Genomic DNA, 124,023 nt, shown 5'->3' with positions numbered 1-124,023 from the left:
GCCCTAGGTATTCTTTAGGATTGGCAGGAATGGTTTTGGTTGGATGCTGGCAAGTTATGAAAGGTAGCAATTTCTAACTGAAGCACATGTAAGAGTGACTTCCAGTGTAGCCTCTTGACTCTATTTGAACTCTCTCAGTCACTGATACTCTGTTACACTTCTTTTCCTCCTTTTTGTCAGGATGCCATTGTTGATCCCATGATGCCAGGGCCAGGCTCATCTTGGGGGTCATCTCCCACGCTGCCAGGGAGAACTTTCATCCCTGGATGTCATGACCCATGTAGGGGGGAGAGCTATGGTTTCACTTGCAGAGTTGGGCTTAGAGAGAGAGAAAGGCCACATCCTCTGGAGGTGATTCTTAGGCACATCTATAGGTAGGCTAAGCTTCTCCACTATGTACGTAAGGTTCACAAGAGTAAGCCTCAAGATCAAGGGCTTGGCCTATTGATTTGGGTGTTCTTAATGTTTGAAACCTCTCAGCTACTGAAACTTGATTTTGTCTCATTTTTCCCCTCTCCCTTTCGGTCAAGAAGGCTTTCTCAATCCCATGATGTTGGGTCCTGGCTCATCCCTGGGAGTCAAATCCCATGCTGCCAGGGAGATTTACACCCCTGGGAGTCGTGTTCCACATAGTGGGGAGGGCAGTGAGTTCACCTGCCGTGGCTCCAATTTTAAAGTGGACCTTTATCCATGCTTACTTATCTTCCAGATGATAATATGGTCAACAAATAGATTTCCCCTCTCTAAAATTACATTCTCTCCCACAAATAAGTAAATATAATGTAAGCAGCAAATGACCCTACTCCTTCTATGAGAGGCAGTATTGAGTTGAACACTCAGTCAGAAATGAAAGTACAGGGTTCTATCTCTGTGACATTAGTCAAGTCACAAACTTCAACTTTTTCCTTTAAATTAGGAGAGTATCCTTATTACCATGATAATCAAATAGGTCATGAGAGTACTTTATAAACTATGAAATGCTCTTTGGTTTTATTTATTAGTACAGATTTAAAGCTGGTTTGCTTCATAATGGAAATGAGCTTTGCTGCAGCATAAAACCAAGGCATCCTTTGGCTCTCCCCTCTTCAGAGCTCCCCCCTCTGGACCTCAGTTTGCAGCTTCTAAATCCAGTCTGGCTATTATACCATAGGTGTCTGTCTCTTGGTCCTAAACTTATACCAATCAGGGAATTAAATGATTGCTTTGTAAACCAGGCACCAAGCCACTAGTTTACATTAGGGGATTCTGTCCCATATCCAAAGCTACTGTCTTCCCAGGATCAGACATCAGGAAGACAAAAGTCATCAGAAAGGTATGGATATGGATTCAGAGCAGAGGCAAACTCCCTTGAGATATTTTTGACCTGGGGCTAAACCTCATTCAGTATTCTCCTTCATAATTGGGAGTACCCGCATAGGGGATTGTTCATTTTCTCCAGATTTAAGGACTTACTTGATGGAAGATTCTGGATACATACCACCAGTTCTGTCTCTTCAGCTTGCCATGGTTTGGATTTTGTGAACCAATCTCCCATAAACTCCACCACCCCACTTTGTTTTAGCTTAACACCAATATGTTTACAGTCAAGTCTTATTTTGTTCATGGAGCTATTTGGCCTAAAATGTGTTTGTATATATGGTGACCTCATTCAGCATATGTTGACTTTATTAAAAAATTTATTGTTCTGCCAAGATTCATCACTCCTTAGTTCCAAGGGAACTCTATGATGGATAAGGTCCACCCTGGCTATCTACCAAGCCCTCAGCACAATAGGTTGGTAATATATTTTATATCTCTCCCATCCCCTATGATTTCTTAGTTTCATTCTTGGTTTTTATCAGTCTTTTAGAACACTCAGATAAGTCACCAGGTCCCAGTAATTATCGGTTTCTCCCCTATTGACTAGATCCCCAACACCCCATGCGCTTTCTAATACTTCATTTACCAACTGTACAGTAAAGAGTGTTTGTATGTGGATTCTTCTCAGATTCCTTCTAATAAAGGCCAAAGCAAATACTGACTGGAGATTTTCATATATGAAAAAAATCTTAGTGCAAAGCAGCTATGATGTAATGCAGAAAATGTATTGGCCCTGGGACCAGGATGGGGAGGTAAGTGTTTGTGTGATGGAAAGTAGAAATGAAGGAAAAGGGAGAACAAGCATCACTTTATGTACCTGCCTTCCCTTCCATCAAGCATTCTCTTCAGGTGACCAAGAGTCTAAAGTTCTGGGTTTGTGTCTCAGCTCTGCCACTTTTTAAATGTATGACCTTGGGTAAACCATAGACTCTCATTGATAAAAGTCAGGGTAATATGTACTTCATAGTCTTTGTGAGGAGTGAATGGGAAAAAGCAATAAAGTATTTTATATGTAAGAAAGCATTGTACAAAAGTATTATTGTAGTAGAGCATGCCTTGTATGTTTTAAATTCAAATACGCCAAGAATTGAGAAATGGGAAAGTTCATGTGGCCTAGAAGAGTTCAGAGAAGCTTAACCAAAAGAAGAATTGGGATTGGGTCTTCAGGGTATACTCTTGAACTGATCGGGAATGGGAAGAGTAACATTCAAGGAAAGGAGTACAGCGTGAGCAAAGGTATGTGGGGCTGGGTGAGCACAGGGCTTTGACATCAGTAACTCTGCCAAGGCTAGATGGCAGGACAGGATGTGAAGGGTCTAGATTTAAAGTGGTAGCAGCATCTCTCTCCAGCCAACACAACAAGCAAACTCACCGCCCTCCCCCTCTCTACTTGGGACATGACTCCCAAGGGTGTGGCCCTTCCTGGCAACGTGGGACAGAAATCCTAGAATGAGCTGGGGCTCAGTATCAAGGGATCCAGAAAACTTTCTTGACCAAAAGGGGGAAGGGCGAAAATAGGCAAAATAAAGTGTCAATGGCTGAGAGATTCCAAACAGAGCTGAGAGGTTATCCTGGAGGTTATTCTTACACATTAAGTAGATATCACCTTGTTAGTCAAGATGTAATAGAGAGGCTGGAGGGAAGTGCCTGAAAGTGTAGAGCTGTGTTCCAGTAGCCATGTTTCTTGAAGATGATTGTATAATAATATAGCTTTCACAGTGTGACTGTGTGATTGTAAAAATCTTGTGTCTGATGCTCCTTTTATCTACCTTATCAACAGACAAGTAAAACACATGGAATAAAAATAAATAATAAGGGGAACAAATGTTAAAATAAATTTAGTAGATTGAAATGCTAGTGATCAATAAAGAGAGGGATAAGGGGTATGGTATGTATGAAATTTTTTTCTATTGTCTTTTTAGTTCTTTTTCTGAATTGATGCAAATGTTCTAAGAAATGATCATGATGATGAATATACAACTATGTGATGATATTGTGAATTACTGATTATATATGTAGAATGGAATGACCATATGTTAAGAATGTTTGAATTTGTTATATTTTTTTAAAATTTAAAAATTAATTAAAAAAATAAAGTGGTGGCAGTAGAGAGGAAAAGGACAACTGAGTGATGAGTTCCGCTTATGAAAAATGAACAGAATGTGGTGACTGGTTTAACAGTGATAACTAAAGAACAGGAAGAAAAGATACCTAAAAGAATTTGAGCCTAGAGTGTCACAGTAGGAACTGAGGGATGGGAATGACTGACAAATGGGTGAGTTAGTAGGAGGCACCAATGAAGAAGATATTAAATTTGATTGTAGAAAAGGTGAGTTCTGGATTTTAGCTGATAGGCAGGATAGCATTTCCCCCTCACACTGCAATATTTTAGTCATTCTGTGACAGTACAGTTATAGTAGGAACATGAAAAGGATTTAAAACCAGTTATGAGATGCTTAGAACACTACACAGAGGACCCATTCTTGCATTCACCTGAGGAGACTAATTGGACTCTGGTCTCTAGAACCATTTATCACTAGTGAACTTGGGAGATTTCCTAACTTTTACCTTGGCAAGCAAATTCTTCCTTTTGCTTTATTTTAGTGACTAAGGGGAGGGTAGCTTCTCTTTAAGAATAGGACTATGTGATCATGGGGTAATATGCAAAACTATGTGATGATACTGTGAGCCAGTGATTGTATAGTCTGTATGGTTTGTATGGTATGTGAATATATATTTTTAAAAAGGCTATTGCAACATTCTTCCATAGGAAAAAAAAACTTTTTATAATATGCAAAAACAAACAAGCAAAAAACAAAAAAACAAAGGCTAGAAAGAATTTTCAAAGGAATATTGGAAGAAACCTTCAGAAATTTGAAGAAAGACATGAATATATACATTCAAGAAGGCAAAAAACACCAAACAGGATAAACTTCATGAGAAAGACATCAAGACATACTGTAGTCAAACTGTCCATTGCCAAGGACAAAGAAGGTTCTAAAAGCTCACGAGAAAAGCAATGAGTTATATATAAGGGAATCCTAATAAGATTAAATCCTAATTTCCCATTTGAAGCCTTGGAGGCAAGAAGGCAGTGAAATAAAATATGTAAAGTACTGAAAGAAAAAATTGCAAACCAGTAATTTTTTATCTGAAGAGACTATCTTTCAAAAATAATGGACAGAATAAGACATTCCAACATTTTAAAAGGCCAAGGGAGTTCATCACCACAAAACATGCCCTTCAAGTAGTGCTAAATGGACTTCTTCACACAGAAAGGAAAGGATGCTAAGCAGGGGATCAAAACAGCACAATGAAATAAAAACCTCTTGTAAAAGTAGCCATATGGCATTAAAAATGCCAATGCTATTATACTGTATGTTTTGGGAAATTACTCCACATCTTACGTCTTATAGGTCTTATAATTCAAATGTATGAAAAACAAAGGTAAATTTTTGTTTCGGACATATCATATATAAAGATGTAATTTGTAACAAGTAAAACAAAAAGGTGGGTGGAGAGAGGAGTATAAGAACATTGTATGTGTGTGCTATTAAGATTAAGTTCATATATATATATAAAAAAGAATAGGACTATGCCACATGAGAAGGGCTGGGTCTTCCATGAACTTTTAACAGATAAGTCATTCACTGATAAAGTGGGCATAAGGCAATCCAGTTGAGGCTGGTGCAGGTTCAATTTCTTCTCAGATTTCCCCATTCTATTTGAAGAACTTTCTAGCAGCGTCAAGTATATAAATAATATTTGGAAGTTTCACTGTTTGACACAGGAGAACTTTAAAATACCTTATGCTCATCCGTTCAGCTTTGTTCTGGCCTGGTAGATATGATTTGATGGGTTGTAGATTTATATGGTGATAGGGCCTTTTTTTAAATCCGTGGAATTCTTTAGGTGGCATTTCCTCATCCGTGAGACAAGAGGCATGGCCTAGATAACCATGGTCTGGCCACTTCAAAATTCTCTGAGGTGCAGATTCAAATTCCATCCATCACCACCAGATGTCACAGTTGCTAATGAACTAGCTGTAGGTAGGTACCTTTGTTTTCTCTAGGGACAGCAGGATCCTGAGTGTAAAAAATAAACAAAACCTCCTTATTTTAATGAGTACAACAAATACTTATTGAACATATATATAAGCCAAGCACTAATGCCAGGTGCTGTGGATGAAAAGCAGCATCATACCCTCATACAGTCTAGTTGGAGGAGAGATGCATGGAAGCAACCATACACCAATGGTCCAGTAACAACCAACATTAAGCCAAGGATCTAACTCTAAATAATATATCAACATCTCATTGAACCACTCTTCTTAAAGTAGAACACTGCTTCCTGGGGATGACCTCCTTTGACTGAATTCCTGGGTTAGCTCCCCCAACAGACATTCCTGTTGCATCCTGTATCTAATGCTTTGCTGTAACACTCACTTTATGGCAGCCTTTCCTGTTACACCATAAGCTCTGAGGGCGGGGCCCACGTATTTCCTTGTACTACTGCATTCCCAGTGTTAGTAATAATGGCAACAGCAACTCCTCCCTCTCCAGGATGGTCCTGGTTTATACCAGGCACTTTATTAAAAGTGGATTTTATTTAAAAATTTCCAAAATTTATGCTCTATATCCATCAAGCAATGATTCCGTTTTCCACTTCCCCCATTTCCTGGTAATCTCTAACCTATCTGTCTATGAATTTCCTATTTCTTGATATTTCATATCAGTGAAATCATGGTGAATTTGTCCTTACATGTCTTGCTTATTTCTCAGCATGTGTCAGGTGCTATGCTAAACCCTTTACATTCACCCAACAACCCTAGGTCACTAACATGGCCCCCATTTTACAGATGAGGAAAGTGGGGCTCCACAGTAATATGTGGCAGAGCCAAGAACCCAGGTCTTATCCACTTGAGCCATTTTTCAAGAACTCCCATAATTTGATGCTAGCCCACCCATCCAACCTAATTTACCATTCTTTTTTTCAGGCAAGCAATCCCACTCATTTTGTTTTGAGCATATAATATGCTTATTACCATCCCCAAACTTCACTCATCTTTTCTTCTCATCCTCTCCTATTTGTCTAGATCACTGGTTGTCAAATTACTATCCAGTTGGTTTAACAAAATCAATAGTGTACTCCTCTATTAGAATGACAATTGTAAACATTTGTTCCCAAATTTGTTTTTCTAAAGGCTTATCCTTCATGAAACAACTGTTAGGACTGCCTGTAGGCATCTCTTACAACATCTATTCAAAGTTGAGAAAAATTCCTAATAATATATAATTTGTTTTCTACTTTCAAACTCCTCACACACCACGTTTTATTCAATTAAATACAGTATGGCTTTCAAATGGTTTTGGAGTGTTGGCTGGTCCTCTCTCAGTGACAGCACTAGCAATTTTTTTCACTCAGTTCTTGGTTACCATATATCAGGAACTTCAAAGAACTTGGCAGAGCTGCCGGAAATACCTCCTGCTGGAGAAAACTTGTCTTCATTCTTTTTCATTTTTTACTTTTTTCCCTCCCTTCTGAGGGGGATTCAGCACAGGTATCTGTCTGCTCAAGTTCGGTGTCAGAAATCTTCCCTGACTCTCTGTCCTCCAATCCAGCTTCTGCTTGACTAGGACTCAGATTTCTCTTTCCTTGTGTGCCGGTGCCTGTAAACTATTGGCGTGATAGTAGTGATTCTGCAGTGCATAGGATAGGCACTAAATATTTAACCGCCTTCTCTCAACCTCCTTCCACCTATTTTCTGTCATCTTTCTCTTGATCTGCTTCTCCTCAAGCTTTTTTCCCCACATATTCAGCTTAGGTCTGGATCTGATAGCTTTCTGCATATCTGCTGGTATTGACAGCAATCTATATTTGCTCAGGCTGGCTCAGAGAAACAAATGCTGATGTGTCATCAATCTATGATATCTGAGTGTTACCAAAGGCACGGAAAAACTGGTAAAGGTCACTCATTTTCCATTCTTTGGGGGAATGTCACATGGAGTACGTGATCCCGTTTAGGTTGCAAGTCTGTTCCTTCCAAGTTTAGATATGGGATATCCATGACCCTCGTAAGAAGTAACTTGTTAAAAAAAAGGTTCAGTGAGTTTTTATCTGGCAGATACGTGAATTTTTGGAAGACTTAGAAAAGAACCTCCTGTGATAAAAGTATCATATCTTGCCTCGTGGAGCTGTTCAGAAGCTATGTCATAACTTGGAAAACCTTCTACACTTTCAACTTTAGGAGAATTGAAAGGAATTTGTTTTAACTGCTTTTCCAATTCTGCAAGAGATGTATTATTAATTATATCCTTTAAAGGTTTGTACTGGCCATCAATTTAGTATCCAAGAGTCTGGGGAAGGCACGTCATCTCCTTAAACTCATTTAAGTCTGCAGGCAGTGAGCAGTAGAACTGGTGAACTGTGTGCATAACATCCAAGAGCATATTGAATCCAATAACAAGTTTTCCCGAATTAGCAATGTCATGAATGACTCTAGAAAATCCCACAGCATCTTCAGTTCCTCCTGTTCTTTAGTATGTTTTTGCTCCTCTCTTCTTCTGTGCTCTTCTTCATTTACTTTACTTATAACTATATACCGCTCTTTCTTTTCAGTTTCTAAAGTCTCAACATGAATGTCTTTGGGATACTTCTAGCTCAACATCTGATGTTAGCTTTCTTTGGAACCCAGCTCAAAATCCAAGTTTTTGCCTTCTTTACTTTGTAATAAATCTTCTATTTTCTCTACCACTCAGTCAGTAAATTTCTTTTGATCCTCAGGAATCGTCACAGGACATTCTGAAGGTTAGGAGATACATATGATAGAGATCCTGCACCATTGGATTGTAAATGTTTTTCATCATACTTCTCTCTTAACTGCCTTTCTTCTTACTGATTTAAATATGGAATTCAATTGTGAAAAACTTTATTAAAATCAAATCCTTGGCTTGCTAGAAAGTTAGTGCTTGACCTCTGACAAACAAATTTGACATCTGGTAAGGATCCATTGAAGGGTTTGGGGAAAAAGTAGAAGTTAAAAATGACTTTGTTATGTACTTTGAATCTGTATAGTCATACTTGAAAGTGCAATGTCCCCTTTTGAGAAAAAAGGAGAGAGATGCAGAATCATGACACAAGAATGAGAGAACCACAGAGTCCACCAGCCAGTGACTTTTGGAGATAAAGAAGGAAAACACCTCCCGGGGAGCTTCATGAAGCAAGAGGCCTGGAGAGAAAGCTAGCAGACACCGCCATGTTTGCAATGTGTCCTTCGAGCTGAGAAAGGAACGCTGAACGTCATCGGCCTTTTTGAACCAAGGAAAAGTCCTGAAAATGTGAGTCATTATGAACAGCTCAGGGAGAAGGAAAAGCAAGGTTTTTTTTCAGGTCCATGAAAAAGAAAAAGAAGAAATCTCAAACAGTACCCAATTCTAATGGCCCAGATCTTCTAATATTACAGAAAGCCATTCACTCTGCTGGCCCCCAAGCAGTGGATCAGAGGAGTGGCATCTGGAAAAGATCTCAGATCTACAGACACAAAGCTAGCCATTACAATCACTATGCAAGCTATTACACCGCTCTTCAGCCACAAGTCATCCAGCTTCCTCAGATCCCGGCTTTCAGCCCTTAACAACTCAACAAGCCAAAAATTCCTTCCCAGAAATTTGTATTCACCCCATGAACCAGGCCACTAGTGGGAGCAGTAACATCCGGCAGGAGCCCATACCAAAGGGCCAGCCAGCTCTTTAGCTGCCAGGTCAGATGGACACTGGTTGGCACGTGTCCTCTGTGACCAGGAGTGCCACAGAGGGGCCTTCCTACTCTGAACAGCCAGGTGCCAAGAGAACAAATCTATCACGAATGCCAAACCTGAACGATTTAAAAGAAACAGCCTTGTAATTTGTGCTTGGGGTAGGGAAGGGGCAGGAGACAGCCAGTTGGGAGGAGAGAGGGATGGGGGAGGGAGGGAAAGGGGCTGCGTCAGAGTGGTAAGCCAGTCTTTTCAGCTTTATGAGGGTGTGTGCAGTATTGTATGAATGGGGCCGTCTGGCATGTCACGGCCACCAGTGCTAGTCAGGGATCTTAGAGCTGCAGGAGTTACTTAGTCTTGTGTGAGAGTGGATAGGTGTGTCAACAAGGAAGAAATTCTTGCCAGTTTCTCCCCTTCACATTCCAGCTTTAGTGCCATTTCTGTTGAACTTGGGAAAGCCAGGACGTGCCTTCTATCCCTTTTCCCAAGGGATAGAAAACTATGTCTCATTCAAGTCTCTTACCACACATTTTTTTCTGCCTAGGCTAAATCAGGGTGTGTTGTAATCCAACAGTATCCCTTCAAAGCGTTAGGAGATGAACTGTGTCTTATTCTTTTCTAAACTCCATATTTGACAGGATTTGTAACATTTATAATTAATATTGTAATGCTATAATCTTACATTTTATATTATAATGTAATTTTGAGCTATTTGGAACATTGTGACGCAGTGGGACAGCTACAGTAGTTTCTATAAAAACTAAACAGTAATGTTTATATATTGCATCGGGAGTATTTTATTCTACATATAAATGTGTATATACGGTAAATGTTTTATAAATATATTCATTTAAAGAAACTATCGCTATGACACTATCTGCCATATTTTTATACATTTGTGATATGAAGTATTATACTTCTACTAAAGGGAGTTGAATTGTGGCTACATGGGACTATAACAGTATGAACTCTGTTCAACTTTCAGGCCCCAGCAGTAGCCCTCTAGACATGATCCTTGGTAGCAGATGAAATGTAGCATCTACTTCCAAATCTTCAGGAGAAAAAAAAAGTAGGATAGACTAGGGAGAACTGCAGCATGCCTCATCTCAGTCCTTGCATAGTTTAGGTCCTGATCGTGTCCAGGGATGTTAGTTGCACATGAGGGGGAAATAAATCAAGGTGTTACTCATGGGTCTTTGTAAAGAGAATGTTCTTTTCTACTTAGCATTAGTCTAAAGTATAGACCAAAAATTTGCCAGTTAGCGTTTCAGTTGTAAGGTTTTAGGAGGCCTAAAACTTTTAAGGCCTTCATTACCCACAAGGTTAAAGCCCTTTGAACCACATTTGACCCTTGGGTAGTACTTTGATCCTCCTTTGGAATCTTCAATCAATCTCCATGTTATATGCAGATTAGAAGTTGCCTTGTTTGCTACTCTTCCAATACAGAGTATCAGGGGGAAAGAGACCTTATCTGTTCCTCTGTTCCCTCTATTTTGACAGACTGCTAAGAATTCCTCAGGACTTCCTTTAGTTCAGTTTTTTACTTTTCCATGAAGCTGATGTGATTCATATCAGGAGTAGACACGTTTGTCCTAGTGCTAATCAGGTCTAATCAGAAGAAACACAGGAATAGAAAAGGTCGATGTCTTGACTTTTGTCCCTGTTGTGGGATTAATGTAATAGTTGCCAAAGTTGTCAAAAGCTCCAGTTATAAAGCATTCAGAGTTTCTGGGGAATATTGAAGTTTCCACAACAGCTTAGATTTTTTTCCAAAATGGAAAGAAAGCTTACATAAAATCAGTTTTTGTTGAAGATAGACAATTGACTGTAGTCATCTCAGTCTGTTTCCCTCCCTTTGTATACTCTTTGTTTACTGACTGAGTCAGGCCGCAGGGATAATGCTGTGATGGAATGAACTAACTTCTCACTGTAAATTTGAATTAACAAATATAGTTACCAAATAAAATAGCTGCCCCCAATTCCTATCTCCAAGAATTACTTTGTGCCATTTTGAATTCAGGTAGTTATTCTGTATATACTTAGAAGACTATTCAGATCCTCTTCAGTCTCTACTAAATCTCAAGGGGTTGTCAGGGAAACACAAGGTACAGTGAAACTGGGACACCCTGTTCATGCTTAACAACAAAAATAAGGATAAACCAGAATGATGCAACATCCAAATTTGTGGTAGATGAAGAATCACTGGAAATTCTCAATTGTACAGACTTTATAATCCATAATATAAATTATAATTCCATACTTTTTACTGTGGCAAGGTGTGATATGGTATTAATCTTTTTAATTTTTGAATCTAAACTGAATTTAAAGTGTTGAATATTTAAATTCCTGACAACCTAATTATGAACCATTTGTAAAGTGTTTATGTAACTCTTTGTATCATGTGCTGGTACCAAGTTTTTTTTTCTTACCAGGTTTTTTCTGGCATGTATTTCATTGTGAACTTCTGTAAAATTTCTATTGTTGCTGTAAATATTATACACATATATATTCTGTGGTAAATTTAATTATCAGCATGAAATGGTTAATTTTTACTGAGCACAATGTATTTTTGAATGGATCTTCCGAAATGTCTTTAATAAAACACAGATTTTGCACTGACTGGTGTGACTATAAGGCTGCCCCTCCCGCCCCCAAAAAACAGTGCAAAGGCCAAAATGAAATAGCAAAAAGTTCATGGAATGCTTTTTAAGTTTCTGATACCTTTCTTCTGGGGTGTCAAAACAATTTGTTAATGCAGTGACTGAAGGTCCATCACCGATTCCTGAAAGTTTCCCATCGATGATGAAGCCTGCCTCTTCTATGGCCTGGTACACTTTGTGAAGATTACTCTTAAAATTGTCCCTGATTACCTCCATTTTGCAGAGCAGCTGACCTCTGGCCCCGCCCCAGCCCACCTCAACCATTCTACTCGCAGAACTTAGCTGCTGCAATTGCGGCAGCAGTGGAGACCCAGAGACTGCTATGCTGGTAGCGGCGACTTCCGTAAATAGCCGAATACTTTTTTTTAAAGCACTTTCACACAGAGCTATATAATGATCCATCAGCTATAGATGACCATAAAAATTTTCTAGTTCAGTCTTTCATTTCATAGATAGGAAAAGATTGAGAAAATCCTCACGTAGTCCAGGTTATACAGTCAGTGGTGAGCAAAATCTTGGCTAATTTTATTTATGACTCCACCATTCATTTCACAAAGGCCAACATTTTAAGTATCTAACATCTATTGGCATCTACCACTCTACTTATCAATATCACTGTATTTTCTAGACAAAATGCTTCCAAATGGGCAGGCCACGGTGGCTCAGCAGGCAAGAATGCTTGCCTGCCATGCCAGAGGACCAGGGTTCGATTCCTGGTGCCTGCCCATGTAAAAAAAAAAAATGCTTCCAAAGATTAGATTGTTTCTTAAAAGACAATTAGAATCAATCAAACTAGAAAAAAATGCACAACCATGCAATCAGTTCTAGAGGCAGTATAGCACAGTGGATAAGAATACAGGTTCTTAGGCTAAACTGCCCAGGTTCTAGTTCAGACTTATGACCTTTCTAGCATCATGGCCTTGAGCAAGTAACTTAACCTGTCCATGCCTCTATCTCATCTATGAAATGAGACATCTCTGCCTGGAACTTAATTTTTGCACTATTTTGGGGACTGACATATTTTCCCTTTTGGTAATACTGAAATAAATACAAGGCATCTGATGTATTCACTCACTTTAATAACAATATGTTTACCATGTTATCACCATGGAATGTAAAGTCAGACCAAAAATTTTCACAAGTGCAACAAAGCATTCTGCAGTATATCAAATCTGTATATAATCCCTTGCCAAACCAACTTGTTCATAAATCACTTATCACCTTCAATACAGGTAAGGTGTTTTGTTCAACATTTGTGAATCTTACAGAGAAAATAAACAAATACTATACACATTTCAAGTCCTCATTTTCTTTTGATTAGCACTTTACATACTTCTATTTCAAGATGACATTTAAAAGTTATAACAGCAGTAAAAATATAATTCTGCAATTATGAAAGAGTTAAATGGAATCCATAATTAAGTTATTCTCATGTTTATTAATAAGCATGATTCTAAAATAAATACTACTTCTAAGCAGCTCTGTTACCAGGTTTTCAGGTTTAGTTTAAACACACATATGTTCAGTTGTGGGAGACATTACAATGTTGTATTCCATGCACTTTTCTGAAAGAGTTCTTTAAGAGTCAACCAGCCCTAGAAACCAAAATGCGAAACAAGTGCAGAAGGTGGCAGAAAAAAATTAAATTAATTTGGGTAAATGGTATTCTTACATAAGAGCCAAACAATGTGATATTCTGCCTGCTGTCTTTTTTAGAGCTAATTTCACCTATAAGAGTTCAAGAATGTGGACATTTTACCATTATCAAGATAATCTGAATGACATGTTTCTTTTGTGCTAACTTGATTTCCCTGAATGACCTAGTTAGTGAACTTGTCACCAATAATTTGGTCACCAGACAAATCAAGCCTGAAAGAAAGGAAGCCAATATTCAAAAAATTGTGTTACTGTCTGAACGTACTCAATTTATTTTCAGCATATATGTGTAACCTCAATTTGAAGTGTCTTAACGAAAGCAAATACCACCAGCAAGACCATGACATCATCTCTTCTTCTAAAGTTAAGGTTTTGCCCAGTATTCTTTGTACATGGAATAGCCCATACCTAAAGAAAAAGAATGCTAGTTAAGCATTTAAATATTTTATTCAATATTAAGAAAATAAAAACAGTTCATAAAATGGGTAAAAGTAGCACCCTTGGCTGCATGAAATACTGACAAGGAGAACAAGACTCAAGGTTGCTCACACTCTTGCCTTTTAAAAACAATATAAATTTCAAAAACTCTTTTTACATAGTTTGCCAAGTACTTAAGGCTAGTATGACTAGTTCACACAATTAAACAATACTTATTTTTAAAAAATAAATAAGTATTTATGTGGCAACTTTAAAAGGAATGGATTCTTCCTACACAATACCAGATACCAGATAAAGTCAATGATTTATAAAGACAATAACAGCATGCAGTATCTATACTTTAAAAATCATTTCCACCTTCAAAAACTCAATAAAATGGCAATCATATATTTTCCCAGATACTAGATTACTACCAATCCTATTTTAAGTCTGGATTCTTCAATAAAATCATGAACTCAGTACTGAATAAGACTTTTTTTTCTTTAAAACCCTAGTGAAATATTTCATAGACAGTAACATTACATCACCAGTTGAGTTATCTTTAATTCAATTTTTACATGAAAATGAATATTAGTGATATTTACAAACTACTTCAGGATCAGCTGAAACTGACTACCTTGTTTTGTTTGTAAAGAAACACACTGAAAGGAGACCACAAATTTGAAAATTGCTCATAGGAACCTACCAAGAGTCATTGCTCCCACAACAAAGCCTTGGGCTGCAACACGCATGTGAATCAGGTGAACAGACATTTTAGTATTTCCCCTGCTCTTCAGTTTGTATAATCCATATGCAACAATTGCTGCAAAACCTGCCATCCCTGTAAAACAAATTGTCACAAGTATGTCAGATGCATTGGATTTGGGGGGTGGGGAAAGTCTGGGGGAACAAAATGGTTTCACCACCAATCAGTATACTTTCTACTATTTTTATAAGGATGGCTTATCAGACCATTATTTAGACAACATACAAATTGAGTTAATTTCCCTCCCCAGAACAAATATCCGTAACTGGTAGTAAAGAGTAACAGACCCTGAAAATCAAGATTCTTTTTAAATTGTGGGCTTGCCGAGTATGCTGGTTTGAAAGGAAGTATGCCCCCTAGAAAAGCCATGCTTTAATCAAAATCCCATTTCCTAAAGGTAGAATAATCCCTATTCAATACTGTATGTTTGAAACTGTAATCAGATCATCTCCCTGGATGATGTGATTTAGTCAAGAGTGGTTGTTAAACTGGATTAGGTGACGACATGTCTCCACCCATTTGGGTGGATCTTGATTGGTTTATTCGAGTCCTATAAAAGAGGAAACGTTTTAGAGAATGAACAATTCAGAGAGAGCAGAGCAGAATGACATAGCCACGAGAAGCAGAGTCCACCAGCCAGCAACCTTTGTAAATGAAGAAGGAAAATGCCTCTCTGGGAGCTTCGTGAAGGGAAGCCAGGAGAGAAAGCTAGCAGATGATGCCATGTTCGCCACATGCCTTTCCAGATGGGAGAGAAACCCTGAACTTCATCGGCCTTCTTGAACCAAGGTATCTTTCCCTGGATGCCCTGGATTGGACATTTCTATAGACTTGTTTTAATTGGAACATTTTCTCAGCCTTAGAACTGTAAACTAGCAATTTATTAAATTCCCCTTTTTAAAAGCCATTCTGTTTCTGGTATATTGCATTCTGGCAGCTAGCAAACTAGAACACTGGGCTAGTTGATAAATTCCTTTAAAGGATGCCAGGGTAATCCTTTCTCTCTGTCTTACTTCCCGGAAGAGATTCAGCTAATATAGCAGAAACAATTCTATATATTACTATCATTGAGACACAGCAACAGAACTTGCCTGTATACTTCCAACTTTGAAATACTGTACTGGGAAGACAACGTGAATCAGTGCTCAGAAGAAAGAAATAGAACAATGTTAAGAGTTCTAAGGTAAAAAAATTATGATTCTAAAATTTTATATATAGCCAAGTCATCCATTTTGAGGGCACAAAACATTTAGGACATGACACTTCATGTTTTCAAAGTTATTACCCATGTACTAGAGGAAGAATTAAATACAATCCATACATAAATTCTACTGAAACTTGTTTTTAGAGCTTGATGAGCCAATTTTAAAGTAAAGAGACAAGCTTTTTTTGAAAAGGTAGTATACTGAAAGTGTACAGGCTTATGAGGTCTAAATATACCAGTAAGTTTCTAGTATATAAAGAGAAAAAAGACCAAAGCAACAAAATATGGAATTAAGAAACAGACCCGTGCGGGTGTATGTTTAGCATATGACATAGCTGGCATTTCAAATCCATGGGGAATGATGGACAATATATATCAAAGTACTGTGTTGGAAAATTAACTACATGGAAAAAAAAGAATAAAGTTAGAATCCATCTGTTTTGGAATCTATTATGTACCCTAGAAAAGCCATGTTTTAATCCTGATCCAATCTTCTGGGGGTAGCCCTTTCTTTTAATCCTGATTCAATATTGTGGGTTGGAAAAGTGTGATTAGATTATCTCCACCAAGATGCGATGTACCCAATTGTGGGTGTGGCCTTTTGATTAGATGGAGATGTGACTCCACCCATTCCAGGTGGGTCTTGATTAGTTTACTGGAATCCTTTAAAAGAGTAAACATTTTGGAGAGAGAGAGAGACAGAGAGAGCAGAGACACGAATGTTTAGAGATGCTTGGAGGGCAGCAAACAGTGCCAAAGGCTCTTCCATGAAATGTTAAGTAAGTCAGAACCTGGAGAGAGGGGAGCCAAGAAATGAAAGCCAGCTCCAGAGAACCAATTGAAGAACCCCCACAGGAACAGAGGTTACAAGCAATGGAGCCCAGGAGCAAGGGACCAGCAGGTGCCAGCCACATGCCTTCCCAGCTGACAGAGGTGGTCCAGACCCATCAGCCTTTCTTGAATTATGGCATTTTTCCCTGGATGCTTTAGTTTGGGTATTTTCTTGGTGCTAGAACTGTAAACTTGTAACTTATTAAATTCCCTTTCTGAAAGCTGTTCCTATTTCTGGTATATTGCATTCTGGCAGCTTAAGAAACTACCTCATGCCATACCCACAAATAAATTCCAGATAGATTAGTCTCTCAATGGTAAAACGTTAGGAAACACAGGGACCAATATAATTCTAGGGTCATGAAAGCCTTGCAAAATATATAACAAAACATTAGTATTCAAATATATAAAGAACACATAATTCAATTAGAAAAAGACAAACAACCCATTAAAAAAAATAAAACTAATTCATAGAATGATAGAGGGAGGAGGCCTGGGGGCACAAATGAAATCAGAAGGAAAAATAGACAGAAAAGGCTGAGATGGTACAATCTAGGAATGCCTAGAGTGTATAATGATAGTGACTAAATATGCAAATTAAAAAATGTTTCTGCATGAGGAAGAACAAAGGAATGTCAATAATGCAGGGTACTGAAAATAGATGGTAATTAATACTTTAAAATGTCACCTTATATGTGAGACTAAAGCAAAAAATGTTTGTTACAAACTTTATATTTTGACTAGTGCATTTCCTAATATAACTTATGTAGATAGTTTGATTGAATGCCATAAGTACTTGGAATCTCAGGTTGGACATGAGATTTTGCTGGTTTGTCCAGAGTGATGCCTCGATGAATCCTAGAGTGACTCGATCAGTGAGTGGAAAAGTATTTGCAAAGCCCCCTTCGGGGAGTGGTGAGAACGGGGAGAAATTCAACTTCCCCAAGTTGAATTCTTGATATTCTCACAAGCAGTGTGGACAACCAAAGCTATAGGCTGAGCCCCCAGTCTTGGGGTTTGTTCATATGAAACTTAACACCGCAAAGGATAAGTCAAGTCTACTTAAAATCTAGGCCTAAGAGTCACCCCCAAGAGAGCCTCTTTTGTTGCTCAGATGTGGCCTCTCTCTCCAGCCAACACAACGAGGTCTCACCACCCTACCCCTCTCTACGTGGGACATGACTCCCAGGGGTGTGGACCTTCCTGGCAACGTGGGACAGAGATCTTGGAATGAGCTGAAACTCAGCATCAAGGGATAGAGAAAACCTTCTCGACCAAAAGGGGGAAGAGGGAAATGAGACAAAGTGTCAATGGCTGAGAGATTCCAAACAGAGTTGAGAGGTTATTCTTACGCATCAAGTAGGTATCATCTTGTTATTCAAGATGTAAAGGAGAGCCTGGTGGGAACTGCCTGAAAATGTGGAGCTGTGCTTCGGTAGCCATGTTTCTTGAAGATAACCGTATGATGATATAGCTGTCGCAGTGTGACTATATGGTTGAGAGAGCCTTGTGTCTGATGCTTCTTTTGTCTACCTTATCGATGGACAAGTGAATCATATGGATTAAAAATAAGTAAATAATAGGGAGAACAAATGTTAAAATAAATTTAGTAGATTGAAATGCTGGTGATTGGTGAAGGGGAGGGGTAAGGGGTATGGTATGTATGAATTTTTTTCTGTTTTCTTTTTATTGCTTTTTCTGAATTGATGCAGATGTTCTAAGAAATGATCATGATGATGAATATACAACTATGTGATGACAGTGTGAGTTACTGATTATGTAACAAGAATGGAATGATCATAGGATAAGAATGTTTGTGTTTGTATGAGGTTATGCATCACAAATAAAAAATAAATTAAAAAAAAAGCTAATTCACAGAAGAGACAATCTGAATGCCAAAAAACTACATTAAAAGGTGTTCAACCTCAAAAGCAATCAAATAAATACAAAATTAATCAAGATACTTTCTATCTATGAGATTTTCAAAAATTAAAAAGAATGATAATATCTAGCACCATGAAGAGTATGGGAAAACTAGCCCTGTCAGATCCTATTGGAGCATATGTATACTATGATACAATTTTTTTTAAAAGAAACTGGTAAAAACCATCCCCTCAAAACCATACATTTAGAGCAAGTATTTCTATTTCTAGATATTTATTCTACAGACTCACTTAAATGTAAACTTAAATATATAATGATATACATGTATGTTTGTCCACACACACACATTATTATAGAAGTTTGTAGAAGCAACATAATGAGAACTCCATTGTCAATGAATAGGACAATGGTTAAATAAATGTGGAAAGCATATACTCTAAAGGAGTGATGTGTTTGCAAATGATAACAAGCTAAGGTACAGAAAGAACATTGTATTTATTTTTGTTTCATCTTTTAACAATATCTTTGTGCATATTTCATAAGAACAAAAGCAATTGTAAATATGACTTATAAACAGAAAATCATGTTGATACACTTTCAAATTAATTTTTTTACTCATGGACTATATAATCAAAAAGCTTTATAGATGACCACTATAAAATATTATATATCTAAAAATTAATTATGCAATTATTAAAATATAAAGGTATTTCTATATGTATTTATATAAAAAGATAAAAATGTGGCTAAATGAAAAGTGATCTCATTTTAAAAAATATTATAAGTAATATTTTGTATAGTGTATAGAGAAGAAAACACTCATAGATGCACCAAATTGTTGATACTGTCTTTCAGAGGCAAGATTATAGGGAATGGTCTCTTTCTGTTTTATATGTTTTGCAACTAACTCATTACGTATATGGTTGTTCTAGTTTGCTAGCTGCCGAAATGCGATATACCAGAAATGAGAACAGCTTTTAAAAGGGGGAATTTATTAAGTTGCAAGTTTACAGTTCTAGGCCATGAAAACATCCCAATTAAAGCAAGTCTATAAAAATGTCCAAATTAAGGCACCAACAAGAGGTTACCTTCATTTAAGAGAGGCCAATGAAGTTCAGGGTTTCTCTCTCAACTGGAGAGGCACATGGTGAACATGACAATGTCTGCTAGCTTTCTCTCCAGGCTTCTTATTTTATGAAGCTCTCCCAGGGATGTTTTCCTTCTTCAGCTCCAAAGGATTCTCTTGGTTTTCATAGCTCTCTTGCTTTCTCCAAAATGTTTTCTCTTTTAAAGGATTCCAGGAAACTAATCAAGACCCACCCGGAATGGGTGAAGTCACATCCCCCTCTAATCAAAGCTTAATACCCACAACTGGGCAAGTCACATCTCCATGGAGATAGTCTAATAAAAAAATTCCAATTTACACTTACTGAATAGGGATTAAAAGAAACAGTTGCTCCCATCAGATTGGATCACGATTAAAACACAGCTTTTCTGGGGTACATAATCCTTTCAAACCAGCACAATAGTCAAAAGAAAAATTCCTTTAAAAGCTATCAAAGTTCTTTATATTCGTGGTGGTCAGGCTTTAAAGGTGCTCATTACTGCTTAATTTGCAATAGTAAAAGATCAGAAATCACATAAATGTCTAATAATAGAGGAAATAGTTAAATGAATATTTTTATATCTATAGAATGGAATAAGATCACCATTAAAAGTCGGGTCTTTGAATAATACCATAGAGTAAAAACAGATAAAAACTACATACAGGCACATTAATACGATCCGCAATTTGCAAAGTAAAAATTGACTGGAGGAAATATGTATATCAAAATGCTAACTACGATAATTCTAAATTGGGGGAGAAAAGGCAATTTTTATATTCTTTATACAATTAAAACTTTTTTTTTTTCATGGACAGGAACTGGGAACTGAACTCGGGTCTCCAGCATGGCAGGCAAGAACTCTGCCTGCTAAGCCACTGTGGCCCGCCCAATTAAGACATTTTAAAATGTCTTTTTAATACAACTTTTATATCACAAAAATTCACCTTTTGTCCATCTTTAGTGTACAATCAATGAATTTTAGTATATTTACAGAGGTGTATAATTGATAGCATAATTTGTTTTTAGAACATTTTTAACCCCCATTCCTGTTAATAGTCACTCTCCATTCCCAGCCCCCTGCCCTAGGCAACCACTAATCTACGTTCTAGCTCTATAAATTTGCTTTTTCTAGACACTTCATATAAATGGAATGATACAATGTGTGGTCTTTGGTGTCTGGCTTAAGTTCATTTCACTGAGTATAATGTTTTCGAGGTTCATCCTCTTGTAGGCAATGTATCAATACTTAGTTCCCATTTTTTCACTACTTTACATTTTCACCAGCAACACATGAAGGATCCTACTTCTCCACATTTTTATAAACAGTCATCATCATTTTGATTATAGCCACCTTAGTTGGTGTGATGTAGTATCCCAATGTAAATTCTGATTTGCATTTCCCTTATGGCTATAACCTTTTCATGTGCTTACTGGCCATTTATATATCTTCTTTGAAGAAACCTTTCCAATGACCAGAGGCCAAACTGATACAGGGCTGGAGAACAAGAAGCTAAGGTCAGTGCTGCAAGAGCTATATTGCCCACATGACTGACCCTCAATAAACACCCTGGACACCAAGCTACGTTGGTTGGCTGTACTTTACAAGTATTGGCATACATCAATACTAGGGGAAATAAGTGTCTTCATGTGACTTCTGTGGGAGGGGATACCTGGAAGCTTGCCCCTGGTTTCTCTTGGCCTTTGTTCCATGTGCCTTTTCCCTTTGCTGATCTTATCACTGTTCTGAATCCTTTGAATCCTTCTAGCTATGGTGGTCTGTATAGGGGACTCCCAACACAATTAAACATTCACTGAAATACAAATCAGTAAAACAAAGTCTGGATACACATAAGAATTTCTGTATTGAGATTTATATCATACTGTCTCAGCATATTTCAGCAACAAAAGAAATAAAGAATTTGAGAACAAATGCTTTCAGGATGTGCTTGATAAATGAATTTACTATGCTTCTACTGTACTCAAGCTTACAACAGATTGATTACTAGAATGTCAAAGTAAAACTTACCAATAGGGACAAATGGTGCCTCTCTAGCTTTTCGGATAAGTTTAGATCCCTGATCTTCATCATATGAAGATAGAGAAACATCTGTGTTGGTTGACATAATGATTGGTTGAAGAATCTTCCTAAAAAGGGAATTTCCATAAGGTTTTGCAATTAAAATAATTTAGAACATTATTAAATATCTGGGTGTACTTAAAATATTTGTAGTTTCCATAAAAACTCCAGTATACATCCATGAACTTTTAAAGATTAACTGTATTTTAAGTTTATAGAGCCACCTCTAGGGAGTTACATACGTTTATATTTTGAGGTTTCTTCCACACAACCAATTCTTTTTTTATATTACATTGTTAAAACTAATGAAATTTTTTAATTGAAATTACTTTTGTCAATTAAAATAGTAGCTACAATTATTTCTGGCTGTCCTTTATCAGTTTCAACTTGACAATTTTAAATTACTCAAACCAAAGTGATATTCTTTACTGCTTTCTCAACATCATGCTGGAAATCCTACTAAGCACTTTTAAATATAGTTAAGTATGGTCTTTATTGCTTTCAACTGCTATTGACTCATTTATTCCAGCATACTACCTGGCTCTAATTCTTATCTCTGATTAGTTTCCAACCTATCACATTAACAATCTTTATTACTGGTGATGGTTACCTTTGGAGAAAAGATTACTTTATTCTTAGTAGTAAATTAAACTACCCTCAGGGCCTTCTTAATGAAGAAATATCCTCTAGCTTCAAATCTGTCTTCCTTTCTCTATCTTACATTCCCCAGATTCCCTCTTAAAATGATAGGAGATGCACTGTTCTCTTTCTACTGTCTTTTATAATATTATTTCTTTTTTTTTTTTTTTTAGTTTTACTTTTTTTTATTAATCAAAAAAAAGAAAAGAAATTAACACAACATTTAGAAATCATTTCACTCTACAAATGCACTCAGTAATTCTTAGTTTCATCACATAGATGCATGATCATCATTTCCCAGTACATTTGCATCGATTTAGGAAAAGTACTAGCAAAACAGCAGAAAAAGATATAGAATGCCAATATAGAGAAGAGAATTAAAATAATAATACTAATAATAGATATATATATATAAAAAGGAAAAAGAAAAAAACAAAAACAAAAGATACAAACACACAAACAAACAAACAAAAAACCATATTTCAGGTGCAGCTTCATTCAGTGTTCCAACCTAGTTACATTACATTTAGGTATTATTGTGCTGTCCATTTTTGAGTTTTTGTATCTAGTCCTGTTGCACAGTCTGTATCCCTTCAGCTCCAATTACCCATTATCTTACCCTGTTTCTAACTCCTGCTGGTCTCTGTTACCAATGATATATTCCAAGCTGATTCTCGAATGTCGGTTCACATCAGTGGGACCTTACAGTATTTGTCCTTTAGTTTTGGGCTAAACTCACTCAGCATAATGTTCTCTAGGTCCATCCATGTTATTACATGCTTCATAAGTTTAGTCTGTCTTAAAGCTGCATAATATTCCATCGTAGGTATACGCCACAGTTTGTTTAGCCACTCGTCTGTTGATGAACATTTTGGCTGTTTCCATCTCTTTGCAATTGTAGATAATGCTGCTATAAACACTGGTGTGCAAATGTCCGTCTGTGTCTTTGCCCTTAAGTCCTTTGAGTAGATACCTAGCAGTGGTATTGCTGGGTCATAATCCATTCTGCCATTCTATGTCTTTTGATTGGGAAATTCAGTCCATTAACTTTTAGTATTATTACTGTTTGGATAATATTTTCCTCTACCATTTTGGCTTTTGTATTATATATATCATATCTGATTTTCCTTCTTTCTACACTTTACTCCATACCTCTCTCTTCTGTCTTTTCGTATCTGACTCTAGTGCTCCCTTTAGTATTTCTTGCAGAGCTGGTCTCTTGGTCACAAATTCTCTCAGTGACTTTTTGTCTATAAATGTTTTAATTTCTCCTTCATTTTTGAAGGACAATTTTGCTGGATATAGGAGTCTTGGTTGGCAGTTTTTCTCTTTTAGTAATTTAAATATATCATCCCACTGTCTTCTAGCTTCCATGGTTTCTGCTGAGAAATCTACACATAGTCTTATTGGGTTTCCCTTATATGTGACAGATTGTTTTTCTCTTGCTGCTTTCAAGATCCTCTCTTTCTCTTTGACCTCTGACATTCTAACTAGTAAGTGTCTTGGAGAACGCCTATTTGGGTCTATTCTCTTTGGGGTGCGCTGCACTTCTTGGATCTGCAAATTTAGGTCTTTCATAAGAGTTGGGAAATTTTCAGTGATAATTTCTTCCATTAGTTTTTCTCCTCCTTTTCCCTTCTCTTCTCCTTCTGGGACACCCACAACACGTATATTTGTGCGCTTCATATTGTCATTCAGTTCCCTGATCCCCTGCTCAAGTTTTTCCATTCTTTTCCCTATAGTTTCTGTTTCTTTTTGGAATTCAGATGTTCCATCCTCCAGTTCACTAATTGTAGCTTCTGTCTCTTTAGATCTACCATTGTAGGTATCCATTGTTTTTTCCATTTTTTCTTCTTTGTCCTTCACTCCCATAAGTTCTGTGATTTGTTTTTTCAGATTTTCTATTTCTTCTTTTTGTTCAGCCCATGTCTTCTTCATGTCCTCCCTCAATTTATTGATTTGGTTTTTGAAGAGTTTTTCCATTTCTGTTCGTATATTCAGCATTAGTTGTCTCAGCTCCTGTATCTCATTTGAACTATTGGTTTGTTCCTTTGACTGGGCCATATCTTCAATTTTCCGAGCGTGATCCATTATTTTCTGCTGGTGTCTGGGCATTTGATCAGATTTCCCTGGGTGTGGGACCTGGCTGGTTGAAAGGTTTTTCTGTGAAATCTCTGGGTTCTGTTTTTCTTTTCCTGCCCAGTAGGTGGCGCTCGTGGCACTCGTCTGTCTGCGGGTCCCACCAGTAAAAGATGCTGTTGCTCCTTTAACTCGCCAATCCGAATCTCGCAGTCGGCCCGGGAAACTGCGCGTGGAGGGGGGGTCGCCGGCTGCCGCGGCTTGGGGGAGTGCCGGTCCAAATTGCCCAGTTGGCCCGAGACGCCAAGCGTGGTGGGAGGGCCCCGCTATCCAACGTTCCCAGTCAGACCAGGGAGCCACGTGCGTGGGGGGGACCCCAGTCGCCAGCCGCCCCGGCCGGGAAAACGCGTGCCCCTCGGGTATCTCACCGCAGCAGATTCTCCCTGCCCGTTCAGCTGTTCCAGAATCGGGTACGCTGTCTTTTTGGTCTCTGTCGTGACTCCGGGAGCTGTTTCGTATTGTTTCTATTTCTTTAGTTGCTTTTCTGGAGGAGGAACTAAGACCCGCACGTCTTACTAAACCGCCATCTTCTCCCGAAGTCTAATATTATTTCTCTTAGTAAGACCAAAGAAAGATAAAACAGTAGCCTGATGGTTATGTGAATAAGAAGGTTAGGAAAAAAAAAGTTCATTTCCATTATCACAGGAAACAAAGGTTCCTTTTCCTTTTTCATTCATCTTCCTTCACACAGGAAACTAACAGGCATTCTATCACAATGAGGCAATAATAAATACAATTTTACCTTAGTCACAGTACATGTATATACTTCCTTCTTTACTGAACTAATTTGAACTGCCTATATATTTTACCCATAGATAAAATAAGGGCGTCAAACACATAATGTATGAGTGCACAAGTCTCTGATTAGTCAACTACAATAAACTCAAAAATCAACTGCCTAGCCCATTACTCAAAGTCCTACCTTCATTTTTCATATGCATCACACTCTGGTCAATAATAAATCTCATTCAACACCTTGGTAAGGGAGGGGACAGGATTAGTAAGCTAAGGTCCTCAAAGATATTGCAGCTCTAAGAATGGGTGTGGTGTGCTTAGTTTGAAAAGTGAATTGAGGAAGAATGTGGAATAGGATAGGTTGAGTTCACCCCTGCCCCATGAACAGGTACAGAAGTGACAGAAAAATGACTGGACGGTGATTCCATAGTGTAAGTGACCGGGGAGGGTCTTCTACTGAGAGGCCCCGGTTGCAAAAGCTGAAGAACTGAGATGGACAGAACTGGAGACCATCCAGCTAGTGCAAATAGCCTAATGCGCCCCTTTCCAAAAGGAGATCCAGAGCCCTCAGAAATGCACAGACAGGGAGACAGGGACAAAGAAGTAAGCCAAGTTGCGTTCCTTGAATGTGCTATGCTCATGTATGCCACCCCCGCCCCGCAACCTATGACTCCCCCTACACCCCTGAACCTCATCATGCATCCCCCCACCGCACTCCAAGCACTTTGGCCCCAACTCCCCACCCTGTCCCATACCCTGCCCTGTGCACATGCATATACCTGCCCCAGCCCCTCAACCCCCACCTTCCTCTCCCTCTGGACTACAGGTGCTCACCTTCATACTTGGGCCACCCCCCCCAGCCCATACAATTGCACAATCCGACCCTGTCCCCTCTGAGCTCTGCACATGCACACACCAGGGCCCAGCCCCCAGACCCACACACGCACACAGCAACATCCTCCCCACCCGGCACCCACACATCTGTGGACCAATCTCTTGACCCCTGCATCCAACCCCTCTGCCCTCCCACCCTTGCCCCACCCCCCAGTGATACAAGTGCCCTGCTCCCACACCTAGCAGGTGCTCATGTGTGCATCTGTGCCATAAAGCCTCCACCTTGCACAGGCATGTACCCCTGCCCCCCACCCAACCCGGCACCTGTGCACCAGAACCAGGGTCCCACACACTCAACATCACCCACACCGTGCCACATCCTGCAACCCCAGCAAGTTGTGCACCGCCCCTGGACATCTGCACATCCGATCCTGGCCCTCATGGACCCCTCCCCCTGTGCAAGGACACACCTGCGCTCTGCCCTCCCTGTGTCCTGACCTCTGTGCCTGATACACATGACCCCCACACTCTACGCACCCATCCAATTCTGCCTGTGCAGCCCCTGTGCATCTGCATAGCAGCCCCACCTCCACCTCCTGCCACACCCTATGTCTGTGTTCCCCACATGGCACCTTGCTCCTGCACTCGAAGACCTGCCTGAGTTGCACCCTGCCCCTACAGCCCCTGCACTGCACCTCTACAACCCTGCATCTTACACCTTGTGCTAACAGGCACCAGCATAGCGTCCCCAACCAGTGCCTATACTTGCACTACAACCCATCACTGCATTGTTGTGCCCTATTTCACACCCATCTTGTTAACACAAAAGTGTTACACTACTGAAGGAAATCAATCTCCAAAGTGATTCTATCAAGCTACTTACATACCTCAAAGGCAACAGAAGATCACTGAGCATATGAAGATGCAGACAGATGTAGCCCAGCCTAATGACCAAATTAAAATCCTGGAGGAGACACAGACTTTGGAACAACTAATCAAAGATGTTCATATAACTCTACTAAATAAAATCAATGGGATGGCTAACGACATAAAGGAGATCAAGAAGACACTATTAGAACATAAAGAGGAAGTTGAAAGAATAAATAGTAAAATAGCAGATATCACAGAGATTAAAGATGCTGCAAACCAAATAAAAATTCTAGAGGCGGTGGTGGAGCACATCCAAGCCAAGTTGGGTGGGAAGCTGAAGATGGCAGGCGAGGAGGAGCTGAAGCCCCAAAACCTGAAGGTGGAGATACCACGAGCGTTGAGCCCTTCAAGTTATGGAGGACAAGAATCCTCTAATTTTACAGCTGAGTAAACTGAAGCCCAAACGAAACAACTGGTTAAGGAACTGAAACCAGAACATTTGGGTGCAGGTTCACTGATATTTTATTCTATTATATTTGCCTTTATACAACCACCCAAGTGAAAATATTCTTTTTGGAATGGCAAATCCTCTTCTGGACATCTCTGCTGTAGTGGACAAGGATTTCCTTGATAAGTATTCTCTGAAACCAAATGACCAAATCTTGGCTGAAGACAGAGGAACTGCTTGATGAACTTGTAAAAAAAATTCAAAGTTGAATATAATGCTGTTGGCTCTACCTAGAGCTCAATTAAAGTGGCCCAGTGGATGATTCAGCAACCACACAAAGTAGCAACATTTTTTGGATTCATTGGAATTGATAAATTTGGGGAGATCTTGAAGCAAAAAGCTGCTGAAGCCCATGTGGATGCTCATTACTATAAGCAGAGTGAGCAGCCAACAGGAACTTGTGCTGCGTGCATCACTGGTGACAACAGATCCCTTGTAGCTAATATTGCTGCTGCCAATGGTGACAAAAAGGAAAAACATCTAGATCTAGAGAAAAACTGGTTGTTGGTAGAGAAAGCAAGAGTTTGTTATATAGCAGGCTTTTTTCTTACAGTCTCCCCAGAATCAATATTAAAAGTGGCCCGCCATGCTTCTGAAAACAACAGAACTTTCACTTTGAATCTGCCTGTACCATTTATTAGCCAGTTCTACAAGGAACCATTAATGAAAGTTATGCCTTATGTTGACATACATTTTGGAAATGAGATGGAAGCTGCCACTTTTGCTAGAGAGCAAGGCTTTGAGACTGAAGACATTAAAGAGATAGCCAAAAAGACACAAGCCCTGCCAAAGGTGAACCTGAAGAGGCAGTGAATTGTTATCTTTGCCCGAGGGAAAGATGACACTATAATGGCTACATGAAGTGAAGTCAACACTTTCGCTGTCTTGGATCAAGACCAGAAAGAAACTGTTGATACCAATGGAGCTGGAGATGCATCTGTTGGAGGTTTTTTGTCTCAGCTGGTCTCTGAAAAGTCCCTGAATGAATGCATCTGTGCTGGCCACTATGCAGCAAGCATCATAATTAGGTGATGTGGCTGCACCTTCCCTGAGAAGCCAGACTTCCACTTTTGGAAAAGCATGAAATCCAAGCCCAAGAGTACGGTCACTGCCCTGACTGCTTCCTGAGATTCCCGTATTAATAAAGAAGAATATCATCTGCCATCTTTTCCTATTATAATAATATTCACTCTTAATTTAGAGGGTACGGTAATGCTTCAGTAGAATTTTATTCTCTCAACATCCTTAAAAAATGCCATAGTTCGATATTGTCACTTATATGTCAGTTTAAACGGTAACATAATATTTCAATAGAAATTTTCATTTCATTTTTAATTACTTTGTAAATTCATGTGTATTTAGCAAATTGGTCAGTTTTTTTACACTTCTGTTTTAAATAGAGGCAATTTAACAATATGTCTTTTAAAAAGTAATCCTAATATCAAACTTTGGCTTTTTATACAAATATTTTAATTTGGGAGTATATTATGTGTGTATGCGTATATATATATGTACATATATATGTATACACACACACACACAAATGTACATATGTATACCACATATAAACATGAAAGATGGTCAGATAAGGTACAGAAATATTTATCATGCCAAGTTATGCCAAATAATCTCTTCAATGTGCTTTCAAACATATAATAAACTTTGGATAATTAATTTGCCAAATTTTAAGCTGTATTATATTATTGAACTCACAATCTTATAACTTATGGTACTCTGTAATTTGATACAAATAAAAATAAAAACATGTTACATAGGCATTCTTTCTGTCTTTGCTCTGTTCCTAATACTCAGCAAACTAAAAGAAAGATTACATTTAATACTGGGCCCTGCAATGAGATTCTAATTTACTGATGGAGATAGGATAGAAGAACATAATATTCTGAAAATAACTTCATAGTATTGGAGACCAATAAGTCACCTAATCTGTGTTTTAAAGAAGATAAAATGAAATAATAGATTCTCTGAAATCAGTCATAACCAGCTTTATATGACTTTGGGTGAATTTGCCTCTTTGGCCTTAATTTCCTCATCTTTAAAATGAGACTATGTACACTGTCATTGCCATAATCTGAGAGAAAATCCAGGTTTGAAATGCTTGGCACAGTTCTTTATGAAGCAGATAGGTGCTTCATAAAAAATAGCTATTTTTATCACTATATTGTTGTAGAAGAAGAAAAAAGTTAATATTCATAGAACTGAATATGAACCATCGAAAGGATTTGGTGGGTTTTTTTGTTTGTTTTATATTTACATAAATTTAAGGTCTCCTATGCTTGCTTGTCTTTTTTTATTGAAATATAATTCATATATCATTAAACTTAACCCTTTTATTTATTTTTATTAATTTTTAATTTAAAAAAAAATGTAACAAACACAAGCATTCTTAACTTATGATCATTCCGTTCTAGATATATAATCAGTAATTCACAATATCATCACATAGTTACATATTCATCATCATGATCATTTCTTAGAACATTTGCATCAGTTCAGAAAAAGAAATAAAAAGACAACAGTAAAAAAATTCACGCATACCATACCTCTTACCCTTTCCTTTCATTGATCACTAGCATTTCAATCTAAATTTATTTTAACATTTGTTCCCCCTATTATTTATTTTTATTCCATATGTTTTACTCGTCTGTTGATGAGGTAGATAAAAGGAGCATCACATACAAGATTTTCACAATCACACAGTCACATTGTGAAAGCTATATCATTATACAATCATCTTCAAGAAACATGGCTACTGGAACATAGCTCTACATTTTCAGGCAGTTCCCTCCAGCCTCTCCATTACATCGTGACTAACAAGGTGATATCTATTTAATGTGTAAGAATAACCTCCAGGATAACCTCTCGACTCTGTTTGGAATCTCTCAGCCATTGACACTTTATTTTGTCTCATTTCACTCTTCCCCCTTTTAGTCAAGACGGTTTTATCAATCCCTTGATGCTGAATCTCAGCTCATTCTAGGATTTCTGTCCCACGTTGCCAGGGAGGTTTACACCCCTGAGAGTCACGTCCCACATAGAGAGGGGGAGGGTGGTGAGTTTGCTTGCTGTGTTGGCTGGAAGAGAGGCTACACTTGAGCAACAAAAGAGGTTCTCTTGGGGGTGATTCTTAGGTGATTCTAATTTTAAGTAGGCTTGACCTATTCTTTGCAGGGGTAAGTTTCATATGAGCAAACCCCAAGATTGGGGGCTCAGCCTATTGCCTTGTAAACGTAACCTTTTTAAAGTGTACAGTTCTTTGGTTTTTATTTGCAAAATTGTGTAACCATCTAATCTATTTTCTGTCTCTAATAAACTTTCTATTCTATGGATTTGCTTATTCTGGAAATCTCATATAAATAGAATCATATAATGTTTGTACCAAACTTCTTTTATTTAGCATGTTTTCAAAATTTATCCATGCTGCAGCATGTACCAGCACTTCATTATTTTTATGGCCAAATAATATTCCATTGTATAGATATAATCACATTTTGTTTATCTAGTTATGGCGATTGATGCACAATTGGGTTGTATCCATTTTTTGGCTATTATGAATAAACATTTGTGTACAAAAAATATATATATATATACTAGAGACACACAACAGCAGATCTGAAGAGGTAGAAGAAAGTATAAATAAGCTAGAGGACAAGACAACTGATTTCAAGAACACAAAACAGCAAATGGCAAAAAAGATGGAAAAATTTGAACTGGATCTCAGAGAAATGATGGATAGAACAAAGTACACAAATACAAGAATTATCAGTGTCCCAGAAGGAGAAGAGTAAAGGGCTAGGAAGATTAGTTGAGGATATAATGGGGGAAAACTTCCAAACCCATATGAAAGACAGAAATATGCAAACCAAAGAAGCCCAATGAACCTCAAATAGAATAAATCCAAATAGGTCCATCCCAGCACACATACTAAACAGTCTGTCAAATGTTGAAGAGTAGCAGAAAATCCTGAAAGCAGCAAGAGAAAACCTACTACATCCAGGGGAAACCACATAAGACTAAGTTCAGACTATTCAACTGGCACTATGGAGATGAGGAGGCAGTGGTATGGTATATTTAAGATCATGAAAGAGATGGACCTCCAGTCAAACTGTCCTTCAAAACTGAAGGAGAGATTAAATTTTCACAGACAACTGCTGAGAGAATCTGTCCATAAAAGACCAGTCCTACAAGAAACACTAAAGGGAGTTCTGCTGGCTGAAAAAAAGAAGAGGGAGGTCTGGAGGAAGGGACAAAACTGAAGAGTACCAGTAAGGGTAACTTAAAGGATAAAAAGAGAAAGAGGGAAAAGATCTGACAAATAAAATCCAAAGGATAAGATGGTGGATTCAAGAAATACCTTTATAGCAATAACTTTGAATGTTAACTGACTAAATTTACCAATTAAAAGACACGGATTGGCAGAATGGATTAAGAAATAGAATCCAGCTATATGCTGCTTACAAGAGACTCATCTTAGACACAAGGATACAAACAGACTGAAAGTGAAAGAATGGACAAAGATGTTCCACGCAAACTGTAACCAAAAGAAAGCAGGACTAGCTATACTAATATCAGACAAAACGGACTTTAAATGTAAAGACATCATAAGAGACAAAGAAGGACACTATATATTAATAAAAGGGACAATTCACCAAGAACAAATAACAATCATAAATGTTTATGTTCCCAATCAAGGAGCTCCAAAGTATGTGAGACAAACACTGGTAAAACTGAAGGGAGGAACAGACATTCAACCATAATAGCAGGAGACTTCAATACACCACTCTCCCCTATAGACAGAACAACCAGACAGAGGATCAACAAGGAAATGGAGAACTTAAACAATATGATAAATGAATTAGACCTAACAGACATATATGTTCTTACACCCCTTAACACCAAGATATACATTCTTTTCTAGTGCTCATGAAACATTCACCTGGATAGATCATATGCTGGGGTACAAAGCAAGTCTTCAGAAAATTTAAAACATTGAAATTATTCAAAGTACTGTCTCTGACCACAATGGAATGAAGTTGGAAATTAATAACTACCAAAGAACGAGAACTTTCACAAATATATAGAGATTAAATAACACACTCTTCAACAACCAGTGGATCAAAGAAGAAACTGCTAGAGAAATCAGTAACTATTTGGAGACAAATGAAAATGAGAATACAACATATAGGAAACTTATGGGACATGGCAAAGACTGTGCTGAAAGGGAAATTAATTGCCCTAAATGCCTCACCTGGAGGAACTTAAGAAAAAACAGCAAACTAACCCCAAGGCAAATAGATGAAGAGAAATAACAAAGATTAAAGCAGAGTTAAATAAATGGGAGAACAAAAGAACAAATGAAAGAATCAATAAAACTAAAAGTTGGTTCTTTGAGATAATCAATAAAATCGATGGACTACTAGTAAGGCTGACAAAGAAAAGAGAAAGCATACAAATAAACAAGATAAAAAATGAGAGGGGTACCGTTACCACAGACACTGAAGAAATAAAAACAATCATAAGAGGATACTGTATACTACTATATACCAACAAACTAGACAATTTAAATGAAATGAACAAATTCCTAGAAACACATGAACACGTTACATTGATTCAAGAAGAAATAGAAGATCTCAACAAATGAATCACAAGTAAGGAGATACGATCAGTCATCAAAAATCTTCCTACAGGGCAGTGCAATGATGACTCACTGGCAAGAATTCTCACCTGCTGAGCTGGAGACCTGGGTTCCATTCCCAGAGCTTGCCCATGTAAAACAAACGAACAACTTCCTACAAAGAAAAACCCAGGGCTGGATGGCTTCACAGGGGAATTTTATCAAACATTCCAAAAAGAACTAACACCAATCCTGCTCAAACTCTTCCAAAAAAAAAAAAAAACAGAGGAAAAAGGAATACTACCTAACTCATTTTATGAAGCTAACATCACTTTAATACCAAAACCAGGTAAAGATGCTATAAGAAAGGAAAATTAAAGGCCAATCTCCCTAATGAACATCAATACAAAAATTTTCAACAAAATATAGCAAATCATTCAGCACACATTAAAACAATTATACACCATGACAAAGTGGGGTTTATACCAAGAATGAAAGGATGGTTCAACACAAGAAAATCAATTATTATAATAAAGCACATTAACAAATCGAAAGGGAAAAATCACATGATCATCTTGACTGATGCTGAAAAAGCATTCATCAAAATTCAACATTCTTTTCTGATAAAAACACTTCAAAAGGTAGGAATCAAAGGTAACTTCCTCAATATGATAAAGGGCATATATTAAAAATCCATAGCCAACATTTTACTCAATGGTGAGAGACTGAAAGCTTTACCCCTAAGACCAGGAATGAGACAAGGATGCATTCTGTCACCACTATTATTCAACATTATACTAGAAGTTCTAGCTAGAGCAATCAGGCAGAAAAAAGAAATAAAAGGCATCCAAATTGGAAAGGCTAAGTAAAACTTTCATTATTTGCAGATAACATGATACTATACTTGGAAAATCCTGAGACATCTACAACAAAGTTACGTGAGCTAATAAATTCAGCAGGGTTACAGGATATAAAATTAGTGTGCAAAAATCAGTAACGTTTCTATATACAAGCAATAACATAACTGAGGAGTCAATTAAGGAAAAAATTCCATTCAAAATAGCAACTAAAAGAATCAAATATCTAGGAATGAACTTAACTAGGGATGTAAAGGACTTGTACACAGAAAACTACATAGCACTGCTAAAAGAAATCAAAGATCTAAATAGGTAGAAAGACATTCCCTGCTCATGGATAGGAAGGTTAAATATAGTTAAAATGTCAATTCTACCCAAACTGATCTACAGATTCAATGCAGTACCAATCAAAATCCCCAAAACCTACTTTGAAGATTTGGAAATACTAGTTACCATATTCATCTGTAAAGAAAAGAAACACTGAATAGCTAAAAGCAACCTAAAACAGAAGAACAAGGGAGGGGGGGAATTAATACCTCTTGATTTTAAAATTTATTATAAAGACACAATGGTCAAAACAGCATGGTACTAGCACAAGGATAGGAGTATTGACCAATGGAATAGAATTGAGAGCGCAGAAAAAGACCATCAAATCTATGGCCAATCATCTTTGACAAGGTCCTCAAATCCACTGAACTGGGACAAAATAGTCTTTTCCATAAATGGGCATGGGAGAACTACATATCAAGTCAAAAGAAGTAACGAAGACCCTGACCTAACATGCTATACAAAAATTAACTCAAATTGGATCAAACACCTAAATAAAAAAACCAGTACCATACAGCTCCTAGAAGAAAATGTAGGGAAACCTTTTCAAGACCTAGTAATAGAAGGTAGCTTCCTAAACTTAACATTCAAAGCAGGAGCAACAAAAGAGAAAACAGATAAATGGGAACTCCTCAAAATCAAATCCTTCTGACTTCTTCATCAAAAAGGTGAAGAGACAGCCAACTCAATGGGAGAAAATATTTGGAAATCACACACTGGACAAAGGTTTGATTTCCTTTATACATAAATAAATCATATAACTCAGCAACAAAAGAACAAATAACCCAATTATGAAATGGGCTAAAGATATGAACAGGCATTTTGCTGAAGACCAAATACAGATGGTTCAAAAGCACACGAAGTGATGCTCACTTTCATTAGCTATAAGGGAAATGCAGACCAAGACTACAATGAGATACCACCTCACACCTATAAGAATGAATGCTATTAAACAAAGAGAATACTACAAATGTTGGAGAGGATGTGGAGAAATTGGGACAGTTGTACACCGATGGGAATGTAAATGGTACAGCTGCTATGGAAGGCAGTCTGGTGGTTCATTAGAAAACTAAATATCAAGTTGCCCTATGACCTGGCAATACCACTACTTGGTATATACCCATAAAAGATGAAATAGTAACTCAGACATTTTGACACCGATGTTCATAGCAGCATTATTCACAATCACCAAAAGATGGAAACAATCCAACTGCCCATCAATAGATGAGTGGATCAACAAAATGTGGGGGTATACATACATACACATGGAATATTAGGCAGCAGGCTAATATTAGCCTGAAGCACATGACAAGATGGATGAGCCTCAAGGATATAATGCTGAGTGAAAGAAGCCAGACATAAAAGGTTAGATACTATATGATTCCACTCTTACGACTATGGTAAAGGTATAATCAGAGGCTTATAATACATAAAATATAGGACCTGGAGACACCCAGAAGCTAGTGATGGGTGAACGTAAATGTAAGGGAATAGATAGAAGTGAAGGTGGTTCACTAGTGCATCTGTAAGTAATATTACAATAATGAAGGTGAACATGATCGCAAGGGGTTATATAGATCTATGTGTCTTACCAATTTACACTATAAATAAGTTCTTGTATGAACTACTGCAAAGGTATAAATCTTGTATAAAGAGTGTATAAGTTTGGGGTATAGGGGAAAAACTGCTATCGCATGCTATGGGTTATGTTCAACAAGAGAACATCAACAGCACCCCACAGCAACAGCAGGGGTAAATAATGGAGGGAGGGACAAGAGTTAAGGGGAGGTTGGATTTTCTATTTGTTGAGGGTGTGTTTATTGGTTATCTTTCTTTTGGAAACAATGAAATTATCTAAAATTGAGAGTACTGATGGACTGTTGACTTTGGACATTATACATGATGCCAAATGAATGGAGGTGGCTGAAGGATGTACTCACTGAGAAGTAAATTGGTGAACAATGGTGTACACTTATGATTGAATATTGTGCTTCTACTAAAAAGAACAAAGTTATGAGGCATGCAATGTTGTGACTGAAACTGTGGAACATTTGGTGAGGCAAAATAAGCCAGAAACAAAAGAGCAAATATTGCATGATCTCATTTAGAAAATTATTATAAGAAAAAACGGGCCTAAATTGTAAGCTCTTATAGCAGTCACATTTATGCTGGAGTGATAATTGATACTTCTGGATTTTGAGAGGTTGTTTTATATATGTATAACCTGGTATTTAGAGATAAGAATGTGGCTGATCAGGTCAGGATTAAGGTAATTCAGAATACAGGCACAGGAAGACATTGTGGTATTTTAGAACTTCATCTACTATTTAAGACCAAAGCAAGGAAAGTTTATTTTGTCCAGAACCTAAATTTTCTGTAGCACATAATCGAGTGCAACTTGTCTGGATAGATTATTTAAACAATCCAAACACAGGGAGGCCAGAATAAGAATGAGGGCCTTTAATCCTGTATAGCTTAATGTAATGTGTAGATAAATCTCAAAGTATATTAAGCAGAAAATAAGAAGTATTGGCAAAGTTCTTTGAAGGATGGGAGAAAAATATGGAACTATTAAACTTAAACACCGGGGAAACCCCTGATACTGTATCAAACATTAGGGAAACCCAAATCAATAGGCCAAGTCCTTGATCTTGAGGCTTGTTCTTGAGAAGCTTATATATGTAGCAGAGAAACTTAACCCACCTATAGATGTGCCTAAGAATGACCTCTGGAGGACTTCTTTTGTTGCTCAGATATGGCCTCTCTCTTTTTTTTTACATGGGCAGGCACTGGGAATCGAACCTGGGTCCTCTGGCATGGCAGGCAAGCATTCTTACCTGCTGAGTCACCGTGGCCCAGATATGGCCTCTCTTTAAGCCCACCTCTGCAAATGAAATTATTACCCTCCCCCACTACTTGAGACATGACATCCAGGGGTGAAAGTATCCTGGTGGTGTTGGAGATAACTCCCAAGGATGAGCCTGGCCCGAGCACCACGGGATTAACAACGCCATCCTGACAAAAAGGGGGAAAAGAAGTGCTAACAAATAAGGTATCAGTGGTTGAGAGTTCAAACAGAGTCAAGAGACTACTCTGGAGGTCACTCTTACACAAGCTTCAATTAGACATTGCTACCTATCATAGCTTACCAAACCCCAACCAAAACCATTCCTGCCAATTTCAAAGAACACCTAGGGAGTTATACAAGATTCCACAAAGGTTCCATGCATCAGGTTTCTTTCCAGAAACCTACAACCTCCAAATGGGTCCCTGGACCAGATAAATCCTGAAATGCAGAGGGGCTAGCCTCTCCAGAACATCAACTAGTTCTATCCCTCTATTCCATATTATCAAAAGCCCCTTCCAACATGAAAAAGTTAGAATGGGCATAGCCCCAAAACCCCTAAAGAGAGAAAGATCAAAGGTGATGGTGGAGTTATACGGAGAAGGTAAGATTTAACAAATGAGTATGATTGTTGAATCATTATATTTCTTTTAATCTCCAGTATCTTAGAGCAGCTAGAAGCAAAAACCTAAAATTGTGAAATTATAACCGATACCAAACTGTGATATCTGTTCTACAACTAATTGTTGCAATGTGCTTTGAAATTTATTGTTTTGTATATATGTTTTTTATTTCACAAACACACAAATGTCGACTGTGATGATAAATGCAGTTATAGGATGATATTGTGTACCCTGATTGTACTGTTTGGATGATTAGATGATATGTGAATATAAAATTATTGTGAATTTAAAAAAATCAATTGGTTTAATTTTAAGTGTAATTATCAAAGCTGATTATGAGTATGGTGAAAGTGGAGGATTAGAGTCACGTATGTCATCAGAAGGAAAACTAGAGGATAAAACCGGGTCTGCATAAGTTGGCAAAACGTAGAGTGGATGATGATAGTGGTTAATTGTGCAAACATAAGAAAGATTCTATATGAACTATAACAAATCTGTCAGTATTACAAAGTGTTAATAATGTGGTGGTATATGGGAAAATGCAATAAATTCAAACTAAGGTCTACAATTAACAGTAACATTGTAATATTCTTTCATTAATTGTAATTAATTCCAAGGCTAAATGTTAATAAGAGAGGATATAAAAGAGGCCTATTGAATTTTTATTCTTTCTTTTTGGAAGAAATGGGACTTTTTCATACAGGACTGTGGTAGTGAATACATAACTATGTGATTATATCATTGATTATACATTTAGGAAGGATTCTATAGTATGTGAATAAAACTATTAAAAAATTAAAACACAATAAAAAGTCAATGTTTAAACTGAAAAAAAAAAAAGGTTAGGTTCCAGCTACTGAGAAATAAAGGTCCAATCCTCTCATCTAGCAGAAAAGAAAACCTTAACCCAGAGGAGTTGTGTTGTATGGCACAGCTAGATAGCAGAGAACTCAGGTTAGCCCTAGCCTCCAGAGACAACAAAAACAATGCAAAGATAAAGAATGCTTGCTTTCATTTCTCCTAGAAGCATTCTATTCCTCACATACTATGAGAATTAGTACAGTAAACATGTTTAACTAATTGCTCTGAGACTGAGAGGGCCAAATACACACCAAACTAGGCCCCTAAATTAAGCCCCCAAGGTGCCAGGTAAACAGGAGTGTTATCTCCGTAGATATTTCTATAGATTTAAAAAAAGCATGAAGCCCAAGATAATTTAGGTCTCAAAAGCCTGAGAGATCTGGGGTTTATCCAGTGCCTGGAATTCTAAAAAGTATTTGCATTCTAAAAAGTTAGGGTGAGAACCCAGGATCCTTTTTATCCAATCTCAATGCCCAAAAGAGATTTCCCCCTCATTTTAGGAGGGGGAAGAAGGCTGTCTCTTTCCTGTATATCAAGGGAGAACAGGAGAAAATTCATCATTCTCTGTTCCTTATATGTGTACAGATTCTCAAGTTCGTATGGGTAGGACATTTGACCTGACATTCAGTGTGTAACCCCTCGGATAAGAATCACAATGCAGGAACCACACAGTCATTATCTGCTTTAAATGACCAACAATAATTTATCACTGATCCAGAACACCTTGGATGCACATTTTGGATAAAATTAAGAGATGAATATCAAAAAACCAACACTTACATCACAGTTATTTTCTTGTATAGGTCAAATCATATATTTATATCATCTTATAAATTCTAACATAGTATGCATCTATAATAAACTCTTTGAATATAAGATCTACGTGTTTTTTTAATTACCACCTAGACTTTTCCAAATATTCATGATTAACTGACACCTGAATTGAAGATAGTTAATTTTTAAGGAACTAGAAATCACATAATGTGAGTGTAACAAAAAATCCAGATGATTAACTCATGCCAATAACCTCTCTTTTACAGATGATAAATGGTTTCTGAAGGGTTACATGAATTGCTCAGCACCAGGAGTACACCTCCTACAAGGCAGGCTTAGAACCTAGCTCTTCTGCCAATAATTGGTCCCATGGTGTCTGTGCAAATTTAATCTGAAAAATATTAAAATGTATTCCTTAATAGAAACATGCGTCTCTTTTTGAATTGTCAAAAATATGTTATCAGATCTAAAGTTAAATAGAATATTTTTTTCCCAGTTACTTAAATCATCTAAAAATTTCTAATACAATTTGGAAAGGTTTTTTTTTTTTTGTTTTCACTAACACTGTTAGATTTTCTAATTTTCTCATCCATCCACTGCCATTGACCCATAAAGTGGGTCATCAAGTGAACAGGTTCAAAAAAGAGGCACCAAAACCCAGATATTCAAAGCCTGCTTGGAGAACATGAACTATTTTCTAAGCTTAGTAAGATACCACTAAAAACCTCTCCAAAAGCAAGGGAACCTGGAAGAGGAATAAGGGAAGATGAGCAGGATCTTTACAGCCTGTCATTTTGGTCACGGATAAAACAATGGTTTCGAACTCTGATTTTACATCAGTCATCTGTCAACCTTGTTTAAAATGGTTGCCGAGGCCCCACCATTGAGATTCTGAGTCAGATGATCTGGGGCAAGGTCTAAGGAACCTGTATTTTAAGAAGCCCTAGTCTACGGGACTCCAAACGTTTGTCATGCTGAAACATGGGTATCACCTCAATCTGTCAGATTTTTTCATCCAAACCGGTTTTACTCGAAAGTCCTTGCGTATTTCCGGGAACAGGTTCTTTTGGTGGGGATTACCCTTAAGAAGGAACTAGCTGCTTCCCTTCCCGGGAAAGCACAGAAAAAAAAAAAAAAAAGGAATAACACCACTAAATCACTCCGCTGCTCTCAATTCTAAATTCATGCTATGCTTTGTAATTTCCCACTGGCAGACTGACTTTTCAGGAAGAAATTTTAATTCCGTCATGTCATACACAAAACCTTTACAGGGTAGGACAGGGTCGCAAAAGATGGCAGAAAACACCGAGTGGATGAGAAAAGGAAGAGATGGTCCTCGGGGTTTTCGCCCTCCTCTCAGTCTCTCAAACTTCCTCCCCTCTCTCGCTTCTTCCTGTGACCTTGTCAGAACTCCACTGCTGGAGCCCTCACGGCCCATTCCTCACCCACCGCGCACTCTCGGTTTCTCCAGAAAGCGCCACGCTGCGTCCGGGCTACCGATTTCCCCAAGTCGGACCAAACCTCCTCCGTAGGTTTCTCACTATTCCCCGATCAGGGCGCATTCCCAGCTCAGCAACGATTCATTCCATTCATCTCCTCGCTGGCTCCGTATCCCCTCGCCCGACAGCGCCCCAGACTCTGTCTTTAGGATCCCTAACGCCCCTTGATCCTCGTGGTCGGGCCTGAGCCAATCCAACTACATCTCGCCAGCTTCATCCCACGCACCGCCCCTACTCCCAGCCCCGCAGCCCCCAACTCTCCCAAGGTTTTCTCCTTCCGTTTTCCCCAGAAATCCCTCACGCTTCACTCACCACTACCGACGACACCCGTTAAAGTCTCACCGGTATTTGCTCCCAGCCTACGGGTCTCATCTAGAAGGCCTGTCCCTGTCCCGCCCACAGCCGGCCCCAGCCAATCGGAAGCTAGTAGTCGGCACGCGTGGGCGCGTGCGCATGCTAGGTGGGTGGGGCGGGCCGGAGCGGGTCCTGGATTAGGCGGGGCTCCGCGTCTTGATTGTCAGGTACGGCCCATATCGAGGATGAGAACGTGACCTTTAGGGTTCACGCGAGGGCAATCGAGGTGGCACCCCTAGCCGGCTGGCACCTCAGATTTCTCTCGCCCTTTCCCCTTAGGGTGGCGGCGGTAACACCGTGTCCCGAGCGATGGCTGCTGGCGTAATGCTGCGCGGGCCAGGAGGGGCGGGAGTGAAGGGTTTCGGCGCGGCCGGCCCTCGGGAGGCTGCGGTTGAGGTGGGAGTCCTTGCTTTCCAGGACGCCGACGGCGACGGGAGACTGAGCGCCCCATTCGTGCCTCTGTCCTGGCTCTTTTCCGCCACGAATGTGCGCTCTTGGGCTTTCCGTATGGCCCTTGTAGGAGCTTACGCTCTAGTGTAATGGAGGTGTTGGGTTACGAGAGCCGTTGACTTCACCCATTCTGGGAGAACCATCCCTAAGGAAGTAGCTCTGGAATGGAGTGTGGTGAATTGGATCGAGGCAAAAAATTGTGACCAATGTAAAGCCAGAATAGTGGGAAGTAGCCATGAACCATACCAGGGAGAACTTGGGTGGTATTGTTAGGTAGCCCTTGATGGTTTAGAGCAGGGAACTAACGAGAGAAATTGAAGTACCTGGTAGTGGAGAGTAGAATGGACTAGAAAGGGAATGTCACCATTACTCAGAAAAATTTTTTGAAAACCTGTTTGCTTCATTATGTTCTGGTGCTGCTCTCAGGTATGTCATCTCTACTCCACCTTAGCAAGGGCCACTGCTTTGGGGCAGCAGTACCTCTCACTGCCAGGGAGCATTGGCTAGAGGTCAGGCCATCTTCAAATCCCATGTCAAAGGGCTCTCTTTAAGAACTGCTATGTCATAACTCAGTTCCTTTTACACGTATTTACTTTTTTACACATACATAATTGTTTTCAAACAAAAACAAACTTAAAGACATGTTAATTGCATGTTTCCAAATTTTCAAGGGTGGAGGCTTTTAAAAATGGAATTTATTAAGTTGCAAGTTTACAGTTCAAAGGAATGTTTGTTTGCAAGTTGCCAGAATGTGATATATCAGAACTGGAGCAGCTCTTAAAGAGGGAAATTTAATAAGTTACAAGTTTACAGTTCTAAGTCCATAAAAATGTCCAAACTAATGCATCCAGGTAAAGATGTATTTACCTTAATTCAAGGAAGGCTGATGGGTCAGGAACATCTTTGTCGGAGGAGTCATCATTTAGCTGGCATCTGCTGGTCCCTTGTCCTGGGCTCCAGTGCTTTCATCCTGTTTCTGTGGGGGGTTCCTCACTTTGCTTCTGCAGGGCTGGCTTTCATCTCTTGACTTCCCTTGGCTCTCTCCGGGTCTGGCTTGCTTAACATCTCATGGCAAGGTCTGCTGGGCTCCAAGTACATCCAAACATCCATGGCTCTGTTTTCCAGGTGTCCACATCTGTGTCAGTTCTGGGCTCTGTCAGCTCAGAGGTTTCTGTCATTTCTGGTTCTCTCCAAAATGTTTCCTCTTTTTTTTTTTTTTTAATTTTTATTGATAAAACCAACCAATGTACAAACACATACATTCTTAACATATGAACATTCCATACTTGGTGTGCAATCAGTGGGTCACAATATTGTCACTTAATTGTGTATTCATCACCGTGATAATTTCTTAGAACATTTGCATCACTCCAGAAAAAGAAATAAAAAATAAAAAGAAGAACTCATACATACCATACCCCTTACAAGGGTAGAAGCTTTTAAGCATTCTAAAGGAGTTGGACCCCCTCCTTGGACTGGTCATTCACGTCTATTACGCATTTTATAAGAAATGCATTTCTTTACAGAAAGAGCTGCTAAGCATATCATGTCTCCACATTCTGCTCAGTTTAAGACAATTTTTCTTTCTCATAATATATATGTTCTAGAACATTGTCTGAAGGTACCTAGTCCATCCCTCCTTGCCCTTGAAGAAAAAATTTTCACTGCAACCTGAATATTCTCCAGAAAGGGAAAAGCCACAAACACATTTTAGATTTTATGTGACTGGCGTTATAATAGTGTTTAAGACCACAGACTCTGGAGTTTGCTTTGCTGTTACTCGCTAGATGATTTTGAACACATTATTTAATCATTTTGTGCCTCAGTTTCCTCATCTGAACAATGATAGGACCTACTTAATAGGGCTGTTGTGAGGGTTAAATGATACATAAAACCTGAAAAATGCCTGGCACATATTAAGTGCTATATGTGTTAATTATTATGATAGTTATTGTTTTTTGTGTGTGCATTCCTGTAGGTCCTACTTAACTAACCAGAATTCATGGTTGGTGTGTTATGTATTGCGTGTGTGTGTGTGTTATGTGTATGGTTTGCATTTTTAAATGCCTTTTGATTACTGAAGATTTGCATAAAAATCCTAAGTGTAGGATGCTTATAAACCAGTATGGTTTACTTCAGCAGAGGAGAAACGGATTTAGTAGCAAGGACCTTTCATCTCTTTGATTTACATGGCTTCCTATTTTTATATCACTGGTTCCAGTCAACCACATAGAATATTTTTTTCATTAGTGACCAAAAGTGTAGTAGGATGTTTGCATTTAGGTAGTGCTCTTTTCTGTAATGAAGAAAAATATGATACTTTAAATATTTTAGTCTTAAATTATGTTTCGCTAATGCACTTAGTATCACTGGGGCAGCAACCTCTTCTTAACAAGTACCACTGAGAGAAAACTTGGTGGAGTGGATAGAGAACAGGCTTGGGGCCCCAGGATTGCTACTATGCATGAAGTTAAACAGGCTTGGATTTTAATGTTACCTTAATTTGATGCTGTCTTAGCATTATGACCTTGAACAAGTTATTTAGCTTCTTGCAGTCTTAAATGTTTCCTCAATAAAAAGGAAATATCAATAAATCCCGTAAAGGGCTGCATTATGTGACCTAAATGACCTTGTATAAGACACAAAGAACAGCACTTGGGACATACTAGATACTTGGTACATGGTAGGTCCCCTTTTCAAACCAGCCCCTTTCCCCTTGCTGCTATGTTCCTAAGCAGTAACCAGCCATGCAAACTCAAGCAAATCACTTCTCTCCTCCAGTCCTCCAAGTTTACTACCCCTGCTGTAAGTCAACCCATTCACTTATCTTCTCTCAACCTAAACTTTTCCCCTTATAACCTGACCAGCCCTTTTTACTTAGAGTCTTGAGAAATTCTCCTGATTCTTATCCTACCTGTAGACTTATCTAATGCATGTTATGGTCAGGTTCATGTGTCATCTTGGCCAAGTAGTGGTACCTGTTTGTCTGGTTGGGAAAGTGCTGGCCTATCTGTTGCGATGAGGACATTTCATAGAATTAAATCATCATCATGTCAGCTGCATCCACAGCTGATTCCATTTGTAATCAGCCAAGGGGAGTGTCTTCTGCAATGAGTGATGTTTAATCTAATCATTGGAAGCCTTTTAAGGAGGATTCAGAAGAGACAGGCTCTTCTTCCTGCTTCGGCCGGCAAGCCTCTCCTGTGGAGTTCATCCAGACCATCCATTGGAGTCATCAGCTTCGCAGTCTGCCCTATGGATTTTAGACTGTGTTCCCACAATTACATGAGGCACTTTTATAAGTTTTATATTTGTGAGTGTTCCCTGTTGATTCTGTTTCTCTATAGAACCCTAACTAATACAGCTTGGTACCAGGAGTGGTTCTTAAGAAACAGAATCTTAAAAATGGGTTTTTATGAATGGTTTTCTACTCTGACTGGACTCAAAGGCACTAAGGACTCTGATTCCCATAATCAGAATGACATTCCCAATCTATGGAGTGAGGTGGCAAAAGAGATAGTCAAAATATCACCATTCAGTTCTCCTAATGCTTTGCTTGTATGAAGCCAGGCTTTGGGGGATAATGTTTTTGACACCTTTACAGAGTTTTGTGGAAATAAGAGATATAGAGATGTTGGCTGGTTATTGTTAGATACACTGGATACATTAAAGAGTGAAAGGGATGGGCTTCAAGCTTCAAACAAGAAACTTAAGCGCTGTCTGACAGATGTAGAAGTTTCTATGAGTTTCCTGAAGGAAAATCTAATTTCCTATAGCTGTAGACTTGAGATATCTGAAAATCAGACTCAGGATCCTATTGTTAGAGTAGCAACTGTAAACTGTAAAGCATAAACTGAAATCTCAGTGTTGCATGGTGTCTGCCGTTATAGTGAGGGCATTGATTGGATAGGAGTGGGACCCTGAAAAATGAGATGGTGACATATGAAGTGATAATGATGGCGGAGGTGAGGTTGAAATCCTAGGTCATGCTGTGTCTTCTCTAGATAACCCTGTAATAGTCTGTCCTGAGGACATAGCCACCCCACCTCCAGCCTGCCTTGAGGAGTTGGCCACCCAACCTCCTCCTGAAGGGATTAGCCCTAGAGTGATTAATCCTGTTTCACTAGGTGAAACTGCAAATGAAGGCCCTGAAGCACATGGCTTGGAAGAAATTTCTAATTCTTTTCATGACCCACCCTCACCACCCCTCATTTCTTCCAGACCTATAACTAGAATAAAATCCCAACAGACCCCTAAAGGTGAGGTACAAAGTATCACACGTGAGGAGGTATGTTATACTCTGAAAGAACTGTGTGAGTTTTCAGCTTTATATAGACAGAAATCAGGGGAAAATGTGTGACAATGGATTTTAAGGGTGTGGGATAATGGTGGGAAAAATATGAGGCTGGATCAGGCTGAATTTATTGATATGGGCCCACTAAGCAGAGATTCTACATTCAATGTTATAGCTCGAGGGGTTACAAATGGTATTAACAGTTTGTTTGGATGGTTGGTTGAAACATGTCTCAAAAAGTGGCCAACATTACCTGAGGTTGAAATGCCAGAACTGCCCTGGTATAATGTAGATAAGGTGATCCAGAAGCTTAGAGAGATTGGAATGTTAGAGTGAATTTATCATGCAAAGCCTGCTCTTTCACCCCAGGAATGTCCAGAGGCTGCACCTTTTACCAGAACAGTGAGAAACAAATTTGTGAGACTAGCGCCATCATCCCTGAAGAGCTCACATTAAACACAATGGGATTGACGGGATTCCAAGTTGGCAGAAGCCAGGTGGCAGCACTTAATCGCCAAAGACAGGGTAGATGTGGCTATTATAATAGACAGCAAACTCAAAGCAGGAGTCAAAATTAAATGACTTACTTACGGAGAAGATGGCAGCTTAGTAAGATGCGCGGGTCTTAGTTCCTCCTCCAGAACAGCTACTAGGGGAGTAGAAACGATACAGAACAGCTCCCGGAGCCACGACAGACATCAAGAAGACAGCGTACCCCATTCTGGAACAGCTGACTGGCTGGGAGAACCCGCTCCGGTGAGATCGCCGAGGGGTGCGGGCTTCCCCAGGCCGGGGCGGCAAGCGGCTAGAGTCCCTCCCTTCCTCCTTCCCGGGCCAGCTGGGAGAATTGGACAAGCGGTCCCCTGAAGCCATGGCGGCTGGCGCCCCCACCCCATGCACGGCCCCCCAGACCAACTGGGAGAATTGGATCAGAGATCCCCAGGCCGCGGAGAACGGTGACCAGGGTTCCTTCCAAACATGTGGCTTCCCGGCCCGGCTGGGAACGGTGCACTCTCCCAGACTGCGGTGGCTGGCGCCCTCCCGCCACACTTGGCGCCCCGGGCCAGCTAGGAGATTCAGACGGGCGCTCTCCTGGGCTGCGGCGGCCGGCAACCCTCCCCGCGTTCGGATCCCCAGGCCGGCTGGCACACTTCCAAGCCGCTTCGGCTGGCTAAACTCCCCCACCGCGAGAGTTTTCCAAAGTTAAAGGACCCACAGCACCTTTTACTGGTGGGACCCGCAGACAAACGAGTGCCACGAGCGCCACCTACTGGGAAGGATAAGAAAAACAGAACCCAGAGATTTCACAGAAAAATCTTTCAACTTGTTGGGTCCAACACCCAGGGAAATCTGACTGAATGCCCAGACGCCAGCAGAAGATAACGGATCACACTCAGAAAATTGAAAATATGGCCCAATCAAAGGAACAAACCAATAGTTCAAATGAGATACAGGAGCTGAGACAACTAATGCTGAATATACGAACAGAAATGGAAAACCTCTTCAAAAACCAAATCAATAAATTGAGGGAGGACATGAAGAAGACATGGGCTGAACAAAAAGAAGAAATAGAAAAACTGAAAAAACAAATCACAGAGCTTATGGAAGTGAAGGATAAAGTAGAAAAGATGGAAAAAGCAATGGATACCTACAATGATAGATTTAAAGAGACAGAAGATAGAATTAGTGATTTGGAGGATGGAACATCTGAATTCCAAAAAGAAACAGAAACTATAGGGAAAAGAATGGAAAAATTTGAACAGGGGATCAGGGAACTGAAGGGCAATATGAAGGGCACAAATATACGTGTTGTGGGTGTCCCAGAAGGAGAAGAGAAGGGAAAAGGAGGAGAAAAACTAATGGAAGAAATTATCACTGAAAATTTCCCAACTCTTATGAAAGACCTAAAATTACAGATCCAAGAAGTGCAGCGCACCCCAAAGAGAATAGACCCAAATGGGCGTTCTCCAAGACACTTACTACTTAGAATGTCAGAGGTCAAAGAGAAAGAGAGGATCTTGAAAGCAGCAAGAGAAAAACAATCCATCTCATACAAGGGAAACCCAATAAGACTATGTGTAGATTTCTCAGCAGAAACCATGCAAGCTAGAAGACAGTGGGATGATATATTTAAATTACTAAAAGAGAAAAACTGCCAACCAAGACTTCTATATCCAGCAAAATTGTCCTTCAAAAATGAGGGAGAAATTAAAACATTCTCAGACAAAAAGTCACTGAGAGAATTTGTGACCAAGAGATCAGCTCTGCAAGAAATACTAAAGGGAGCACTAGAGTCAGATACGAAAAGACAGAAGAGAGAGGTATAGAGAGGAGTGTAGAAAGAAGGAAAATCAGATATGATGTACATAATAGAAAAGACAAAATGGTAGAGGAAAATATTATCCAAAGAGTAATAACACTAAATGTTAATGGACTGAATTTCCCAATCAAAAGACATAGACTGGCAGAATGGATTAAAAAACAGGATCCTTCTATATGCTGTCTACAGGAAACACATCTTAGACCCAAAGATAAACATAGGTTGAAAGTGAAAGGTTGGGAAAAGATATTTCATGCAAATAACAACCAAAAGAGCAGGAGTAGCTATACTAATATCCAACAAATTAGACTTCAAATGTAAAACAGTTAAAAGAGACAAAGAAGGACACTATCTACTAATAAAAGGAACAATTAAACAAGAAGACATAACAATCATAAATATTTATGCACCGAACCGGAATGCCCCTAAATTCGTGAGAAATACACTGCAAACACTGAAAAGGGAAATAGACACATATACCATAATAGTTGGAGACTTCAATTCACCACTCTCATCAATGGGCAGAACGTCTAGACAGAGGATCAATAAAGAAATAGAGAATCTGAATATTACTATAAATGAGCTAGACTTAACAGACATTTATAGGACATTACATCCCACAACAGCAGGATACACCTTTTTCTCAAGTACTCATGGATCATTCTCAAAGATAGACCATATGCTGGGTCACAAAGCAAGTCTCAACAAATTTAAAAAGATTGAAATCATACACAACACTTTCTCGGATCATAAAGGAATAAAGTTGGAAATCAATAATAGGCGGAGTGCCAGAAAATTCACAAATACGTGGAGGCTCAACAACACTCTCTTAAACAACGAGTGGGTCAAAGAAGAAATTGCAAGAGAAATTAGTAAATACCTAGAAGCGAATGAAAATGAAAACACAACATATCAAAACTTATGGGACGCAGCAAAGGCAGTGCTAAGAGGGAAATTTATTGCCCTAAATGCCTATGTCAGAAAAGAAGAAAAGGCAAAAATGCAGGAATTAACTGTCCACTTGGAAGAACTGGAGAAAGAACAGCAAACTAATCCCAAAGCAAGCAAAAGGAAAGAAATAACAAAGATCAGAGCAGAAATAAATGAAATTGAAAACATGAAAACAATAGAGAAAATCAATAAGACCAGAAGTTGGTTCTATGAGAAAATCAATAAGATTGATGGGCCCTTATCGAGATTGACAAAAAGAAGAAGAGAGAGGATGCAAATAAATAAGAACAGAAATGGAAGACGAGACATAACTACTGACCTCACAGAAATAAAGGAGGTAATAACAGGATACTATGAACAACTTTACGCTAATAAATACAACAATTTAGATGAAATGGACGGGTTCCTGGAAAGACATGAACAACCAACTTTGACTCAAGAAGAAATAGATGACCTCAACAAACCAATCACAAGTAAAGAAATTGAATCAGTCATTCAAAAGCTTCCTAAAAAGAAAAGTCCAGGACCAGACGGCTTCACATGTGAATTCTATCAAACATTCCAGAAAGAATTAGTACCAACTCTCCTCAAACTCTTCAAAAAAATCGAAGTGGAGGGAAAACTACCTAATTCATTCTATGAAGCCAACATCACCCTCATACCAAAACCAGGCAAAGATATTACAAAAAAAGAAAACTATAGACCAATCTCTCTAATGAATATAGATGCAAAAATCCTCAATAAAATTCTAGCAAATCGTATCCAACAACACATTAAAAGAATTATACATCATGACCAAGTAGGATTCATCCCAGGTATGCAAGGATGGTTCAACATAAGAAAATCAATTAATGTAATACACCATATCAACAAATCAAAGCAGAAAAATCACATGATCATCTCAATTGATGCAGAGAAGGCATTTGACAAGATTCAACATCCTTTCCTGTTGAAAACACTTCAAAAGATAGGAATACAAGGGAACTTCCTTAAAATGATAGAGGGAATATATGAAAAACCCACAGCTAATATCATCCTCAATGGGGAAAAATTGAAAACCTTCCCCCTGAGATCAGGAACAAGACAAGGATGTCCACTATCACCACTATTATTCAACATTATGTTGGAGGTTCTAGCCAGAGCAATTAGACAAGAAAAAGAAATACAAGGCATCAAAATTGGAAAGGAAGAAGTAAAACTATCACTGTTTGCAGACGATATGATACTATACGTCGAAAACCCGGAAAAATCCACAACAAAACTACTAGAGCTAATAAAGTAGCAGGTTACAAGATCAACATTCAAAAATCTGTAGCATTTCTATACACTAGTAATGAACAAGCTGAGGGGGAAATCAAGAAATGAATCCCATTTACAATTGCAACTAAAAGAATAAAATACCTAGGAATAAATTTAACTAAAGAGACAAAAAACCTATATAAAGAAAACTACAAAAAACTGTTAAAAGAAATCACAGAAGACCTAAATAGATGGAAGGGCATACCGTGTTCATGGATTGGAAGACTAAATATAGTTAAGATGTCAATCCTACCTAAATTGATCTACAGATTCAATGCAATACCAATCAAAATCCCAACAACTTATTTTTCAGAAATAGAAAAACCAATAAGCAAATTTATCTGGAAGGGCAGGGTGCCCCGAATTGCTAAAAACATCTTGAGGAAAAAAAACAAAGCTGGAGGTCTCGCGCTGCTGGACTTTAAGGCATATTATGAAGCCACAGTGGTCAAAACAGCATGATATTGGCATAAAGATAGATATATCGACCAATGGAATCGAATAGAGTGCTCAGATATAGACCCTCTCATCTATGGACATTTGATCTTTGATAAGGCAGTCAAGCCAACTCACCTGGGACAGAACAGTCTCTTCAATAAATGGTGCCTAGAGAACTGGATATCCATATGCAAAAGAATGAAAGAAGACCCGTATCTCACACCCTATACAAAAATTAACTCAAAATGGATCAAAGATCTAAACATTAGGTCTAAGACCATAAAGTAGTTAGAGGAAAATGTAGGGAGATATCTTATGAAACTTATAATTGGAGGCGGTTTTATGGACCTTAAACCTAAAGCAAGAGCACTGAAGAAGGAAATAAATAAATGGGAGCTCCTCAAAATTAAACACTTTTGTGCATCAAAGAACTTCATCAAGAAAGTAGAAAGACAGCCTACACAGTGGGAGACAATATTTGAAAATGACATATCAGATAAAGGTCTAGTATCCAGAATTTATAAAGAGATTGTTCAACTCAACAACAAAAAGACAGCCAACCCAATTACAAAATGGGAAAAAGACTTGAACAGACACCTATCAGAAGAGGAAATACAAATGGCCAAAAGGCACATGAAGAGATGCTCAATGTCCCTGGCCATTAGAGAAATGCAAATCAAAACCACAGTGAGATATCATCTCACACCCACCAGAATGGCCATTATCAACAAAACAGAAAACGACAAGTGCTGGAGAGGATGCGGTGAAAGAGGCACACTTATTCACTGTTGGTGGGAATGTCAAATGGTGCAACCACTGTGAAAGGCAGTTTGGCGGTTCCTTAAAAGCTGAATATAGAATTGCCATACGACCCAGCAATACCATTGCTAGGTATCTACTCAAAGGACTTAAGGGCAAAGACACAAACGGACATTTGCACACCAATGTTTATAGCAGCATTATTTACAATTGCAAAGAGATGGAAACAGCCAAAATGTCCATCAACAGAAGAGTGGCTAAACAAACTGTGGTATATACATACGATGGAATATTATGCAGCTTTAAGACAGAATAAACTTATGAAGCATGTAATAACATGGATGGACCTAGAGAACATTATGCTGAGTGAGTCTAGCCAAAAACTAAAGGACAAATACTGTATGGTCCCACTGATGTGAACCGACATTCGAGAATAAACTTGGAATATGTCATTGGTAACAGAGTCCAGCAGGAGTTAGAAACAGGGTAAGATAATGGGTGATTGGAGCTGAAGGGATACAGACTGCAACAGGACTAGATACAAAAACTCAAAAATGGACAGCACAATAATACCTAATTGTAAAGTAATCATGTTAAAACACTGAATGAAGCTGCATCTGAGCTATAGGTTTGTTTGTTTTTTTTTTCTGTTTGTTTGTTTGTCTTTTTTTTCTTTTTCCTTTCCTTTTTTTTACTATTATTATTTTTATTTTTTCTCTGTATTAACATTCTATATCTTTTTCTGTTGTTTTGCTAGTCCTTTTCCTAAATCGATGCAAATGTACTAAGAAATGATGATCATGCATCTATGTGATGATGTTAAGAATTACTGATTGCATATGTAGAATGGAATGATTTCTAAATGTTGGGTTAATTTCTTTTTTTTTCTTTAATTAATAAAAAAATTAAATGACTTGCAGAGATTTGTGGCATTGGCTAGTAAATCATGGGGTACCTAGAAATAAAATAGATGGGCATCTACTAAATTCCTATTCGAGCTGTATAAACAAAAGAATTCTAGGGCAAGTGAACAGAAGTCTAACCTGAATTACAAAAACACAGAGTCACAGCTCCTTAATCAATTTCCAGACTTGAAACAGTTTATAGACTCAGAGCCCCTTGAACGAAGGGAGGCCAGGTCCCTTTAGGGGAGAACCCTGTTACACTGCCACAGATTTATACTGTTAATCTTCCTCCAGGCCTTCCCCAAGGAGACCGATGGCCTTTTACCAGGGTAACTGTGCACTGGCGAAAAGGAAATGATCACATATTTGGGGGATTATTAGACACTGGTTCAGAAGTGACATTAATTCCAGGGGACCCAAAATGGCACTCTGGTCCACCAGTCAGAGTGGTGGCTTATGGAGGCCAGGTGATCAATGGAGTTTTAGTTCAAGTCCGTCTCAAGTCTGGGGGCCTACCAGACCCATTTTGTAATTATTTCTCCAGTTTCAGAATGTGTAATTGGTATAGACATACTGAGCAACTGGCCAAATCCCCACATTGGCTCTCTAACTCGTGCAGTGAGGGCTATTATGGTGGGAAAGGCCAAGTGGAAGCTACTAGAAATGCCCCTACCGAGCAAAATAGTAAATCAAAAGGAATACTGGATTCCTGGAAGGATTGCAGAGATTACTGCTGCTCTTAAGGACTTGAAGGATGCAGGGGTGGTGATACCCATCACATCCCCGTTCAACTCTCCTATTAGGCCTGTGCAGAAAACAGATGGGTCTTGGAGGATAATAGTGGATTACTGTAAGCTCAACCATGTGGTAACTTCAATTGCAGCTGCTGTTCCAGATGTGGTATCATTGCTTGAGCAAAACAGTACATACCCTGGTACCTGATATGCAGCTATTGATCTGGCAAATGCTTTTTTTCAATAGCTGTTAGTAAGGACTAGCAGAAACAGTTTGCTTTCAGCTGGCCAGGTAAGCAATATACTTTCACTGTCCTACCTCAGGGGTATATCAACTCTCCAGCCCTATGTCATAATCTTGTCCACAGGGACCTTGATTGTTTCTCCCTCCAACAAGATATCACAGTGGTCCATTATATTGATGATTTCCTGGTGTACATAGTGAGCAAGAAATAGCAACTACTCTAGACTTACTGGTAAGGCATTTACATGTCAGAGGATGGAAGATAAATCCAACAAAAATACAGGGGCCTTCCACCTCAGTGAAATTTCTACATGTCCAGCGGTGTGGGGCATGTCGAGATACACCTTCTAAGGTGAAGAATACGTTGCTGCATCTGGCTCCTCCTACAACCAAAAAAGAGGCACAATGCCTAATTGGCCTCTTTGGATTTTGGCGACAACATATTCCTCATTTGGGTGTGCTACTCCAGCCCATTTATCGAGTGACCAGAAAAGCTGCTAATTTTGAGTGGGGACCTGAACAAGAAGAGGCTCTGCAACAGGTACAGGCTGCTGTACAAGCTGCTCTGCCACTTGGGGCATATGATCCAGCAGATCCAATGATGCTGGAAGTGTCAGTGGCAAATAGAGATGCTGTCTGGAGCCTTTGGCAGGCCCCTGTAGGAGAATCACAATGCAGACCCTTAGGATTTTGGAGCAATGCCTTGCCATTGCAGCAGATAACTACTCTCCTTTTGAGAAACAGCTTTTGGCCTGCTACTGGGCCTTAGTAGAAACTGAATGCTTAACCGTGGGCCACCAAGTTACCATGAGACCTGAGTTACCTATCATGAGCTGGGTGTTGTCTGACCCACCAAGCCATAAAGTTGGGTGTGCGCAGCAGCACTCTATTGTAAAATGGAAATGGTATATACGAGATAGGGCCAGAGCAGTTCCTGAAGGCACAAGTAAGTTACGTGAGGAAGTGGCCCAAATGTCCTTGGTCTTCACTCCTGCCACATTACCTTCTCTTTCCCAGACCAGAGCTATGGCCTCTTGGGGAGTTCCTTACAGTGAATTGACTAAGGAAGAGAAAACTCAGGCCTGGTTTACAGATGGTTCAGCACAATATACAGGTACCACCAGAAAGTGGACAGCTGCAGCACTACAACCCCTTTCTGGAGTGTCCTTGAAGGACAGTGGTGAGGGGAAATCCTCCCATTGGGAAGAACTTCGAGCAGTGCACCTGGTTGTTCATTTTGCTCAGAAGGAGAACTGACCAGAGGTGCATTTGTATACTGACTCATGCGCTGCTGCTAATGGTTTGGCTGGATGGTCAGGGGCTTGGAAAGACCATAATTGGGAAATTGGTAACAAAGAGGTCTGGGGAAGAAGTATGTTGGTAGACCTTTCTGAGTGGGCTAAAAACATGAACATATTTGTGTCCCATGTGAAAGTGCACCAGAGAGTGACTTCAGCAGAGGAAGGTTTTAATAATCCAGTGGATAAGCTGACCTGTTCTGTGGATACCAGTCAGCCTCTTTCCCCAGCAACTCGTGTCATTGTCCAATGGGCTCATGAACAAAGTGGTCATGGTGGTAGGAATGGAGGTTATGCATGGGCTCAGTGACAAGGACTTCCACTCACCAAGGCTGAGTTGGCTACAGCCACTGCTGAGTGCCCAATCTGCCAGAAGCAGAGACCCACACTCAGCCTCTGATATAGTGCCGTTCCCCAAGGTGACCAGCCAGCTACATGGTGGCAGGTTGATTACATTGGACCACTCCCTTCATGGAAGGGGATGTGATTTGTTCTCACTGGAATAGACACATACTCTGGATATGGGTTTGCTTTCCCTGCACACAATGCTTCTGCCAAAATTACCATCCCTGGGCTTATAGAATGCCTTATCTACATCATGGTATTCCACACAGCATTGCTTCTGATCAAAGAACACACTTCACAGCAAATGAAGTGCGGGAATGGCACATGCTCATGGAATTCTCTGGTCTTACCATGTTCTCCATTATCCAGAAGCAGCTGGATTGATACAACGGTGGAATGGCCTTTTGAGAACTCAATTACGGTGCCAACTAGGTGGCAATACCTTGAAAGGCTGGGGTACTGTTCTCCAGGAAGCTGTATGGTGCTGTTTCTCCCATAGCCAGGATCCGTGGGTCCAGGAACCAAGGGGTGGAAATGGTTGTGGTACCACTCACTATTATCCCTAGTGATCCTCTAGGAAAATTTTTGCTTCCTGTCCCTGCGACCCTGGGCTCTGCTGATCTGCAGGTTTTAGGTCCAAAATGGGGAGGGCTTCCACCAGGAGAAACAGCAGTGATTCCATTGAACTGGAATCTTATACTGCCTCCGGTCACTTTGGGCTACTCATGCCCCTGGATCAACTAACCAAGAAGGGGATTACATTATTGGCTGGGGTGATTGACCCTGAGTATCAGGGGGAAATAGGACTGCAACTACACAATGGAGGTAAAGAAGAGTTTTCTTGGATTACAGGAGATCCCCTAGAGCGTCTTTTAGTACTACCATGCCCTGTGATTAAAATCAATGGAAAACTGCAATAACCCAATCCAGCCAGGAGTACCAATGGCTCTGAAATTTCAGGAATGAAGGTTTGGGTCACCCCACCAGGCAAAGAACCACAGCCAGCTGAAGTGCTTGCTGAAGGTAGAGGGGACATGGAATGGGTAGTGGAAGAAGGTAGTGATAAATATGAACTTTGACCACATGATCAGTTACAGAAACGAGTACTGTAATACTGTTAGTTCATGTTATACTATTTAAGTTGTAAGAAATCAGGTTTAAGAATGAAAATTACCCAAGGACTTGCACACTATTCTGCAGAGATTTAATGTGTTTCCAGTTATATGCAGGATAGTTGAGTATTGTTAGGTGAAAGAAAAAAATGTGTTTTATTGCTTTTTATTTAGAAATTAGGTATGGTTTAAGGTGATTTGTATAGCTGTCAAGTTGACAAGGAATGGACTGTCTTGGTCAGGTTCGTGTGTCATCTTGGCCAGTGGTGGTACCTGTTTGCCTGGTTGGGCAAGTGCTGGCCTGTCTGTTGCGATGAGGACATTTCATAGAATTAAATCATCATCATGTCAGCTGCATCCACAGCTGATTCCATTTGTAATCAGCCAAGGGGAGTGTCTTCTGCAATGAATGATGCTTAATCTAATCACTGGAAGCCTTTTAAGGAGGATTCAGAAGAGACAGGCTCTTCTTCCTGCTTTGGCCAGTGAGCCTCTCCTGTGGAGTTTGTCTAGACCCTCCATCGGGTCGTTGACTTCACAGCCTGCCCTGTGGTTTTTGGACTCTGCGTTCCCACAGTTACGTGAGACACTATTATAAATTTTATATTTGTGAGTGTTTCCTGTTGATTCTGTTTTTATAGAGAACCCTAAGTAATACAGTGCACATCAGGCAATTCTTCTGGTCTTGGGTACACTCCTGCTGAACACTAGTCAACTCCTATTTTACAGATTCCAGCATTCTTGTCACTTAATTTCATCAGTTGTTAGCTCAGTCACCTGTAGCTTCTGCCTCTGTCTCACTACAAGATTCTCAAACTCAAGACTCTTCCATCGTGAAAAATCCTTTACTTGACTTTCACTCTTTCTCTAGAAACAGAGAGCTTTGTTTCTCTCTTTGCCTTCTCAGTTCAGCTTCTTAGGGGAAAAGTCCACATGTTATCTCCACCTGTTTACTTACTCCATTGGTTTCTATTCCTATCACACCACTGAAACTACGATAGTGAAGGACATATTTCAATTTCAAGTCATCTCACTTGATGCTTGTATCATAGCTGATGCTATGAATCTTCCTTGACACCTTTTCCATGAGTTTTCCTTCCAATCTGGTCAGATTTCCCTGATCCCTGTATGCAATTATGTTGGGATGTGTATTGTGATTATGTATAAGCAGTAGGTTACAAGCTTTCTAGCAGCAGAGCTTATTCATCTTTGTATAGTTCCCAGTGCTGATACTGCCCTGCATGTAGGAGGCCTCCAGTAAAGACTGGTTAAATGACTTAAGATTGTCTCTCTTCAGAGGTGAGCACTTGAGTTCTGTGATGCTGATTGCATTCTCAGCTACTGGGGCTGCAGTAGCAGGGCAAGGGACTGTTGGCCTCTGTGGCTTCTTAATCTCCATTATCACCCCTTCCATCCTCTGTTTACACAGTCTCCCATTGAGCGACCCCCGCATCACCCCCTGTGCCTTGGATACTGATTGCCTCTCTGTTTTCCCCCCATTATCTCCCAATGATTTAAGGCTATGTTTAGAGTCTTCTTCTGTGAGGTACTGGCATATTCAGTGGCATTGCAAATAGGTTTTTATTGACAGGTCTCCAAGCTCTCCAAGTTATCCTGCTCTCACACTGATTAGGAGTCACCATCTGTTTATCTTAATAGCTTAATCAATTACAGGCTCATAAGTGTAGCTGACATCTAAATTAGATTGAAATCACAGTAAGGGCAGAATAATGGTCTCCTGTGCCAGAGATGAATGGATGATTACTTTTCTGTTTCATCTCTAGGAGAAAAGTGGATTATGCAAACAGACACTTCACCTAAATTGGTGGTCCTGAGTGGCTCTCCCTATGCAGATGCTTTTGCTCAGGGACAGGAACCTGTCTGCTCTGTTTCAGGGAAAACCAGAAAAGAAAGATGATCTGCCTACCAAGTTCACTCAGTAAATCAGCAGTCTAGTGCTAGCCATATTAAAAGTCCTTCTGTAACTCTGCTTTGTGAGGAACAGAAAGATTTTCAAGGACTATGAGTATTAAAGTAACAGTAAGGAAAAATGAGCTAGTAACTTTGGTCTGTTGACTAGAAAATATAGGTCTCAGAAGGAAATCATAAGGCTAAGTGATTTCTCCATGAATCTAGTGGGCTATTCCTTAAGAGCAGTTCATTGAGAGCTTTGAAAGACTATCACTTATTTAAAAGACCTATTATCACTTCTAGCTAATTTGCTCTTGCAGTTAACTGGGATCTGAAACCCTTGTGATCCATGGGTTTGTCTCTTGGGATTCAGTAAGTTGTCCTTGTCCTCCCCCTTCCCTGCATGTACCTTACACCAGAAGCAAGCGGAACCAATACAGCTACCTAAACAGCCTGCTGTACAAACATCCACTCATGCTCAATCCCTATCATTCCCTAGAAATAATACTTTAAAGTGTCCCTGATCTTTAAAACAACCCTACTATGTGAGTATTATCCCCATTTTACAGGTGAGGAAACAGGTTCAGCATGTTTTAAATAACTTGCTCAGGTTTCCTAGAGGCAGTGGCAGTATTTGAATCCAGTCCTGGTGTTACTGGACAAAGGCTGAGGATTCTTTTGTCTGACCTACTCAGTAACCAATTCCTGAGACACCAGGGTTTCAAAGACAGAAAGAGTTTATTACTAGGTGCATAGTAGGAGAGTAGATGGCCTAGTGGCCCAAAATCCGTCTCCCTAAACTACAGTAATTTTGATCATTTTATTAGAGAAAAAAAATGGACAGGGTTTAGGATAATAAGCACAATGGCTCCAGATAATGTAATTAGTGGTGATCTAATTACATGTGCAGCTTGATTACATGCTTAGTAAGAGAATTGTGTATAAGAAAATGGCAGGATGAGGTATAGGTGATTTAGGTTGAAGTCTAAGCTATTGCGCATGTCAGGTAGGCCCATTTTGGTTAGCTCCTGTCTCGATTATCAAGATAACTTCGGATTTTGGGTTGGTTAGTTCTGGGCTCACTGAAGACCCTTCGTTAATAAACATTAAGGGCTGTCTTTAGTGATTACAAGACTCTAAAGTTGGAAAACTGGAATATTGGGTACAAATGAAGGTTAGTCACAAGATTTTTATCATCACAGAAGCAGAAGATAAAGGCTATACAATCATTATCAGAAATCAAGGCAGCTGGATTACAATTTAGAGATTTCAGGTATTTCTCTTTCTCTACTCCAGTACGCCAGAAAGCAAAGAGGAATATCTATATAATGATTCTGTAATATTCTTTAAAAAATTTTATACCTTTTGTTTTCCTTACAATTCTTATCAATGACAACTTTTGTTTGAAAAATACATATGTATGTATTCACAAACACATGGACTTTCATATATGTGTGTGTAAGATATGTTAATTGCCTAAATGTTAATGGTGGCTTTTATCTCATTAGTAGATAATTTGTGATTTATGTTTTCTTCCTTGTGTTTTTATATATTTACTAAACTAAATTTTGTTATGTTCAGAAAACAGTTATTAAAATTTTGCATGTCTTTAAAGTCTATATGACACTACCTTTGTGAACAGAATTTTTCTTTCTATTCTTAGTTTTTTTAGTGTTTTTATCAAAAGGGGTGCTAGGTTTTGTCAAATGCTTTTTCTGCATCATTGAGATGATCATGTGGGTTTTTTATTCCTTTGTTCTGTTAATACGGTGTATTATATTAATTGGTTTTCTTATGTTGAACCACTCTAGCATACCTAGGAAAAATCCCACTTGATCATTGTGCATAATTCTTTTAAGTTCTATTAGAGTAGGTTTGCTAGTATTATATTGAGGATTTTTGTGTTTATTCTCATAAGGGATATTGGTCTGTAATTTTCTTTCCTTGTGGCATCTTTATCTGACTTTGTATTGGCCTCATAGAACGAGTTAGGAAATGTTCCCTCCTCTTCAATTTTTTTGGAAGACTTTAAGCAGGGTTGGTGTTAATTCTTGGAATGTTTGGTAAAATTCATCTGTGAAGCAATCTGGTCCTGGGTTTTTCTTTGTTGGGAGGTTTTTGATTACTGTTGAGATTTTCTATTTTTTCTTGAGCCAGTGTAGGTAATTTGTGAATTTCTAGGAATTTGTCTATTTCATCTGGTTTAACTAATTTGTTGGAATAAAGTTATTCTTAGTATCCTCTTATAATCCTTTTTACTTTGGTGGGTTTGGTAGTAATGTCCCCCCTTCCGTCTCTAATTTTTGTTTATTGCATCTTTTCTTTTTTTCCTTTGTCGGTCTAGGTACTGGTTGGTTGATTTCATTTATCTTTTAAAACAACCAACTTTTTTTGTTGTTGTTGATTCTACTTTTTGTTCTCTACTTCATTTATCTCCAATTTAGTCTTTGTTACTTCTTTCCTTCTGCTCTCTTGGAGTTTTGCTTCTCCTTTTTTGATAGTTCCTACATTTGTGAAATTAGTTAACTGATTAGTGATCTTCTTTTTTTAATGTCAGCATTTACAGCTATTAATTTCCCTCTCAACACTGACTTTACTGCACCCCTTAGTTTTGGTATGTGTGTTTTAGTTTTCATTTATCTCAAGATATTTCCTAATTTCCCCCTATGGTTTCTTCTATGACCACTGTTTTTTAAGAGTGTGTTGTTTAATTTCCATCTATTTGTGAATTTTCCAGTTTTGCTCATTATTGATTTCTAGCTTTATTCTATTTGATTGACTACAAGTCCTTAAATTAAGTTTTGTATATGTTGTGAGGTCGCTATACAACTTCACCCTTTTGCACATAGATGTCCAGTTTTCCCAGCACCGTTTGTTAAAAAGACTGTTCTTTTCCTGTTGAACTTTCATGGTGCCCTTATTGAAATCAATTGACCATAGATATATGGGTTTATTTCTGGACACTTGATTCTATTCTATTGATCTAAATATCTATCCTTATGTCAGTACCACACCATCTTGATAACCTTACCTTTGTAATAAATTTTGAAATTGGGAAATGTGAGTCCTCCAACTTTGTTCTTCTTTTTTCAAGATTGTTTTGGCTATTCTGCATCCCTTGAATTTTCATATGAATTTCAGAATCAGCTTTTAAATTTCTGCAAAAGTGCCAACTGGGATTTTTGATGGGATTGTGTTGAATCTTCAGATCAATATAGAGAATATTGCCATCTTAATGATATATTATCTCAATTCACAAACACAAGCTGTCTTTCTACTTATTTAGGTCTCCTTTAATTTATCTAGGTAATATCTTGTAGTTTTCAGTATATAAGTCTTATACTTCATTTGTTAAATTCATTACTTAGCATTTTATTATTTCTGATGATATTGAAAATGCATTTAGATTTCATTTTTGGATTCTTTATTGATGGTATACAGACACAGAACTGATTTTCTTTTTTATGGTAATATTTACTTTTTAAACATTTTTATTGTGAAATTATATACAAAAACTGATAAATTTCAAAGTATATTTTAAAAGTAGTTTTAGAACAAATTTCAAATTATGATGTGGGTTACAGTTTCCTTCCAGCTGTTCTAAGACACTGGAGACTAAAAAAAAAAAATCAATATAATGATTCAGTAGTCATACTCATTTTAAAAATCCTATCTTCTCTGATACAATTCCTACTTCTCCTTTGATCTTTCTCTCACTATTTAGGGATATTTGGGCAATGGCCATTCTAACTTCTTTGTGTTGAAAAGGGTGTTGACATTACAGGGTAGGGGGATGCAACTGGTTGATGCTTTTGGAAAGACAGGTAACTCTAGGTTTCAATATTTATTTGGCCTAGGAACCATCTGGTGGTTATAGGTTTCTGAAAAATAACTTAGTGAGTGAAACTTTATTATAGAACCCTTTGTATTTGTTAGGGTTTTCAGGAATACTGTTGATTTGGGCTTGGCATACCATGGCGATTAGCAATATTTAGCTGAAGCTTGCATAAGAGTAACCTCTAGAATAGCCTCTTGATTCTATTTGAGATCTCTGAGCCACCGATAACTTATTTTGTTAATTTCTTTCCTCCCTTTGTTGATCCCATGGTGCCAGGGCCAGGCTGATCCCTGGGAGTCATGTCCCACATTGCCATGGAGACTTACATCCCTAGATGTCATGTCCCATATATCTAGGGGGTGGTAATGATTTTACTTGCAGGGTTGGGCTTAGAGAGAGAGAGATGCCACATCTGACCAATACAGGAAGCTCTCTGGAAGTAACTCTTAGGCATTATTATAGGTAGGCTTAGCTTCTCTGTTACAGATTAAAATGTTTCATAAGAGCAAGCCTCAAGATTGAGGGCATGACCTATTAACGTGGAAGTCTTTAATCTTTGAGAGAGTATTAGGGATATTTCAAGCGGAAAGTTTAATAGTTCCATATTTTTTCTCCAGTCCCTCAAGAGACTTTGCCAATACTTTCTTTTTCTCATTAAACTTTGTTTTAATGGGTCTCAACATTCTGTGACAGATTTTTGGCCACTGTTTCCATTTAAAAACTACCAATTTTAAAAACTAATAACTTAAACTGCCGCCAAAAAACAAATGGTCTACAAGACATTCCTTTCCTCCTGAAGGTTATATAGTGCATTATCATTAACTAGTCTTTTACTATTAAACTTAAATGACCAATTGAGACAAAGTTCTGAGACCATTCTTCCACCACTGATTAAATCTGGGGTGGCAGGTGTTATGGTAATATTCATTTAGCCTTCTTAGCTTTCTGGGAAGACTTGGTCACCTTGCTAGCTCCAGCAGCCTTCTTGACCACTGCCTTGATGACACCCATAGCAACTGTCTGTCTCACATCATGAACAGCAAAACAATCAGAGGAGGATAGTCAGAGAAGCTTTCAACACATGGGCTTGCCAGGAATCATATCAGTGATGGCAGCATCACCAGATTTCAGGAATTTGGGGCCATCTTCCAGCTTCTTGCCAGAACGGTGATTAATCTTCTTCAGCTAAGCAAACTTGCAAGCAATGTGAGCTGTGTGACAGTCCAGCACAGGTATATAGCTAGCACTGATTTGGCCTGGATGGTTCAGGATAATCATCTGAGCAGTATAGCCAGCTGCCTCCATGGGTGGGTCATCAGCCACATTGCCATGATGAACATCTTTTACAGACATGTTCTTGACATTGAAGCCAAAGTTGTCTCCAGGAAGAGCTTCACTCAAAGCTTCATGGTGCATTTCAACAGACTTTAATTCAGTTGTAATGTTGACTAGAGTAAAGGTGACCACCATGCCTGGTTTGAGAACACCAGTCTCCACTCGGCCAATAGGCACATACTGATAACACCAATTTTGTAGATATCCTGAAGGAACAGACATAAGGGCTTGTCAGTTTGATTAGTAGGCAGCAGAATACAATCCAGAGTGTCAAGCAGCATGGTTCCACTGGCTTTGCCATCCTTATTGGGTGACTTTCCATACCTTGAACTAAGACATGTTAGCATCCAGCATGTTGTCCCCATGCAAACCAGAAATTGGCACAGATTCTACTGTGTCAGGGTTGTAGCCAATTTTTTTTTTACCATTTTTTGTTATAATATATATATATATATTATATTTATACAAGGAAAAGAAATAAAAAAGCAATAATTTTCAAAGCACACTTCAATAAGCAGCTACAGAACAGGTCCCAGAGATTGTCATAGGCTACCAGGCCCTCAACTCAGATTTTTCCTTCTAGCTGCTCCAGAATCACTGGAGGCTTTACCAGAGTCATAATGACGGAATCATACAGTATCTGTCCTTTTGTGTCTGACTTATTTCACTCAGCATTATGTCCTCAAGGTTCATCCTTATTGTCATATGTTTTGAGATGTAATTTTGTCTAAATTTTGCATATATTCCATTGCCTGTATATATATATATATCACATTTTGTTTATCCACTCGTCTGTTGAATGGCACCTGGATTGCTTCCATCTCTTGGCAATTGTGAATAATGCCACAGTAACATCAGTGTACAAATGTCTGTCCGTGTCAGTGCCCTCAACTCTTCTGGGTTTATACTGAGTTTTGGTATTGCTGGGTCACACGGCAACTCAATATGTAGTTTTCTGAGGAATCACCAAACTGATTTCCACAACAGCTGAACCATTATACATTTCCACCAGCAGTGAATAAGTATTACAATTTCTCCATATCCTCTCCAACATTTATAGTTTCCTATTTGTTTAATAGCAGCTACTCTTATAGGTGTGAGGTGATATCACATTGTCATCTTAATTTGCATCTTCCTTTTAGCCAATGAGAATGAGCATCTTCATGTGCTTTTTAGTTATCTATATTTGCTCTTCAGAAAAGAACCTATTCATTTCCTCTGCCCATTTTATTATTGGGTTGTTTGCTCTTTTGTTGTTAAGCTGTATAATTTGTTTATGTACATGGTATAGCAAGCCTTTATCCCATATGTGGTTTCCAAATATTTTCTCCCATTGAGTTGGCTGCCTCTTCACCTTTCTAACAAAGTCCTTTGAGGCACAGGAGCTCTTGATCTTAAGGAGTTCCCATTTGTCTATTTTTTCTTTCATAGCTTGTGCTTTAGGTGTAAAGTTTAAGAAGCCACCTCCTATTTACTAGATCTTTTTTTAAAATTTTTTAAATTTTTAAAATTTTAATTAACAAAACCAATCAACATACAATATGAACATTCTTTTGTAATCACATAGTTGTGATTCATATTCATCATCATGATAATTTCTTAGAACAAATTGCATCAATTCAGAAAAAGAAATAAAAAGACAACAGAAAAAAATTCATATATACCATACCCCTTACACATCCCTTTCATTGATCACTAGCATTTGAATCTACTAAATTTATTTTAACAGTTGTTCCCCCTATTATTTATTTATTTTTAACCCATATGTTTTACTCATCTGTCCATAAGGTAGATAAAAGAAGCATCAGACACAAGGTTTTCACAATCACCCAGTCACATTGCAAAAGCTATATCATTATACAATCATCTTCAAGAAACGTGGCTACTGGAAAACAGTTCTACATTTTCAGGCAGTTCCCTCCATCCTCTCTGTTATGCCTTAACTAAAAAAGGTGCTATGTATTTAATGTGTAAGGATAACCTCTTAACTCTGTTTGGAATCTCTCAGCCATTGATGCTTTATTTTGTCTCTTCCTTCTTTTGGTCAAGAAGGTTTTCTCAAGATGGCGGCTTAGTAAGACGCGTGGGTCTTAGTTCCTCCTCCAGAACAGCTACTAAAGAAATAGAAACGGTACAGAACAGCTCCCGGAGCCACGACAGAGACCAAAAAGACAGCGTACCCCATTCTGGAATGGCTGAACCGGCAGGGAGAATCCTCTGCGGTGAGATCACCGAGGGGTGCGCGTTTCCCCGGGCCGGGGCGGCTGGCGGCCGGAGTCCCTCCCTCCCTCCTTCCCGGGCTGGCTGGGAGAATTGGACAGGCGGTCTCCTCAAGCCGTGGCGGCTGGCACCCCCCCCCAACGCGCGGCCCCCCGGACCGGCTGGGAGAATTGGATTGGAGGTCCCCCAAGCCGTGGAGACCGGTGACCGGGGTCCCTTCCACACACGTGGCTTCCCGATCTGGCTAGGAACGTTGGATAGGCACTCCCCCAAGCTGCGGCGGCTGGCACCCCACCGCCATGCTTGGCGTCCAGGGCCGGCTGGGAGATTTGGACCGGCACTCCCCTAAGCCGCTTCGGCTGGCGACCCTCCCCCACAGCGAGAGTTTTCCAAAGTTAAAGGAGCCACAGCATCTTTTACTGGTGGGACCCGCAGACAGACGAGCGCCACGAGCACCACCTACTGGGCAGGATAAGAAAAACAGAGCCCAGAGATTTCACAGAAAAGTCTTTCAACCTGCTGGGTCCCACACCCAGGGAAATCTGATTAAATGCCCAGACGCCAGCAGAAAATAACAGATCACGCTCGGAAAATTGAAGATATGGCCCAGTCAAAGGAACAAACCAATAGTTCAAATGAGATACAGGAGCTGAGACAACTAATGCTGAATATACGAACAGAAATGGAAAACCGCTTCAAAAACCAAATCAATAAATTGAGGGAGGACATGAAGAAGACATGGCTGAACAAAAAGAAGAAATAGAAAATCTGAAAAAACAAATCACAGAACTTATGGGAGTGAAGGACAAAGTAGAAAAGATGGAAAAAACAATGGATACCTACAATGGTAGATTTAAAGAGACAGAAGCTAGAATTAGTGAACTGGAGGATGGAACATCTGAATTCCAAAAAGAAATAGAAACTATAGGGAAAAGAATGGAAAAATTTGAGCAGGGGATCAGGGAACTGAATGACAATATGAAGCACACAAATATACATGTTGTGGGTGTCCCAGAAGGAGAAGAGAAGGGAAAAGGAGGAGAAAAACTAATGGAAGAAATCATCACTGAAAATTTCCCAACTCTTATGAAAGACCTAAAATTACAGATCCAAGAAGTGCAGCATACCCCAAAGAGAATAGATCCAAATAGGCGTTCTCCAAGACACTTACTAGTTAGAATGTCAGAGGTCAAAGAGAAAGAGAGGATCTTGAAAGCAGCAAGAGAAAAACAATCCATCACATACAAGGGAAACCCAATAAGACTATGTGTAGATTTCTCAGCAGAAACCATGGAAGCTAGAAGACAGTGGGATGATATATTTAAATTACTAAAAGAGAAAAACTGCCAACCAAGACTTCTATATCCAGCAAAATTGTCCTTCAAAAATGAGGGAGAAATTAAAACATTTATAGACAAAAAGTCACTGAGAGAATTGTGACCAAGAGACCAGCTCTGCAAGAAATACTAAAGGGAGCACTAGAGTCAGATACGAAAAGACAGAAGAGAGAGGTATGGAGAAGAGTGTAGAAAGAAGGAAAATCAGATATGATATATATAATACAAAAGGCAAAATGGCAGAGGAAAATATTATCCAAAGAGTAATAACACTAAATGTTAATGGACTGAATTCCCCAATCAAAAGACATAGACTGGCAGAATGGATTAAAAAACAGGATCCTTCTGTATGCTGTCTACAGGAAACACATCTTAGACCCAAAGATAAACATAGGTTGAAAGTGAAAGGTTGGGAAAAGATATTTCATGCAAATAACAACCAGAAAAGAGCAGGAGTAGCTATACTAATATCCAACAAATTAGACTTCAAATGTAAAACAGTTAAAAGAGACAAAGAAGGGCACTATCTACTAATAAAAGGAACAATTAAACAAGAAGACATAACAATCATAAATATTTATGCACCGAACCGGAATGCCCCAAAATATGTGAGGAATACACTGCAAACACTGAAAAGGGAAATAGACACATATACCATAATAGTTGGAGACTTCAATTCACCGCTCTCATCAATGGACAGAACATCTGGACAGAAGATCAATAAAGAAATAGAGAATTTGAGTATTACAATAAATAAGCTAGACTTAACAGACATTTATAGGACATTACATCCCACAACAGCAGGATACACCTTTTTCTCAAGTACTCATGGATCATTCTCAAAGATAGACCATATGCTGGGTCACAAAGCAAGTCTCAACAAATTTAAAAAGATTGAAATCATACACAACACTTTCTCGGATCATAAAGGAATAAAGTTGGAAATCAATAATAGGCGGAGTGCCAGAAAATTCACAAATACGTGGAGGCTCAACAACACACTCTTAAACAACGAGTGGGTCAAGGAAGAAATTGCAAGAGAAATCAGTAAATATCTCGAGGCGAATGAAAACAAAAACACAACATATCAAAACCTATGGGATGCGGCAAAGGCAGTGCTAAGAGGGAAATTTATTGCCCTAAATGCCTATATCAGAAAAGAAGAAAAGGCAAAAATGCAGGAATTAACTGTCCACTTGGAAGAACTGGAGAAAGAAGAGCAAACTAACCCCAAAGCAAGCAAAAGGAAAGAAATAACAAAGATTAGAGCAGAAATAAATGAAATTGAAAACATGAAAACAATAGAGAAAATCAATAAGACCAGAAGTTGGTTCTATGAGAAAATCAATAAGATTGATGGGCCCTTATCAAGATTGACAAAAAGAAGAAGAGAGAGGATGCAAATAAATAAGATCAGAAACGGAAGAGGAGACATAACCACTGACCTCACAGAAATAAAGGAGGTAATAACAGGATACTATGAACAAGTTTACGCTAATAAATACAACAATTAAAAAAAAAATGAAGGAAAAAAACCCAGAAAACTACAAGTGCTGGAGAGGACATGGAGTAACAGGTACACTTATTCAATGTTGGAAGGAATGTAGAATGGTGCAGCCACTCTGGAAGGCAGTTTGGCAGTTCCTCAGGAAGCTAAGCATAGAATTGCCATATCATCCAGCATCCCCATTACTAGGTATAAACTCAGAAGAACAGAAAGCAAGGACATGGTGGGACATCTGCAAGCCAATGTTTGGCAAGAGATGAAACAGCCCAAATGTCCATCAAAAGACAAGTGGATAAACAAACTGTGGTATATACATATGATGGAATATTATGCAGCTATAAGATGGAGTAAGTCATGACACAACAAACTGTGGTATATCCATACAATGGAATATTATTTAAATGTAAGAAGGAATGGGTCCGCGTTGTAGTCCTCAGGGAGGTTGGCATGGCTGTCCCTGCGGCCACTATGGGCCCCTCGGCCCTGGGCCAAAGCGGCCCCAGCTCGCTGGCCCCCTGGTGCTCAGTGACCAGTGGCCCATCGCGTTACGTGCTTGGGATGCAGGAACTGTTCCAGGGCCACAGCAAGACGCGCGAGTTCCCGGCGCACAGTGCCAAGGTGCACTCAATGGCTTGGAGCTGCGACAGGCGCCGCCTGGCCTCAGGGTCCTTCGACAAGACGGCCAGCGTTTTCTGGCTGGAGAAGGACCGGTTGGTTAAAGAAAACAATTACTGAGGACATGGGGATAGTGTGGACCAGCTTTGTTGGCATCCAAGTAATCCCGACCTCTTTGTCACTGCATCTGGGAATAAAACCATCCGCATTTGGGATGTGAGGACTACAAAATGCATTGCCACTGTGAACACTAAAGGAGAGAATATTAACATCTGTTGGAGTCCTGATGGACAGACCATTGCTGTAGGCAACAAGGATGATGTGGTGACCTTCACTGATGCCAAGACACATCATTCTAAAGCAGAGGAGCGGTTCAAGTTTGAGGTCAATGAAATCTCCTGGAACAATGACAATAACATGTTCTTTCTGACAAATGGCAATGGTTGTATCAACATCCTCAGTTATCCAGAGTTGAAACCTGTGCAGTCCATCAACGCCCATCCTTCCAATTGCATCTGTATCAAGTTTGACCCCATGGGGAAGTATTTTGCCACAGGGAGTGCAGATGCTTTGGTCAGTCTTTGGGATGTGGATGAGTTAGTGTGTGTGCGGTGCTTTTCCAGGCTGGATTGGCCTGTGAGGACCCTCAGTTTTAGCCATGATGGGAAAATGCTGGCCTCAGCATCGGAAGATCATTTCATTGACATTGCTGAAGTAGAGACAGGAGACAAGCTGTGGGAGGTGCAGTGTGAGTCCCCGACCTTCACCATGGCTTGGCACCCCAAACGGCCACTGCTGGCATTTGCCTGTGATGACAAAGATGGAAAATATGACAGTAGTCGGGAAGCAGGAACTGTGAAGCTGTTTGGGCTTCCTAATGATTCCTAATAAGAGAGCCTGGTATTGGGAGAGGAGCCCCTGGCAGAGGCCTTCCTTTGTGTGGTTAGTTGTATATTAGTCTTGGAGTGCTGGGCACCTGAAATATTTGTATCTTGGTATAAATTATAAGTCTTTTCTCAGGCTGTCTATTCCAATTCCTTTCCTGTTTGTTATGTTGGGAGCCTGGTTTCATTCCTCCCTCCACCACCACCGCCTTCCTCCAAATTAAGACTATTCCCTGCAACCTTAGGGTGTATTACCCTTTGTTATCCAAGAACCTCCTGAAATTCTACTCCAGTCTCTGAGAGTGGTTCCCCTCTCATCTCATTTGGTACTTCTCACCTCTTCCTTTAGGAGTTGTTGGTCTGCAACCATACTTGCCAATAGTCCTTGCAGCCTGAGGTTCCCTGGCTCCATGAGGGCTCTGGATTATAACAGAAGCATGGTCTCTGGGAACCTCCTATCTGAGTGTATGGTGGGCTTTGTTGGGCTTGCTACTGCTTGGACAATACCAATTTTGGAGGGGATGTGGGTAAGGCAAGGTGGGGATGGTGATGGAATTATTTTATAATTAAAAAAGAACTGTGTATATAATTTTGAGAATTGGGCATTTAATAGTACCAACCTAATTCTAGAATTTTTAAAATTATGTTATTACAGGGAGATGTTGCAGTTTTGCCTTTTTAAAAGACACCAGAAATAGATTAAAGATTACTGTAATTCTGTCATTTAATGTCTTAATCAGGAACTCTGGCAAATGCAGGGACAAAACATAAAGTGCATGGATTTTAAAAATCCTTAAAAGTTGTGTTACTTTCTATCTATGTATGTATACTTCGCTTCATTCCACAGAAGATTTGAGGTGGCTTACATCAAACACTGAGAGAAGAAATAAAACATGAATAAGAAATGCAAAAATCAGAGTAATGCAAATATAAATTAGAACAGAAAATTAAGACTGGAAAAATGAAAAAAAGGAATATGGAAAGAATGAAGGCCTACTTGAATGAATGAACTAATATGTCTCAGCTCTCTGGGGACAAAGTGAAGAGGGAACTAAACTGGTTAGCTTAGTCTTAGTTATCAATAGGAAAACATGCCAGCTTCTTAGGAAAAACAAAGCTTCCCCCTTATTAGAGAAGCTGTGGGTTTACAGAACAATCATGCGTAAAATAAAGGATTCCCATATACCACTGTACTGTTAACACCTTGTATTGGTGTGGATCATTTGCTATAATTAACGATAGCACATTTTTATAGTTGTTCTGTTAACTATAGTCAGTGGTTTAGAAAGCAAAGCTTTTGATAGCTCTTATATCAAAACAAGTGGCTAGAGTGCACAGGTAGTTTAGTTGTTCGAATGCCCACCTTTCATGTGGGAGACCCAGGTTCCATTCCTGGACCATGCACCCCCCCAAAAAAATAAAAATAAAAAAATAAAAAAATTTTAAAAAAAAGAAGGAATGAAGTCCTGAGGCATGCAACAAACCTTGAGGACATTATGTTGAGTGAAATAAGCCAGACACAAAAGGAAAAATACTGTACGAGCTCACGGACATAAACTAATTATAATAAGCAAATTCACAGAGTTACAATCTAGAATACAGGTTACCAGGTGATAGAACAGGAGTAGTGAATGGGGAGCTGATGTTTAACTTGTGCAGAATTTCTATTTAGGTTGATTGTAAATGTTTAGAGAAAGATAGTGGGGATAGCACATTATTGGGAGTGCAATTAACAGCACTGAATTATGTTGGTGAATGTAGTTGAAATGGGAAGTTTTGGGTTACATATGTTATTAAGAGGAAAGTTAGATGATAAAACATGGGATTGTATAATACAGTGAATCCTGCTGTGGATGAAGAACTGGGGTTAATACATTGTGAAAGAATGTTCTTTCACAAATAATAGCAAAAATATGACACTATTACAAGGTGTTAATAACAGGGTGGTATATGAGAAAAAATATATCTAATGTAAAGTATAGTTAACAATGATATTTTAATATTCTTTCATCAATTGTAACTAAGGCACCATAGTAATACAAAGTATCAACAATGGTGGTATATGGAAATGCATTTTTTACATGAGTTTTTTGTCTAATTAAAAAAAACCTTGCTGTTTTTAAACCATTATGCTAAGTAAAAAAAAAGAAAGTACTACATATTGTATAATTCTATTTATATGAAGTGTAAATATAAATAAATTTATAGAGGTAGATTTAGATTAATATTTATGTAGGGCTGAGGAAGGATAGAGGGATTGAGAGGTGACTGTTAAGGGATATTGGGTTTTTCTCTTTGGAGTAATGAAAATGTTCTAAAATTGATTGTGGTGAATGTACAACTTAGTGAGTATACTAAAAGCCATATACTTTGGATGGATTATATGATAGGTGAATATATCTCAAGAAAACTTTTTTTTTAAAAAAAGAAGTGTCATTAGAGTAAAATTAGAGTGCTCGGCTAACGTATGCTAAGTAAGTATCACAAGTAGAAACTAGTTTAAAAACTTATGTCTCGTCTCCTCCATAGCTTATAATTTCATAGACAATTTCCTATCAAGTGTTGATAAAAAATGTAGAGGAATTGGAATCCTCATACATTGCAGTGGGAAAGTAAAACAATGTAGCAGTTGTGGAAAAACATTTGGCCATTCTTAAACAAGATAAACAGAGAATTACCGCAGGATACTGCAATTTCACTCTTAGGTATATACTCCCACATACATATATACCCCAAAATACATGCATATACCCAAGAATATATATGAAATAGGTGCAAACAAAAAGTTGTACACAATGTTCATAACAGCTAAAAAGTGGAAACAACCTAAATGTTTGATAGATCAATGCATAAACTAAATGTAGTATATATCCATAAAATGGAGTATTATTCAACCATACAAAGTAAGGACATACTATTACTTGCTATAACAGGGATTAACCTTGCAAACATTATGCTAAATGAAAGAAAAGGCCAGACACAAAAGGCCATATAGTATGATTCCAATTATATGAATGCAGAATAGGTAAATCCATAGAGAGAGAGCAGATTACAGTTGCCAGACCCAGGGAGGGAGAGAGACATGAGGAGTGACTGTTTAATGGTTGGGAGGTTTCTCTAGGGTGGTAAAAAAGTTCTTTAAGTAGATTCCCGTGATGGACATGATACATGTACAAAACAGCACTGAACAGTACACTTTAAATGTTAAAGAGTGATAAATTTTATGTTATGTATATTTTCCCAAAATAATAATAATAAAGAAGATAAGCAACAAATGAAAAAAATGGATAAATTAGATTTCATCAAAATTGAAACTTTTTGTGCAAAGGACATTATCAAGAAATTGGGAAAAAAAAATACAAAATGAGAGAAAACACTTCCAGATAATATATATAAGGGCTTAATACCCAAAATATATATCAAGAGCTACTACTACTCAACAATAAAAAGACAAAACAATCCAATTTAAAAATGGGCAAAGGACTTGAATAGACATTTCTCTACAGAAAATATACAACTAGTCAATAAGCACATGAAAAGGTGCTTAACATCATGAGTCATTAGGGAAGTGCAAATCAATAGCACAAAGAGATACTACTACACACTCACTGCAGTGACTATTATTAAAGGAATAGAAAATAAAAAGTGTTGATGAGGGTATAGAGAAAATGGACCCCACGTGTACTGCTGATAAGAATGCAAAACAGGGAAGGTGCTTTGGAAAAAAGTTTCACAATTTTTCAAAAAATTACAAACATGGAATTAACATATAAATTAACAACTTCACTCCTAGGAATGTATCCAAAAGAAATGACAATAAGGACTCAAACAGATATTTGTACACCAATGGTTCACAGAAGCATTATTCACAATAGCTAAAAGGTGTCCATTGAGAGCTGAACAGACAAACAAAATGTGGTTTACACATATCATGGAGTATTATTCCATACAAAGAATTAAGTCCTGATAGATGCAACAACAGGAAACTTGGAAACGTATGCTGAGTAAAATAAGCCTGACACAAAAGGACAAATATCGTATAATTGTACTTATATAAAGTATCTAAAATAGGCAAATCTAGAGACAGAAAGTAGAAAAATAAAAATAAAATAAAGAACCACTTAGAAGAGGTTTGTTTAATCAATTTTATTTGGGCTGAATTTTTTTTTACTTGTTTATTTTGATGAGTAACATAATTATTCTTTCTTAGCAAAAATCTGACAGAATCAAAGCAAAAATCAAATAAAAGCTTGCTGTGTTAAGTGCCTAAATTTGATGTTGAGTACACATATAATATGTTTGACAGTTTACAGACATATTTATAACTAAGGAAGAAAATTTCTATTATTGGTCAGGAAACAATTCTTCCCTTTTTAAAGGAATTAATTTTGTTAGGCTTTCCCAGCCACTAATAATAAGTTTCCCAAGTTTAGTCCTCCCTTGTCATTTTCTATCCTTATCGGATTCACATCTGATTTGGAGTCAATTTCGCTATCATCAAGAATGTTTGAAATATACTCCACTCAGTCTTCCCGGTGGCATATCATATGTTGTATCCAGTCAGTGAGGACTGAGTGGTTCTAGCCACTCACACACAAGGTTTACAAAGCACTGATTTAATTTCATGAAAACTGTATTCAAGACTACAAAAAAGGAATGGGGAAGTTTTATGTAGTTAATTCAAACTCTGCCTTCAGGTAATATGATAATAGCCTGGTTTTTGTTGTTGTTATTGCTGCTGTTTTTTTGCTACTCAATGTATGTTAAACTCTGGAGATGAAAAGATATATAATATGTACTTATTTCATTTTTTTGAATAAAGTGACTATGTCATTAGTTTTTTCTAAAAAAAAAAAAAAAAAGGAGGTTTTCTCAATGCCTTGGTGCTGAGTCCCAGCTCATTCTAGGATTTCTGTTCCACGTTGCCAGGAAGGTCCACACCCGTTAGAGTCATGAACCATGTAGAAAGGGGGAGGGCAGTGAATTTGCTGGTCATGTTGGCTGAGAGAGAGAGGCCACATCTGATCAACAAAAGAGGTTCTCTTGGGGGTGACACTTAGGCCTAATTTTAAGTAGGCTTGACCTACCCTTTGCGGTATTAAGTTCATATGAATAACCCCCAAGATTGGGGGCTCAGCCTATTGCTTTGGTTGTTTCCACTGCTTGTGAGAATATCAAGAATTCTCCACTTGGAGAAGCTGAATTTTCCCCTTTTCTCACCATTCCCCCAAGGGGACTTTGCAAATGCTTTTTTATTCACTGTTCAAATCCTTCTGGGATTTATCAAGGCATCACTCTGGACAAACCTACAAAATCTCATGCCCTACTCAAGGTTCCATGTACTTGGTGTTCAATTAAGCTGTCCACATAAGTTATATTAGGAAATGCGTTAGTCAAAATATAAATTTTGTACCAAATAAACATTTTTTGCTTTGGTCTCACACATAAGTTAAAGTTTTAAAATATTAATTACCATCTGTTTTCAACACCCTGCATTATTGACATTCCTTTGTTCTTCCTCATGCAAAACATTTTTAAATTTGTACATTTAGTCACTATCATTATGCACTCTAGGCATTCCTAGATTATACCATCTCAGTTTTTGTTGTATATCTTTCCTTCTGATTTCATTTGTGCCCCTAGGCCTCCTCTATCATTCTCATATTCCGCTTCATTCAGTTTTCTAACATTATTGTATTACAGTTAGGTAGTATTATGCTATCCATTTCTGAATTTTTACAATCAGTCCCGTTGCGCAGTCTGTATCCCTTCAGTTCCAATTACCCAATGTCTACCCTGTTTCTATCTCCTGATGACCTCTGTTCTTAACTGAAATTATCCAAGTTCATTCATTAATGTTAGTTCATATCAGTGAGACCATACAGTATTTGTCCTTTTGTTTCTGGCTAATCTCACTCAGCATAATATCCTTAAGGCCCATCCATGTTGTTACATACTTCATAACTTTATTCTGTCTTACAGCTCTCATATCCTCTGAATAGATACCTAGGAATGGTATTGCCAGGTCATATGGCAATTCTATACTTAGCTTCCTGAGGAACCGCCAAACTGCCTTCCACAGTCGTTGTACCATTTTACATTCCTACCAACAGTGGATAAGTGTGCCTCTTTCTCCACATCCTCTCCAGCCCTTGTCATTTTCTCTTTAATTGATAATGGCCATTCTGGTGACTGTGTGATGATATCTCATTGTGGTTTTGATTTGCATTTCCCTAATAGCCAGGGAAGTTGAGCATGTTTTCATGTGCCTTTTGGCCATTTGTATTTCCTCTTCTGAGAAGTGTCTGTTCAAGTCACTTGAGAAATGGGAACTCCTCAAAATTAAACACTTTTGTGCATCAAAGAACTTTGTCAAAAAAGCAAAGAGACAGCCTACACAATGGGAGACAACATTTGGAAATGATATATCAGATAAAGGTCTAGTATCCAGAATATATAATGAGATAGTTCAACTCAACAACATAAAGTCAGACAACCCAATTACAAAATGGGCAAAAGACCACAATGAGATATCATCACACAGTCACCAGAATGGCCATTATCAATTAAAGAGAAAATGACAAGGGCTGGAGAGGATGTGGAGAAAGAGGCATACTTATCCACTGTTGGTAGGAATGTAAAATGGTACGACCACTGTTATCCCATTGTTTAGTTTCTCTGTATCCTTGTTGATCCTCTGTATGGTTGTTCTATCTATGGTGGAGAGTGGTGTATTGAAGTCTCCCACTCTTACTGTTGATATGTCTTTCGCTCCCTTCAGTTTTTCCAATATGTGCCTCATGAAATTTGGAGCTCCTTGGTTAGGAGCATACACATTTACGATTGTTATTTATTCCCAGTGAATAGTCCTTTTTATTAGTATGTAGTTGTCCTTCGTTGTCTCTTATGATGTCTTTGCATTTAAAGTCTATTTTGTCTGATATTCATATGGCTACTTCTGCTTACTTTTGGTTACAGCTTGCATAGATCTTTTTCCATCCTTTCACTTTCAATCTAACTGTGTCCTTGAGTCTAAGATGCCTCTCTTGTAAAGAGCATATAGATGAATTATGTTTTTTTAATCCATTCTGCCAGTCTGTATCTTTTATTGGGGTGTTTAGTCCATTAACATTCAAAGTAATTATTGTTAAAGTGGTTTTTGACTCTACCACTTTGTCCTTTAGTTTTAATTTGTCAGATCTATGTATTATTTTCCTTCTCTCTCTTTTTTCCCTTTAAATTACCATTACTCATATCCTTCAATTCCTTGCTCTCTTCCAGACCTCCGTATCCTGTTTTCGGTTTTTTTTTTATCAGCTGACAGGGCTCCCTTTAATATTTCTTGTAGGGCTAGTCTCTTGTTGACTGGTTCTCTCACTTTTATTTGTCTTTGAAGACTTTAATCTCTCCCTCAATTTTGAAGGATAACTTGGCTGGATAAAGAATTCGTGGTTGAAAGCCTTTCTCATTCAGGATCTTAAATATATCATAACACTGCTTTCTTGCTTCTTGGTGCCTTTTGAGTAGTCTGAAGTCAGTCTTATGTGTTTTCCCTTGTATGTAGTATGTTGCTCTTCTACTGCTTTCAGGACTTTCTATTTCTCTTCAACACCTGACAGTCTGATTAGTATGTGTCTTGGAGCAGGCCTATTCAGATTTGCTCCATTTAGGGTTCTCTGGCCCTCTTTGAGTTGCGTATTCATGTTTTTTATAAGGGCTAAAAAATTTTCTCTGATTCTATCTTCAACTAACTTTCCCAACCCTTTACTTTTCTCTTCTTCTTCTGGGAACCAGTGATCTTCATATTTGTGTGCCTCTTGTTGTCCATCATTTTCCTAAGATCCAGTTGCATTTTTTCCATCTTTCTTGCCATTTGTCCTTTTGTGTGCTCTAGTTCAATTGTTCTATCTTCTAGCTCATTTATTCTTCCTTCTGCTTCTTTGAATCTGCTATTGTGTATCTCCAGTATATTTTTAATTTGGTCTACTATATCTTTCATTTCTGTGAAATCTGCTATTTTTCTATTTAACTTCCTGATTCTCCTTTATGCTTTTCTAGTGTCTTCCTAACATCCCCTATTTCTTTATAAATATCCTTGAGTAGTTGTTCCATATTCTGTGTCCACTCTGGAATTTTGATTGGTTGTTTGGCTGGGCCCTTTCTGCTTGATCTTCATGTGCTTTGTGATTTTCTGTTGTGTTTGGGACATTTGATTATCTTGATATGGTTATTTTGCAAATTGGTTTCCTTCCTTCACGGCCAGGTGATCACTCCCCTTCTTCCCACCTGTAGCTGATTTTCTTAATGTAGGTGCTGACTTCCTTAACGATTTCCACATATCTCTTCTGGCTGTAGGGTGGCTCAGTGGAATCCATTTTGTTAATGCAACTATTAGTTGTTTCACTGCCAGTGTGTAAGCTAAAAGGCAAGCTCACAGGTCTGCTCGTTCTTGGAGATACCAGCTTCAAATTCACCAACACCAGAAAAACAATCAATACAGCACAGTCAGACTGAGATGTGCCTGTAATCATGTTTTTAATAAAGTCTCTGTGCCCTGGGTCATCAATGGTGATCATATAGTATTTGCTGGTCTCAAATTTCCATAGGGAGATAGCAATGCTAATACCACACTCGCAGCTTTTAGTTTATCGAAGACCCAAGCATACTTGAAGGACTCCTTTCTGATTTCAACACCCTCCTTCTCAAATTTTTCGTTGTTTCTTTTGTCAATTTCTCTACATTTGTAGATCAGGTGGCCAGTAGTGATGGACTTGCCCAAATCTACATGTCCAGTAGTGACAGTGGTGATAACAGACTTTTCCTTTCCCATTTTGGCTTAAGATATAGCGATGGTTTTCATGATACCTGTGTTCTAGCTGCAAAAAATTGCCAATACTTTTCAATTATCTGCCCAGCATACTCTGGAGTGTATCTGGGAATTACATTAAGCTATACAGAATTGCAAGACCTTGTTCCCAATTCTAGGCTCCTAAGTTGTTTAACTGAATTGGCCAGATTGTATGCCACAGAAAATTTAGGTTTTGGACAACATAAAGCCCTCTTCCTTTGGTCTCATATAGTAGGTGAAGTTCTAAAATACAGACAATATTGTCCTTTACCCTATAAACTGATTTACCTTAGTCTCGACCAGGTTGGCTTCATTCTTATTTGTAATTGAAACATGATCTCTTAATCGGCTTCTTTAGCAGTTGCAGCATGTAGGAATGTGGACTTTCAGACCTGCAGAGCTCAAGTTCTGAGTCTTAGTTGTCACACAGGTACTCAGGGTTCCAGGAAAATACCAGGTTATACACATATAGCACGGCATCTCAGCATTTAGAAATACCACTAAAAGCTCAGGAATAAATGTGACTGCTGTAAGACCTTACATCTAGGCCCAAATTTTCTTATAAGTATTTTCTAAAAGAGGTCATACAGTATTTGTCTTTTGTTTCTGGCTTACTTTGCTTGACATAATGTTCTCATAGTTCATTCACTTTGTTGCATGCATCAGGACTTTGTTCCTTTCTATAACCGCAAAATATTCCATCATTTGTTTACACCACATTTTGCCCTTCTGCTTCTCAGTCAATGTACCCTTCAGCCATCTCTATCCACTGAGTACCATGATTATTGTCACCATAAACATCAGTGTGAAAATGTCTATTTGAGTCCCTGCTTTCAGTTCTTTTGAGTATATTCCCAGTAATGGAATTATCTAATCATATGGTGACCCTGTATTTAGCCTCCTGTGGATCGCTACCTTATCCTCCAAAGGGTCTGCCCCATTCTGCTATCCTCCCAACACTGAATAGGTGTACCTCTCTCTCTCCACATTTTCTCTAGCACTTGAATATTTTTGTTTATTTATTTTGAATATGCAGGTTTTGTTGAGACATATTCAAATAGCACATATTCTAGCCAAACTAAACAATCAGTGTTTCACAATGTCCTCACTGAGTTGTACAATCATTGCTCTCAATTTTAGACAATTCTTATTGCTCCAAAGAGAAAAATAACAGATAGACACACCCATACCAAAAAGAAAATCCCCAATTCCCCTTAACTCTTGTCCCTTCCCCCAATTATTTCTCCTTAATATTTTAATATTATTGTGGTAGTAGTGATGTATTCCTGTTAAATATAGATCATAGCATGTAATAAGTAGTTATTCTTATATACCCTTCTATTATTAACTCTTTGTACAAGTGTCATACTTGGAAGTAGTTCATGCAAGAACTTATATTTGTTGTGCTAATCAGTGAGGTACATGTTTCTAAAGAACCCCTTTCAGTCATATTCACCTTCAATATGGCTCCGTCTTAGTTTGCTAAAACTACCAGAATGCAGTATACCAGAAATAGAATTGCTTTTAAAAAGGGAATTTAATAAGTTACAACTTTATAGTTCTAAGCCTGTGAAAATGTCCATATTAAGACACCAATAAGAGGTTAACCTCACTCAAAAAAGGCTGATGACGTCTGGAACACCTCTGTCATATGGGAAGGCATGTGACAGGCATCTGTTGGGCTCTGCTCATGACCAGGTATCTGCACTCCTTGTCAGCACTCCAGTCACCCCCAAACATCTGTGTCTCTGTCAGAAGCAACTATTCTCCAGACGTCTGCATCCATGTCAACTCTGAACTCTCTCCAAAACGTTTCCCCTTTAAAGGACCCTAGTAAACAAAATAAGACCCACTTGGAATGGGTGGAGTCACATCTCCATCGAATCAAAAGGTCACACCCACATGGGGGTGTGCTGTGGAGATAATCTAATCAGCAGTTTCCACCCAACAATATTGGAATCAGGATGTAAAGATACAGCTGTCCCCACAAGATTGGATCAGAATTAAAACATGGCTTTTCTAGGGTACATAATAGTTTCAAACTGACACAAGCACTATTTCTTTTTGTTTGTTTGTTTGTTTTTTTGGCATAACAAATAATTCCATCCCTTATTTGTTATAGGTTTATTCAGATTTTCTGTTCTTTTTCTTCCTGAGGCAGTTTTAATAGTTTGTATCTCTTTAGAAATGTGTCCATTAGCTCTAAATCCTCTAATTTGTGTTATACAATTGTTCAGAGTTTTTCCTATAATCCTTTTTGTTGTGTAATTATTCCCCGTTTTTCATTTCTGACTTTAGTAATTTGAGTTTTCTCTTTTTCCTTTCCATCTAGCTAAAGGTTTGTTGATTTTGTTGATCTTTTCTGAGAACCAACTTTTGTTTTTTCTCAAAGTATTTTCTAATTTTACTTGTAATTTCTTTTTTGACTCATTGGTTGTTTAGGAGTGTGTTGTTTAATTTCCCCATTTTTGTGAATTTTCCAAATTTCCTTCTGTTAGTGATTCCTAACTTCATTCTATTCTTGTTGAAGGACATACTTTGTATGATTTAAATCCTTTATATTTATTGAGACTTGTTTTATGGCCTAACACAAGTTTTGCTTGGAGAATGCTACATATGCATTTGCAAAGATTTGTATTTTGCTGTTGTTGGCTGGAAGGCCATACTTATCTAAGTTTTTAGGTGTTCATTTTTCACCTGGTAAAACCTTATTCATCCTTTGAGTCCCAGCTCCAAAGAATTTCTTCTTCCAGATTTCCCTCAATCCCTCTCTCCTGCTAAGATGCGTAATTTCCTTACTTGAACTTCCATCATTCTTTCAAGACCCATACCTTTTTAATAACCTTTATTATAACTCAGTCTTTCATAATTCTGATGTCATGAGTTTCTTTCATGGGATTCTTTTAAGTAGGGACTATGTCTTAATCATAACCCCATATCCCTGAAACTTTATTTCTAGCAGTAACTTTAAAGCATGCCATCAAAATAATGAAAGCATGTGGTCATTATTGATCACCTCTTAAATGTTAAGCCCTAGGCTGGATACTGTTTAAGAGAAGAAAGGCAGTGTTCTGTATATCTGGAGAAGCTAAAGCTTAATTAAGAAAACAAGGTATCGACACAAGAATTCTTTAAGACAGGATTTGACCAACTGCCAAAATGAGAGCTCTAGGACTTTGGACCTGTCACTTTGTTTCTCTCCACCCATATGAGTTGGAAGGACTATAAAACGCCTGCTGACCTCTCTGATAGCTGGTCAGCCAACCTCTGCTTGGACACTCTCACCCACATGGAAGAGCCCCAGCCCTTCCCACCCAGGACTTTATGATGGTTGTTTGCCAACTTTGGGCAGTGTCAGAAAATTGAATTGCCTTTTAGCTACCATCTACCCTTCAATCTTCCCCATAAAAAACTATATGCTCAGTAGAGTTTGTATAAATTCAACAGGGAAAAGCAAAAGTTGTAATCATAAACTCTAACCACAGTGAAATAGGTCAAAGGATGCCTACATTGCCTATTATTTCAGGTAAGAAATGTTGGATCAAGTTCATCCTGAGAAGGCTGCTTCTGGGGGAACCAAAAAGAATTGTTCTGAGGCACATGTCCTACCTAAGCCTTCTTATATTTTTAATTCTAGGATGGTCTGAGGGTATGAGGTTTAGAGAGGCACATTCACCCTACATGCCAGTTAAGATCTAAGTTCATTTTCTTATCTCTAATTCACAACAAAGACTGATGAGTTCTGGGACTAATGAGGGGATTCTTGGGGTTTCTTGTCAGGAATACAGTATGCTGAAGATATTCAAGCCAGGATGTAAACTCTTCTCTGGTAACCTCTGAAAATAGAGTTGTATTAGAAAGTAGAGTTAAATTATAAGGTACAATATCTGCTATTTCAATGATGTACAGTAAGTAACAAATAGGTGAGTAATACAAGAGATGGCCCAAATTTGTATATAATAATGGTCTAAATGATATCACCATGGTCAAATGTTTATTGACAGCCAGTTGAGGGTAAATAAAAGAAGAAGAATACCAAGGCATCTGATGTTGGAAGAATTAGAGAATTAGAGAAGGGACAGAGCAAATCTTCTGGTAGAGAATGGAATTGAGTAGGGTTTAAGAATGGGTGATTTGAAGGGAGAGAAGAAGTGGAGATGAGGGTTTACAAGAGGGCCACTGCAGTTAGAATGTGGAAGGTAGACTATTTGATCAATACAAAGTATTCAGAAGGCTGTAACATGGGCTTTGGTAGAGTCAAGGCACGGGAAAATTGCTAGTTATGTATCTACAAAGGTGTGTCAGAACTCTTAGAATTTTCAAACAAGAGAATTAGTTCATAAGGTACAAATAAATCACCCACATGACTCTTTTTGCTCTAGGCAATAGCCCTGATTGAGTTGATGACTAAGGCAATCCACCCAAGAATTATCAGAAATTCTCTTTCCAAGGAGGTCAGGGAGAAAATGGGAGTGGTGGACCAGGAATGATGAACAATTCTGGCAGCAGGGGTGGGGGGAGCAGAGTGAGTCACCTTCCCCAATACTATTACCAGGAGATCAGGGTAAGGACTACATTTGCTGCTTTCTCTTCACCTTTTCCAAAATTACTACCTCCTTTAGCTTTCTTATCCTTCACATTTTTCTGATAGGTCCCTGAAGTTGGACCAACTCTAATTTTATAGAGGTTGTGAGGCCTAGAGGGGAGAAGGGACTTGCCTTTATTCTAGAACAAGTCAATTTCAGAATTGGGACCAGCAGAGGGGCTTCCAGACTACCAGCTCCATGCACTCTCTTCCTCAGCTGTTGAGGCCTTACTCTTTTAGTTTTCTGCTGGTTGCTCCAACTAAGAGGCAGAAGGGATAGGGGGTGACTTGAAGGGTCTGTTCTGGGACCTGTAAGTGCTCCAGGGAATGTGTGTAGAGGCAGGAGGAGGTTGGGAGTAGAAGTTATCCTCCATGACTCTATCCTCAAGTGGAAATCAGCCTCCACAATCCATAGTTTCAGGTCACATATTCTAAATTTTAAACTCTGAATTTACAAACATTGTGACCCTTTCATAGCTCTCTAATATTTTACTAAACATTAAGTTAGTAAATTTTATGTTACTAATATAAAATCTCTTATCAAATTTTCTTTTCATTACCCTCTTTCAAATAGTTCTTGTGAAGTTTGTTATTTACAAGGTCCCTATTTCTGTCTCCTACTGAATGAGTTGAGGTCTCATCTTCTCTCCTTAAATGACTAAAGGCCTCTCTTCTTGCAGTGACCACACAAGGCAGTTGTGGAGAGGGGTCTTAATTTGTATCCAGGTATCAAATTTCAATGTGGAAGGAATTGGAGTGTTTCGGTCTCTGGCTTCTGGCTGATAAGCCTCCAATATGAAGGGAAGTGTAATCCAAGTGCATACCTGGTGAGATCCTTTAATGTCTTACTTGGGAGTCCTCCTCCCTTGTGCCTCACTGCTGGTGAGGAGGTTTCTGTTGTCTCTGGGCTGTGTTTTTGTTTTTTTGTTTTTTCAGATAGGCTTTGTGGCTTCAGGTAAGATCATAAAGGAAACTGTTCTGTTTGTCCCTCTCCAATTCTGAGAGGTTTCTTATTTGTATGTTGCTTTCTTCTTGGCAAGTACTCATTTGTGTCCTTGCAGCCCGGGCTGGCCAAGTCACCCTAGATTTCATATAACACACACTTGTTCCAGTGGGATACAAGTTCTATGAAAAGGAATTCCAAGAATGATGCCCAGATGGAAAGGACCCTATGATGTTCTCTTGGCCCTCCCAATAACTGCATGGGGGTGCTAGACCATCCTTGGGGATACAAGAATGACAAGGCACAATCACATCAAATACTAAGAGCCTGGATACAATTCGTAAAGACCACCAAAGCCTTGTGGCTACTTTAGCCTAGAAAGTGTTACTGTATGGCATTCAAGACAAACTGAATGAAGACCACAAAGAAGTTTCATAGCACTGTGCAGAGATGCTGGATTAATAACCTCAGGGCTAGTATGTGAAATGGGAGACTGCTGAGCTAATACTGTAAGATCCTTAAGTCCTCACCTTGCTTACCACTGAAGTTTACTGCTGTCTACTAAGAAGGTCCTCCTTCCCCACCCCTTCCCACCATGTCTCTCTCCTTCAGTGTCTTTTGGTGGTGATGCATGACCACACAATAGCTTCTATATATCTGGCTTTAGCATCTTCCTTACAGTTTTCTTATTGCTACATATGCCAACTTTGGGACACAATGTGCAAGACCCATAAAAATTTCCCCCATCCTGTCAATACCTGTGACATGGATCCTGCCTGACAAAGCCTGAATGTTGTTCAGCTGCTTTGGGATGTAGAGAACTTCTCACCTTTAGGAACACTTAGTTTTATGCCCCTGTTCTACCTTTAAATGTTGGAACTGGAATTTTTGAACTTGAGAGGCCTTATTGTAAATCTTCTTAGGATTCTAGAATAAAGTTTACTGGTCTAATGCTACTAGGGATGGCTATAAGGGCTCCACAAACTGAGGATCATCTCTTGCCTCTGAAAAGGAAAAATAAATGACTCATGAACTCATAATGGGCTCAAGGCGGATAGAAAAGAATATTGGTAAAATTAAAGAGATATCCCAGGTACTCTTTTTCATAAGAGGGGAATAACCCTTCAATTGGTTCAGATGGATCCTGGACAGAGGTGGACAATTATTAAAAGTTATTAATTAAAATTATCCTAATTGCAAAGTACACTCTTCATATATTTGCTTTGCCAATTAGGACTTGCTTGTCATGTTATAGTAAACCTCCCTCCCAACTCTTAATTCATTGAGAGATCAATGATCCACTGAGGGGTAGGGAAACAAAGCCAAGACTGTGTGGAATTATCTGAAGATTGGAAAAGCATGCTTATAGTCTACTAAATATACACTGTAGAAGGCACATCTATAAAGGGAGTGTACAGAAAGGAAAACAGCCCCCATCATCCCCAGAACTTCATGTCATTTATTCTAAAAGTTAAACTCTGAATTAGCAGAAATTCTTAACGTTTGCTTCTCAGTACAGAAACTATGACCTTCCTTATATATCTTCAATGTTTATTGGACAGAAGTTATGAATTATTTCAAAACGTATGTAATCAGAACCCCTTTCTGAAGTTTGCTAGTATGGGTTCATTGATCATGGGACTAAATGTAAAATTATAAAACTTCTAGGAGAAAACTTCATGACCTTGGGGTAAGAAAATATTTCTTAAATAAAACACCAAAAGCACAATCCATAAAATAAAATTATTTGGACTTTATCAAAATTAAGAATTTCTGCTCTAAAGTGGGACAGAAATCCTAGAATAAACAGGGACTCAGCATCAAGGAAATGAGAAAACTTTCTAGGCCAAAAGGGAGAAGAGAGAAATAAGACAAAATAAAATGTCAATGGATGAGAGATTTCAAACAGAGTCAAGAGGTTATCCTGGAGGTTATTCTTACGCATTATATAGATATCACCTTTTTAGTTAGGGTATATTGGGAGGCTGGAGGAAAGTGCCTGAAAATGTAGAGCTGTGTTCCAGTAGCCCTGTTTCTTGAAGATGATTGTATAATGATACAGCTTTCGCAATGTGACCGTGTGATTGTGAACACCTTGTGTCTGATGCTCCTTTTATCTACAGTATGGACAGATGAGTAAAACATATGGATTAAAAATAAATAAATAATGGGAACAAATGTTAAAATAAATTTAGTAGATTGAAATGCTAGTGATCAATGAAAGGAAGTGGTAAGGGGTATAGAAAAAAATAGAGGAAACAAAGGCTAATATATATTGGGTAGATGGAAATACTAGCAATCAATGAGAGGGAGGGATAAGGAGTATGGTATGAATGAGTTTTTTCTTTTTATTTCTTTTTATGAATTGATGCAAATATTCTAAGAAATGATCATGGTGATGACTATACAACTATGTGATGATATTGTGAATTATTGATTATATACCAAGAATGGAATGGTCATATGGTAAGAATGTTCGTGTTTATATGTTGTTATGTTTAAAAAATAAATAAATAAATAAAATGTAAAAAAAAAGAATTTCTGCTCTTCAAAAGACACTGTTAAGGCAATGAAAAAAAAAGTCACAAACTGGGAGGAAATATTTGCAAATCATATATCTGAGAAAGAACTTGTATCCAGGATATATAAAGAACTCTTAAAACTCAATAGTAAGAAAACACACAGCCCAATTAAAAAAATGGATGAAAGATTAAAAAAGACACTTCACTAAAGATGGTATATGAAAAATAAGCACATGAAAATATGATAAACAGTATTAGTTTTGTGGGAAATGCAAATTAAAACCGAATGATGTATCATTTCATACCTATTAGGATGGCTAAAAGTAAACAGACTGACTATATCAAGTATTAAGGAGGGTGCTAAGCAATTGGAATTTACCCACTTTGCCAGTGGAAATGAAAAATGGTGTTGCCAATTTTGGAAAACGGTCTGGTTGGTTTCTTTTAAAAAGTAAGCATGCATTTACCATACAACCTAGCTATTCCATTCCTAGATATTGACTTATTTGCAATTAAAACCTATGTTCATATGAACACCTGCATGTGAATGTTTATAACAGTTTATTTGTAATCACCAAAAAATGGAAAAAATGTCCCTCAACTGCAGATTGGATAATCAAACAAAAAAAATGTTGTTGGAGGGAGTTTAGTTTGGTACAATCTCTGGAGAACTGGCAGTATTTACTAAAGTTGACTATATAACTCAGTAACTGCACTTCTAGGTACATACCCAACAGAATTGCATAAAATGTCTGCCAGAAGGTTTGTCCAAGAGTGTCCATAGCAGTACTACTTGTAATAGACCTGTAATAAACAGTCTGACGCCACTTCCAATGTTTGACCACTGACAGCATGTTAGCTCTATCACTCCCTTTTTCCTTTTTGGCTTCATATCTGGATAAGCTGAAAAGAAAGCCCAGGTGGGGTGGGCCATGGTGGCTCAGCAGGCAGAGTGCCTGCCTGCCATGCCAGAGGGCCTGGGTTCAATTCCCAGTGCCTGCCCATGAAAAAAAAAAAAAAAAAGCCCAGGTGCTCCCTCCCTTTATCCCATCATCCATGAAGCACTACAAAACAAACCCCAAATTGGAAACCACGCAAATGCTGAATTGACAGATGTATGGACAAATAAATTATTGTATATTCATCCCATGGACTCTACACAGCAATGAAAATGAATGAACTACAACCTCACATAATCTCACAAACCTTATGTTAAACAAAAGGAACCACACACGAGGGAACATAGTCTATGTTACATTATTTAAAATAAAACATAAACACAGGCAAAAACTAGCCTATGATGTTAGAAGTCAGGAAAGTTCCATATTCATGGAGTGGTAGTGAGTGGAAAGAGGCACAAGGGTGGGGGTGAGGGGTCACTTTTCTGTATATCAGACTCAGTTTGGGGGAAAAAAAAAAAGAAAGTGGGGTGGGGAGGTGTTGGATCTGATAGGTTTGTGAATTTCTTGAGTGTGTGGCTCAAAAGCTGAGTTAGGTTCTGGCTTTGCTCTCGTTAGGCTGACATTGAGTGTAAACCAGCCCCACCCAGTGGACAAATATGGAAATGTCTATCAAGGCTTTATATAGTGAACAGGTCAGGCCTCTTTTGGGAGCTTCTCTGATTGCGCCAGTCTTTTGGGAGTGGGAGTGCAGCTTCTGGGCTCAGAAATAGGAGAGTATCTAGAATTGATCTAAGGTCAGCCTTTCTGCCCCACTTCAGCGAGTTAAGCTTATCCAGGCCGAAGGGCGCAAATGACCTAACAGAAGCCCAGGGAAAGGTGGGCCATGCCCCAGCTGAGGGTTCCACTATCCTCGGTCTTTATTTGCCTCGCCAGACAGTCGAGGCTGGGTTTGGGCATCACCTTTATTCATGTTCTAGATGTTAATCTAGGGAGGTGGGTAGTAGTCACCATTGTACAGGCGAGGGAACTGGACTCCACTAGAGATTGGGCAATTTGGCTTGTAAATGGCAGAACTAAGGTTTGAACTCAGGACTGTCTGCCTCTTAAGCCCTGCTCTAAACCACATTTCTCAGTACAATTCTTGCCTTTTTGGTGCCGTGGCTTCCCTTCCAGTATAGTGACGCCTTTGGTCCCACCTCAGAATAATGTTTTAAAATGCATGAAATAAAATATATGATTACAAAGAATGTCAGTCCTATTGAAACATAGTTATTAATATTTGTTTTAATTGTCATATAGTGTATACTATCTATGTACTGCTTTATTAATATGTTAAATACAAGATCTAGCAACGAGTCTGGAAACAACTGGAATTTCAAGAACGTGATGAGGGTCAATAATATACTGAGATCTCTGTTTTGAGGGGTGATGTGAAATGAAACTATCAGGGGTTTTATTGGTGACAACATCATGGGTCCTGCTAGTATTACTGTGGTTTGTTGCCCACATTCTAATAGAAGAAAATGCTGAATTTTCCTCAGATGTTAGTGAAAGTAAGGATGTAATCTGGTTTTCATCTAAGCTCATAGACCTCCTGTATACTAGCTGTGGGTTCTTCGAGGTTCTGTGGACCACAGGTTGAGATGTTTTTTTACTCTGACATCTCCAACTCACCATTTGCCTGCTGGCAATTCCCAGGACTCCCAATCTGTGAAATAACTGACAGAAAGTTCTGGGTCTTTGTTAAACAACAAGGCAAAAATAGAGGGTTCAATAGACACTTACCGAAGGCCTCCAGTGCCTGAGACAGGCTGATAGATACAAAGAAACACAAAGGAATAAGATACAGCCTTCCCTTCAAGGAGCCCCCAGCCTGATAGAAGCAACAGTTCCAAGGAGTTTATGATTAATCTCCAAGTGAATTGATCAGGCAATTGGAGAGTACTGTTGAGACCAAAGAGTACTCCTGTGGCTTGGCAGTCCAAGAACTTGTCCTGTAAGATACAATACTAGGGCTGAGATTGGGGAAGGGTCAGCTTCAGAAGGGACAGTAAAGCACTGGAGGCACAGAGGCATGGTTTTGGACAGCCTGGATTCAAAACATGGCTTCATCACTTTCTAGCTGTAAGACTTTGGGCAAGTCTCCCTGGTCTTTCTACGCCTGAATTTCCACATCTGTAAAAGATGGGGTGATGGTAACACTTCAAAGAGTTGGTGTGAAGATTAAATGAGCTTACATGCTGTGAGCCATAATGGTGATGCTGATTATCATTGGAGAGGTAGACAGAAAGGTGAAGTCTTTCTAGGGGCTAGGAGAGAGCTCAAGTTGTGCAGAGGCTGACATAACCCTCCCTCCTCCTGCTCCGTGAAAGGAGCTTGGATAGGGAAGACTGCTGGCTGGATGAAACGGATAAGCTTGTTTCATAGTTATGTTTTTATTTTATTTTGCATTAGGGAATATATAGCCAGCACACCAAACCTGTGACTTTTACCAAAATTGCTCCATAAGACAGGCTAGAGTAAGTGTAAAAAATGAGTTGATTTAGAGAAAATTTCATACAATAATACACCATAGAGGTTGTATGGGGATGTGACCAAAAAAAAGATGTGAAAGTGTTGGCAATACCTGATTTGAGTCACAGGAATAGGAGGCAGGACACCCCATTATCTAAACCAAATGGAACTGCCCTCACCTTATAGAATTTTAGAGGTTCCTTTGACGCATTCCAGCAATCCATGCAGCCCTGAATTCTGACTTTGAGTGGGATACAGAGGCTGATAAAAAAGGCACATTTCTGGGGAAAAGACCAGAACTACTGTCTATACCCTTCATTTCTGGATATACTCAAGGGAAGTATTTCAAACTGTGGCTTGCCACCCAGAAGCGGGTTGGGATGTCAGTTATTGGGTCATGTTCAGCATTTAAAAAGTATGAAACAGAATAGAATAAGAATATCTGAGTGTATTGTGGGTGGTTCAGGTAATTATTATTTTCTAAAATTTTCCTATCAGGTATGTGTATATATGCAATGGGGCTGTAGGTAAAATGCATTTCCTACCATAGGTCACAGGCAGAAATGCCTGTTCAGGTGGAAACAGGCCTGGCTTCTAGTCCAAATTCTGCTTCTGCCCCGTTTAAAGGTGTGGTACACACACTCTCTGAACTATGGAAGTAGTTTAATTTTTTTAATTTCATTTATTTATTTTTAATTGTGAAAAATAACATATATACCAAAAAAAGCAATAAATTTCAAAGCATATCACAACAATTAGTTGTAGGACAGATTTCAGAGTTTGGTATGTGTTACAGTTCCACAATTTTAGGTTTTTCCTTCTGGCTGCTCCAAGACACTGGAGACCAAAAGAAATAGCAACATAATGATTCAGCAATCATACTTGTTTGTTAAATCCTATCTTCTCTGTTATAGTAACTCTACCTTCTATTTGATTTTTCTCCAAATCTTTAGGGGTATTTGAGGTATGCCCATTCTAACTTTTTCATGTTCTAACATCAAAGTGCTATTAATGATATGGGATGGGGGATGGGATTAGTTGATGTTCTGGAGAGGCTGGGCCCACTGGGTTTCAGGACTTATCTGGCCTATGAACCCATCTGAAAGTTGCAGGTTTCTGGAAAGTAAGCATAGTGCATGGAACCCTTGTAGAATCTCAGATAAAGCCCTAGGTGTTCTTTAGGGTTGGAAGGAATGGTTTTGGTTGAGGTTTGGCAAACCATGGTAAGTAGTTGAAGATTGCATATGAGTAGCCTCCAGAGCAGCTTTTCCACTCTATTTGAGCTCTCTAAGCCACTGATACCTTATTTCTTACAATTCTTTTGTAATACGTTTTGGTCAGGAAGGTATTGTCGATTCCATAGTGCCAGGCCAGGCTTTCCTTGGGAGTCATATCCCACGCAGCCAGGGAGACTTTCACCTGTGGATGCCATGTCTCACATAAAGGGGAGGGTAATGATTTCACTTGCCAAGTTGGGCTTAGAGAGAGAGAGGCCACATCTGAGCAACAAAAGAGGTCCTCTGGAAGTAACTCTTAGGCATAACTATAGGTAGGCTAAGCTTCTCTGCTACATACGTCAGCTTCACAAGAGCAAGCCTCAAGAGCAAGGACTTGGCCCATTGACTTGGGAGTCTCTAATGTTTGAGACAATATTAGTGGTTTCCCTGGTGGTAAAGCTTAGTAGTTCCATATTTTTTCTTCCATTCCTCAAGGGACTTTGCCAAATCTTTTAAATTATTTGCTCAATATACTCTTGGAAGTATCCAGGCATTACATTAAGCTACACAGGATTAAAGGCCCTGATTCTTATTCTGGGCTCCCTGTGTTTGAATTGTTTAAATCATCTATCCAGACATGTTGAATTAGATTATGCACTACAGAAAATTTAGATTTTGGGTAAAATAACCCCCTTTTCCTTTGGTCTCATAGAGTAGTGAAGTTTAAAAATAAAGACAGTGTCCTCTTTACCCCTGCATTCTGATTTACCTTAGGCCCAATCTGATTGGCTTGTGAGGTGGTTTAATTTTGCTGGGTGGCTAACTGAGATGTCAAAGTGCAATGTAATGACTGAATTCTGATTTGGCCAAAGCATTCCTGAGCCTGCATATATACCCAGAGCCCTCTACCTCTGGCAAATTGGGTTCTCTAGGGGAGAGACTAGGTTCAGGCCAAATTAGCCTCTGGAGTTTTCATTTTCGCCTTCCTGACCACTTCCAGATGTTTCCTTTTCCAGAATTAATACCACACCCAGAGCTTCTGTTTCCAAACATTTCATCATATTTCCAGTTATATCATTTCATTATCACTCACAGTTTCCTCACTTTGCAGCCACACTTCCCACTGTGATATGAGATCTGGGTGGAGCATGTCCTGGGTTGGTTAAGTTCATGGGTCATCTTGGCCAGGCTATGGTGTCCAGTTGTTTGGGATCAAGCAAGCACTGGCCTGATTGTTACTGTAAGGGTATTTTGCAGATGGATCCAAATCATTAGTCAGCTGACTGAATCTAAATCTATAGTCAACAAAGAAGATTGCCTTCAGCAAGGAAACGAGTCTCCTTATCCAAAGGGAGAACTGAGGAGTTTAGCAGTGAGAAAGAAGAATTTCTATCTCTACTCCAGATAGTCAGCTTCTCCTGGGGAATTTCTTGTCACCTTCATCAGGTCTTCACTTGTGGCCTGCTCCACAGAATTTGGACTTACCAGTCCTCATGGTCATGAAAGCCAATTCCTATAATAAATTTCTTAATATATTTATTTTCAACTCAAAATATAATATGTAAATGTGTATATTTAGCTGTATCCTGTCAAAACAGGATACAGGCTATACAGAAACCCTAGTTCTGTTTCTCTGAAGAACCCTGACTAATATAGATTTTGAGATTTTGGTTTTGTTCTGGGAGCAGTCAGAACATTAGCTATTTGCTTCCCTATTTCACCAGATGAAACTGTAATGGAATGCCCAGCGATAACTGGCTTGTAAGACACTACTAATTCTGCTCATGACTCACCTCAACCACCCTCTTTTCTTCCAGACTTAAAATTAGGCTGAAGTCACACCAGATCCCAAAAGGAGAGGTCCAAGGTGTGACCCCTGAAGAGGTGCACTGCACTCCAAAAGAATTGTATGAGTCTTCCAATTTTTACAGACAGAAATCAGGGAGAATATTTGAGGGTATTAAGGGTGTTGGATAATGGAAGAAGGAACACAAAGTTGGATCAGACTGAATTTATTGGTATGGCCCCACTAAGCAGAGACTCTGGATTCAATGTTGTAGCTCGAAGGGTTAGAAAGGGCTCTAACAGTTTGTTCAGTTGGTTGGCTGAAGTATGGACCAAAAGGTAGTCTACAATAAATGAACTTAAAATGCCAGAACTGACCTGGCATGATGTTTAAAGACCCAGAACTCCTAAGTGAAGATCCGTTCTCTTTGGGAAAAGATTGCTATACTGTCAAAAATTTATACTGTTTGTCTTTCTTCTAACTTTCCCCGAAAGACCTATAGCCTTTTATCAGAGCAATTGAGCTTTAGGGAAAATGAAATGATTAGATATTTTAGGGATTTTTAGACACTTGCTCTAAATTGACATTAATTCCAGGAGGCCCAAAATGTCACTTGGTCCACTACTCAGAGCAGGGGCTTGTGGAAGTCAGGTGATCAATGGAGTTTTAGCTCAGGTCTGTTTTATAGTGGATAAAGTGGATCCCTGAACCAATTCTGTGGTTATTTCTCCAGTTCTGGATTGCATTATTGTAATAGACATAATTGGCAGAATTCCCACATTGGTTGCCTAACCTGGAGTGAGGGCTATTATTGTAGGAAAGACCAAGTGGAAGCCACTAGAACTGCCTCTACCTAGCATAATAGTAAGCCAAAAGCAGTATCACATTCCTGAAGACATTGTTGAGATTAGTGCTACCATCAAGAACTTGAAGCATTTGAAGGAAAAAAGGTTGATTCACACCACATCTCCGTTCAACTCTCCTATTTGGTCTATGCAGAAAACAAGTGGATCTTGGAGGATGGAAGAGGACTATCATAAATTTAACTAGAGAGTGATTCCAATTGCAGCTGCTGTTCTACTGTGGTATCATTGCTTGAGTAAATCAGTACATCCCCTGGTAGCTGGTATTTAGCTATTGATCTAGTAAATTTTTTTTTTTGTAATATCTGTGTTTTAGTTTTTAAGCTGCCAGAATGCAATATACCAGAAATGGAGCAGCTTTTTAAAAGGGAATTTATTAAGTTGCGAGTTTATAGTTCTAAGGCTCTAAAAATGTCCAAACTAAGGCTTCAGGGAAAGATACCTTAACTCCAAAGAAAGGGCCAATGAAGTTTCAGATTTCTCTCTCAGCTGGAATGGCACATGGTGATGTCTGCTAGCTTTCTTTCCTCATTTCATAAGGCTTTCTCAGGGGTGTTTTCCTTCTGCATCTTCAAAGATCTCTGGTTGTGTGGGTGCTGTTAGTTCTAAGCTTTTTCCAAAATGGCTCCCTCTTAAAGGGCTCCAGTAAGCAACCCCACCTTGAATGGGTAGAGACACATTTCCATGGAAACCACCTAATCAAAAGTTACCCTCACAATTGGGTGGGTCACATCTCCATGGAAGCAATATTGAATGAGGATTAAAGAGCATGGCTTTTCTGGGGTACACAACAGATTCAAACTGGTACAACCTGTTAGTAAAAACCACCAGAAATAGTTTGATTTCAGTTGGCAAGGCCAGCAATATACCTTCACTATCTCACTTCAGGCATACATCAATTTTTCAGCTCTATGTCATAATCTAGTCCTCAAGGACCTTTATCACCTTTCCCTAATAGCTAGTGAATTTGAGTATCTTTTCATATACTTTTGAGTGATTTGTATTTCCTCTTTAAGTAGTCTATCCATGTCTTTTGCCCATTATTAAGTTGGGTTGTTTGTCTTTTTATTTTTGAGTTGTAGGATCTTTTTGTATATTCTGTACATGGAACCCTTATCTGATATGTGGTTCTCAAATATTATCTCTTATTGTGTAGGCTTCTCTTAATTTTTCTGACAAAGTCCTTTGACATGCAAAAGTATTCAGTTTTGAGGAGATCCCATTTATTCATTTATTTCTTCATTTCTAGTGCTTTGAGTGTAAGGTCTAGGAAACTCCTTGCTACCAGAAGATCTTTAAGATGGTTCTCTACATTTTTTTCCTAAAAGTTTTATGGTCTTATTCTAATGTTTGAGTCGTTGATATAACTTGAGTTAATTTTTGTGTAAGGTGAGAGGTTGGGATCCTCTTTCATTCCTTTGGATGTGGAGATTCAGTTCTCTAAGCACCATTTGTTGAAGAGGCTTTTTTGTCCCAGTTAAATGGACTTGGTCACCTTGTCAAAAATCAGTTGTTCATAGATGAGAGGGTCTACTTCTGAACATTCAATTCTATTCCATTGGTCAGTGTTTTTGTTTGTTAAGGCCAGCCCTTCTTTGGCAGCCTTAGCAAACTAAAACAGTCAGTATATCTATCTTTATGCCAGTACCATGGTGTTTTGACCACTGTAGCTTTATGGTATGCTTTAAAGTCAGGTAATGTGCGACCTCCCACTTCATTTTTCTTTATTAAGATATTTTTAGCTGAAAGCAAGGGGTGAGGGGTATGGTATGTATAATCTTTTTTTTTTTCTGTTATCGTTTTATTTCTTTTTCTGTTGTCTTTTTATTTCTTTTTCTAAATCGATGCAAATGTTCTAAGAAATGATGAATATGCAACTATGTGATGATATTGAGAATTGCTGATTGTATATGTAGAATGGAATGATAATATTTTTGTTTGTTGTTAATTTTTTTAATAAATAAAAAAAATTTTTTAAAGATATTTTTAGCTATTTGGGATACCCTGCCCTTCCAAATAAATTTATTTATTGTTTTCTCTGTTTCTGAAAAGTAAGTTGTTGTGATTTTAATTGGTATTGCATTGAATCTATAAATCAATTTGGATAGAATTAACATCTTAACTATATTAAGTCTTCCAATCCATGAATATGATATGTCCTTCCATTTATTTAGGTTTTCCTTGATTTCTTTTGGCATTTTTAAATAGTTTTCTATGTATAGGTCTTTTATGTTCTTGGTTAAATCTATTCCTAAATATTTGATTCTTTTGGTTGCTATTATAAATGAAACTTTTTTCTTGATTTCTTCTGGAGATTGCGTATTACTAGTGTATAGAAACACTGCTAATTTTGCATATTCATCTTGTATCCTGCACTTTACTGTACTCATAAAGCTCTACTAGTTTTCCTGTTGATTTTCCAGGATTTTCTACATATAGAATCATGTCATCTGCAAATAGTGAAAGCTTTACTTCTTTCTTTCCAATTTGAATGCCTTTTATCTATTTTTCTTGCCTAATTGCTCTAGCTAGAACATCCAGCATAGTGTTGAATAACTATGGTGACAGAGGGCATCCTTGTCTTGTTCCAGATCTTAGAGGGAATGCTTTCAGTCTTTCCCCATTGAGTATGAGTTAACTGTGGATTTTTAATAAAGCCCTTTATCATGTTGAGGAAATTCCTTTTATTCCTATCCTTTTGAAATGTTTTCATCAAGAAAGGATGCTGAGTTTTGGTGAATGCCTTTCTGCATCAGTTGAGATGACCATATGATTTTTCCACTTTGACTTGTTGATATGGTATGTTACATTAATTCATTGTCTTGTGTTGGACCACCATGCCAACCTGGAATAAAACCTACTTGGTCATGGTGTATAATTTTAATGGGCTGCTGGATTTGATTTCCATGTATTTTGTATTTTGTTGAGGATTTTTGCATCTATATTCATAAAGAGATTGGTCCATAATTGTCTTTTCTTATAGTTTCTTTGTCTGGCTTTGGAATTGGGGTGATATTGGCTTCATAAATGAGTTAGCTAGCTTTTTTATTCTTCAGTTTTTTTAAGAGTTTGAGCAGGATTGGTACTAATGCTTTCTTGAATGCTTGGTAGAATTCACATGTGAAGCCATCTGGCCCTGGACTTTTCTTTTTGGGGAGCTTCTTAATGACTGATTCAATCTCTTTACTTGTCATTAGTTTGTTGAGATCTTCTATTTCTTCTTGCTCATAATATCCTCTCATTATTTCTTTTATTTCTGTGAGGTCAGTGGTAATGTCCCCATTCTTGTTTCTTATTTTATTTATTTTCATCCTCTTTTTTTTTTTGTCAGCCTAGCTGAGGGTACATTGATTTTCTCAAAGAACCAACTTCTGGTTTTGTTGATTTTCTCTATTGTATAATGTCCTTAATTTATTTCTGCTGTAATCATTGTTGTTTTTTCCTTTTGTTTGCTTTGGGGTTAGTTTGCTGTTCTTTTTCTAGTTCCTCCAGTTGAGTAGTTAATTCCTTGATTTTTGTTCTTTCTGAATTTTTTAATATTGGTATTTGGGCAATAAATTTCCCTCTAAGCACTGCCTATGCTGCATCCCGTAAGTTTGATATTTTGTGTTCTCATTTTCATTTGCTTCAAGATATTTACTGATTTCTCTTGTAATTTATTCTTTGACCTACTTGTTGTTTAAGAGTGTGATATTTAGCCTCCATATGTTTGTGAATTTTCCAGACTTCCACCTATTATTGATTTCCAACTTCATTCCATTATGATCTAAGAAAGTGTTTTGTATAATTTTGATATTTCAAATTTTATTGAAATCTGATTTGTTACCCAACATGTGATCTATCCTGGAGAATGATTCATAAGCACTTGAGAAAAATGTGTATCCTGCTGTTGTTGGCTGCAATGTTCTGTAAATATGTGTTAAGTCTAGTTCATATTATTCATGATCTTTGTTCCCTTATTGATGCTGTATCTAGATGCTCTGTCTAGATGTTCTATCCACTGATGAGAGTGATATATTGAAGTCTCCAACAATTATCGTAGAGGTGTCTACTTCTCCCTTCAGAGTTGTAAATGTGTGTCTCATGTATTTTGGGACACTCTGGCTCAATACATAAATATTTATGATTGTTATGTCTTCTTGATGAATTGTCCCTTTTATTTTATTTATTATATCTTTGTCTTTTAAATTGTTTTATATTTAAAGTGTAATTTGCCTGATATTAGTATAGCTACCCCTGCTCTTTCCTGGTTGTTGTTTGTGTGAAATATCTTTTTCCAATCTTTCACTTTTAACCTATTTTTGTCCATGGGTCTAAGGTGAGTAGACATATAAATGAATCTTCGTTTTTTAAATCCATTCTTCCAGTCTTCAGTTTTGAAGGACAGTTTTGCTGCATATAAAATGGTTTGTTGGGGCAGGCAATGGTGGCTCAGTGGCAGAGTTCTTGCCTGCCATGCCAGACCCAGGTTCGCTTCCCATGCCAAAAAAAAAAAAAAAAAAAAAAAAAGCTTTGTTGGCAGTTTTTCTTTTCCAGTATTTTAAATTTGTTCTGTCATTACCTTCTTTCCTCCATGGTTTCTGCTGAGAAATCCACACTTAGTCGTACTGAGGGGGAGGGGGAAGCAGAGGGTAGGGGGAGGGTAGGGGGTAAGAGGAGGAGGAGAAGAAGGAGAATGAGAAGGAGAAAGAAAAAAGAAAAAATCCTTTTCAGAGCCAGTCCTCAGTCCCTTGGGTTCACAAATCAAGAGCTGGAGTTGGTATTCAGCTCTATGTGACCCTTTTCTTGGTACAGAACCTTTCCCAGTACTCTGAGCTCAGCCAACTCCATAAACCTCTGTTTTGTTTTGTTTTTCTCATCAGCCCTGCTTCCTGCCTACAGGGGGCAAGGCTAAGATAGATCTCTGAATTAATTTCTTTTTTGCTTATAGAATTATCTGTGCTTGGAGCTGGTATTCAGCAGTCCCAACTATTGGAGCTTGGTTGAGCTCTCCTTCCCTTGCTCATACTAGAGAGGGCTTCTGTTTCCCATTAGGAAGAGACTTGAGGCAGTCTGTTGTGTCAGTGGGGGAGGGCCACCAACCTCCACAGTGTTAAAGAATTTATTTACAGTTCTGTGCTGTGATCTCGGCCCTTCCACCTATTCCAGGCTGATGTATTAAGTGCACCACGGAAGTACCCCCAAACAGTTGTTCCAGACAGTTCCTGGCTATTTACTAGCTGCCCTAGAGGATGAAGTAAATCCTATACTTCCCTATACTAGGGTCCTTTGGGGAAATATTTTTTGGCCTGCTACAGGGCCTTAGTAGAGACCAAAAGCTTAACCATGGATGCCAAGTTGCCATGAGACCTGAGTTGCCTATCATGAACTGGGCATTGTGTGTCTCACCAAGCCATACAATTGAGCATGCACAGCATGAGTCCATCATCAAATGAAAGTGGTATATACAAGACACGGCTAGAGCAGGCCCTGACAGTATAAGTAATTAACATGAGGAAGTAGCCCAAGTGTCCATGGCTTCCACTCCTGCCACATTATCTTCTCATTCCCAGCCCATAGGTATAGCCACTTGAGGAGTTCTCTACAATTAGTTAACTGAAGGAGAAAAACTTGGGCCTAGTTTACAATGGTTCTACTTGATAAACAGGTACTACCTGAAGGTGGACAGCTGCAGCATGGCAACCTCTTCCTTGGGACATCCTAAAGGACAATAGTGAGGGGAAGTCCTCTCACTGGGCAAAACTCTGAGCAGTGCACCTGGTTATTCATTTTGTTTGGAAGGAGAAATGACCAGAGAGACACTGTATGCTGATTCATGGGCTGAGGCCGATGGCTTGGCTAGATGGTCAGGGATTTGGAAAGAACATGATTAGAAAATCAGTAACAAAGAGATCTATGGGAGCGGTATGTGGATGGATCTTTCTGAATGGGCAAAAACCAGGAAGACAGTATGCCCCATGTGAATGCTTATCAGAGGGTGAATCAGCAGAGGAGGGTTTTAATTATTAAATGGATATATAACCTGTTTTGTGAATATGGGCTTATGAACAAAGTGGCTATGGTGGTAGGGATGAAAGTTATGCACGGGCTCAGTAACATGGACTTCCATTCACCCAGGCCAACCTGGCTAAAACAACTGCTGAGTGCCTAATCTGCCAGCAATAGAGACCAACACTCAGTCCCCAATAAGGCACCATTCACTGAGGTGATTAATCTGCTACCTGGTAGCAGATTGATTACATTGACCTACTTTGATAATGGAAAGCTCAGTGTTGTGTTCTTACTGGAATAGACACATACTCAGGATATGGGTTTTCTTCCCTACATATAATATTTTTGCTAAAACTATCAACTGTGAACTTACAGAATGCCTCATCCACTATTATGGTGTTCCACACAGCATTGCTTCTGATCAGGGAAACTGCTTCACAGCAAACAAAAGGAGAGAATGGGCACATGCTCATGGAATTCACTCATTTTACCACATTCCCCATCATCCTGAAGCAGCTAGATTGAAAAAATGGTGGAATGGACTTTTGAACACTCAATTATGGTACCATTTGGGTGGAAATCCCTAATAGGGCTGGGGCAGTGTTCTCCAGGAGTCTGTATATGCTTTAAATCAGCATCTACTGTATGGTGCTGTTTTTCCCATAGCCAGGATTCATGGGTCCAGGAACCAAGGGGTAGAAATGTGAATGATATTACTCACTATTACCCCTAGTGGTTCACTAGAAAAAATGTTGCCTCCTTTCCCTGAGACATTATGCTCTACTAGTCTAGAGGTTTTAGAGGAGTTCCAAAAAAGGAGTGATTACACCAGGAAACACAGTGATTCCATTGGACTGGAGGTTAAGACTGTTACCCAAACACTCTGGGCTCTCATGCCTCTGAATCAATAGGAAAATAAAGGAAATTGATCCTGATTATCAAAGGGAGATAGAATGCTACTACTCAATGGAGGCAAAGAAGTATATTCTTTGAATACAGGCGGCCCTCTAAGGCATCTCTTAATAGTACTATACCCTGTGATTAAAGTCAACGGAAAATTACAGCAACCCAACATAGGCAGGACTACTAATGGCCCAGCCTCTGCAGAAATGAAAGTTTTGGTAGAACCACAATGAGCTGAGGGTCTTGTTGAGGGTACAGGGAATATGGAATGTGTAGTGTAATACAAGGTACCACCATGTGACCAGCTATGCAAATATGGACTGTAATAGATATGAAAATTTCTTCCTTGTTTTGTTGTATGTTTGTATATATACATAAAGCAAATATCTTTGTTTTCTTCTCTGTCTTATCACCTTATATAACATAAGTTGTATTGCCTTTATATCATAATGCTTAAGTCACAGGATATCAAGAATAAGAATTAATAACCCCCAAGGGTTTACATCTTTTTCTGGGGAAAGGGCTGGTGTGTTTTAAGTGGTATGTAGGGCATTTGAATTATGCTGTGTGTACATCTGACTATGTTATTGCCTTTATTTAGAGGTTAAGTATGATTTAAGGAGATGTGTATGGGTGCCAACCGCCACAGAGAGGACTGTGATGGTTAATTTCATATGTCAACTCAGCTAGGTTGTGGTGTCCAATTTGTTTGATCAAGCAAGCACTGGCCTGATTGATGGTATTTTGTAGATGGATATGAATTATTAGTCAGTTGATTGCATCTGTGGTTGATTTAATCTACTATCAACAAAGGAGATTGCCTTCAGCAAGGAGGGAAGTCTCCTTACCTAACCAGAAATCTTAAAGAGAGAACTGAGGATTTCACCAGTCAGAAAGAATTTCTATCTTTACTCCAGACAGCCAGCTTCTGTCACCTTCATTGGAATTTCCAACTTGCAGCTACTCCTGGGAAATTCAAAGTCTCTAATTTGCAGCCTGCTCTACCGAATTCAGACCTACCAGTCCTCACAGTTGCCTGAGCCAATTCCTACAATCAGTATGTACATGTAATCTCCTGTTGATTCTCTTTCTCTCAAGAACCCTGAATGTGCTCATTCCTGAAGCAGCCTATGTATTTTTCTACCCCATCTTTTCTGAGATCCACTGGCTCGTGGAACTGGTAGAGATAGAGTAGTCCTCTGTAGATAGCAGGTCCTCAGGATTTAGTTTTTTTCTTCCTCTTGACTCTCTCAGGAGTGGCTGCATGGCAACTCAAGAGGATAGTCTTTGGATAGGGTATGTAGATAACTGTCTTTGAGGGAGTCATCCAGAAGCAGACCCTGAGACAATATTCAAGTATAAATACTAAGTTGGACTATGTGAAATTGACATTTTTATAAGCCAGAAAGGTCGAACATATGCAATTTTATATAGTTTAACCTAATAGTTTATTTGGGAGATGAGGGAGACGCAGGTTTACGAATAGGGAAGTGAGATGGGAATGATGGCAGCCTATTCCACAGGATGTTGGAAATGAAATTTCAGTCACTGTCATCTACTAGTTTCCTAGAATTGTATCAGTGCCTTTCCTAGAATTGCATCCGTTCTAGCTTTGGTCAATGCCAAGGTCCAGGGAAGCACTGATCCACCTGGCTCTTGGTGGCATCTGTCCATGAGGGCCTCCGTTTAGACATTATCACCCTGCTGTTCTTCTACAGCCCATATATTCACACTCAGTATGGTCCACAGCACTTTCAGACCCAGAAATTCTCTTAAATTTGGTTGCTTCTGGGCCAGCCTAGGGCATAGGATGGGGCTACCTTGGCCATGTTCACTACAGGCTCACCATATTGCATGTCTCTCTGCCCTTGGATGCCATAAATCTAATACTCTGGCCAAGAGGCAGGGCAAAGGGTCCCTCTAATGTCTTGACTGACCTGCTTTCTTCCTGCCACTTGTCTTCTCTGCAGCCTGGAGAATCATTTCTTAGTTTGGTATAGGATAGAAAGAGAACCTTATTTTACTTAAACTCCTATACTCAAAGGCCAAGGAATGACTCCAGGATCTTCCCAGAGGCCTGGCTATTGAAAGGAGGGAAGGTCAATATGGAGAAACATTAATTATTATTATATAATAATAATGTGTAAACACATTACTCTTCCATAACCCCCAGACCTTCCTGCTATGACCAAGGCAATGAGATCACTGCCCCTTCAAAGCCAGTGAGCCCACTGCCCCTTCAAAGCATTATTGCTCCAGCTGTGACTTTTTGCCCTTTAAGTTCATTATAACTTGTATAACAGAGGAGGGAAAGTTGCCATTTTAAACAAAAATAATGCAGAAAGGGGAAAGTGGGTAAGAGTATAAGTTGTCTGGTAAGGAGGAGAAAACATCTTGATTCAGAAGGGATGGTGCAGTAAACAAAGAGGGTTGGAGTTGAGGGCAGGGGTGGGGAGAATCAGACCATCTGGGCTCAATTCACAGCCCTGGAATTTGGAAAAATTATCTAATCTCTCTGTGCCTTATTTTCCTCCTTATTAAATGGGTTTGCCAGGAGGATTAGATGAGCTAATATGTGTAAAGCACCTAAAACAGTTCCTATTGAGCCCAAGTGCTATGTAAGCTTCAGCTAGCATTATTATTCTGTCCCTCATACCTATTTGGACTCTGCCCAGGTTGGGCACTCGAGGAGGGCCTCCTCAGTGTACAAAAGTGAAAAGGTGAGGGAGTACTCGAGAAAAAATGTACCCATTACAAACTGTGGGCTATAGTTACAGTAATATTTTAATACTCTTTCATCAGCAGAAGCAAATGTACCACACCAATGGGACAATAATAGGGGGGTGTAAGGGATTTGGGAGGATCTGGGTTTCTTTTTAATTTTTATTCCTTTTATGGAGTAATGAGAATGTTCTAAAATTGATCATGGGCTTGTATACACAACTCTGTGATGAAACTGTGAGCCAGTGACTGCATACTTTGGAAGGTTTTTATGGTGGGTGAATATATCTTTTAAAAAATTGCATTTTATAAAAAAAAAAGGTGAGGGAGTAGTCCATGACTGTGAATTAGTTGTGGACTGTGTTGGCTTCCTCAGTTTCCAAAGACCTCAAAGGCATTTCAGAGAAAACAATTTCAGAGAAATGCGTCCCACCCACTTCCAGGCTCAACTCTGAGCACCATTTTCCAAGCCCTACTCGATACTGTCTGTTTTGCTTGAAACCCCAAGGGTGTGTCCACCTGCTGCTATTTGCTGTCCCTGACCTCAAGCCAGCTGAGCATCCCAGTTTCCAGTTATGCACTTGCAGAAGCACAGACAGCAGTCTTCATGGGCAATCCTAGAACCAAGCACAGGATGTCACAGCTTATGGGAATATGGGTATCATTGAATCCAACCCTCACCTCTGCTCTACAGATGGGGAAACTGAGCCCCAGGGAAATTAGAGAAGTCTTTGTGTACAAGAAGCCTTGAGACCAGTCTTAGGTAATAGCTGGTAATTCTGGGAAGGCTTTCCACATAGAAGTATGCATTCACCCAATAAATTTTAATTGAGTGTCTATTACATGGTAAACACTGGTTGGGCGAGGTTGTGGGGAACCCAAACATGAGCAAGAAATCATTTCTGTCATGGAGTATCTGCTGACTAGATCAGAGTTAAAGGAGCTGGGGAGTAAGAAGTAGCAAAGAACTAAGCAGCATGTCACATACAGTGCTGGCAACTGACACTGCGGTGGGCATCAGAAATTCAGATGGCTCCTATCCACTATGTGTTTCCAGGCAAGGGTGAGTAACTTTCCCTCTCTGAGCCTTGGCAACCCGATCTATAACGTGGGTGTCATAACCTCAGCCTGGCCTAGCTCACAGAGAAGAAACCTGGAAAACCACTCTGTTAACTCTAATGTGTCAAACTTGGCTCAAGGTATTTTAGTAAATGTATAAATACACTGATTTTAAACAAATTTGTCCTTGGGGAAAGAGTTCCACATTCTCTCTTAGCTGAAAGTGCCCCCTTTCCCATGCCCTGAGGAAGGGGACCCAGAGCAGATGAACAAAAAGACAATTACCAGTCTGGGGTGGCTGTGGGGGCCGAAGAAAGAGGAAGTGGAAGAGGCAAATGAGCATTTCCTTCCTGTTGTGTGTCAATGAGGGATGTTAGGAAGAAGACGCATTTGCGATTCCGGCAAGACATCTAATCAAAGTGAGTAAATGGGGTGCTAACAGAGCTTTTAAATCGGAGAGCAAGTTCTCAATTCAGGAATTCAGACTTTTAAGACCCTGAAGATGGAACAGACTGACTTAAGGGCTTATGGGCTTAGCCCAGAGTGGGTGAATTTGCCCAAGGAAGACAGAGAAATGGAGAGAAAGAGCCAGAAGATAAGGCAGGGCCAAACCGAGCTGTTTCATACAAGAGCCAGCTTATGGGCAAATGGGCCAGCAGCTCATGTGGGGATAGCGCCCGGCATGTGTGTGCCAATGAAGAAGGTCCCTGACCTTGGGGGATATTGTGGTTTTGCAGGAAGTCAGATTTTCCTCTGAACAATACCCCGGTAGACTCAGGAACCTCAGAGCAGGGGTTCAGGAAGGCCTGGAGAGACTTGGGGAGGTTGCCAGGGGGAGGCAGGCCTAGAGTTGGATTGTGGGGCTCAGCGGGGATCAGGCTGCAGCAGAAGGTTCAGATTCACAAACAGAAGAGAGAAGCAGGTGTTTCAAAATGTTTTGAACTTTTGTTTCCACTTTTCGTTGTAAAAGTAGGTATGTCCATGTTAAAAATACAAGTGCATTAGGAAGTATATAAGAATATAAAGGTTTTAGTGTTTCTATCCTGAAGTGAAAGAGGCATCACAGCCTTTGAGAGAAGCGCTGTGCCTTCTGGCTACCTGACTTCAGAGGCTGAATCCCCTTCCCTCCCAGGGAAATGAAGTCCTTGAATGTCTTAACAGACAGCAAAGATGGTGAGTTCACAGCTTTCTTCCTCCAGTCCATGTTGAAACCCAGGAAGTCCCACTTCTCTCTGACCTGAGTTTCTCTTGCTGCAATGCACCATCTGCTTTGACTGCCCTTACGGCTAGTGGAGAACAGCTGGTCATCATCCCCTGGGTGGAGTATACTTTCTTTGCATGAAAGAATTTGGGCAAATGATGCCCAGCTGTCTGCCACCTGGGCTTCTCAGTAAATCTCCCTGCAGTAGGGTGAGAAGGGGGAGTCCAGGAGGAAAAAATTTAGGACATGAGGTTGACTGGACATGAGGTTGACTGCCAGACAGGGTAGGGGCTGGGGTGGATTATTGGAGGAAGGGATAACTGAAGATGCAATGAAAGGACTGGGACCACCTGTCCACGCTCAGACCTGTCTGGAGCTCCCTGACCCTAGAGCGGTGATTGTCTTCCGCTGACTGAAACCTGCCTCATCCAGGAAAAGCCCCAGCCTTGATTGGGAAGATCCTTCAGTGAGTGCCAGACAAACCTGTCCGCCCACAGGAAAAGCCCCAGCCTTGATTGGGAAGATCCTTCAGAGAGTACCAGAGAAACCTGTCTGCCCATGCAGGGGCTCTGAGCACCCCCCGCCCCAACCTACCCTGCACTCCAGCACGTAGGTATTTGATGGTCTGTGACTGGAGCAAGGTGTGAAGGAGGACAAAATGACTCAGCATCAGTCCAGATTTCAGCAGGAAAATCAGCTCAATTGGAAGCATATAGATTGAGATCTTTTCAAACAGAATGGGACAACTTGAGCAACAAAACAAATAATGATAGTAATGAATTATAACTCACAGAATGAAATAAATACCCATGGGCTCATACTGATAGAAACAGGTAACTGAATAAATAAATGGGGTGAAGGACCAACTCTATAGTAAAATGCCAGCTACTAAATGTATAAGGAATGCTGGAAGTTAAAAATCACAATTAGGCAAACACTACTGTAATAATTGTTGTCAGAAACCATCATCAATGGATATTAAAATCAGTGGGCAAACATATGCAGAGGAACAGGGTATTTGTGTAGTCTTAAAAGTATCTCCCCACAAAATGCGTATAAATTTACAAAGGGAAAAACAGTAATTTCACAGTTGAAAAACCTGGCAGATGCCACTCCCCTGAGGTTGAAGTTACCACCACCAATAATGAGATGCATCAATCATGTAACTCCCAAAATGATGCATTGAGAAGGCACATCAATTCTTGGTGTTTCTGCCTGAAATGCATTATCTCCATCTAATCATGAGGAAACCTCAATCCCAAATTTAAGGTCAGTACTCTTCAAAACTGTCAAGGTTATCAAAGGCAAAGCAAAACTGAAGTGTATACCAAGAATGGAAGAACCTAAGCAGACACATCCAAATGCAATGTGAAATCCCAGATTAGATATTGAGCCAGAGAAAGAATATTTGGTGAGATTTGAATAAGGTCTGTAGATTAGTTACTGGTAACTGGGTCAAATGTTAATTTCCTGGTTTATATCATTGTACTGTGTTTATTTAAGATGCTAACATTAGGGGAAGCTGGCTAATAGGTGTATAGGAATTCTGTGCACTATTTTTGCAACTTTTTGGTAAGTCTAAAAATTATTTTAAAACAAAAAGTTGAAAAAGGTGTGTTTGGGGGAGGGAATGAGGAAACAGCCCAGGTCCTGAAAGTAGCTATAAGATAGAAATCAGGATTTGTGGTTCTTGGTGCAGGTCCTCATTCTCCCCATTGGTAACTGAAAGTTTAGTCTGGGGGGTGGTCTTGGAGATTCTCAGAGTGAGCACCCATTATAGGCTTGACTTCCACTATGGGTGGCCTGTGGACCCAAGAGAAAGGCAAAGTCTGAACCCATGCCCATCTCTCTGGAGACATTCAGTTCTCATCACACCTGTCTGAGTAGATACCATCACCACACCAAACTGGTGGCTCAGAAAGGGAACCCCACCATCTCTTGGTCACACGGCCAGCCAATGCAGAGTCATCTTCATGTGCCCACCATGCCAGTGCCTTTAAACACCTGGCATTATTGCTTCATTATGGTTCCATCCAGGTGGAGGCAACACATATTCGCCAAGCACCTGCCATATGTCAGGCTGGCTGCAGGGCTGGAGGTGAAGGTGGCTGAGACATTGACCTTGGACCCCGAGGCTGCCCTGGGCTGAGCACATGGCAGGCAGTGCATCACATACTGCATTTCTTCTTTCAGGCCCTGCTCCTGCCTGGCCCTGGGCTGGAACTGGTGGGTTAGATATGGTCCTCGCCCTGGGAGATCCTGACCCAGGGGGGAGCAGACAAGTAAACAGGCAGCAAGCAAAAAGGGATACGCCCTGTAATGGGGTAAGCAGAGAGGAGAGGGGAGGGGAAAAGAGGAAAGATAATTTGAAAAGTCTAGAAGATGAGATTATCGGTGACACACCATGGGTGTAGCAGACGCAGCACTGCTTGGAGCACAAAGGCCAGAGAAGGAGACTCTGGATGGACTTTAGAGTGGGGGCAGGCCAGGGGGTAGGATCCTGTTGGGGAGGCATCCGGAAACAACAAAGCTGAAGGCAGGATCTCTGCAGGTGGCATCGGGAAGGGCATCCAGGTGGGTGACAGGGTCAGCAGTGACCAGAAGGTCTGGACCAGAGCCATCAATATCATTGGCCTAGCTGCCAGGGAATTAGTCCAGTAGGTGTGGTTGGGAAAATGTGTTTTTCAAAGCAATTTCACTGTCCCTGGGGGGATGCTCTTTCATGGGGATGTTATTTGAGCTTGATTCATTTGTCAACAGGGGAAACAGCTTGTGGCTGTGCAGCCACGGTGGGGGCAGGGGCAGCGCAAAGGGTGCCTTTTTTTTCCCTCTCAGCCTTAAAGCAGGATGTGTCTGGCCACTGTCCAGTGATGGGAAGAGCTTATAAAGAAGAATTATGCAACCTCTGCACTTCCCTGAAGAAGAGGGACACAGGCACCGCTGCTCTCATCCCGGGCTCAGCGTGGACATCCCCAGGCAGGTGGGTCTGGCTCCAGCAGGCCCTGGCCCTGCCAGGGGCCACTGGGAGAAACTAGTCACAGTAGTCAGGGTAGTGAGCTCAGGTGGTAGGGAGAGGGAGAGGTTAGGAGGGATTAAGAGGTCAGTGTGGAGCTTTTTCTCTAGGGCAGCAGGTTGGAGTAACTGCCTCAGGAGCTGGGGAGAAACGTGGACCTCTGGGCCCTTTCCCCTTGACCCCAGCTCTGAGCATCTGGTCTATGTCAGGCCCAGTGGCTGGGAGTGTTTCTGGAGACTCCATGAGAGTAGGGTCTCAGACCTGGTTGGGTGTCCTCAGGCATTCTCTTCCCTGTCTAGGCCTCAGTTTCCCCAGCTGTACTGTAATGGGGACTGACAAAATGGTCTTTAGTCTTCTCTCCCAGGGTTGAGGTTCCCCAGCTCTGTGGACTTCTGCCACATCCACCCTCCCTCCTTGTGGCCCTGTCCTCCCTTGTACCCCTCAAGTCCTCAGCCCCCCGTACCTGCCCCGAGATTCAAACAGCCTCAAGATCACCTCCCACCTATCCCAGCCTGAGCCAAGTCATTTAATCAGTGAGTTTATCTCATCTCAGGGTCTGGAAGGGAGCCAATAGTTATGTTCCAGGTGCTCATTTAATTATTACAAAACCTCCACAAAATAGGTATTTCGTAAAGAAGAAAATTAAAGGCTCAGGGAAAGGTTGAGTAATTTGCCCAGGGTTGGTCAGCCATAACAAACAGGATCAGTGTGTCTATTCTACCAAGCTGCACTGAGTGAGTATACTACCTACCCTAAGGGGGTGTGGGGCCAGGGCAGGGTGCTTGATTTTATACCCAGAAAATGATGAAATCCAAATGCATTATTTTATAGTGGTAAAATTTCAGGCAACAGTGAAGGAGGCAAAAAATAATACCAATTCAGGAAAGATGTGGAAATTACACCTTCTCCTGTGGCAGTAGCTCCTTGAAGAGTCAGACTATAAAACTGCTTAGTTTTTATTAATAGAAATAAGCTTGCAGGAGGGTGTGTTTACTCTTGTGATTTTATTAGTCACAAACATCCCCAATACCTCATAAGAACCAGGAAACATTGAGTAATGGGTCCCCTGGAGCATGGAGAGCTGGCTGACCTCATGCATCCCAGGGAGTAGAAGGCAGCAATATCTCTCAGGAGGCTGCAAGGGGACCCTGCCCTGCTGGGACCAGGCCACTCACTCCCTTCCAGCCCTGAGATTCTGTGATCCCACAAACCCAGGGAAGGTCGGTTTAATAGATGTGGCTCCAGGGTATGAAAACAGACAGGAAAGAGATCCACCAAAATATCCACATGAGTTATTTCTGGGGGATAGGATAATGGGGGAGTTTTTAGCCTCTTTTCTGTTGTTGTTTTTTTTTTTCTCCTGTATTTTTAAAATTTTACATTGAGCCTATATTACTTTGTAATCAGGAAAATTATATGTTAACAAAGTAAAGAGGAGGGGGCTGCAGTGATCATGAGTCAGAGTCCCAGGCTCTTTGGCCAACTTTGCCTGCCTGCAGCTCAGATGACACCTGCCCATCCCATCATCAGCAGGGGGGAGACTCCAGCAAGGACTCGGATAAAAAAGAGCCTAGAGGAACTATGGAGCTACATGTAATGCCTGGACTGATTACTATAGTTTCCACCGTGTTTTTGTTTTTGTTTTAACATGGGCAGGCACTGGGAAATGAATCCGGGTCTCTGGCATGGCAGGCGAGAATTCTGCCACTGGCCACCGTGGCCCTCTGCTGTGTTTTATAAATCAGTATTTCCTTTGATGGAGCAGCCAGATGGCAGCTGTCCGTCCTGTGAGTCTCAGGAAGGTAGTTCACATGGGCAGAGCTCCCCACGTGCAGTTCCTGATTTCTGATCCTGCTGGGTGTCTTTGGCACATTACTCCCCTTCTCTGAGCCTCAGTTCTATATCTGTAAAATGGGGATGACAGTGGCACCCATCTCGTAAGGACACTGTGTACATTAATACATACTGAGCTTGAGGGAGGGGGCCACAACCAGCTTGTTATTTTCTTTGAAAGGCAGCATAATTTAGAGTTTAAGAGAACAGACTCTGGGCTCCAAATTCTGGTTCTACCACTTAACTGTGGTAGAGTACTACACTACCACTTGTGGGTGGCTTTGGGCATTCCCCAACCTGTCTGGACTGCAACTGTAAAATGGGGCTGATAATATTATTTACTTCTACAAGGTTAATGTGAAGATGAAGTAAGTTAAAATATATATATAGCCTTCACCCCCGCACCCAGTTTATGGTTAGGGCTCCATAAGTGTCATCTGTTATGATTAACAAAATTAATTAATTTAATGAATCAAAATTAATCCTCACCAAATCCTTCACTGTTAGTGTTTTTATCCAATTTTTATGGATGAGAAAACAGGCTTGTGGAGGTCAAGGGCTCCAGGATTTAAGCCTTGCCTTTGTCTTGGGATTTACAGGGCCTGAAGGTTTAAGCCCAAGAGCTCCCAAATTAGGCAGTGAAGCTGAGACCCGGTTCTGCCCCCAGAGTTCTTTCTGGTGTGGCTCTGAGCTCCTGCTCCGATTTTCCATTCACACATCTCCAGCCTTCTAGCCAGCCTTCCACGCAGGTGTCCTGTTACTTCCCCATCTCTAGTTCCACCTCTTGCCACTATCAGTTATGACTCTGGGCCTGGGTTCGAATCCAGATCTGCTATTTACTAGCTGTGTGGCCTTTGGCAAGTTCCTTAGCCTGTCTGTGCCTTAGTTTCCTCATATATAAAATGGAGATAATAGTATAACTCATAGTGTTATAGCAAGAAAGAAATGAATTAATTCATTTTTAAGGTTCTGAAGACACAGCCTGGCACAGAGTAAGTGCTATATAAGTGCTGGATATTGTTACTGTTATATACACGGTTGGAGTTTAATAACTGTTACTGCATCCCCCAAAGGCAGGGTTTCTGTCACGTGTGCCCAACTGCTCTGACTACGCTTCTGCCAGGGCCAGAGGGTTTCTGCAGCCAGACACTATGGTTAGAGCACTCCACAACCCCTGCTTCAATTTTTCCAACCACAGCTGGGCCAGGAATGCAGGGTGGGGATGAGCAGAGGGCAGGAAGGGGCCCATCCTGAGCTGAGCCAGGGCAGAACCCAGGCCTTGGGACCCCATTTCTACTCCAATCCTCCCAAGAGCAGTTGGGGGAGCCCCCTTGGAGAGTAAGATAGGGATGGCTACAGGACCACCTCTGAAGTGGAAACAGTGGGAGTTCTGGGTCAGTCACGCTCCACAGTCACGGGTTCCCAAGGCCACTGGGGTAGGACTGGCTGGGACTGGGGAAACAATTTGCAGAAGGAGGGTCTTGGCTCAGCTGTGTCCAGGGAACCAGCATGGGAGGGAAAAATGAGTAGAAAAGAGAAGGGCAGCAGAGAGGAACCTGTGTTTATTAATCCCACTGTCATTGACCTCTACAAATCCCCAGCCTAGTAGGGGAGGGAGAGAGGTGGCTCTACTTGCAGGAGGTGGGCACAAAGGCTGAGTGACCTTCTGTGAATGCTTGGGGGTCTGGGGATGCAAGCTTCACCAGGCCAGCAGCCTGGGCAAGCTTTTGGGAAGAGGATTTAGGTTGCATTTTAAAAGAGGATATGATTTCTAAATTCTAAGAAAGTGAGCAAACTTACTGTCCACTGGAAGCCATCTCAAATGGTGTTCTTCTTTTATATTCTGAAAGCTGGTGTGGTCTCTGAGGGTCATGTTTGATCTTGTTTATTTGTTCTCTGGTTTCAGCTCCACTGTGAGCAGCACATGCAGCTTGGTGTGCTGAGGGCAACAACTTGCATGGCCTCTGCCCTCAGGGCTCTTAGCTGGTGGGGGTAGAGCAGGTGTGGAAGATGGAAGGTGGTGGGAGACACTGGGAGGGAGACAGTAGGCCAGGCAGGTGCAGGTTAAGTTCTACAGGATTCTGATCAACAATATGATGGCTTAACATTTAACAGTCAGCTCTAGGGTTGGGGGCAGGGGCAGGGGGACTGTGTGGAGTGAGGAAGGAGGCAACATCTGATTTGTGGCATTTGCTGTGATGTAAATACTCTCACCATGACCAATTTCAAGCTGTCAATTTAATGTCACTGAATGCAGAGTTGGAAAGAGAGGCTCTCTCCAGCCAGTAAAAGCTGTCTCCAGCACACTGCCAGCTCTGGATCTTCTTTGGCAGTCATTGCTGGAGCCAGAAGTCCCACCATCAGAGCCTCATCCTTCAAATCTAAATTTCCTCCATACAGAAAGAGGGGGCTAAGGGGAGGCATCACCAGTTTCACCTTGTATTGCTATGGTTGTCTAATTCTGGGTCCATTATTTACTGATCTGAGGCTGGGAGCAATTGGGCTTCACCTCTCCAAGCCTTGGTTTCCTCATCGGGAAAACTGGGATTACAATAGCACTGCCTCCCAGGATTATGATGAGGATTAAATGAAAAAATTACATATTAAGTGCTCAGTTCAGAGAGGGAATTCAACTAACATGGCTGCCTCTTATTAGGTAAACATAGAAATATCTTCCCTCTCGTCTCAACTGCAATGTTTCTGAGAGGACTTGGGAGGTGAGCCCTGGATCCTCAGGAGGAGACACTGCTGCTCCAGGCAGAGGTCATCATGAAGTTGAGGTTGGGGGCAGCCAAGCCCAGTGGTCTCAGGAAGTTATGAAGAAGATGTTTCTGCCCCAGAGACAAGCCATAGTTTACCTCTGTGGCCCTTGGATTAATTGTAGGGGAAGCCTGGGTGATCTTGCCCTTGCTGTCTCTATTCCATTAAGTCTCCTGGAGTCCCCAAAAGTCCCACTGCACAGCTTCCTCAGGGATGCCTTATTACCTACCAATTCATATTAGGGTGTGAATGACACACACACCAATTCATTTCTTGCAAGTTGTGGCTGAATCAACCAAACAAGTTGAGGCAATAAAGAAAAGTGAAAACAATAAAGGAAAAACAGAATGGGAATAGGGGTGAGGTAGACAGAGACCTGAACTACAGTCAGGAACAGCATGGCTACTGACTACTCACTTTGTGCCTTGCACAGGTTGCTTCCCTACTTTGATCTCATCTGTAATTTGAAGGTGAACATGATGTTGTCTCCCTCCCTCGGTCTGAGATTCTGACATGAAAGGTCATGGGAGGTGTAGTAGTTTCCTATTGCTGCTGTAACAAATTGTCATAAATTCAGTGGCTTAAAATAACCCCAATTTATTATTTTATAGTACTGGAGTTCTGAAATCTAAAATGTGTCAGCAGAGATGTGGTCCTTATGGGGGCTCTAAGGGAGAATCTGTGCCATGTTTCTTCTAGCCTCTGGAGGCTCCCTGCATTCCTTGCCTTGTGGCTACATTACTCTGACCTCCACTTTCATTGTCACATCTCCTCTGACTCTCCCCCCTGCATCCCTCTTATAAGGAACCTTATGATGACCTTGGACCCACCCAGATAATCCAGGAAAACCTCCCCATCTAAGGATCCTTCACTTAATCACACTTACAGAGTTTCTTCTGCCATATATGGTAACATATTCACAGGTTTGGGGGATTAGGAGGTAGATATCTTTAGGGTCCATTATTCTTCCTACACAGGGAGGTTGCATTTTCCACAGGGGCACAATAGAGCCTTGGAGCCCTTATGATGGAATCTCCAGCCTCCAGACCTGCCAATGAGGGCAATCTCCTGAGTAAGCAAGACCTCCTAAGCCCAAATCACAACTTCCTTCTGTGCCCCTCTCAGGTGGCTCCTTTTAGTAACTGCTGGGTGGGGCAGAACAGAGGCCAAGGATGAGATGGGACAAGGGACAAAGCACCATGCCTGGAATCCAAAGACCTGGGTTTCAAATGCAGCTTGGCCAATGACTCCGTGTGTGACAATGGGAAAGTTCCTTTGCTCCCAGGTTAAATGGGGCTGACAGCTCCTTCCTGGTTTGGATTACCACAGTGTGGGTAAAAGTGCCCAGTTGATGTAATGTGCATATGAGGGGATCTGGTTGCTGTCGTTGATGTTATTGATGAAAGTAACAGGAAGGGCTGGTGGCTTCAGAAGCTAGAAGGAACTGGAAAGATTTCCAGAGTGAAAGACCAGGGAGCTGGAGGCTCTGAGAGGGAAGGGGACAGAATGTTTCAGGTGGAGATAGCTCTTCAAAGGGGGCCTGACCTAGGTTGGTACATGCTGACTCTGTCCTCTGGCTTTGATCAAATCAATCATCAGACTTGGCTGTTTGCTAAAGTGAAAGTTTGGTCCAGGTCACGGTCAAGCTCAGTGCTGACAGTCCAGAAAAGGCAGGAGTCTAAATATCAACCCCCCTAACTAATATGCCCTAAATTAGGCCGAAGTGCAAAAACCCCTCCCCAGCAGCTCACAGACTCCCATCACCAGCCACATGTTGGGAGTGTCCTTATTGTTGCCCAGGAAAGGGAGGGGCTCAGGGACGAGAGAACCTTGATGCTCAGGAGAGGAATGGAGGAGCAAGAGAGAAGGGCATGGTGCCAAGTTTCTGAGGCCAGATAGGGGAAGAGCTGGGCCCTAGACAAAGCCACCCAGGCTGATATCTCATTGTGGGACAAGACATGAGTGTTATTTTCCTCAACGTCTGGCCCAGATGCCATTTGACAGGAGCCCAAGTATGGGGCAGAGGCTCATGGAGTGGAAGGATTCCAGGGCTCCTCTGGGAGAGGGCCCACCTCTAAAGTGTTGGATATTTCCATCAGTGTCATGGATACTGGAGGGTCAGCTGAGGGGCCTGAGTCAATGTCTCCTTCCAAATTCTACCTAAAAAAAAAGACAAAACTTCTACCAGGAAGGACTGGAGGAAATATTTGCAATAAATATGAAAAAAGTTAAAATCCTTACTATATAAAGACCCTATAAAATGAGAATGCTACCCCATTAAAGTAATATAAAATTCATAGAAAAAATACAGTTGGGCATTGAATATGTGAAAAAGTTCAACCTCACTTGAATAAAAGAATAAAAAATAAAATTTAGAGGTATAGGGTGGAGTTGATTGCATTTCTTAGTTTAGTGCTGGTTATTATCCTCAGACCACAGACCAGTCTCTGGTGTGGACACTTGTCTGCTTGTGCCACTTATCTGTGATATCCTTCCTGTCGGCCCCCAACCAATCCCCTCCCCACTGGTGAACATTCTACAGTGTCGAACAGGAATATGATAGAACATAGTCCTTGATTCGTGACAGACTTATCCCTGGTTCATGTGATGTTCTCTTTTAAAAATTAATTCTTTTTAATAACTACCCAAGAAGCTACGTCCTCTGAGGAAACTAGGCCATTGACAGTAACCTACCCCATCTCTGTGGCCCATCCGTACCCCATGCCTCTGGCTTCTTCTGTCCAAGTAGTGCCATCTTGAATCCTGTTCCTGTCATTCTCCTGCTTTCCCTTTCATCTGTTTGTACTCCTTCTGAGTATATTTTTTGGTTTCATTTGTCTTAACTTTATTTACAAAGTTTCACATTGCACATATTCTTATGTGACTTGGAGGTAAGAGGACAGATGCAGGAGGCGTTAAGGAGGTAGAGACTGACTGGTTGGAAGTGAGGGGAGCAAGGGAGGAATCTGGGACGTGTCCCATGTTTTAGTCTTAGGTGAATGAGGAGTCAGTGGTACCATCTGCTTAGACAGACCCAGGAGAGGAGAGGCTGGTGGGAGGATGGTGAACCCAGTTCCGGGCAAAGCAATAATATAAACTAACATTTATTAAGTGCTTACTCTGTGCTAGGTATTCTTCATAGAGCTTGAAGTGCTGTACATGTATTGTCAGTAGTAAGCCTCATGAGAACCCCGCAACAGTGGCACTATTATTATTCTCATTTTAAAGAAGGGGAAACTGAGACATGGAAAGACGTAACATGATGGATTATACTCTCTTGCAGCAAACGTAAAAATACAGTATAAAACATTTTAAGAAATGTTAATACATAGCTGGACTTGAAGGCAAGGAAAATCCCCACTTAACAGACTTTAAAAGAACTGAAGGCCAGAGTGGACACCTGGACATTCATTAAAAGAAGCCCCCCTGAAGGTAAGCTCTTTATTTTAAAAAGTAATTATAAGCCTCACAAGGAAGAAGACATTATGTCTTTTTAAATGTTGAGGAAAAAACTAAATAAGCAGAACCATGATGAAATAACTGGATACTACATAAACCTCTAAAGGTTAAGAAAAGTAACATAACTAAGTGGGGGAATCAGGCTCCTAAAGTTCATGCTCTTAATTGCTAGACTACTGTTACTGCTGGAGATTTTAAGAGCCTATAGGACACCCCAGGGCAGTAGTAAAAGTGGCTTGGAGAGAGGTAGTGAATGTCTGTTTCACCATGTAATTTCTCTCACACCTCATATTGCAGAACTACAGGACTGAGTGTGTACTCCCTGACATGGCTGCTACTGCCTTCCCCCTGCTGCTTCCCACCGAGGATACCAGTTCAGAGAACAGCAGCTCCTTCTATGACTTTGACTACCTGGATCAGCTGGCCTTTATGCTCTGCAGGAAGGATGCGGTACTGTCCTTTGGCCAGATCTTCCTGCCTGTCTTCTACAGCCTGATCTTTGTATTGGGCCTGGGTGGGAACCTCCTTCTTCTTGTGGTCTTACTCCGGTATGTGCCTCGCAGGCAAATGGCTGAGGTCTACCTGCTGAACTTGGCCATCTCCAACCTCCTGTTTGTGGTGACGCTGCCCTTCTGGGGCATCTCCGTGGCCTGGCATTGGGTCTTTGGGAATTTCTTGTGCAAGGTGGTGAGCACTCTCTATACCATTAATTTCTACAGTGGCATCTTTTTCATTAGCTGTATGAGCCTGGACAAGTACCTAGAGATTGTCCATGCCCAGCCCTACCATAGGCTGAGGACACGGGCCAAGAGCCTACTCCTTGCTTTTATGGTGTGGGCTGTGGCCCTGGCCATCTCCATTCCTGACATGGTCTTTGTGCGGACACATGAAAACCCCAAGGGTGTGTGGAATTGCTATGCAGATTTTGGTGGACATGGGACTGTCTGGAAGCTCTTTCTCCGCTTCCAGCAGAACCTCCTGGGATTTCTCCTTCCACTCCTTGCCATGATCTTCTTCTACTCCCGCATTGGCTGTGTCCTGGTCAGTCTAAGGCCCCCAGGAAAGAACCGGGCTCTAAGGATGGCTGCAGCCCTGGTGGTGGCCTTCTTTGTGCTGTGGTTCCCGTACAACCTCACCTTGTTTCTGCACTCACTGCTGGACCTGCAAGTCTTTGGGGACTGCAAGGTCAGTCAGCACCTGGACTATGCCCTGCAGGTGACCGAGAGCATTGCCTTCCTTCACTGCTGCTTCAGCCCCATCCTCTACGCCTTCTCCAGCCGCCGCTTCCGCCTATACCTGAAGGCCTTCCTAGCCACTGTGCTCAGACAACAGCTGGCACCTGGCAATGCCCAAGCCCCTCTACCCAGCTCTTCTCAGAGCAGCAGGCTCACTGCCCAAGAAGAAATGACCAACATGAATGAGCTTGGGAAGAGGCAGGCAGAGGGCTCCCCCAACAAGGAGGGTGTCAGAAAAAGTTAAGGTAGAGTGGCCCTGCCACGGTCTGGTGAGAGCTATCAGGAACTCCATCACTATAGAAAAAAATGCTCTTGCCAAGGTTCCAGTGACCATATTGCTAAATCTAATGGTCCATTTTTAGTTCTCAGCCATTCCCCAGCATTCGATGGCATGCTTACTCTTGTCTTTCTCCACGTTCTTCACTTTCTTCCAGGACAACATATTATCTTGCCTGAATTGCTGCATTCGTTTCCCAACTGAGCCACTGTTACTCTTCTGGTGTCTAATTTTCAAACAGGAGACAGTGAACATTTAAAACACTTAAATCAGGTCATGCCTCTCCTCAGCCATCACTGCCACCTCCCTTGGAGGAGAACCCAGGTCCTTAACAGTGACTCCTCCCCCCCATCCCAAGGGCTCTGTGATCTGCCTTTCCTGTCTGGTCTCAACTCCACCGTGCCCTCTCTGGCTCCCTCTGGTCTGGACACACTGGCCTCTGAATTGCTTCTCAATCACCCTAGGGCCTTTATTCCAGCTGTTCCCTCCTGCTGGAATGCTCTTCCCCCAGCTGTCTGCTTGGCTTACAGACCTCAGGTCTTGACCCAAATTTCACCTTCTCAATTAGACAACACCTGTCTCCTCTATTTAATATTTAACAACCTGCCTGACCTTAATGCTTCTAATCTTCCTTCCTCTGTTCCACTGTTAAGATTTTTCAATAACGCTTATCTCTTTCAGTTACGGGTCCTGTCTCCCCAGAAGGCATGTTCAAGCCTTGATCCCAAATCCTATAGATGTGATCTTACTTGGAAATGGGGTATCTGAGGATGTCATATATTAAAGATACAGCTAAACTGGATTAAGGTGGGTCCTAAGCCAATATAACTGTTCTTATTAGAAGAGGAGAATGGGGCACAGACACATAGATAATGGGAGGATACCATGTGACAACTGAGGCAGAGATGGAAACCCAGGGACTGCCAGCAAACCACCAGAATACACAAGAGGCAAGAAAAGATTCTCCCCAACAGATTTTGGACTTCTAATCTCCAGAACTGTGAGGCAATAAATTTCATTGTTTAAAGCCAATCTTTCATGGTATTTTCTTAGAGCAGCACTAGGAAATGAAGGCATTTTCTAATATTCAATAGGATTTGCTTATTAAATTTTCGATTATGGTCTCCTGCCCACTGCTCCCTGCAAACTCCCCAGGTCAGGGATCTTGGTTTGGCTCACTGATGGATGCAAGCACCTCGCACAGGGCCTGGCACATAGCAAGTGTTCAATAAGTAGCTGTGAAATGCATGGGTGTGGAAAGAGTATTTTCCCTCCACCCACCATGCTCCCCACATTCCCTGTGGCTGTATCAGCTTGGGAGAATCTGGTTTGAAAGACCATCTTGGAAGCCTTAATGGTAGCTCCAGGGTCTGGCAATCAGGAGCACTGGGAGGTGGTGGAGGTGCTCTGCCCAAGTTGCCTTTGGGAATATGGGCAGACTGCAGGAGAGAGGCAGAGTGAATACCATGTTCCCTATGGGCCAGAAGAATATGCCCTCCAGCTCTCCTTCACCTCCTAAGCCTCATCTATGGAGCCTTTAGAGAGCCCCAGAACTTCCAAAATCAAGTACAAATCTATGCCTGACCTCAAGGCTAGGGCTTTGGCAAGTAGAATCCAATGTACCTTCCCAGCCTTACATTCTTTCACTCCCTTTTCACTTCCAAGGTGCCAGGTCCCCCTTGCTATTCCTGCATACTCCCACCTCTAAGCTTTTGCTCATGCCAGCTCCCTCACGGAATAGGGATCATTTTCCAGCCAAGCATCCACTCCCCTTTGTCTTGTCACCTGTGGTAGTTTGAAGCTGTTTGTCCCCCAGAAAAGATCATGTTCTTGTAATCCTGTTGCAGACATATTGTGAGTGGGACCTTTCTGTTAGGTTATTTCAATTGAGATGTAACTCACTTCATTCAAGGTGGGTCTTCATCCTCTTACTAGAGTCCTTTTTAAGAGTACAAAAGACAGAAAAAAGCCCCAGAGGAGTTTAGAGAAAAGTCCCAGAGAAGGTAAGGGAGACAGAAGCTAAAGGAGAGAAACAAGCAAGCCACTGAAACCAGAAGCTCGAAGCAACGAAACCTGGGAGAGAAGAACGAGTAGGCATTGCCATGTGCCTTGCTATCTGACAGAGGAGTCCAAGTTTGCCAGTAGTTGGTTTTCTAGGAGAAAGTATCATCCTGTTGATGCCTTACTTTGGACATTTTCCATGCCCTCAGAACTGTAAACTTTAAAGCTAATAAATCCTCATTGTTAAAAGCCAGTCCATTTCAGGTATATTACATTTCATCAGCTTTAGCAAACCAAACATAACTTAATCCCATTTATTCTGGGAAACCACACTTAGTCACTCTGCTCTGTGGTTTGAGTGAGGGTGGGGCAGAGCCTGGGGCTTGGGTCAATTATGGCCTCATGTTCCCCTGGACATGATGATAACTTGCGTAACCCAGTCAGATCCAATGAAATGCACTGCGACTGGAACATGCTACAACATAAGCATGAAACTGAAGCTGAGAGGATGTGAGGTCTGAAGTTGCTCCCTCCACCAACCTCAGCTTCAGAAGGTGGAGAGGGGGTGTGCAAGTGAGTGAGAAGTTTCTGGAGGCAGTGTTTGAGCTCCACAATCAAGGTGTAGTTGAAGCCCATTCCCATTACGGATTTGCCAGGTACATGAACCAATAAAGTCCTTTACACTTTGGGGTCGTATTTTTTGTTATCTGATATCCCCAGGTTGGGGCTTTCCTCTCTGGGTCTCCACTGGGGGCCATCCTCACATCTCCCCTGCCCACTGACACAGCCTTTGAGAAACCTTTTCCTAGAGAGCCCACAGTGATGTCCTCTTTCCAGAATGTCTAAAGAACCCACTGCTTTCTCCCACGTCACAGAACCTCATGCAGAATTGTCCATGCTTTGCCATGTCTATCCTGCAAAGCTCAGCCCAGAGCCTGGCACACGGTGTCCTCAGGAGGAAACGTCTAGGTGAATGGAGCAAAGGGTAGGAGAACAGATGGAGTCAATGTAAGCTCCATGAGGGCAGAGACTTCACTGTGTGTAAAATCTGCCTTCCTGTGCTTAAACAAGTGCTTGGCATATAGATAATGCTCAATAAATAGTTTTTCAAGTAATGGCTAGGTGGATGGAGCACTGAGCAGGTGGTCAATTCTTCTCCTCCTGTGCAGTTCAGGTGGTCGAACAACTTGCACATGTCTTGAGCAGGACTATCCTTGGATATTGTCTTCTCATTCTGTGCCTGTTATGCCACCTCGCTCGCTACCCCACCCCCCATATCTCTCAGCTCTGGAGCCTTCAATCGTCTCCCTTCATGCCCCCAGATTCTCCACTCCCAAGGACTGTTGAGCTCCCTTGAACCTCTAGAAAACCTTTAGTTCTGGATCAAAAGGTGGCAGTTTGTTTCAGGTCAGAGAAGTGGGTTTCTATTTTAGAGCTTCAGAAATTTTGCCCAACAAAGGACATCAGTCCTGCCTACATGCCAGCTTGGCTGAGGAGACACATCCTGAGCTGGATCAACAGGGTTTAGGGAACCAAAATCTCTGCCTCTGTGCCCTTGACTCACAGAATAGGGTGTCGCAATGTATGTTAGGCAAGGAACAACTGGAAGGACTTGTCAGCACTGGCAGATTGTGTTTGTGTGTGTGTGTATGTGTATGTCTGTAAGTCTGCGGGCATGTATCCATGTTGCTGTATGGGCTGCGCATAGTACATACGTGTTATGGTTAGGTTCTGGTGTCAACTTGGCCAGGTGATGGTGCCCAGTTGTCTGATCTGGCAAGAACTGGCCTAACTGTTGCTGCAAGGATATTTCGTGGCTCGTTGATAAACCAGAAGGATGTTTTTTAAATCATCAGTCAGTTGATTGCAGCTGTGTCTGATTACATCTATGATCAACTAAGGGTGTGTCTTTCACAAGCAACAGAATCCAATCAGGTAGATTAGATCCAATCAGTTGAAGACTTTTAAAAAAAGAGAATTTTCACTCTTTCTTCAGCTGGTGTGCCTCTCCTGTGGAGTTCATCAAGACCCTTCATTGGAGTTGCCAGCGTTACAGCCTGCCCTACGGATTTTGTACTCTTGCATTCCCATGGTTGCATGAGACACTGTTCTAAATCTCACACTTACAGATATCTCCTGTTGGTTCTGTTTCTCTAGAGAACCCTGATTAATATGGCTATGGTTGTAGATCTGATATGAATATGTCACTGTGTCCCTGTGGGTCTGGGTACATGCTGCAGAAAACCTCCATGCTGCAGGTTTTCTATTTGTTCCTATGTTTGAGCTCTCTGCAAACAGACAGTTGTATGATAAGAAGTGTCCTGAACCTTGTGCCCAAAGGGGAGGGAGCGGGCTGAACGCAGGTGACCCTGTGGTCTCTTTCACTGTCCTAGGTGCCATAAACTGCAGCTGACCACAGGGAGGACTTGGACCTCAGCGCTGTTTGCAAGAAACCAAGCTGGTCACTGGTCAGGGTGTGAACTGAATGTGGGCTTTCACTGCCCAGGCCAGGACAGAGTGGGAGGGACCAAAGTCCTTCCTTCCAGCCTGGATTTTGGTCCCCCAAACGTTCTCACTTTGTCTGTCTCTTTTATTAGAGAAGTTGTGCATTTACAGAAAAAGCAGGCATCAAATACAGTGTTCCCCATATACCACCCTATTATTAACACCTTGTGTTGGTGTAGTATGTTTGTTACAATTGATGAAAGTGCATTTTTATAATCATACTATTATGCTTTAACTTTGGGTTCACTGTTTGTGCTGTGCAGTTCATTGGATTTTTAAAAAAATTTTATTCCAGTAAATATATCCAATCGCTCTCTTGGTCTGCCCAAAGGCCTGTCAAAGCCTGGCTACCTCTCTGTACTGCTCAGCCCTTCTCCAGGGAACTCAACAAAGCCCCTTGAATTCCTTTAGCCATAGGGCTCCGAGGCAAGGTGTGCTTTTCCCCAGGCTGACACATGGAGAAATGCAGGAATGGCTTTGCCTGTGAGCAGGATTGCTGCCTGACCTCATCCCATGAACCATGATCATAGATGTGATCAGACATAGCTGCAATCAACGGACTGAAAGAAAATATCTATTTCTTTACCAGATGCCTGACAATACACCACAGGAGGGTCATCCCTGAAATTGCTCTGTTATAAGCTATCCTCAGAGGGAACACATTTGGTGGGCTTTCCTTGGAGGCCCCGATGAGGAAAATAGTGAAAGGGAGAACAAATTTGGAGCCAAAATGAGGAATGGGGGCAGGACTGCTGGGTTAGGGCAGATAGCAACAAAAGGGATCTTTGCTGGTCGTGCTGGTTTGAAACTGTACGTACCCAGAACAGCCATGTTCTTCTAATCCAATCTTGTGAGTGCAGACTTATTGTGGGTGGGACC

At 40.1% G+C, this 124,023-nt stretch overlaps 2 protein-coding genes and 3 pseudogenes across 9 annotated transcripts; 3 read left to right on the top strand and 2 right to left on the bottom strand.

Annotated features, from left to right (window-relative positions):
• Window positions 1–5,455: 5,455 nt before the first annotated feature.
• Window positions 5,456–13,548, bottom strand: LOC143657364 (poly(A)-specific ribonuclease PARN-like; annotated as a pseudogene).
• Window positions 13,549–13,671: 123 nt separating this feature from the next.
• Window positions 13,672–94,790, bottom strand: HIGD1A (HIG1 hypoxia inducible domain family member 1A). Of its 4 annotated transcripts, none has more exons than XM_077129664.1 (4): window positions 94,629–94,790; window positions 21,663–21,781; window positions 14,552–14,686; window positions 13,672–13,836 (listed from the first exon to the last, which is right to left on the bottom strand). In XM_077129664.1, exons 2-4 carry the CDS (start codon window positions 21,757–21,759, stop codon window positions 13,793–13,795), a joined length of 276 nt encoding a protein of 91 aa, XP_076985779.1. In that variant the 5' UTR covers window positions 21,760–21,781; window positions 94,629–94,790; the 3' UTR covers window positions 13,672–13,792. The 4 variants fall into 4 exon arrangements, with proteins under 4 accessions (XP_076985779.1, XP_076985776.1, XP_076985777.1 ...); XM_077129661.1 differs by lacking the exon at window positions 94,629–94,790 and adding an exon at window positions 41,199–41,327; XM_077129662.1 differs by lacking the exon at window positions 94,629–94,790 and adding an exon at window positions 41,169–41,284.
• Window positions 27,421–28,256, top strand: LOC143657361 (adenosine kinase pseudogene; annotated as a pseudogene).
• On the top strand, window positions 41,312–120,892 carry ACKR2 (atypical chemokine receptor 2). 5 transcript variants are annotated; one of them, XM_077129656.1, is made up of 4 exons: window positions 41,312–41,377; window positions 108,897–109,041; window positions 116,951–117,099; window positions 117,424–120,892. In XM_077129656.1, exon 4 carries the CDS (start codon window positions 117,454–117,456, stop codon window positions 118,603–118,605), a length of 1,152 nt encoding a protein of 383 aa, XP_076985771.1. In that variant the 5' UTR covers window positions 41,312–41,377; window positions 108,897–109,041; window positions 116,951–117,099; window positions 117,424–117,453; the 3' UTR covers window positions 118,606–120,892. The 5 variants fall into 5 exon arrangements, with proteins under 5 accessions (XP_076985771.1, XP_076985770.1, XP_076985772.1 ...); XM_077129655.1 differs by lacking the exon at window positions 41,312–41,377 and adding an exon at window positions 105,228–105,279; XM_077129657.1 differs by lacking the exon at window positions 41,312–41,377 and adding an exon at window positions 108,485–108,635.
• Window positions 68,942–70,210, top strand: LOC143657959 (THO complex subunit 3 pseudogene; annotated as a pseudogene).
• Window positions 120,893–124,023: the final 3,131 nt, after the last annotated feature.

The sequence above is a fragment of the Tamandua tetradactyla genome, chromosome 15 (assembly GCF_023851605.1).
Source record: "Tamandua tetradactyla isolate mTamTet1 chromosome 15, mTamTet1.pri, whole genome shotgun sequence".
Classification (NCBI taxonomy): Eukaryota; Metazoa; Chordata; class Mammalia; order Pilosa; family Myrmecophagidae; genus Tamandua; species Tamandua tetradactyla.
This window is presented reverse-complemented; position numbering and strand designations above follow the sequence as displayed.

What these genes read in the sequence shown, in the direction of transcription:
- HIGD1A (XM_077129664.1), bottom strand. Translation starts at nt 21,759, where the DNA reads ATGTCAACCAACACAGATGTTTCTCTATCTTCATATGATGAAGATCAG. An exon ending in GGCACCATTTGTCCCTATTG is followed by an intron (nt 14,687 to 21,662) that starts GTAAGTTTTACT and finishes TTTGTTTTACAG; the next exon opens with GGATGGCAGGTTTTGCAGCA. An exon ending in TGTGGGAGCAATGACTCTTG is followed by an intron (nt 13,837 to 14,551) that starts GTAGGTTCCTAT and finishes CTTTTTCTTTAG; the next exon opens with GTATGGGCTATTCCATGTAC.
- ACKR2 (XM_077129656.1), top strand. Translation starts at nt 117,454, where the DNA reads ATGGCTGCTACTGCCTTCCCCCTGCTGCTTCCCACCGAGGATACCAGT.